The 144,179-nt window shown below is 37.1% G+C and overlaps 5 protein-coding genes and 2 pseudogenes across 5 annotated transcripts; 1 reads left to right on the plus strand and 6 right to left on the minus strand.

Moving 5' to 3' along the window:
• Nucleotides 1-1,989: 1,989 nt before the first annotated feature.
• LOC117081054 (olfactory receptor 56B1) lies at nucleotides 1,990-2,977 on the minus strand. The gene is given in 3 exon segments (XM_033206643.1): nucleotides 1,990-2,307; nucleotides 2,310-2,395; nucleotides 2,398-2,977. Coding segments are annotated over 3 exon segments (984 nt in total).
• Nucleotides 2,978-32,924: 29,947 nt separating this feature from the next.
• LOC117080221 (putative olfactory receptor 52P1) lies at nucleotides 32,925-33,905 on the minus strand. The gene has a single exon (XM_033205020.1). It carries the CDS (start codon nucleotides 33,888-33,890, stop codon nucleotides 32,925-32,927), a length of 966 nt encoding a protein of 321 aa, XP_033060911.1. The 5' UTR covers nucleotides 33,891-33,905.
• A 20,390-nt stretch (nucleotides 33,906-54,295) lies between these two features.
• LOC117081309 lies at nucleotides 54,296-55,222 on the plus strand (annotated as a pseudogene).
• Nucleotides 55,223-68,231: 13,009 nt separating this feature from the next.
• LOC117080946 (putative olfactory receptor 52P1) lies at nucleotides 68,232-103,240 on the minus strand. Its single transcript, XM_033206425.1, is given in 4 exon segments — nucleotides 68,232-69,938; nucleotides 69,941-70,553; nucleotides 100,884-100,966; nucleotides 102,566-103,240. Coding segments are annotated over 4 exon segments (1,104 nt in total). The 5' UTR covers nucleotides 102,588-103,240; the 3' UTR covers nucleotides 68,232-69,552.
• LOC117080947 (olfactory receptor 52D1-like) lies at nucleotides 97,882-98,569 on the minus strand. The gene has a single exon (XM_033206426.1). The coding sequence runs from the start codon at nucleotides 98,567-98,569 to the stop codon at nucleotides 98,132-98,134; it is 438 nt and encodes a 145-aa protein (XP_033062317.1). The 3' UTR covers nucleotides 97,882-98,131.
• A 2,659-nt stretch (nucleotides 103,241-105,899) lies between the features above and the next one.
• On the minus strand, nucleotides 105,900-110,361 carry LOC117080736 (annotated as a pseudogene).
• A 23,167-nt stretch (nucleotides 110,362-133,528) lies between these two features.
• On the minus strand, nucleotides 133,529-135,724 carry LOC117080737 (olfactory receptor 52H1-like). The gene has a single exon (XM_033205966.1). The coding sequence runs from the start codon at nucleotides 135,317-135,319 to the stop codon at nucleotides 134,378-134,380; it is 942 nt and encodes a 313-aa protein (XP_033061857.1). The 5' UTR covers nucleotides 135,320-135,724; the 3' UTR covers nucleotides 133,529-134,377.
• Between the last annotated feature and the right edge of the window lie 8,455 nt (nucleotides 135,725-144,179).

The raw sequence follows: 144,179 nt of genomic DNA on the forward strand, positions 1-144,179 counted from the left end.
CCTCAAATTCCTGGGATCAAGCAGTCCTCCCAGCTCAGCCTCACAAGCATCTGGGACTATCAACATGAGCCATCATGCTTACCTAATTTTGTTTTTATTGATTTGTATTTTTTATAGAGATAGGGTCTCACTATGTTGCCCAGGCTGGTTTCAAACTCCTGGCCTCAAGTGATCCTCCTACTTTGGCCTTCCAAAGCGCTTGGATTATAAGTGTAAGCCACTGTGCCCAGCTGGTAATTCTTATTTAATGCGAACACTATCTTCTTGTAACTTTATAGAAAATGTCAAACATACATTTTCTTAAATTATCTTAATGTTCTCAACTATATTGTTAGTAAAAAAAAAAGTAGTCTTATGAGTACAAAGGGCATGAGGTCTTTTCTCTTTATTAAGTTTTAAATGAAAAAAAATTGAAGTTTGTGTGAAAGGCCAGACTAATAAGAAAGATACATTACATTATTTTCATTTTACCTGAGAACTGATAGAGTTTACTTTTTACATGTAACTGGAAGAGGAGTTGACATTATATAATGTATAATAGACTTTCTGGCAACTGGTATTCCCGCACCTGAAATTAATACTCATATTTCAAGGAATGTCCCAACTATTTAATGACATAATCTGAGCATGTGTTTAATGGAAAGTGGTCTGGAAAATATTGAAATACAAGACAATAATAGATTAAGCCTTATTTTGCCCATTCATTGCTTAGGATTATTTTTTAAGAAAAAAGAAAGAAAAGAAAACTCTCAAAGTAAAAATTTCACAGGGAAAAAATTCTATATCTACCTCCTGCCTACAGTGTCTTTATATCTGATCATCTAAAGATTTTGCTGAAGCTGCCTACATTCTTGTGTGGATGTGGTAGTAGTAGTGGATGAGTAGTTATGGTAGAGATAGATGCTAGTGATATAAATAAAGCCAGTGAGTCTGTCAGGGTCTCAGAAAGGGAAAAAAAGGCACAAAGAAATGTGAGTTTGAAGACAATTTAATGAAGCTATTATTGAGTAGTAGGTTGTTTTAAGAAAACAAAACTGGATATTGAAAAAGTAATGCATGCTGGGCACTCAGAGACTACTATCAGGAAGTCTTTATCAGCCCCTTGGCCTGAAGAAAGAAGGCAAGACAAGCCTGTTACTATATTTCCCTAAGAGTTGTAGTTGTAGCAGGTGGGTGACCGGAGAAGGGACACATCCAGTGAGAACCCCAATGTCAAAGCAGGCTGGAAGTTGAATAATAAATAGCCTCTCCTCTTGAACTATAATCTGTCGCAGCATCACATAGGCTCAATTCAACTGAACACCGAAAGACAAAGGAGTTTGGGCTTACAATATGTGAAAGTCAGCCCTCCAGTTTACAGAGCAGTGCACAAAGGGCAGAGAGCAAACTGGGGAGGCAAATGGCACAAGCACCAGATCCTTCTAGCTAGATGAATCTTTTGGGTTCTGTCTGTCCAAGCTGAGTCGTCTCATACTCCACCTAAATCCTCATCATTTTCTGATTTGGCTTTATTTGTCTGAATTGCTTTCTTTTCCGGCCTCTGTATTCCATATTACTGGGGTAATGCTTGTTCAGGGAGACTGACTTTGCTCCCAAGTTATAGCTAACGATATGTAAGCATGACCTATAATTCATGTCCCAATCATTAATTTCTCTGAATGAATGTATGTGTGTGTGTATGTGTGGGTGTGTGATTATATTCATTTTTATTATTTAGTTTATGAGATAGATATAAATCATTAAGTTCTTTAAATCCAATTTGGTTTGGTAGAAAATTCTTCCATATTCTCAATATATTTATATATTTAGTTTTTGTCAATATTTTAGGCTACTGTGATTTTTTGTATCTTTTCTGAAGCTTTCACAATTATTTACATACAAACATAAAAAGGGAATCCCAAAGGTATGCACTTACTCATTTATCCTCTTTGAAATTTTACTATCCAGTTTAGGAGAAGCTGAGGTTCATGTACATCATGGAGAAGGTCTCTAGGATCTTATTTCTTTTGTAAGAGCAAACAGCACCTTTTGGGAGGCTGCCCTAAGTTCTTTGGTCTGAAGTGCATAAACTATAGGGTTGAGGGAAGGGGGGATGATGTTGTGCAACACATTAAGTAGAACTGGAATCAAAGTAGCCCTCATCTCTGTCAGATGAGTTACTGAAATCACTACAACAATAGTGTAAAAGAAAAGGATGAGGGTAAGATGTGAACTACAAGTGCTCAGGTCCTTGGCTGCAGCTTCAACTGAGTTCAGTCTAAGTAGAGAGTACAGAATCAAAATATATGACAGTATATATTTTGACAGTCTTATTGACTTAGATCACTCCCCATTCCAAGCCATACCAGAACCAACTGGCAAATGCTGTTTGGCCTCCTGTCATCACAAGCCAGGCTGTGACCCCAAGGTTAGAGCACAGGCAGTGTTCAATTTTGTTCCTGGAGCAATAGTCATGCTGTCCTGCAAGCACAGGCACCGGGATGACAAATAAGCCATTTCTCAGCACCATGAACAGGTTAGCTTTTAAGATTAAGGAACTGGTGACAACGGATGGATAGCGAAGAGGGTGACAAATAGCCACATATCTATCAAAAACCATGCAGAGGAAGATACCAGACTCCATGCCCACAAAGAAGTGAATGGCATAAATCTGAGCGAAGCACTCAGGGAGGCTAATGACCTTGGCATCAAACCAGAAGATGGCCAGGTTCTTAGGCATGATAGTAGTGGCCAGACCCATGTCGACCACAGAGAGGATGCCAAGGAAAAGGTACATGGGCTGCTGCAAAGAAGGGTTCTGCCAGATGATGAGGAGGATGAGGGTGTTTACAGCAAGTGCTGAGAGATACAGTAGTGCCAGGGGCAGAGATAGCCAGTGCTGCCAGCTGTGAATACCTGGGAATCCCAGCAGGATAAACTCAGAGACCTGGAATTTGGAGCTATTGGAGACTTTGAGAGATGCAGACATATGATTCATGATTCAACATGAATTTCAAGTCTCTATTTGTATTGTTCTCAGTTATCACAGGTTGGAACCACCACAGAAATAAAATTGTAGTGTTTTTCTAAGTCTTTCTTCTTCTCTTTAGAAATTATATAGATTAAATGGATGTGCTTGTTTTCCTTGTATTTGTCTCAGTGTTACTTGACTTGACTCAGAGGTTTATCAACTAGTAATAACTAGGTTTTTAAAATGAAGAATTATAGGAGATGAAATTTATAGCTGCATCATTTCAAGTTGCTGTAGATGTCCATTAATGTCTTACATAGTCTTCCAAAATTTTGATATCATAGTCTTGTAAATATTTGCAGAAATAAATCATATTGCAGATTTGGGGATAGTTTTCTTTCATATTCTACTTTGTATGCACTTCTGACGAGGTTGCAAAACAGTAGCTTAAAAGGAAGTTAGTGATTATAGCGGAATTTTTCCATGTGAGAAGTCATATAATTAAGACATACCTTAGTAAGCTTTTTATAGTTGAATCTTAGAGAACTTATAAAGACATAAATACAGGATTTAGGTAAAACTAATAAGACGCTTTTAAAGATAACTGTTGTAACAACACGATATTAGATCAACTCTATTCATTTTTTTAGTGCTCTTTACACTGTTAACTACAGGCACAATGTTGTACAGCTGGTCTCTAGAACTTATTCATCTTGTACAACTAAAACTTTCTATCTATCAAACAGTAATTTTAACTTATTTAATAAACAAGAATTATTTGTCCATAATGTTGAAGGAATTGCCATTCAATGTTCAAAAATCACTGTTAAAATTAGACTTATTATCTTTTCTAAGACTTTGTTGTTATCCATGTACTTTTTGTTCTGTATGGTGGCTCAACCAGACAAGCTTGAATCTAGAAAACTAACTTTCCCTTGCTGCAAATAATTACCTTCTTATATTGTTGATTTCTTTTCTTTACTTCATATGCACTCTTTTTTTTTTCAGTATTCTTTCTGCAACCTGCCTGGAGCAAATGTTTCTCATTTTCCACACTTCTTTCTTTCTGCTAGCAATCTGATCTTTCAAACATTGGTATTCCTTTGTTTAAAATAATGCATGGCTTCACATTTTCTTTTAAATACAATACTTTATTATTATGATCCTTGTTTATTTGTTGTTATTATTATTTATTACAATCCTTCATTTTGCATAAAACACTCTCAGATATGACTCAAACTGAAGTGAATATGATCTCTTGCTTTGAACTTATTTGTATTCTACACTGCAGATATATATAATACTTACTCTATACTAAAATTAGTAATTTTTCAAGGCATTTTATTGCCAATATTTTTGCCATGGTGGAAGCTATTGCAGGTTTATGAGCAAGAAACAAAAACTGGAAAGCCATGTTCAAAGTTTAAAATGTTATTTTTAATGTATTAGTTATGGATTTACTTTGATATAATTATTGTTAAATATCAAAAAAATCTGGAAGAAAATAAAATTCTTTTATTGTATCAATTCTTACTAAAAACTAAATGTATTTCCTTTCAGATATTTCTTATTGCCTATATGTTTGAATAAACATATACTCCCAAATGATGGAATAAATCATCATTCTTTAATGGTGAATGTAATTTGATAAAGAGTAAAATTGTCTAAATGTATCTACAGAAAATTTGAATGACTAAAAGGCACACACAATAAAGCTAGTTTTACTTTGAGCTTTTAGAGGAGAATTCTAAACACAATAGTTTTATCCTGGATGTGTGGAAGTGTGTAACCCATTTGATGTACAAGGCCTGATATTTTTACTTAATCCTCATTTATTGCTTTACGTCCTAATATTGCATAATCTTCTATCTTTGGTGCTTTCACTATTAAAATTTATTTCTGATTTATATATGTGTGATACAATTAAGAGAAGATGTATGTTTGAGCTCACAGAAAAATAATTGTTTTTAATTTTTTTTACAATTATATTCTAGCGTGACATAGAATATTATTCTGCTGTATAAAACAGTTAATATATGAACCCTGAAGATAATCTGGCAGTGCTGTTTTTTGTTTATAGACAAGGTAACTTCTAGTGCACCATGTGAGCCTTAATATTTTCTAATTCTGACCTCAACCTTTTTTGCAAAGGCCCTCCAATCCTTTATATGCTACTAAAGCAGAGAGAAATGTCAATCTTTTTTGCAGAATGTTGACAAAACAACATAATGTTTAGGATAAGCCATTGAACTCTCTGGAATTTAGCCAAAGCGACCATGAGAAGATTTTATTACTTACCGTGCTTATGAACAAAGGCTTACAGTCTGGGATCCTAGCAGTGGCAGAAGTTTTCTACTGGGCAGAAACAGAACTTTATGAGAAAGATGCTTTAACACAAGATGTGCTGTCAGCTAAGATATGGCACAGAAATTATAAACTTCTGAAATTTATGGAGAGTAGTTAAGCAGCTCAGTGACCTAAGCATAACAGACCTCCTTTGCAGATATGATGAAAGACCTATAGAGAAATTTGAATTCCTAGGATATTAAACCCCACTAGAATAGAAAGCAGTTAAACTCAAAAACATGTATCCTATTAATGTAACTTAAGAATTTACATGAATATAAGAATATCTTCATTTATTAAATCAAAATGAACCTAGAAAGGTGAAAAATTCTAGAGTGTTTGAATGGTTTTTAAGCACACAAACTCTGAGTGTTCTAAATTCTGTGGCTAGGAGATTTATTTAAACACTTTTAAAGGAGAAAGCATTCATTCAAAAATATATATTTAGTTCTGACTGTGTTTGAAAAACATGTTAGGCATAAAGTGATCAATAGAACAGACATCATTCCTGTTCTTATTGAAATTGTGGTCTAGTTGAGGTGGGGGGATAGAATAATGACTAAAAAATCAAGCAAATATATAATAATAGACTGGGATTTGTGCTTTAAAGCAAAAGTACCAAGTGATGAGTTCACATGAAGAAAAAATAAATTAATATCTTGTTGTCAGAGAGGATTTCCTGAAGAAATGTTTGTTCTGAGGACAACTGTTTGAATAGAAGATAACTATGGTATCTGTGTTGGGGTGGGGAGAAAAAACACTTTTTATCCAGGAATCTTTAAATGCTAAAATGAGAGGGAACAAGGCATAGTCAAGTTAACAACAGAGTGTTACAACAATATGTCTGGTAATCTCAGCGTAATAACAAGGTAACCTCAAGGTGACAACAATGTGTCTGGAAACCTCAAGGTGTGGTGGAACATGGGAGGTGATGTGAGATGGTACTACTGAGATCACAGTGGTCAGATAATTTTAAGTAAATTTATGCTAACATGATATGGAGCCACCGAAAGGTTTTAGGATAATTTAGGCATAGCAGCAATGTGAAGACCAGTTTGTACATGGCAAGAATAAATATAAGTTGGATGAACACTGACAACAGTACTTAATGAGTGAGACAGCTTTATTTTAAGCTGTGAACATAAAGAGAAATGGATGGATATAAAAGTCATACAGGATGTAAATTTGATAATATTTATGACTCCAAAATAACTCTAAGTTTCTGGTATGTGCACTGGAATGGAATATGTCATTCATGTACCTAAGGATGATTGGAGAAGAACAAGATTATGAGGGAAGAGAATGAGTTCAAATGAGGTCATGACCAATATGAGGTGCCTGCCTTTGAAGTGTCCAAGAGATGATTATTTAGCAAAGAGATGAAAAAGTAGTTCCAGAGAGCAAAGGAACAATTTGAGAAAAATTGGGGTGACTATTATTTTATTTGGAAATCACTGGAATATTTGAATTATTGCTATTAGCACAAATAGATGCTTTAGCAAGTGAGGATACTGACAGAAAGAAGGTGATCTAGCATCTGGTTTTGAGAAACTCATCGTGATGTCTAGGTAAATGTTGAGAAAGAAAGAGCCCCAAAATAACCTATATAGGAAAAAACAGATTGATTTTTAAAGAAGAAGGCAAAGAAATTGATTCATAATTTTACTCTACTGACAGATCTAATGAAACATAGTTTTAAGCAATATTGATGGATTCAGTCTCTTGGAGGTTACAAATGACTTTTTGAAAAGATTGTCTATTTTTGAAATGCATAAGAAAAAGTCATATTGGCATGGGCTAAAGAGTAAGTTAAAGGCTAGGAAATAAAAAATTTTGTGCACATAAAATTTTACAGGAAGTTGTACGAACAAGAAAATATAGGGCACAAGTTGGAAGTTTAGAGTTGGAAGCTGGAGTTTAGAGTCATTTGTAGTAGAAAGTAGAATGGTGGCTACCACAGGCTGAAAAGGGTGAAAGGTGGGGAACTGGGGAATGGGGAGATGTTGACCAAAGTGTATAAAGGTTCAGTTAGAGAGGAGTACTAAATTTTCTTTTTTTTTTCCAGGAGAGCACTTCCATTTCACTCCTATTCCTTTCTTTCTTTTTTTTTTTTTTTTTGTTTGTTTTCTAATAGGAGGTAAATCAACATTTTTATTCACATGGTAAAACCATTTCTTTTTTTTTAATGCATTTTTTCACATTTATTTTTTATTTTTTTTTTTTCTTTTATTTATTTTTTATTATACTTTAAGTTCTAGGGTACATGTGCATAACATGCACGTTTGTTACATATGTATACTTGTGCCATGTTGGTGTGCTGCACCCATCAACTCGTCAGCACCCATCAATTCATCATTTTTATCATGTATAACTCCCCAGTGCAATTCCTCCCCCCTCCCCCCTCCCCATGATAGGCCCCGGTGTGTGATGTTCCCCTTCCCGAGTCCAAGTGAGCTCATTGTTCAGTTCCCACCTATGAGTGAGAACATGCGGTGTTTGGTTTTCTCTTCTTGTGATAGTTTGCTAAGAATGATGGTTTCCAGCTGCATCCATGTCCCTACAAAGGATGCAAACTCATCCTTTTTTATGGCTGCATAATATTCCATGGTGTATATGTGCCACATTTTCTTAATCCAGTCTGTCACAGATGGACATTTGGGTTGATTCCAAGTCTTTGCTATTGTGAATAGTGCTGCAATAAACATACGTGTGCATGTGTCTTTATAGCAGCATGATTTATAATCCTTTGGATATATACCCAGTAGTGGGATGGCTGGGTCATATGGTACATCTAGTTCTAGATCCTTGAGGAATCACCGTACTGTTTTCCATAATGGTTGAACTAGTTTACAATCCCACCAACAGTGTAAAAGTGTTCCTATTTCTCCACATCCTCTCCAGCACCTGTTGTTTCCTGAATTTTTAATGATTGCCATTCTAACTGGTGTGAGATGGTATCACATTGTGGTTTTGATTTGCATCTGTCTGATGGCCAGTGATGATGAGCATTTTTTCATGTGTCTGTTGGCTGTATGAATGTCTTCTTTTGAGAAATGTCTGTTCATATCCTTTGCCCACTTTTTGATGGGGTTGTTTGTTTTTTTCTTGTAAATTTGTTTGAGTTCTTTGTAGATTCTGGATATTAGCCCTTTGTCAGATGAGTAGATTGCAAACATTTTCTCCCATTCTGTAGGTTGCCTGTTCACTCTGATGGTAGTTTCTGTTGCTCTGCAGAAGCTCTTTAGTTTAATTAGATCCCATTTGTCAATTTTGGCTTTTGCTGCCGTTGCTTTTGGTGTTTTAGACATGAAGTCCTTGCCCATGCCTATGTCCTGAATGGTACTACCTAGTTTTTCTTCTAGGGTTTTTATGATATTAGGTCTAACATTTAAGTCTCTAATCCATTTTGAATTAATCTTCGTATAAGGAGTAAGGAAAAGATCCAGTTTCAACTTTCTACTTATGGCTAGCCAATTTCCCCAGCACCATTTATTAAATAGGGAATCCTTTCCCCATTTCTTGTTTTTCTCAGGTTTGTCAAAGATCAGATGGCTGTAGATGTGTGGTATTATTTCTGAGGACTCTGTTCTTTTCCATTGGTCTATATCTCTGTTTTGGTACTAGTACCATGCTGTTTTGATTACTGTAGCCTTGTAGTATAGTTTGAAGTCAGGTAGCATGATGCCTCCAGCTTTGTTCTTTTGAATTGGGATTGTCTTGGCAATGCAGGCTCTTTTTTGGTTCCATATGAACTTTAAAGCCATTTTTTCCAATGCTGTGAAGAAACTTATTGGTAGCTTGACGGGGATGGCATTGAATCTATAAATAACCTTGGGCAGTATGGCCATTTTCACGATATTGATTCTTCCTATCCATGAGCATGGTATGTTTTCCCATTTGTTAGTATCCTCTTTTATCCCACTGAGCAGTGGTTTGTAGTTCTCCTTGAAGAGGTCCTTTACATCCCTTGTAAGTTGGATTCCTAGGTATTTTATTCTCTTTGAAGCAGTTGTGAATGGAAGTTCATTCGTGATTTGGCTCTCTGTTTGTCTGTTACTGGTGTAAAAGAATGCTTGTGATTTTTGCACATTAATTTTGTATCCTGAGACTTTGCTGAAGTTTCTTATCAGCTTAAGGAGATTTTGGGCTGAGACAATGGGGTTTTCTAAATATACAATCATGTCATCTGCAAACAGGGACAATTTGATTTCTTCTTTTCCTAACTGGATACCCTTGATTTCTTTCTCTTGCCTGATTGCCCTAGCCAGAACTTCCAACACTATGTTGAATAGGAGTGGTGAGAGAGGGCATCCCTGTCTTGTGCCAGTTTTCAAAGGGAATTTTTCCAGTTTTTGCCCATTCAGTGTGATATTGGCTGTGGGTTTGTCATAAATAGCTCTTATTATTTTGAGATACGTTCCATCAATACCAAATTTATTGAGCGTTTTTAGCATGAAGGGCTGTTGAATTTTGTCAAAAGCCTTTTCTGCATCTGTTGAGATAATCATGTGGTTCTTGGCTTTGGTTCTGTTTATATGCTGGATTACGTTTATTGATTTGCGAGTGTTGAACCAGCCTTGCAACCCAGGGATGAAGCCCACTTGATCATGGTGGATAAGCTTTTTGATGTGCTGCTGAATCCGGTTTGCCAGTATTTTATTGAGGATTTTTGCATCGATGTTCATCAGGGATATTGGTCTAAAATTTTCTTTTTTTGTTGTGTCTCTGCCAGGCTTTGGTATCAGGATGATGTTGGCCTCAAAAATGAGTTAGGGAGGATTCCCTCTTTTCTATTGATTGGAATAGTTTCAGAAGGAATGGTACCAGCTCCTCCTTGTACCCCTGGTAGAATTCAGCTGTGAATCCATCTGGTCCTGGACTTCTTTTGGTGGGTAGGCTATTAATTATTGCCTCAATTTCAGAGCCTGCTATTGGTCTATTCAGGGATTCAACTTCTTCCTGGTTTAGTCTTGGAAGAGTGTAAGTGTCCAGAAAATTATCCATTTCTTCTAGATTTTCTAGTTGATTTGTGTAGAGGTGTTTATAGTATTCTCTGATGGTAGTTTGTATTTCTGTGGGGTCCGTGGTGATATCCCCTTTATCATTTTTTATTGCGTCTATTTGATTCTTCTCTCTTTTCTTCTTTATTAGTCTTGCTAGCGGTCTGTCAATTTTGTTTATCTTTTCAAAAAACCAACTCCTGGATTCATTGATTTTTTGGAGGGTTTTTGTGTCTCTATCTCCTTCAGTTCTGCTCTGATCTTAGTCATTTCTTGACTTCTGCTAGCTTTTGAATGTGTTTGCTCTTGCTTCTCCAGTTCTTTTAATTGTGATGTTAGAGTGTCAATTTTAGATCTTTCCAGCTTTCTCTTGTGGGCATTTAGTGCTATAAATTTCCCTCTACACACTGCTTGAAATGTGTCCCAGAGATTCTGGTATGTTGTATCTTTGTTCTCATTGGTTTCAAAGAACATCTTTATTTCTGCTTTCATTTCGTTATGTACCCAGTAGTCATTCAGGAGCAGGTTGTTCAGTTTCCATGTAGTTGAGCGGTTTTGATTGAGTTTCTTAGTCCTGAGTTCTAGTTTGATTGCACTGTGGTCTGAGAGACAGTTTGTTATAATTTCTGTTCTTGTACATTTGCTGAGGAGTGCTTTACTTCCAATTATGTGGTCAATTTTGGAATAAATGCGATGTGGTGCTGAGAAGAATGTATATTCTGTTGATTTGGGGTGGAGAGTTCTACAGCTGTCTCTTAGGTCCACTTGGTGCAGAGATGAGTTCAATTCCTGGATATCCTTGTTAAGTTTCTGTCTCGTTGATCTGTCTAATGTTGACAGTGGAGTGTTGAAGTCTCCCATTATTATTGTATGGGAGTCTAAGTGTCTTTGTAAGTCTCTAAGGACTTGCTTTATGAATCTGGGTGCTCCTGTATTGGGTGCATATATATTTAGGATAGTTAGCTCTTCCTGTTGAATTGATCCCTTTACCATTATGTAATGGCCTTCTTTGTCTCTTTTGATCTTTGATGGTTTAAAGTCTGTTTTATCAGAGACTAGGATTGCAACCCCTGCTTTTTTTTGTTCTCCATTTGCTTGGTAGATCTTCCTCCATCCATTTATTTTGAGCCTATGTATGTCTCTGCATGTGAGATGGGTCTCCTGAATACAGCAGACTGATGGGTCTTGACTCTTTATCCAGTTTGCCAGTCTGTGTCTTTTAATTGGAGCATTTAGTCCATTTACATTTAAGGTTAATATTGTTATGTGTGAACTTGATCCTGCATTATGATATTAACTGGTTATTTTGCTCGTTAGTTGATGCAGTTTCTTCCTAGCCTCGATGGTCTTTACATTTTGGCATGTTTTTGCAATGGCTGGTACTCGTTGTTCCTTTCCATGTTTAGGGCTTCCTTCAGGGTCTCTTGTAAGGCAGGCCTGGTGGTTTACAAAATCTCTAAGCGTTTACTTATCTGCAAAGGATTTTATTTCTCCTTCACTAATGAATCTTAGTTTGGCTGGATATGAAATTCTGGGTTTAAAATTCTTTTCTTTAAAAATGTTGAATATTGGCCCCCACTCTCTTCTGGCTTGTAGAGTTTCTGCCGAGAGGTCTGCTGTTATTCTGATGGGCTTCCCTTTGTGGGTAACCCGACCTTTCTCTCTGGCTGCCCTTAAGATTTTTTCCTTCATTTCAACTTTGGTGAATCTGGCAATTATATGTCTTGGAGTTGCTCTTCTCGAGGATTATCTTTGTGGCGTTCTCTGTATTTCCTGAATTTGAATGTTGGCCTGCCCTACTAGGTTGGGGAAGTTCTCCTGGATGATATCCTGAAGAGTGTTTTCCAACTTGGTTCCATTTTCCCCTCACTTTCAGGCACCCCAATCAGACGTAGATTTGGTCTTTTTACATAATCCCATACTTCTTGCAGGCTGTGTTCATTTCTTTTTCTTCTTTTTTCTTTTGGTTTCTCTTCTCGCTTCATTTCATTCATTTGATCCTCAATCGCTGATACTCTTTCTTCCAGTTGATCGAGTCGGTTACTGAAGCTTGTGCATTTGTCACGTATTTCTCATGTCATGGTTTTCATCTCTGTCATTTCATTATTGACCTTCTCTGCATTAATTATTCTAGCTATCAATTCTTCCACTCTTTTTTGAAGATTTTTAGTTTATTTGCGCTGGGTACGTAATTCCTCCATTAGCTCTGAGAAGTTTGATGGACTAAAGCCTTCTTCTCTCATCTCATCAAAGTCATTCTCTGACCAGCTTTGATCCATTGCTGGCGATGAGCTGTGCTCCTTTGCAGGGGGAGATGCACTCTTATTTTTTGAATTTCCAGCTTTTCTGCCCTGCTTTTTCCCCATCTTTGTGGTTTTATCTGCCTCTGGTCTTTGATGATGGTGATGTACTGATGGGGTTTTGGTATAGGTGTTCTTCCTGTTTGATAGTTTTCCTTCTAATAGTCAGGACCCTCAGCTGTAGGTCTGTTGGAGATTGCTTGAGGTCCACTCCGGACCCTGTTTGCCTGGGTATCAGCAGCAGAGGTTGCAGAAGATAGAATATTGCTGAATGGCGAGTGTACCTGTCTGATTCTTACTTTGGAAGCTTCCTCTCAGGGGTGTACTCCACCCTGTGAGGTGTGGACTGTCAGACTGCCCCTGGTGGGGGATGTCTCCCAATTAGGCTACTCAAGTTTCAGGGACCCACTTGAGCAGGCAGTCTGTCCGTTCTCAGATCTCAACCTCCGTGTTGGGAGATCCACTACTCTCTTCAAAGCTGTCAGACAGAGTCGTTCACGTCTGCACAGGCCTCTGCTGCTTCCCCTGTTGTTCAGGAGTAGTAAATTTTCAAGAACTATTGTACAACATGATGACTGCAGTCAATAATAATATATGGTATGTTTCAAAATTGCTGAAACAATAAATTTAAAATGTTCTTACTGCAAAAATATAACTTTATGAGGTGATGGTTATGTTAATTAGACTGATAAATCATTCCACAAAGTATACATATATCAAAATACCACACTGCATCCCTTATATATAATTATTAGTCTATTGAAAATGAAAATATACATCAAAAATAAAAATTAAATTTTAAAAAGCATTTCTTGTTTTAAGATGGGGAAAAATAATGCATCTTTGGAGGTTGGTGTGAACCATTTGGTAGAGAGAAAAATAGATTGTTGATAAGTCAGACAGAATTGGATAAATAAGAGCATATGAGTGCTGAAAAGAGGAGAGATGATGAGAGTCACCTTCCAAGGCTCACATGCAAAGACCTACCTCAAACTGGAAGAATGGTACCTCTCACTTAGCCTTAGAAAAGGTGGTTAAATGTTTGCATATGTAGGTGGGTTTGATACAATATATTTTTTATGTTTAGTTAGAGGAAATTAAGAGCTACCATTTGGTAATGTTTTAGGGAAATGTTTGGACCAAGAACAGGAAGGAAGCTGCAGATTAATGAGAAATTTATTTTTAATGTGGAGAAAAGGCTTACAATTCTGAGACGTACACAACAATTCTGGAGGTGCCAGAAAACCCTTTACTGTATTACATCAAATAATAATTTGATATTATCACAATTCTTGCCTCCCCTGCTGGTTTCTCTGCTTTCTTCCAGTACACTTCTTGAGCATACAAAATGCTTAAAGAATCTCATTTACAATGAATGAGAAGTAAATGAGATGTAGGAACTTATCTGACCCCCAGCAACTTAGAGCACTTAGACTGCAGAATATGAAGTAATTAAGCAGTAATTCCTCTATGTCCTTTTCATAACCTGCCAAAAAAGTGAATCCATTAGCCCAGTGCTCACTTAGAAAAGGATTCTTCCTGAAAATTTTTAGTTTGCATTGCTCTTCAAATTAGACATTATGGCTAAATTCTGTATTAACTGAACATTATACATGGATGGAGGGGATGAGGCTGTACCTTTTGACTACCCTACATGTGTAAATGATGTTTAAGAATTTCTACTGTATTAGAACCTCACCACAGAAGTCATAATGTGATGCACGAGAAATTGTCTCTGACTATTTCCCCCACCCTTATGTATTCCTGGTGTACAAGGACAATATAAAAGTGAAATATTACAAAGACTTAAAGACAGCAACACTCTCTTCTCTAAACTGAAAGGTTTTCAGCATATGCTGAACTTTCTCCATGTTTGTGGCATGCCTTTTCATTTTCTTATCTCTCTTTGGGGAGCAAGTTTATACTCAATGAGTACAATTTACCATTTTTATGTTCATGCATTCTATCTGTGTGTCCTAAGTAATATTTGCCTACAACCAAATTATTATTCTGTATTTTCTTCCAGGAGCTATATAGCTTTATCTTTTGTTTTTATGCTAATGATTGTTAAAGAAAAATAGGCTCCACAGTTTAGCTACACCCCAAAACAAACTGCCTATGAGCACATAACCAAAACTTAACTCATTTTGATTTCCCCAAATGCTGTTACCATTCATAAATACAAAATGTAAACTTTACATTCTTCTCAGCAAGATCTGTAAAATCAAACTAATCGGCTATAGACAATTCTGTTTAAACAGCTTTGTTTTCTCCAAAAAATAAATTAAAAAGTTAATGTATAACCACCAATTATGAAAAAGATCAAAATATTTCTTCCTTTATGCTCTATAAGCTGTGCTATAAATACTGTAAGGTGAGCTTCTTACCACTTGGTTTAAACTCTTCTGGATCACCATCTGTCCTTTTTGCATTATAGTAAAATTATTATTTTATTCTCTGACATGATTTCATTTTATTTTTGACAGGTAGGTGCATTTCAAATTAAGTTTTGTATAATATAAGCTAGTAAAGTTAATTTATTTTTCCAAATGCATATCATATAATTTCAGTGATATTTGTTGAATAGATTTCTTTTCCCCCATTAAGTCTTCTTCACACATGTGCAATGGACAACTGACTGTGTATGTGCATCAATTTGGGGTTCTCTATTCAGTTACATTGATCCATTTGTCTTATTTACACTGACACAAAAGTTTTGAGTATTGTGTATTTATAAAGATCTTTAAATATGGTAGTCTAAGTCTTTAATTTCATTCCAATTTTTCAAAATCATTTGGGTCATTCTTAGTACTATATATATTCATGTGAACTATAAAATTAGCTAGGAACATTCTAAAGATGCTTGCTGAAATTTTTACATAGACTGCATAAATCTATAAATAAACCTTTGAAAAACTGATGTCTGTAGAATACTGAAACTTTAAATCCATAAACATCATTTGCCTTCATATTGAAGTTACTTTATCTCAGGAGTGTTTTGAAATATTGTATGGACTTGATTAATTTATCACAAAATAAGAAAAGTCATCAAAACTTTTATGGAAATGTGTATTATTTAAAAATGCATGTGATATAGTTTGTCTGTTTTCCTACCCCAATTTCATCTTGAGTTCCCACATGTTGTGGGCCCAGTGGGAGGTAATTAAATCATGGGGGCAGGTTTTTCCCATGCTGTTCTCATGGTAGTGAGTAAGTCTCAGGAGATCTGATGTTTTTAAAGAGGGGAGTTTTCCTGCCAAACTCTCTTCTCTTATCTGCCACCTTGTGAGACATGCCTGTCACCTTGTGGGACATACCTTTCACCTTCTGCCATGATTATCAGGCTTCCCCAGCCACATGGAACTATGAGTTCTCCATTAAACCTCTTTCCTTTGTTAATTGCCCAGTCTCAGGTATGTCTTTATCAGCAGCATGAAAACGGACTGATGCAGCATGGATTTCAAAACTGTTTTCCACCAAACAAACTTATACTTACTTGTAATGTCTAAACTTATTATGCCTATGAAGAATAAGACATCAGTTTGAAAAGAGCCCTTATAAGAACAACTTGGATTCTGCCAAAATGGAGGCAATAAGAAACATCAAATTTATGGTGAGAGAGAGAATGGCAGGATGGCCAACCAGATGCATCCAGGAAGTGCCACCCCCACAGGGAGAGCATGATTTTGACTACACCAACATAATTTGAACAGATCTTTGGAGAGAAAAAACATTGAATGCAGATGAAGGAAAGACTCAAAAAGACTCAGATGCTGAGGCTGAAGAAGGAGGAAGCTCAGAACCCTGCATAGGGTACTTGAACACTAGGCCTAGTTCCCTGCCCAAAATGCACCCAGAGAATGGGTGAGAGAAGGAACTGTGGGACTGTCCAGTCCCTACTTCAGACCTCTGAAATCCTAGCTGCAGGGAACCCCACATCCCCATCAATGCTTGAGCTGAAAAGGGGATCTCCTTGGCAATTAGGCAAAGATGGAGCTATACCAAGTGCAAAGCTGAGGACTTTTGAGTGTGGATCAGCTCTAGCAAGCCCTGGCCACACCTCAGGGCCATCTGTCTCCCTCTGAGAGACTCTGTCCCCAACTAGCCACCAGGAAGAAAGCAGGGCCTGCTTCTCTGTGGGGCTGGGTATGTCTGTCCTGCAGGCCCACCTGCCTGCCAGCCTAGGGCCCCTGCTTGGCCATCCTGTAGGTAGCCTCCATGGCCCAACCAGGGTGTTTTACTCCACCTGAATATATCCTGGCATCCTGAAAGCCTTTCAGATACCCCAGCACACCCAGAACCCAACCTAAGCATCTGGAGAAGGAAGCCATAAGCAGGTCCTGGGGCCCCAGGGCTGAGGCCCACAGCTCAGGAGTGCTGAGCTGGGATCTGGGCTTGGCACTTGAATGAGGGTGGAGCCCACACCTTCAAAAAACTGAAAGGGGTGAGTCGTACAGGTTTGTGGACTGCTCTTGGATCTAAGTATGTCCGTCTAATCCCTCCACCGCCAACACACACAGAGGGCTGGTTCTGTAAAGGTATGGCCTATCTCCCTACCATACCTCTCACTAAAGGAGCCTCGTGGCCTTCAGGTCTGAATAACAACAATGGAAACAAAATCGCAGGCACAGTGTGAGTGGTCACAGGTGGCTCCACCAACGCCCAGGAGTGCCCCTGGTGAGGATGTCTCTTCTCTCCCAATATCACAGAGCACAGCCGCAGCCATGAGGCTACACAAAGGAACCAAGTGGCTGAGAGTCTATGGCCCATTGCTCTCAAGTGCCTTCTAGGGGATGGCAGTCCAAACTACAACATCAAAAAACGAATTCTTCTCTCTGTGAAACCAAGAGCAAGAATTCAGTAACAAACATTCTATAGACAGCCTTATCCCTCTGAAAACTTCCATAAATGAAGCCTATGTTCAGTGTTCTTAAAGAAAAATATATTCCAACCAAGAACTTCATATCTCACCAAACTACACTTCGTAAGTGAAGAAATAAAATCCTTCTCAAGCAAATGCTGAAAAAACGTGTTTCAACTAGACTAGCCTTATAGAAAATCCTTAAGGGAGTGCTACACATAAATTTGAAAGAACAACACCTGCTCCCACAAGAGCATACTTAAGCAAATAGCCCACAGGAACTAGGAAGCAACTACACAATCAAGTCTAAATAACAACCAGCTAACAACATGATGACAGGATCAAAAACTACACATATAAATACTAACCTTAAATGTAAATGGGCTAAACATTTCACTTAAAAGACATGGAGTGGCAGACTAGATAAAAAGACACCTAACCATCTGTCATCTTCGAGAGAACCATCTCACATATAATGACACACCCAGGCTCAACATAAAATGGTGGAGTAAGATATACCATTCAAACAGAAAACAAAAAAAAGCAGGAGTCCCTAATCTTATAGCACATAAAACAAACTTAAAAGCAATAAAAATTAAGAAGGACAATGAAGGACATTACATAACGATGAAGGGTACAATCCAACAATAAGCCTTAACTGTCCTAAATATATATGCGACCAACATTGCAGGACCCAGATTCATAAAACAAGTTCTTTTTAACCTAAGAAAAGACTTAGACAACCACACAATAATGCTGGGAGACTTCAGCACTCCACTGAAAGTGTTAGACAAATCATCGAGGCAGAAAACTAACAAAGAAGCTCTGCATTAAACCTGAAAATTGACCAGTTGAATCTAATGGACACCTATAGAACACTCCACCCAACAACCACAGAAGATACATTCTTCTCATCTGCATATGGAACATATTCTAAGATCAGCCACATGCTTGGTCAGAAAGCAAGCCTCAGTAAATTCACAAAAATTGAAATCATACCAAGCCCACTCTCAAACTACAGTGTAATTAAAATAGAAATTAATTCCAAGGAGAGCTCTCAAAACTATGTAAATACATTAAATTACACAACTTACTCATAAATAGCTCCCGGGTGAATATTGAAATTGAGGCGGAAATCACAAAATTCTTTGAAGTTAATAAAAATAGGAGCAACATTTACTAAAATCTCTGAGATGCAGCCAAAGCAGTGTTAAGAGGAAAGTTTATAGCTTCAAATGCCTTCATCAATAAATTAGAAATATCTTTAATTAACAATCTAACTTTGCACTAAAAAAAAAAACTAAAAAATACAAAGAAAAAATAACAACAAACCAAACCCAAAACTAGCAGGAGAAAAGAAATAAGTAAAATTAGAGAACTTAATAAAATTGAGATGTAAAAATTCTATATAAAATATCAATAAAAGGAAGAGTTGACATTTAAAAAAATAAATAAAACAGATAGACTTGTAGTTAGATTAACAAAGAAAAAGAAAGAGAAGATCCAAATAAGCACAATAGGAAATGAGAAAGGTGAAATTACAACTGATTCCACAGAAATACAAAATATCCTCAGAAAGCACTATGAATAACTCTATGCACACAAATTAGAAAATCTAGGGGAAGTGGATAAATTCCTGGAAGCACACAATCTCCCCAGATTGAATCAGGAAGAAACTGAAACCCTGAATAGACCAATATCAACTTCTGAAATTTAATCAGTAATCTGAATTGAATCAACTTTTTAGTTTAAAAACCTAAGAGAAGCCCAGGACCAGATGGATTCACAGCCAAATTCTACCAGCTGTACAAAGAAGGACTAGTACCAATCCTACTGAAGCTATTCCCAAAAAATTGAGGAAAAGGAACTCCTTTTCAACTCATTCTATGAAGCCAGCATCAGCCTGATACCAAAATCTTGCAGACACACACACACACACACACACACACACACACACACACAACTTCAGGACAATATCACTCATGAACATAGACACAACAATCCTCAACAAAATATTAGCAAACTGTATCGAGCAACACTTAAAAAAGTTAATACATCACAATCAAGTAGTCTTATTCCTCGGATGCAAGGCTAGTTCACCATACACAAATAAATGTGATTTGCCACAGAAACAAAATTAATAACAAAAACACGTGATCATCTCAATAGATGCAGAAAGAGCTTTTGATAAAATTCAACATCCTTTCATGATAAAAACCTCAATAGTATAGACATTAAAGAAACATACCTCAAAGTAATAAGAGGTATCTATGACCAACCCATAACCAACATCATACTGAATGAGCAAAAGCTGAAAGCATTCTCTTTGAGAACTGGAAAAAGATGAGAAAGCTCACTCACACCACTCCTACTGAACATAGGACTGGAAGTCCTTGTCAGAGCAATGAGGCAAGAGAAAGAAATAAAAGGCACCCAAATAGGAAAAGAAGATGTCAAACTATCTCTATTTGCTGTTGACATAATTCTATACCTAGGAAATCCTAAAGACTCTACCAAAAGGCTCCTGGAAGTGATAAATGGCGTTACTAAAGTTTCAGAATACAAAAGTCAATGTACAAAAGTCTGTACCACTTCTATACACCAATGACATCCAGGCTGAGCATAAAATCAAGAAAACAATCTTGCAATTGCCACAAACAAAATGAAGTATCTAGGAATACTTTTAACCAAGGAGGTGAAAGATCTCTACAAAAGGAACTAAAAAAAAATTCCTAAAAGAAATCAGAGATGATACAAATAAATGGAAAAACATTCCATGATCATTGATGGATAACATAATCAACATCATTAAAATGTCCATACTGTGGAAAGAATTTTTGGCTAAGTCTCCAAAATCAATTGCAACAAAAACAAAAATTGGCAAGTAGGACCTCATTAAACTAAAGAGCTTCTGCAGAGTGAAAGAAACTCTCAACAGAGCAAACAGACAAGTTACAGAATGGAAGAAAATGTTCCCAAACTATGCCTCTGACAAAGATCTCGTCTCCAGAATCTGTAAAAAAAAAAAAAATAATAATAATAATGATAAATAAATAAGCAAAAGCAAATAACCCCATTAGAAAATAGGCAAAGGACATGAACAGACAGTTCTGAAAAGAAGATATATAAGCAGCCAGCGAACATATGAGAAAATGCTCAGCATAACTAATCATTGGAGAAATGCAAATCAAAACCACAATGAGATACCATCTCACAACAGCTAGAATGACTATTATTAAAAAGCCAAAAAACAGCAAATACCAGTGAGGTTTTGGAGAAAAGAAATGCTCATACACTGTTGATGGGAATGTGAATTAGTTCAGCCACTGTGGAAAGCAGTCTGGAAATTCCTCAAATAATTTGAAACAGAGGTACCCTTTGACCCAGCAATCTCATGACTAGGTATATACCCAAAGGAAAATAGGTCCTTCTACCCCAAAAAACACGTGCACTTGTATGTTCATCACTGTGCTATTTACAATAACAAAGACATGTAATCAATCCAGGTACCCATTAAAGGCAGATTGGCTAAAGAAAAGGTGGTACATACATACCATGGAACACTATGCAGCCATAAAAAATAATAAAATCATGTTTTTTTGCACTAACATAGATGCAGCTAGAGGCCATAATCTTAAGTGAATTTAACACAGGAACATAAAATCTAATAACACATGTTCTCACTTCAAGTGGGAGCTAAACATTGAGCACACATCAACATAAATATGGAAACAATGGAAACTGTGGATTACTATAGCAGGAGAAGTAAAAACAAGTACTATGCTTACAACCTGGGTGATGGGATCCATACCCCAAACTTCAGCATTACACAATATTCTCTTGTGACTAACCTGTGTATGTATTCCCCATATTTAAAATAAAAGTTGAAATTTTAAAAAAGAAAATGATTCAATGCTAAAAAAAAAATTATGGTCAACCTTCAGTATAAAAATGGTAAAATCACTAATGCTTTATGAAAAGTTTATGGGGACAATGCTTCAAAATAAATTAACACTTTACAAATGGATAACTCATTTTAAAAGCGATAAGATGATGTCGGAGGTGAATCCTGAAGCACAGAGCATCCACATCAATTTTCGAGGCAGAAATTCATCTTGTTTGTGCCCTAATTGAAGAGGACCCACGACTAACAGCAGGGGTGGAAGTGGACTTTTCTGCTAAGCTATAGGCATTGTTAACCTGCCATTGTTTCCTAACTTGCTTTTCCATAGTAGCTGGCAGTCACAAACACTGTTGTGAAGCCTAAGACTGGTCTTTGAGATATTTTTCAGATTTTGCTGCAAATGGACCAACTGACCATAAGTGGACCAGTGGCCCATGACCTCAACTATATTGGTCTGTTCTCATGCTGCTAATAAAGACATACCTGAGACTGGGTAATTTATAAAGGAAAGAGGTTTAATTGACTCACAGTTTAACATGGCTGGGGAGGCCTCACAATCATGATGGAAGGTGAATGAGGAGCAAAGTCACATCTTACATGGTGGCAGGCAAGAGAGCATGTGCTGGAGAACTCCCATTTATAAAACCATCAGATCTCATGAGACTTATTCACGATCACAAGAACAACATGGGGAAAACCAGACCCCATGATTCAATTACCTCCCATGACACATGGGGATTTTGGGAGCTACAATTGAAGATGACATTTGGGTGGGTACACAGCCAAACCATATCACCAACCAAGGAACTGACTTGACTGGTCTTGTGACTCCCCTACTTCCCAGGAACTGACTGAGGGCATGAAGACCAGTTTTAATACTCCTACAATTTCATCCCCAACCAATAAGCAGCATCCATTCTGTAACTCTCTGCCAACCAAATCACCCTTTAAAAATCCTAGTCCCTGAATTCTTGGAGAGGCAGCTTTGAAAAATATCTCCTGTACTACTGGCTAGATTACCTTGCAGTAATTAAACTCTTCCTTTACTGCAATACGTTTTATCTCAGTTTTTGGCTCTAACTAGGCAGTAGGTAAGAACTCTCTGGAAAAGCTTCACCTGAGAGTCCTTTTTTACCATGACAATGTTTCTGCTTATTTCTCTCATAAAACAAGGACAATTTTGCTAGAGTTTTGATGAGGAATCATTAGGCGTCTACCTTATAGCCCTGATTTGTTGCCTTCTAACTTATTTTAATTTCCTAATTATAAAAAAATGTGTAAAGGACACCATTTCTCTTCAATTAATAATGGAAAAAAGACTACATTGACACTGCCATGGTTGAGTTCCCAGGATGCTCAGTTCTTTAGGAATAGACTAAATGGCTGGTATCATTGCTTATAAAAGTGTTTTGAACTTGATAAAGCTCATGTTGATAAATAAAGTGTATATTTTTTATTTTTATGTTTTAATTCCAATTTTCATAAACTTTTAAAAGTTATCTTATATTTTGTATTTCCTGGTGCTATTATAAAGGATATTCTTTTATTTTTCCAATCATTTGCTTTTTGAATAGAAACATAATTGATTTTAAAATGTAGACTTTGTTTACTGTTGCCTTGCTAAATTCATTTATTGTTTCTAATAGTTTCTTAGCATTTTCTATATCATTATGTGATATGCAAAAAATGTTTGTACTTTATTTTGAAATATTTAGACCTTTATTTTTATGGCCTATTACACTGGCTATAAACTCCAGGATAACATAAAATAGAAAATGGTGAAAGAGAATCTCTTAGCCTGTTCATGGTTATAGAGAGAAAGAGTTCAGTATATTACCAGGAGGTGTAATGTTAGGTGTAGGATATATTAGATGCCTTTTATCAGGTTGTGGAAGAACCCTTCTTTTTATAACTACAGTTTGTAACTGTAACTCCAAAAACTACAGTTTTTGGAATGTTTTTCATTTCAGTGTTTTTGGAGCTGTTTGTTTGTTGGATTTAATCAACAACGGGTGTTGAATTTTATCAATTTTCTACCTTTATTGAAATTATCATATCAAATTATTCTCATTCAGTTAATGTGGTGAATTTACAATGATTAATTTTCAAACTTGAAATCAGTCTCACATTCCTAGAATAAAGCCTACATGGTCATTAGGCATTTTCATCTTTACATATTGTTATATCTAATTTTTAAATATTTTATTGAGGATATTTACTTCTGTATTTATAACACATTATTTCACTTTATTTCAATGTAATTAAAAGAATTATGTATTCATAATAGGTTGGTCACATAAAATGAGATGGGAAGTGTCCTCTATTTTTCAGAGAGAGTTTGATAAGATTTATTTTAAATCTTTGATAGAGCTCACCAACGAAATTATTTTAAAAGTTTTATTATGCCTTCAATTTTATTTTTTAAAGTATTTTATTTATTTTTTAAAGTATCTTATCTTTTTAGATTTATTTTCTTCTTGCATTGATTATTGTAGGTTGTCTCTGGCATATCTCAAAATATTGCACTACTAAAAACTTTACTACTGTGGTAGAATTTTGAATCTATGTAGGATTTATCATTCAGTCTCTGGAGTGCGGGTGTCTGAGTAAAGCCTACAATATTTTTACCATTTGATTAATATAGTACCTATTAATAAGGGTGATTTGCTATGGGATGCCCAATCAGTTCAGATCTCTTTGTATTATTATAACAGAGGAGAAAGCCTATACAGTACTAATAAATGGCTATAAATGTGTACTGTTTTCCATGCCAGTGAATGCAAACGGTTCCTCAACCTCCTTTTTGATATATATGAAAATTAAATTCACCAGATCAAGTCTGCATCCTAAGTGCCTGAGACCATATTAATCTGATATAGTAGAGATAATACATCTGGAATAGCAACTGCAATTTACTCTCATCCTCTAAGATCAATATGATCTTTGTAAGGGCCAGACTGGTGAAGTGAAGTAAATGGAGTTAAGATGGGACAATCACATGTATATACATTTGATATTTAAGGAAGTTATTAACTTCTGCCTTTACCTCCACAACATGATATTGTATTTCACTTAATATATTGGCTATTAAGGGAGAGGGGGAATTCCAGATGCTTCCATTTGTTCTTTTATAAAAAAAATTTAATTCCAAAGACCAGGGAATCAAAGTGTGGATTCTGCCAATTACTGCATATGCTCATTCTAATTATGCATTTAGAAATAGAAAAATGATCACTAGGTATATCCACAGATTATGGTTCACATAGATCATAGATCCTATTGTGAGTCAGACCTGTTTCAGGATTTTATACCAGGCTCCTTCATACTTTCATCGTAAAAGGGGATCTAATTAATGTTTCAGCTCCCTGTATACTAGTAACAAGTCAGACACAGTGCACAGCAGTTTTTAGAATGTTTGGGTATTCCACTTTCTCTAAATAAATAGCTATAGGACCTTTTGTATTATTATAAGCCATGCCCACAGTCATTTTTTAATCACATCTTCCTCTGTAGATCCATTCTCTCCTATTTTAGGCACATCCAACTGCAGTGGAGTTGCAGACAACTCCTTTAATATTCCTAGAAGTGCTATTGTACAGCTTAGAGAGTCTTTTAGAAACCACCTTTATCTACTTACCTTTATCTACTTTATCTTAAAAAAGATTGCATAGTAATCAAATCCAAAACTTTATTGAATACATTTCATATCTTCAAATTCACTGCAGATAACAGTTTTTACAAAGAGGGTCACCATTTTTAGAACCTCCTACAGCAATTTTCTTGCCATTTTTTTCAGCCTCCATCTATCACTGAAACCATACATTTTAGGTTTTATTATAGCAGCAGCCACCATGAGTTAATTTTTGCATTAGTTACCCATCTTCACAATAATGAAGAATGAAATACCACTCCAAAATTAGTGGGTTGAACACAAAAATCAGCAAAAAAAAAAAAAAAACAATAAAACCACACAAAACATGTGTTTATCTCGTAAGTTTGTGTCATGGCTTAGACTGGGACCTTATTGTACTATCCTTTGGGTTTACTACCTTATCTGGAGGTGAGGTAGGATGATAAGTGTGATGCTTGCTTAGGTTTTTTGGAGAGTTTTAAAATACTTTTTAATAAGATAATTTCTTTCAGTTCTTAGTAGTTGAGTTTTTGTAATTAAAGACTTTTTTGTTCTCCAATTTCTTTCATTTTATTGACACGTAATAATTGTACATGTTTGTGGGGTACTTGTGATATTTTGATACACGCACACCATGTAAAATGATCAAATCAAGGTAATTAGGGTATCCATTACCTCAAACATGTATTATTTCTTTGTATTGAAAACATTCCAGATCATCTCTTCTAGCTACTTTGGAATATGCAATAAGTTAGTTATTCTCATTACTGATTGTGAAGTCTATCAAATTATATTTCTGCATATACCAAGAAACATGTTATTTTTTATCTGCAAATGTGATGAAAAATGTATCTGTAAACTTTGAACAACACGACACTTTATCGCAGAGATAAACCCAATTTGTCCAGATGTATTTTGTGGAGGTAGATTTATTTCTAGATTCAAATTTCTAATATTTTATTTAAGATATTGTTTACATATGTTCTCAAGGGACATTGTTATATTTCTGTCATGCTTTTTGTACTGACCTTATCTGTTTTGGCTATAGCATAATTCCAGTTTCATATAATCAGTTGAAAAATTTTCTCTATTTTTTCCATTTCCTGAAGTTGTGTGAAAACAACAGATAAAGCATTCCTTGAAGATTAGATAGAATATTTTGAGAATAACCTAGGGAAAGCTTTCTCCATTTTTCCCATTTCCTGAAGTTGTATGAAAGCAATAGATTAAACATTCCTTGAAGGTTAGATAGAATATTTTGAGAATGATCTAGGACTGAGTTGGTAGTGGTTGAGAAGCAAGGCCCTAGCCTTTAGTAGATCACAATCCTGACAGGGCAAAAAGTGGGTATTTTTAAGTAGTTATTTCATTTATTTAATGTTTATCGATTTATTTGCATCTTCTATTTTTTCTAATTTTGGATTATTTATATTTTTCTATAAAACTATTTAGTCTAAATTATTTCCGTTAGCACAAATTTATTCATTGTATTTTATGAGCACTATCTGGTATTTTAAAACTGTATATTGTCTATTTGTGGCTTCTTTCATTATTTTAATCAAAATATTTGATTAAACTCACTAATATATTTATTAGTCTTTTCAAAAATGTAACTTTTAGCCTTGATAATTCTCCACTATTTGTTTGCTCTTTTATTAATTTCATTTATTTTTTTGACTGAAAAAAGTATTTATTGAGTATTTTTATGTGCCAGGTTCTGTCATAGACACTAAAAACAAAGTAAGACAAAATCTCTGTCCCGAAGTCTGGAGAGAAGCACAATCCAGTGGCATAGAAGAGTGGCCAAGGGTGCACCTCAGGTATAACTGGCCATTCTAGTGAGTAACATGAGTAAAAGGGCAATAATTGTAAAATTTTCAAGCAAGGGAGTAATTTTTTTTTTTTTTTTTAGGTGGAGTTTCACTCTTGTCACCTTGGCTGGAGTGCAATGGTGCAATCTCAGCTAACCGCAATGCCCGGGTTCAAGCGATGATTATTTCTTGACTTTTGTTTTGAAAAGATAACTCTGGGCCGGGCGCGGTGGCTCAAGCCTGTAATCCCAGCACTTTGGGAGGCCGAGACGGGCGGATCACGAGGTCAGAAGATCGAGACCATCCTGGCTAACCCGGTGAAACCCCGTCTCTACTAAAAAAAAATACAAAAAACTAGCCGGGCGAGGTGGCGGGCGCCTGTAGTCCCAGCTACTCGGGATGCTGAGGCAGGAGAATGGCGTAAACCCGGGAGGCGGAGCTTGCAGTGAGCTGAGATCTGGCCAGCGCACTCCAGCCTGGGCGACAGAGCGAGACTCCGTCTCAAAAAAAAAAAAAAAAGAAAAAGAAAAGATAACTCTGGATGCTGTGTTGTTAAAAAGGTTTAGGTTTGTAGGAAAGCAAGAAAAGAAGCAGACACATCTAGAAGACTATGGCAGTAATTCAGAGGAGAAATGTTGATGATTTGGATGTACATGATAGCAATGTAAGTGTTGAGAAGTGTCAGAGTCTGAATATATTTTGAAAGTAGAGACAGTAGGATTTGCTGGTGGATGGCATGTGATGTGTGAGAAAAATTAGAAGAATTAAAAATGACACTAAGTTGTTCTTCAGATAGGCAATTAGAGGAATACAAATTTACTGATATGAGCAATAGTATGGAATGGACAGAAGCTCAATTTTTAACATTTTATTTCATATGCCTATTAGACATGCAAGTTTTTAGGCAACTGGAAAGAGGTCTTTCGTGAAGACATACATTTGTGAGTCATCAACATAAAGATGGCATTTAAAGGTATGTGGCTTTTTAAAACCAAATAAGTGAGTATATATAAAGGAGCAGTTTAAAGTTTGAGTACTGAACCCTCGAATCTGTCTACTACCGAGAGGTAGGAGGTAATAGTAACCTGCATCAAACACTGAGAAGGAATATCCAACCGTGCTGAAAGGCAGGTACAGGCCGGGCGCGGTGGCTCAAGCCTGTAATCCCAGCACTTTGGGAGGCCGAGACGGGCGGATCACGAGGTCAGGAGATCGAGACCATCCTGGCTAATACGGTGAAACCCCGTCTCTACTAAAAATACAAAAACTAGCCGGGCGAGGTGGCGGGCACCTGTAGTCCCAGCTACTCGGGAGGCTGAGGCAGGAGAATGGCGGAAACCCGGAAGGCGGAGCTTGCAGTGAGCTGAGATCCGGCCACTGCACTCCAGTCCGGGCGACAGAGCGAGACTCCGCCTCAAAAAAAAAAAAAAAAAAAAAAAAAAAGAAAGGCAGGTACAAAAAGAATTTCATAGAGGAGAGAGTAATCAACTGTGTCAAAAGCACTGCTGGGCAAAATTAAATGAAGATTAAAAAATGATCATTGGATTAAGGAGAATATTGATGATCTTAGTAAGAGTGGTTTGCATAGAGTGAGGAGGTTATAACCTATTTGTAATGGGTTCGAGAGACATAAGGAGAGAAATAAGAGAAAAGTAAACACTTTCAAATATACAAAAAAAACTATATATGAATTTAAACTTATTTTCTTTCTCCTCTTTTCTCTAGAAACAATCTCTTTCTTTCCCTGACCTCCTCAAATGGGCACATGCTCATTTTTCATGCTTTCTTTTTTGCTAGAATATACTGTGAATTATACATTTTAGCAGTATCCCAAGTGCTTTGATAAGCAGAATATATGAACTTGTTTAGCTTAATGTTTTTATACAATTTCTATTATTCCTTTTCTGATGACTGAATTATTTGAAAATGTGTACATTTTAAATTTCCTAATAAATATTGTTTAAAAGGAAAAGGGAATTATTTTTCTTCTTTCTAAAGCAATTACCTTTTTTTTTCCTAAGGTATATCCTCTATGATCAAACTTTTGACTGTTCATTTGTCTTTATTTCACCTTCGTAATTAAAATATGTGTTTCCTAGCTACAGCTTTATAGTTGAAAGTTATTTTTTTACCACTCAGAATTTTAAAAACAATGAAATATCTTTAATCATTTGTGTTGCTAAATCAGCTGTTAGTGTCAAGTTAACTCATTTGAAGATCTTATGCACATTTCCTGACTGCTTTAAACATTCTTCTATTTGCCTTTGGCTTCCAGAAGTTCAATAATGCATGTCTAATTCAACTCTAGTGTATCTAATGTGGATTTTATTCATCTTTAATCTACTAACGTTTGCTAAACTTCTTGCATCTCTGAATTAATGTATTTTATTAGTTTTACAATGTTCTTTGTCATCATCTCTTAAAATATGTATTTTTGACTATTTTTTCCCTCCCCTCCTTCCAAAAAGCCAACTACACATATGCAAATATTCTTGTCTGCATCCTACATGTATTTCATGCTTCATGTTCTGTTTCTTTCATTACTTTTTTCCTCAGTGCTTCAGTGTGGAGACTTTCTATTAGCCAGTCTTTTTTGCATTCATTTACTCTTGTTTAGGGCCTATTGTTGGATGTATAAAATGGAATCTGAAGGTGGTTGTGAGTTCTGTGAGACATCTGGAAATTAATAGACTTCTATCAATACAATTCTTGTCTACTATCCCTCAAAGAATGGGAGAGAGAGTGTGGGTCTGTTTCTGCTGCTATGGCTGAGACCTTGACTGAGTGATGGGCTCAAGAGTTCCTTTTCTCCAGGGATATGTTAAGGTTGGTGCAAAAGTAATTGCGGCTTTTGTCATTACTTTTAAATGCCAAAACTACAATTGCTTTTACACCAATCTAATGCTAAAGTCCAACACAAAATATTTTAAGCAAGAAGATAAATTTATGTGTTCTATTAAATAAAGTATACAGCAGTAGAAATGTATTTAATCACTGCTGGCTCCAGGCATTCAAATAATATTAGCTATCTATATTTTTACGTTATTTGTTTCTGCTTTCTTCTGTATTCAGCCACAGACAGATTCTTCTTAAATGATTGCTAAATGGCCACTGACATCTCCAGATTTATATTTTACCAGCTAAGCAACACCAATGACAAATATGCTTGTTTCTCAATATTTCCAATATAAGAGCAGACACACAGGTCACCAACGTAAGCCATGGATTTATTCCTGTATCAAATCACAAGTCACTAGGGTGAGCTCTGTTGCTTGACCCTACCCACTGGGCTATGTACTGCCCTTCAAGTCAAATATCCAATAGTACTAAACCAAGAAAAAGCAGGGGCAAAAATGATGCTGAGTAGTGTTATATAAAAACAATTACCCACTGCTTAATCTTACAAGGAATAGATTCCAAATACTAATATAATTTGAAGTCTGCTTTTAGTCAAGTTGAGTTCAAGATGATATCATCAGAAGCAAGAGATAATGACAGTGGGAAGGAATTAGCTAAGCACACCATGGGTCATAACTGAAAGAAACAAAAAGGTAAAAGAAGTTTCCTAATGCATTGAAGAGCACAGTGTTTTCTGCATAGATATCTAGTTGCTGTCTCCTGCAGGAAGCCCTCTGCCTTGACACTGTTCTGGGTTTTCAGCTCTTCCTTTCATAGTCCCCATTGCTATGGACTTAGATTGGAATGAGTGAGAAGTTAGCCAAAGATGGATCTCTGAGAAGCACCAACATTTCAAAGTCAGGTTCATTAAAAATAAAATAAGGAGAAGAGGATGAAAAACATTAGAGACATGAAAGAAAAACTGGGGTTGTGTGGGATCACAGAAATTGCAGTGGATAGATTTTGGAGAAGTAGGTCATAATATAACACAATTTAAGGTAGTTCAGTTAAAAATGGTTACTGCTGACTTTGATGACAGGTATTTCTCTGGTAACATCAACTTCTGGTTGAAGTTAGATTGTAATACAAGGGAAGAATAGGACATAAGAATGCAGCAATAATTAGTTCCAAAAATATTTTTCATAAACTTTCATTTAAAAAAAATCACTAAGGTTATGAGAAATTTTTCTATAGGGCAAAGGTGCCAGTAAATTCAAATGGGTTATAAACAGCAGAAATGCAAGAAGTGACTGATGGTCTAGGCTCCCAAGGGAATAAGAGGCTTTCTTGAAAAGAAAAAGAAATTGGTAACACATGAATATAGCAAGAAAGGACGAAATCAGGGCTTTACACGTGAGAAGTTTATATGCAGATTATAATTGGAGATAGTTCACTCCTTGTCATTTCATTTTTTATGGGATTGAAATTAATGTAATATTACAAACATGAGTAGCAGGTGTATAAGGGGTTGATCATGATATACACTTATTGCAAATCATAAAAGGTGAACACACAGACATCTAGCATTGAGATTCAAGTTAAAGAGAGAAGTTATGAACAAGCAGTGCTTATAAGTATATTGCTTACAATATACTTTAGAAATGTTCTACAAAGTACAGAAACCCATGATACAGTGTAAGATTATTACACAGTTGGGGTTGTAGGTTTTTGTGCTAGAAAAACGGCCAATTTGGAGAAGACAAAAGTAATTTTGTTGATAAACTGTAGTGTTAGAATGGTATATGATTCTTAAAAATCTATTAAGAATATCTCAATTTGAGGATTAGAATAAAAAAATTAAAACCAGTGACAGCCCATATACTGGTACTCTCCTCATAAAAAGTGATGTTTTTTTCTTTGAATAATGGACACTGTTCAGCCTACTTCATTGAGTTTCACTATTTGCACACTGTTTATTCCAACATATTTGCAGTATCCCAATAAAACACTTAAATTCCTGACAGAGACTGAGAGTTTTGAAGAGCTGGACATTGACTTTCTACCTCAGGACTGATACTTTCCCAGGACAGGAGCATCTGTGAACTTCCACAGGGGAGTTTTGTGTTCCCTCCACCTAGCAGGGTAGGATGGCATATGAGTGGATGACAAGCAAAAAGTGTGTACCATTGGCGAACTCAAAATTGAAAGTGCTAATTTGTTAAGAGAATGTGTTTGATAAATTGTCTGAAGCTATTTGGTAAGGAGTGGACAGAAAGCTCAGTATGTACAGTAACTGGTTTCCAATCTTAGTTTCATGGATAAGTTAGGAACTTTCCATCACCACACAGAGTTAACTAGGATCAAGTTTGATCTTCTTTTCATTATAAATACATAGATGAATTAATAAATAATGAATAATTTAATGGTTAAGAATTCCCATTCTGAGTGGTTTGGATAAGTGACCATTTCTTATAGACTCAGGAGATAAGTCAGTGACTTCCGTAAGATCCTCCCATTGCATGTATGTACAAGAATATTTGGAACCTGCTTGTGAGGGATGATATCCAAGGTCATTCAGACTTAAGTTAGTTCCCGAGAGGCTGGAGACAGGAGTGTACCTGTGAGATAAATAGAAAATGTCTAGAAATGAAGAGTTCTTCCTAACCTCTCTTGTGCCCTCATTCATAGAAGTCCTATTGTTTTCTACTAAAGGATTCTAGTTTTCAAGCCCTTGTTCTGCCACTAAGTAATATTGTGGATATTGGTGGATCTTTTTTCTCCTCTCGGTTTGAAGCTCTAATGGAGAAATATAGGGTTTATGGAAAAGCATAATAAATCTTTTGTGGCATTAACTTCTTTAACTGTGGCTATATTTTCCTATATTCTGATTCTTGCAGCTGGCAAGATAGCTGCTATATCCTAAGGTATAAAATTAGAAATCCATGCCTGGAATATTGAAAGGTGCCAGGAAATGAGAAGAGATCTTATGGCTATGCAGGGACTCTTCTAAACTGCAGCAGGGTAGAAACCCTCCAGAATACAATGGGTTGTTTTCAATATCTGCACGTTACGCAGGTTGCAAGAATCTTCCCATGTTTACACTTCTCTGAAAGGAAAGAAAGAATGCCCTTCTCTGTGATTTATCATTCTTGGAAATGGTCTAGAAGGTTCTGCAGAAGACATTATCCCCCTCTTAGAAGCTCTTTCTGGTCTTACATACTGAAGATTCTTTACCTTGAAAAGTTTCTTTTATTTTGGATTCAGTCCCTTCTACACTCCAGGGTCACTCAGATGCCTTGATGCCAGTTCCCTGCCCACTTTGAAACACTCTGACAACTCTTTTACGGATCTCTTTGGTCTGAATTCCATATACCACAGGGTTAAGAGCAGGTGGGAAAAGCAGATAAACATTGGCCAAAAGAATGTGAATATGGACTGGAACGTGATGGCCAAAGTGGTGTGTAAAAAACGAGAAGAGGACTGGTGTATAAGAGATGAGGATGACACAGACATGGGAACCACAGGTTCCTAGGGCCTTGGACGGAGCTTCACGGGATGAGAGGCAAAGGACAGCTTGTGCAATGAAGGCATAGGAGAGACCAATGCAAAACAAGTCAACCCCAATGACCAACAGTGCAGCTGTCAGCCCATACGCACGGTTAGGCCTGGTGTCTCCACAGGCCAGCTTCACCACAGCCATGTGCTCACAGTATGTGTGTAGGATCACATGGCTTTGGCAGAAGTTCAAACAACCAATAAGGAAGGGACATGGGAGCATGAGCAAGGACCCTCGCATTACAGCTGCCACCCCTATGCGGGCAATCATGGTGTCAGTGAGGATTGTGGCATAGTGGAGTGGGTGACAGATGGCCACATAGCGATCAAAGGCCATGGCCAGCAGCACAGTGGACTCCATCATGCAGAAGGCATGAATGAAGAACATCCGTGCCAGGCAGGCAGAGGCAGATATATGTCCAGCTCCACACCAGAGGATGGCCAGTAGCTTGGGAACTGTGGAGACAGAGGCAGCCAAGTCGATGGTTGAGAGCATGCACAGAAAAAGGTACACAGGCTTGTGCAAGACTGGTTCAGTGGCAACAACAACCAGGATAGTTATGTTGCCCACAATTGTGGCTGTGCCTAAGCCACACGCAGGGAGTGAGAGCCACACATGAAATTGTTCCAGACCTGGGATGCCCAGGAGGAAGAAGACAGAAGGGTCAACATCAGTGTGATTAGGAGATTCCATGTTGTGGCCAAGAGTACTGGACGTTCTCTGTGGTCAGAAACCTCCACATGGCATCACATTACCTGGAGGAACAAGATAGAACAGAGAAAGAAATGAGAGAAGAGTAACACTTACTAGCTATATCATGTTTAGAAAGCTTCATCATCCATAAAATAGCAATAATAATCATATCTATTCCCTGTAGAGAAGAGAATTATATGGGTTAATATTTCTAAAGATTTCTAAAGAGCTTTGAATAATACCTGATACATAATGCTGATTAAATAAAATAAGTGAATGTGAGAAATAGGTCAAATAAGCCTTCAGATAAACTAGAATTGTCTCCTAACTAAGGCTATAGGAATATACCTGAATACATACATACCCACAAAGAAACACACACACATACACACACGTTCTTTTTTATGGAGTATAAGAAGAGATTAGGTGTGGCTATCAGTTTAGTGACATAAACTATAAACATAGTTCACTGGGTAATCTTGGACATTTTTTTTCTTGTCTTTTAAGTTGGAATAGATTCTAACCTGGGGCCATGTACTTAGTAATTATTTTTGAACTTAATATTACTCTAGTCATTTCCACTCTTTTTACTAAGCTATAGATATATTTTCACATATATCTTCTCAATCTTCATCTGAAATTTCATAAGATGCTTCAGCTATCCTTTCCCTGAAGTGTTGAAGGTAACCCTTTTGGACTTCACTCTGTTTCCGAAACGGAAAGTTCCAAACGTTTTCAGCCCACATCTTGGTCAACCCTTTATTCACATTCTATCTGCAGTACCTGTTGATTTCTAAGAAAGGGTATAGTCCAGTCCTTCTCAATGTTACCATTCCACAATGGCAAGAAGTGATTTTACAAGAGTACTTTGACTTTACCTGGACAGTGATGACTAATGTCTTTTTATGGAAAAAAAAAAAGTATACTATTCTCTAATTTATCCAACCTTTCCAGTACCCCAGCCCCTAAGGGGACTCAATCCACAGCAAGTGTTACTTAAGCTAAAAGGAATTATGCAGAGTATGTGGGACCATGGGCTTGGGAATAAACAGAGGAGCAATCATTATGATAAAAGTTGAGAAATCATTTTAGCTAAAAGTTTTCAAGATGAGTATGCAAACTCACTGCCTGGAAATTTATATTCGTGTGTCAACCACAAATATTTAATATATAATGTCTCATATATAACTAGCCTTATTTTTAAAGCTGGAGATACTGTGATGATCAGTACAAAAAAGTCAGGAAATCTGGGGAGTTAGAATATAGTTATCAAAGGAGAATCAGCTCTTTGCCATATCACTTTCTCCCTTTGGGTGTGTACACATTAGGTGGGAGGAGAGTTAAACTCTCCTGTTTCTTTAACAGACCAGCTACTCTGTGTATATAGTAACTGAGAGCATACATTTAAAGGGGCCTCTCCATTTTTTAACTGCACAGATGTTCCTATTTGGGAATGTACATGGATTTAAAAGACTAAACCACACCAGAAAGTCCAGAGATGTTGGTGAACAAGATCAACTACTGTTTTTTGTTTTCAGAGACTTAGGAACTAACTGAAGAAGAGGAGTGTGGTGACAGTGTTAATCTGATCACAGCTCAGAGTCAACAAATGATATGACTTCCAGGAAAGAGAGGGATAAACTGCTGTAACAGAGGTGTATATGAAGGGCCTTGCACACAGTGCTCTGTGAGCTTATGCCTAGGAGAGCAGAAGCAGCAAAGATACAAGGCTCCAGTCAATTTCAGTGAGGGGCTTATCTTTCCCAAAGAGAAACACATTAAGGGGAAAGTTTGGATGTGGTCAAATGTGTGACCATTACTGATATGGTTTGCACTTTCCAGACCTCCACCTAATATTCAGGTAAGAATGTATGCCAGATCTCAAAATTGCCTTCATGTATTGTTTGAAGAGGCAAGCTATTTCAGAGGTATAAAATCTTAGGGATTTAGAGCAGCAAAGTTCAGTGGTTAAAACAAATGTAGGCATTGGAACCCACAAAACTGGGAACAAATCTTTGTGTTTACCTCCTATTGGCAGTGTTGTTTTGCATGAGTCAATTTTCCTCCAGAATCTTACAGTTTTCTAAAAAGCACAAAGGGAATAACACTTTACAAGCTGGTGAGAATTTAAAGAAAAGTATCCACTACAGTGTGTGGTCAACAGAAGATGCTTAATAAATGTTGTTTATTATCATCACCTTCATTTTAACAGGAAACAATCTCATATCCAATGCAGAATCCTCACTGCAGTTTTCTTAACCAGCTAGAATCCTGTCTTAGTGTATATGTTTATATGAGTAACTAGTTTACATTCAATCTAATTTGCTCCATTATAGGGAAAGCTTGTTGATAAACTGTAAACACATTGTTCTTTATAATTTTTTTCTGTATGCCTTCCAGGGCTATACAACAATAATTTGGAAAACAACTTTCCTGATTGCTCTCAGCCAAATTGGATGCACTCAGCTATGGCTTTGATGACATAAATTTAATTTATTAGCAAATGTGATCTCTGCTCAACTGATGGCTCAAAACAGATAATGGATCTGAACTCAGAATACAGAAGTAGAGGAGCCCCGCTCACAGCATCACCCCAACTCTTTAGTTTATGCCACATTTCCTACAGTGTTCGGTCTTCTTACAAATTCACTTACTCAGAGCCAGGAGGCTTAATTTGATGATTTTTTTGAGGTTCCTTTTGCATTTTAGGTTTTTCCCTTGAAGAAACTGGACTGAGCACAGATGACCCTATATTACTTGATTAGATTCACTCCCCCTTTAACTGATGTAAGTGAACATTAAACTTGCAGTGCCTCTTGGTTCCTCTAGTCTTTTCTTTTTAGGAACCCCAAGCTTTGCACACACCAGTCTTTTATAGAGCCATGTGCTCTTATCCATTCCCTCACTTCCAGCACTATTCCATCCAACTTGCAGATCTGTGATCTCACATCTTTCCTTATACAAAGTATTCTGTGATATTGATAAACTTTTGTGACCCTTCTCACTCATACCTTAGTTTGAACTTGTTCTCTGACCCAATCACAAATCTGATGCTTATTGTGACATTAAAGCCAATATCTTCAGTAAGATAAAAGTTCTAACATCACAATTGAGGGAAGGCCTGGGAGTGGAGAAGGTTTTCCATGCCCTGAAACCAAAGGCTGTAAGCCTGTCTGCACCAGAGCATAGCTAGAATTGGACTGCCTCTGCCTGACGTCAGAATACTAGGGGGGGGAAAGCGAAAGCTCAAGGAAATCTAAGGTTCTGCTGATTCCTTCTGCCTAGTTTCATGCTATTCATCTTTATAGTGTCTGTCCATCTCACTAGACACACAAATTCCCCCTTCCGTGCTTCATGAGAAATTATTGCTTGTTAGTAATTTCAGGAATATTATAGTAAATGCCATAAACTTTCTTCACAATGCCTCGCATGTCTTTCATCTGGTTAACGTATCACTTGCTTCTTCCTTTCCAGGCAGTTCCCCACTGTGTTCCCCTTTCCATCTACTCAGCCTAACGCCAAACTATAATTTCTTTTCAGAATGCCTGCTAACTAAAATTCCAAATCAGACTCTACAGATATGTTACTTGGGGAAATTTCCTTTCCTGGTCTTTAAATCTTATTCTCCATGCTTTTAAGCAAACTTTCCACAACCAGTTTGCACACAAAAAAACTTCTCTTGAGGGCTAGGAAAGAGTCTTTTCATAGCCAAACTCACATGATTCCAGGAGAGCAGAAAAGAGAAGGCATTGCAGTGTATAAGCATCCTCAGAAGATTGCAAGAACATTACAAGTCTCTGCTCACTCTCAACTATCTGAGATATATTTCATAGCCTCCCGGGAGTGTGGTGGCTTGCACTGAGTTTAAGGCTAGAGCCGCCTAGGGAGCCTCTATGTTCCCTAGGAAACTGGGCATTCAGGCCTACTCTTCTGATGCAGTCCAGATCAAAATGTGAAATTGAAGCCAGAGGCTTTTGTTAAAGGTTCAGGGAAGACGTATTTGTAGTCTGTTCCCTTGGAACTCTTTTCCTGTTGCTTTTGTTTCGTTCTAACTCCCCACATATCAGTACTGGCACTATTTCCATAAAGATACCTAACATTTTAGAGTCGTTGAGGATACAAATACTGTGGTTACTTGAAGGCAGCTCCACCACCCAAAGGATTCCAGGACATGCTTTCTTTTCCTTCCACTCTTTTCTGTGATTATCTCTGGCGCATTTTGCCATGTTTACTTTTTCCTAAGACTCCAATACTGTAGAGAATTTACTGCACATGTTCCCAGACTTGCTGACTGCCTTTGTGAAATGCTCTGCTGACTTTTTTATATTACCTGTGAATTATATAGCAAGATGGTAATGAAACTCAATAGGAAATTTTACCCATACATAATATCTAGAGGATATGACTTATTAAAGGCAATCTTTCACCATGTAAAGTAATTATCTTATGAACTGAGCACACCAGAGAAGACATGCATTAAGCACTACCAAACCTATATCTCCTGGTAGCTTTTGCTGAAAACCTGTCCATCGTACTTATTTCAGTAAATTGCATTGTCAGAGAGCTCATTTGCATTAAACCTAAAATCTAATTTTTCTATGGACTAACTTACTCTTGGTGCCAATACTCTAATACTCAAATATATATTTGGTATAGCCCTACCACTACCGTAATTTACTCCACCATGCAACCCAGACCTTCTTCAGGTTATGAATGAGTGTCTTAAACCTCTGAGAAAAGTAGCTCCTGCTGTGATCTGGATTCCACATTATGCAGGGAGAGTTTGGAGAATTGTCAATATAGAAGTGTAGTCTTTTTCCACAGTTTACTACAGTTGGACTCCTTATCACCTTTACTTAAGTTGGTCTCCTTAATCTCTTTCCAAAAGCTCCCCTGGTTATTTTCTCCTCCAGCCACACCCTATCTAAGGAGATCTGTCCTTACCATAAAACAGTGCCCACACCTGGACTGCATCTGAATTCTGATGGTCATACCCTATCTTAGCTCCTGAGAGGCTCTCTAAGCCAGTGGTTTGAAAATGTTCTTGTACTTCAAAATTACTTACTGCTCCTGTTAAACACAGATTGCTCATCCACATCCCCAGAGTTTCTAATTCAGTGAGTTTGGAACAAGACCTCAAACTTGCCTTTGCTACCAAGTTTCCAATTAAAGGGAATGCTATTGGTCAAGAGATCATACTTTAAAGAACTACCACTCCAAAAAAAAAAATTATTTTTTTATTTTTTTCTCCCCAAACTACTATCTGGTCTGTACTCTCCGTGAATTCTACTGGACAATGTGGCTACCACAAATATCCTTAATAAGTCATGTAAAAAATCTAGAGCAGAACAGGCTTGCAGCAACTTTCCTTTCCTAGAATCTTGACCTGAACGTTTTTATCTTTCTAGAGCTAAAGATGCCTCCAAAGGCCTTCAACTCACCAGAAATATTTTTGTTCATCCCACAAAACAAGTGTACCTTTCGGCAACTTCTGGGAAAATTTGTGGATAATGCATTCTATGGAGAATATAATAGCCCTGTGGAATGTCAACTTGCATAAGCAAAGTATATTCCCTCGTATTTACTTTCTATTATCTTTTCAGATAAGTGGGCTACTAGAAATAATCTCTTGTGAGACTTAAGATGGAAGGGAAATAACAGCCACTGCCTTGCACACACACCACTCTCAGTTATTCAAACACAAATACAGGTGTTGCTGCAAAGTTATTGCAGAGATGTACCGGAATACCCCAATCAGTTGGCTTTAAGTTAGGTGAATTATCTGGGGTGGGGCTGACTTAATCAGTTAAAAGACCTTAAAAGGGGACTTAGGCCTTCCTTGGAAAAAGAAAGGCTCATACCTCTAGAAACCAGCTTCATCCCATGCCTGGACAGATTCCAGCATGCTTGTGATTTTTACTCTTTGACTGTCCACTCTGTGAACTTCGGACTTGCCTAGCCAGCCTCCATAATTATGTAAGCCGATCCCTTGAATGTGTTTGTGTATATACTTGACAAATAAAGAAACCAATGTGTTTTCTCCATTTATTTTATCATGTCATTATTGTATTCCGCAAGGGATTTGGGGTGTTTGCAATAAGCACTAGAAATGGAAATAAGACACAAATCAGACACTGCAAAAATGAAAGTAGAATATAATGTTACTACAAAAGCCCAATGAAAATAGGTATGTAATCTTAGACTGACTATACTACTTTTTAAGAAAATATGAGACACAAGCAGTATGAGATATTGCTGAACTAAAAAATTAGAAATGTGTAATAAATGGTAAAAAAGTTAGAAACATTTCTAAATGCTTCTAAAGCAAGAATAAAAAGGAGTATGCAATCCCCCTACTCCTTCTATATTGAATTTTTTACTAAAGGTCACAGCCATGCAATAAGAAGAAAAGATATTAAAAAAAATAAGAAACATGAAAGGTATTACAATTTGCATAGAAAGTATAAAAGAATCTACAGAGAATTTGTTAGTCTATAAAGATTTCAACAAGATAGATAGATAAATACAAGATCAAAATAAAGAGATAAGCAAAAATTATAAAACATTATGGAATTTTTAATGAATATAAAATGCATAATAAAAGAGAACACCATATCATAAACCTGAATAAAAGATTCAATACCATAAAGATATCTAATCGTTTCAAATGAATCTATAAATTAGATGGAATTCCAATTAAAATACCAAGAGGAAATCTCTAGAACTCAACAAATAATAAAATTAATATGAAAAAATAAAAGTGGCCGGGCGCGGTGGCTCATGCCTGTAATCCCAGCACTTTGGGAGGCCGAGACGGGCGGATCACAGGGTCAGGAGATCAAGACCATTCTGGCTAACACTGTGAAACCCTGTCTCTACTAAAAAATACAAAAAAACTAGCCGGGGGAGGTGGCAGGCGCCTGTAGTCCCAGCTACTCGTGAGGCTGAGGCAGGAGAATGGTGTGAACCCGAGAGGCGGAGCTTGCAGTGAGCTGAGTTCCGGCCACTGCACTCCAGCCTGGGCGACAGAGCAAGACTCCATCTCAAAAAAAAAAAAAAAAAAGAAAAAAGAAAAGTATAAAAATTACCAAGACTGTGAGAGCAATATGGAGAGACTTGCCCTATCATACCTTACAAATTATTTTAAAATGTAGAAGTTTGTGTCAAACTTTTACTAGAATAACACTGGGGAAAAAAAGAATGAAGAGCCTAGAAACAAATTTCTAACTTTTTAAAACATATATGACATTACTAATCAGAAAGGATAGAATGCACTAATCAGTATTTGAGATTAGATGTTAATGTACTTAAATATGTAATGAAATATGACATTTTAATGAGCCATAAAAGCATGAATTTCAGATGAATTGAAAATAAATTCTTAATGTTATATTTACGTTATATAAAAATCCTTATTTTGCAGGAATATAGTATTGAACACAAGAAAAATTAAGACACAATGCACAAACCACAAATGAAGCAATTGATATAGTTCCTTTTTTATAATTTATGTTAGTATAACATGAAATGACAGCATTTGAGTAAATAGAAGAAATTAGGAGAAAATAGGAGACATTAGGAGAGAATTAATGAAATACATATGTGTTAGGGTTTTTATGATATAAGCTGAAATAAAAGTAACCTCAAATCAATTTCCAAGAAGAGTAACAGCCCATTAGGAAATTAGGCAAAAATACATGAAAAGAAAGTTCATTTAATTAGCTAATAAGGCTAGCAGAAAAAAATACAAGTGTACACAATAGTGAGATGCCATTTCACATGTATCAGATTAGCAAAAATAAGCCATATCAATTGCTATCAAGAATGTGGGAGCCAGGCACAGTGGCTCATGCCTGTAATCCCAGCACTTTGGGAGGCCGAGGTGGGCAGATCATAAGGTCAGGAGATTGAGACCATCCTGGCTAAAATGGTGAAACCCCGTCTTTACTAAAAAATACACAAAATTAGCCGAGTGTGGTGACGGGCGCCTGTAGTCCCAGCTACTAGGTAGGCTGAGGCAGGAGAATGGCGTGAACCAGGGAGGCGGAGGTTGCAGTGAGCCGCCACTGCACTCCAGCCTGGGCAACAGAGCGAGTCTCCATCTCAAAAAAAAAAAAAAAAAAAAAAAAAAGTGGGAAAATGGGGAATTTCATATTGTGTATGGGTGTATAAAATGACAGTAATATTTTGAAGAGATACGTAACAATATACAGTAAAGGTGAAAGTATAACCTCAAGTAAAGAAACTGTTTACTTGTATATATTGTATTGTAAGATATTTATCATTGTAATATAAAGTTGACAAAGATTTTCTGCTTCAACAAACTTCAGAACAAATAGAAATAAGTCTCATAACACCGTTATTTTTTTTATTTATTTATTTTTTTGAGACGGAGTCTCGCTCTGTCGCCCAGGCTGGAGTGCAGTGGCTGGATCAGCTCACTGCAAGCTCCGCCTCCCGGGTTCACACCATTCTCCTGCCTCAGCCTCACGAGTAGCTGCGACTACAGGCGCCCGCCACCTGGCCCGGCTAGTTTTTTGTATTTTTTAGTAGAGACGGGGTTTCACAGTGTTAGCCAGGATGGTCTCGATCTCCTGACTTCGTGATCCGCCCGTCTCGGCCTCCCAAAGTGCTGGGATTACAGGCTTGAGCCACCGCGCCCGGCCATAACACCGTTATTATATCATGACATGAAAACTGGAAAAGGACACAATTATCTCTTTTCCTCTGAAAACTCCTTTTCAGGTCATGTTGCCCTTTGAATAAGAGGCCCAATGGGATACTCTAATAAAGGACTTCTTCCATTCTTCCTTTATCCTTGATCTCTGGAGAGTCATGGCTGTGCCCAGATTACTTGGAAAATAAAATCACAGACTTCAAAATCTCCCTTACATAGCGCGAGAGAGACTTGGCTCACTGTAATGAGAAAACTTATATGTTGGGTTCAGGAAAGAAACGCAGAAGGAAGGCTGGGGTAGACAGGGAACTCCTCAGGGGCTTTTCCTTCCTAGCTCAGCAAAGATAGTGTCCCATGAAACATGAGACGGGCAGATTTAAGCTGTGACTTCCAAATGTCAACGCTCTGGTTATCAGAAGAAAAGAACATGGTAGGAACAATATAGTGCTCTAGGTAAGTTCTAATTTAAATAATTAAATAAACTAACCCCACCTCCCCTTTTAAAAATCAGATGGTTTTCCCTAAGCTTCTTCTATCTGGAGCTTTAACAGATTCTGTCTACCTGGCATTTATTTCCTAGCCACACGGCAACCCTCTATCCCAGATAGCTGAAAGTACTGCCTGCCTTCTGAAAGTTGAGCAAGTTTACAGAAGATGTAGAAGGTGAATGAGTAAAAGATTCAAGAATCCAGGACTTTAAAATAATGCAAACACATTATCAAGCATGAAAAGGTGGAGTTGGTTTATAAATTCTGGCTCATGGTGAGTATTTAATAAATGCTAGTTAATGAGAAGAATCAAGTAAAGAAAAGAAATTTAATGTTTAAGTGTCAGGCAATGGAGTACAGATATGGACAAAGCCATGATATGGGCAAGAGGAAGGTGAGGATAAGATTGAGTTGAACATGTGTTTGTCAAGAAAAGAGGAATGTGATGTGAAAACTATTCTAAGGAAAAGGAGCTGTCAATCACAAATTCACCTCTGACCTTGTTTCCAGGACTCCAGGTATTTGACATCAAGGTCACACTGAATTCCTCACCATTACTTAAATATACCTAAATTTTCTGATATTGTGTTTCTCCTCTTATTGTTTTCTCTATCTAGAATTATTTCTCCCCACCTCTCTATTTGACTAACTCTTGTCATTTTTTCAGGCTATAATAAATCACACTTTCTTAAAATTTTATTTGTCCCCTCTACAAGGAAGAGTCCCTTCAAACTCTGTAAACTCTTTTAAATCTCAGTTATAACATTTATTGGTTTGTGTTGTGACTGTCTGTTCATATGTAAGTTATACTACTGGACAAAGAATAATAAAGGAAGATGAGAAGCAAAGGGCCAGAAAGAACAAAGAAGAAAAGAATTACTGAGTTTTGAGCACTCTTGCATCTACAGTTTCTGACTCAGCTCTTGGGCTGGTCATTCAAAACATGGTTACACAGGGAAAGGCCTCCACAAGCTCTGAAAACAGTTTGTTTCTAGGGTCCAATTCCATACATTCAGATTCAATCAGTGGCACCTACATATCAGTAAGTTTTAAACTCTTCAGTTGTTTCAAAGACGCAGTCAGGACTTTGAATTACTTTTTGATTCCATCAAGAATAAAGGCATTTATTTTTTAGAAAGATTGTTTTAAAAGCTGACATGTTGGTTAATGTGACTAAAATAGAAGTTTAAGAAGCAGTAATATCTTCACAGATTCACATAAAAATAGAGTAAGTCATGTGAAGATTTGTGGAGAGATGTAATAGCAAAAGACAGGTACCTTGAGGCAGAGACAAACTTATCATGCATAAAGAAGAGAAAAGACCAAGAATAAAGTGAGCAAGTGGGAGGGTATAGAAGATGAAGTTGGAGAGGTGAGCTGAATCCAGAGACTCCTTGTACCTCACGCGGATCATGAGTATTTATGATCAGAGTACGTCACAGTGCCTTGTACATGGTGGCACAGACTTTTGATATTATTCTTTATATAACAGGCAGCCATTATGATGATATGATGATAAGCTGTTATGATATCATACTACTTATATTTTTTAAGATTTTAAAGATAACATGGCTGCTTCATGAACAATAAGTAGTACATAGGCAAGAGAGAAGCAGAACAATCAGTAAAGAGTTCTATCAGTTGTCCAAGTAAAAATTAAGGATGTTCTGGCTAGAATAATGATGGTGAAAATGAGAGTAATGGAAAGTCTCACTAGAAGTAAAATGCTGATGAGGCAGTAGAGAAGAGTATAATTGCAGGATGAAGTTTTTATAAGAGGAAAAGAAAACATTCATTTTAGAAGCAGACGAGTAAGCCTTAAATAAGAGTGTGGCAGCAGGTCATCCATTGTTACAGGAAGACACAGTACCAATGCAGTGAGTGCTACTTTTTGGTGTTGGGGAAATGAGGAAATTGTTTTGGTTTCGTCTACTTTCTTATGAAATACACAGAAATAGCATTTTATTTTAGATGAGAGGTGTAAGTGTTGCGAGATTAAGAAGAAAGACAGTAAAAGGTCTCACAGAGTAGAAGTGTTAATAGAAACATACTATGATTGCCTGGGTGTGCTGACAATTCCCCCTGAGGATTATAGCTAAACTAGAATCAGTGATGACGAATGTGTTTACTGAAGTCATATTCAGCTGTTCAGATGTAGTTGCAAAGCAGACAGAGCTGGGATTGCATCTTTACTGTATTAGTACAATTAAGAGAGAGGAGAACGAAGAAGTGGAATGTAAACCTATGAAAGTGATTATAGTGATTGAACATAGTTTCTAACTAACTGGTGAGGTGGTAAGATGGTAATAGGAAAAGGCGGAAGCACTGATGGATTAGAAACCCTTATGATGTCAAGGAATTGCTGAAAGAGAAGGTTACTGACAAAAATGAACTAGAAAAACATGAGCTAAACATAAAAGTTAAATGTAAGATCCTTAAAAACAATATTTTAAAGGTGATGCCATTTTCTAGTGTATTATTTATAATATTCTGAGTGGCTGATGTGGGGTGAAGAAAAAGACTATTAAGAACAAGGAAGTCAAGAAACAAAAGGCCAAGCTTCTTTTTCATTGCTGATACAAATCAATGATAGGCAACCGTTCTAACAGAAGTAGTAACAGAGGGAAAGGCATGAAAAACCTACCTTGATATGAAAAAAAGTACCAAAAGCACAACTTGCTGAGAAAAGGTGACTAAGAGCATCAGAAGTAACTGAAAAGGGAGTGCGGAACAGGTAGTGTGATACGACAGTCTGTGTTTCATCGGGGCCTATGATTTTAAAGTGAGAAGAGAAACAAAGATCTGGAAAGTACAATGGGGAGCAAGAGAATCTAATACATACCTGCACTCTTAGAATCTGTGGTCTGTGAGCAGCGAGATTTATAAAAGTATCTTCCATTTGGTATGGCTGTTTAGAATGCAATATGCTCAGAGCATAGCCTGCTTTCTGTTAGAGGAAGAAGGTAAAGTGAATTTTCATGGAAAGTATGTTTTTTTTACCATACTCTCTGATTTCTAAAGGGCAGAATATATTTTGGAACTAACAAGTAGCTATGGAATTAAAAATAATTAGGAGATTTCATACACATGTAATGATAAAAATAATGGTACTTGAGTTTGACCAAAAAGGTTGTTTTCTTAAAATGTCAATAGTAAATAAGGATGTGAGGTATGATTAGTTCTGAAAGCCTTCTTTTGTTCAGAACCAAATTCTATTCTTTTGTGGTACTGTTCTGCAGATAGGTTGTATTGACAAAGGGTATAAGGAATGTTGTGTGTTGATAGGGGAGGAAGCATAGGTTGGAGGATGAGAGCTGTTTTGCCAAAAGCATAAGAACTGCAGGTCTCCTGTAACTCTTGTCGTGGACTGCCTTTGGTTCAAGAGAACTGTCAGTTTTATTAAGAGCATGCCTCCCCTAAATGCTACAGAGGCAGGTGTAAAGGCTATAGGATAAGGGTGGTCTTGCAAGGACCATATATTCTATACTTCTTGCAACAATTCAATGTCTGACAATGTTTTTTCGATAATTGAAATACTATAACTATACTTGTTTTTTATATGACAAATGGAAAATGTCATTATCTGATAAATTAAATGTGAGATGATAACTGTTGGCCTTCTGGAAAGTAATGGCTTTTGAAATAAATGGTACATGAAAAATAATTATTGCCAATTGAGAGTGCAATTAAGATTGCAAAAATATAAAAGAATGATGCATTCTATCAGAATTGTGCAACATTTTATAGATGTTACAGTAATCCGTGCATTGAAGTGGGGGACAGTGTCATGAAGGACAAGAGGGCAGAGATCTTACAGCCATTAAAAAAAAAAGAGATTGGTTTAGTGGGAAGGAGGTTAGAAGATTAGAAGAAGATGAGAGTGTGCAGGGATGGCGATGAACATTGTCACTGGGAATTCAGTTCATCTGTATAAATATTTATTTTACCCAGAAGTGAGGCAAGAGTGAGGATAGAATAAGAGACTGTAATCTATAATTCTTCTGACTCATTAATGGTTCTTCCACTCTCTCTATTTGTATTCTATTTCTATTCACATTCTCTCTTTATGTCTTGTTAGCTTCAGAATTAACAAAGAAATCCGTCAATATCTCATCAATTAGTTTATTTTTTGAATGCTTAGACTAAACCTAGTACAGCTGCTCTGTGAATGAAGATGAGTTTTAAGTGTGTGGAAGAATCTGGCACTGATATTCTGTGTAATCATTTGTAGCAACTTTAACAATGCATTGATTTTATAGATATTGGATTTTATAATTATTTTATTTTTAAATTTTTTATTTTGATGAGTACATAGTAAGTATATATATTTATGGGTTACATGAGATATTTTGATATAGGTGTGCAATGTGTAATAATCACATCACAGCAAACAGGATACCCATCACACCAAGTATTTATCCTTGGAGTTTCAAAGCAATCAAATTATACTCTTTTAGTTATTTTAAAACATAAGATTAAGTTATTTTTTATTATAGTCACCATGTTGTGCAAGCAAATTCTAGGTCTTATTTATTTGTCCCATTTCTTCCATCCCCCTCCTTCCCAACTACACGTCCCACCCCCAAGAAACCATCCTTCTACTTTCTATCTCCTTAAGTTCAATTGTTTTAATTTTTAGCTCCCACAGATAAGTGGGAAAATGCAATGTTAGTATTTCTCTGTCTGGCTTATTTCACTTAACATAATGACCTCCAGTTCCATATATATTGTTGCAAATGACTGGATCTCATTCTTTTATATGGCTCAATAATACTGCACTGTATATGCACCACATTTTCTTTATCCATTCATCTGCTGATAGACACTTGGGTTGCTTCCAAAGCTTGACTATTGTGAATGGTACTGCAATAAACATGGGAGTGCAGATATCTCTTCAGTATACTGATTTTCTTTCTTTTGGGTATCTACTGAAGAGTAGGATTGCTGGATTGAATGGTAGCTCCATTTTGAGTATTGTGAGAAATCTCCAGACTGTTTTCCATAGTGGTTGTACTAATTTAAATTTCCAACCACAGTGTATGAGGGTTCCCTTTTCTCCACATCCTTACCTGCATTTCTTATTGTCTACTTTTGAATAAAAAGCACTTAACTTCGATGAAATTATATCTCATTGTAGTTTTGATTTGCATTTCTCTGATGATCGATGATGCTGAGCATCTTTTTATATACTTGTTTGTCATTTGTATGTCTTCTTTTAAGAAATGTCTGTTCAGATATTTTCCCTATTTTAATTGGATTATATTTTTTCCTATAGAGTTGTTTGAGCTCTTTATATATTTTGGTTATTAATCTCTTGTCAGGTGGGTAATTTGGAAATATTTTTTCCATTCTGTGGGTTGTCTCTTTGCTTAGTTGATTGTTTCCTTTCCTGTGCAGAAGCTTTTTAACTTAATGCAATCCAATTTTTGTTTTGATTGCCTGTGCCTGTAGGGTATTTTCAGGAAATCTTTGCCTATGCCAATGTACTGGAGAGTTTCCTTAATGTTTTCCTCAGTAATTTCATTTCATAGTTTAAGGTCTTAGATTTAAGTCTTTAATCCATTTTTCTTTGATATTTTTAATATGTTGAGATATAGGGGTCTAGTTGTATTCTTCTGCGTATGGATATCCAGTTTTCCCAGCATCATTTGTTGAAAAGACTGTCCTTTCCCCGGTGTATGTTCTTGGCACCTTTGTCTAAAATGAGTTCACTGAATATCTATAGATTTATTTCTGGGTTCCCTTACTCTGTTCCACTGGTGTTTAGGTCTGTTGCTATGCCATTACCATGCCATTTCAGTTACTATAGCTGTGTAGTATAATTTGAAGTCAGATAATGTGATTCCTTCAGTTTTTTTCTTTTTGCATATAATAGCCTAGCCTATTCTGGATCTTTTTGTGGTCCTGCATAAATTTTAGGATGGTTTTCCTATTCCTGCCAAAAATGTTAGTATTTTGATAGAGATTGCATTGAATCTGTAGATTGCTTTGAATAGTATGCACATTCTAACACTATTGATTCTTCCAATTGATGAACATGGAATATCTTTCTACTTTTTGTGTCCATTTCCATTTCTTGCATCAGTGTTTCATAGTTTTCACTGTAAAGATCTTTCACTTCTGTGTTTAAGTTAATTCCTAGATATTTTGATTTATTTGTAGCTATTGTAAATGGGGTTACTTTCTTGATTTCTTTTTCAGATTATTCACTGTTGACATTTAAAAATACTACTGATTTTTGTATGTTGATTTTGTATCCTGCAACTTCACTGAATTTATCAGTTTTAATAGTATTTTTAGTGGAGGCTAGGTTTTTCCAAATATAAGATCATATCATCTGCAAACAAGGGTAATTTGACTTCTTCCTTTCCAAGTTGGATGTCTTTCTTTCTTTCTCCCGTTTGATTGCTCTAGCCGAGGACTTTTAATACTGTATTAAAGAACAGTGGTGAAAGTGGGTGACCTTGTAGTGTTCAAGATATTGAGTAAACACTTTCAGTTTTTCCCCATTAAGTTTGATACTAGCTGTGGGTCTGTCTATGTGGTTTTTATTATATTGAGGTGTGTTCCTTCTATTCCCAGTTTTTTTAGGGTTTTTCTTATTAAGGGATGTCGAATCTCATCGAATGCTTTTTTAGCATCGATTGAAATGATTACATGGTTTCTGTCCTTCATTATCTTTATATAATGTATCACATTGATTGATTTGCATGTGTTGAAGTATCCTTGCATCCCTGGGATAAATCTCACTTTGTCATAATGAATGATCTGTTTAATGTGTTGTAATATTCAGTTTGCTAGTATTTTGTTGAGGATTTTTGCATCAATATTCATCTGTGATATTGGCCAGTAGTTTCCTCTTTATTCTTTGAGGTTTATTTGTTTGTTTTGGTATCAGGGTAATACAGGCATTGTAGAATTAGTTTGGAAGTATTCCAAGTTATATCTTTTGAATAGTTTGAGCAGAATTGGTATTAGTTCTTCTTTAAATGTTTGGCAGAATTCAGCAGTGAAGCCATTAGGTCCTAGGCTTTTCTTTCCTTGAAGCCTTTTTATTATGGCTTCAGTCTTGTTACTTGTTACTTGTCTATTCAGGTTTTGGATTTCTTCATGGTTCAGTCTTGGTAGGTTGTATGTATCTAGGAATTTGTCCATTTCTGCTAGGTTTTCCAATTTACTGGCATATAGTTGCTTACAGTAGACACTAATGACCCTTTGAATATCTACAGTGTCAGTGTAATGTCTCCTTTTTATCTCTAATTTTATTATTTGGGCCTTTTCTCTTTTTTCTTAGGCTAAAGTTTTGTCCATTTTGTTTAACTTTTCAAAAAACAACTTTTTGTTTCATTGATCATTTGTATTGTTTTTCTCTTTTCAATTTCACTTATTTCTGCTCTGATCTTTATAATTTCTTTGAATTTGGGGTTTGGTTTGCTCTTGCTTTTCTAGTTTTTTAAGATGCATCATTAGGTTGTTTCTTTGAAGTTTTTTTTCTTTTTTGATGTAGGTACTTGTAGCTATAAGCTTCCCTCTTTGTACTGCTTTTGCTGTATCCCATAGGTTTTGGTATGTTAGGTTTCCATTATGATTTGTTTCAAGGAATTTTTCAACTTTCTTCTTAATTTTTTCATTGACCCCACTGGTCATTCAGGAGCATGTTGGTTAATTTAAATTTATTAGTATAGTTTCCAAAATTCTTCTTGCTATTGATTTCTAGTTTTATTCCATCATGGTCAGAGAAGATGCTTAATACTATCTGATTTTTTTAATGTTTTAAGGGCTGTTTTGTGACCTAACATATGGTCTATCCTTGAGAATTAGTCACACGCTGAGGAAAAGAAAGTGTATTCTGCGGCTGTTGAACAAAATATTCCATAAATGTTTATTAGGTCAATTTAGTCTATAGTGCAGATTAAGTCCAATGTTTCCTTGTTGATTTTCTGTCTGGAAGATCTGTCCAATGCTGAATGTGAGGTGTTGAAGTCTTCTGCTATTATTGTATTGTAGTCTATATCTCTCTTTAGGTCTAATAATATTTGCATTATATATCTGAGTGCTCCAGTGTCAGGTGCATATATATTTAAAATTAACTCTTGCTGAACTGACCCTTTATATTATGTAGTGATCTTCTTTGTTTATTCTTATTGTTTTCGTCTTGAAATCTATTTTGTTTGATATAAGTATAGCTACTTCTGCTCTATCTTGGTTTCCATTGGCAAGGAATATCTTTTTCTATCCCTTTGTTGTCAGTCTATGTGTGTCATTATAGGTGTGTTTTTTGTAGGCAACTGGTCATTGGGTCTTGTTTTCTTTAATCTTTTCAGCCCATCAGTGTCTTTAGATTGGAGAGTTTAGTTCATTTTCATTCATTGGTTTTATTGACAAGTAAGAACTTACCCTTGCCATTTTATTTGTTTTCTTGTTGTTTTGTGGTCTTCTTTTTCTTCTTGTCTTCCTTTTTATCTTCCTTTTACTGAAGGTGATTTTTTTCTAGTGGTATCGTTTAATTTCTTGCCTTTTATTTTTTCTGTATCTGTTGTATGCTTTCTGATTTGCAAATACTATCTTATATTCCATTATTTTAAGCTGATAACAACTTAATTCTGCTTTCATAAACATAATAACAAGCAAAAAGAAAACTAATAAAAATTGTACACCTTAACTTCATCCTATCACTTTTTAACTTTTTGTGGTTTCTATTTTTGTCTTATTTTTACTGTTTATGTTTTGAAAAGTTTTTGTAGTTATTATTTTTGAATGGTGCATTACTTATCCTTTCTACTTAGGATAAGAGTATTTTACACACTACAGTTACAGTGTTATAATACTCTGTGTTTTTCTGTGTACTTACTATTACCAGGGAGTGTTGTACCTTCAGGTGATATCTTATTGCTCAATAACATCCTTTTCTTTCTGATTGAAGTTCTCTCTTTAGTATTTCTTGTAAGACAGACCTGATTCCTCTATCATGTTTGCAGGATATTTTCACTGGATATACTATTCTAGGATAAAATATTTTTTTCCTTCAGCATTTGCAATACCTTATGCCATGCCACTCACTCCTGGCCTATAAGGTTTTCACTAAAAAGTCTGCTGCCAGACATATTGGATGGAGCTCCTTATATGTTGTTTCTTTTCTCTAGCTGCTTTAGGATCCTTTCTTTATCTTTAACCTTTGGGAGTTTGATTACTAAATGCCTTGAGGTAATGTTCTTTAGGTTAAATCTTGTTGGTGTTCTAGGAACATCTAGAATTTTCAGTGATATAAGCATAGTTAAGAGAGTAATCCATAAGAAGTGCTGCTCTCCCAGAATTTTAGTTATAATCATCAGTTAGGATTGGATATCTGTGAAAAAACAGAGATCTTTAGCTGGGGGCTTTATAAAAGCAGGAAAAAAGCATTATAATTAATGACAGGTGTACTCAGATGCTAGACTGAGTACTGAAATGAACTATGACTATGTTTTCTAAAAGTCAAAGAATATGCAGAAACTACTTAGCATAAGCAAATTTAATATTTATATTTTGCTACATGCAGGCAAGTTTCCAGGATCTTGCTATGGGGTGGAGTTTAATTGAAAAATTTATTTTAATAACATTGTTAATAATCTGAAACAATTATTTGTGAAATCATTAAGCTCCAGAGGAATAGCTCAAATATTCAAGTATTGTCTCTGTTTTTTAAGGGGGGAAATTATATCTTATAATAGTGTTAATGAGTTTAGTGATTCACAAAGTCATGAAAATGTCATGCATGTTATCTACACTGAACTTCTAATATAACTATAGAACTCCTAGCTATATCACTAGACAAAATGTCTCTGTTTCAACTTAAGCTTTTCTTCCTGTATTATGCACAATCTACAGATTCTGTTCCACAAACCTCATCTGGATATTACTTGTTTGTATCAGAACTAATTGTTCTTAGTGTCTGCTCAGGCATGAGTGCAAAGTTCTATCTAAGTACGTTCTACATTTCTATTTTCCATATTTCATGTTAGTATTATTTTCAAAATGCTAATTTTATTCAGTTGAAGGTTTTTTTTCTGTGTTATTGGTTCTTTCTCCCCATACCATGCACTCAATAGTAAAGATTAGCTTCCTATTAGAAATCCAGATTTAATACAGATTTCCCTCATTATGCAGATGTATGAACACCTGCTTCCTCTAAGAACTATTAATCAGCTTCACAACTGCACAGCTCAGAGGATTTCTAAATATAATTCCCCAACATATGGAACTATGACCGGAGGCCATAAGCTTAAGTTGAATGTCTACAACCAAAAAATAGATAGCTTGGACAATGCATAGGAAATGAAAGACAGTTGGTACCATAGAGGTAGGAATTGGTGGAAAGAGTTCTTGATTTAATTAGTACTTAAAGTGTCCATGGATCCCTGGAAAGAGAGATAAATTCTGCTTAATTTATGATAAAAACTAAAGAATGAGTACTCTTAGGTAGCCCAGTGTACAAATTTAAAGCAAATACTTACCTCATGATTAAAGGTAATACAATTTACACATGAAGGTCAGTTATAGTAAAGAGAGAGAGAGAGAGAGATGCAAGAGTCAAATCCAAAACCTCAATGGATTTTCCCCAAGTTACAAATATGCATAACTCAGGAGACGATGGGAAATAGCCACTTGATAGTGTTTTTATATGGACATTGTATCTTTCATATTTTGTCGGCCAAAACCCAGAAGGCCCCAAGGGGAGTGAGGCAATCACCACTTAAAAGTGGATCTCTAAAAGAGGGACTAAACATAAAAGCAAAGGAACTCAGTTCTTCTAACAGTTCAGAGCCCCTGGAACAAGGTGGGGGAAAAATATGTTTCCTCTCTTTTTATATATTTTGGAGGCTTCCCAAGGAGACGGTTATGGCTTTTCTATCAAGTTTTTCCATCTTTCTATCAAAGATAAAGTTTTATCCTATTTAGTCAGACTTCTTAAAATGTAGAATTGCTGAACTGGAAAAGGTGAGAATAAATGTTCACTACAATATCCTTTATACAGAAAAGAAGCCAAAGTCCCATAAATAAATTATTGTGAAAGCAATGTAGGTGCTTAGAGATAGAGTTGAAACCAGATTGTGGATTTAATGATCTCAAAGGTCCATTCTGCCATCTCTCTCTAGGCCTTGTCTCAGCAAGTCTTTAGAACCCAAACCCAGTAATAAAAATGCACCAACCATGTCTCATTGACAGGTGTAAAACTTTAACAACTGCCAACTATTTCAACCATGCTGATCCTCAACCATTCCAGCTTCATGACATTCACGCTGATGGGCATACCTGGCTTAGAGTCACAGCACTTGTGGCTATATGTTCCTTTCTGCTCCATGTTTTTGGCTATCCTCATTGGCAATGGTTCTATCCTTTTCCTGTTGGCCACAGAGCCCACACTTCATTCACAAATGTACCTGCTTCTGGCCCTACTGATGGTGGCTGACCTCATATCCACTCTGGCTGTGGTGCCCGAACTCCTCTGCCTCTTCTGGTTCAATGATCGGGACATAGCTGCCAATGCCTGTTTCACTCAGATGTTGTTCATCCATGGATCATCCGTGGTACGATCAGCCCTCCTTGTTTTCATGGTTTTTGACCGCTTTGTGGCCATGTGTGAGCCCTTACGCTACAACATAATTCTGAACCATTCTTTAGTTGGACGCCTGAGACTGCTGGCTCTTGCCAAGGGTGTGATCCTTATCCTACCCATGCCTCTTCTACTTCAAAGATTAACCTTCTGCCACACAGCCATTCCTCATACCTACTGTGATCACATGGCTATGGTGAAGATGGCCTGTAACCACAACAGGCCCAATCGTATCTATGGGTTCTTCATGATCCTGCTTGTGGTGGGACTTGATCTGCTGCTCATTGGCTTCTCTTATGCCCTCATCCTCCAGGCTGTGGTACGCCTCAGCTCTTGAGATGCCACTTGCAAAGCCCTCAACACCTGCTCAGCACACCTCTTTTTCATCCTTGTCACTTATGTGCATGCACTCTTTTCTTCTATTACCCATCGCATTGGTCATGATATCTCACCTCATACCCATATTCTCCTTGTCAGTCTCTACCTTCTCCTGCCCTCAATGCTCAACCCCATCATCTATGGTATAAAGATGAAGGAAATACAGGTCAAATGCCTGTGCAGAGGAATTGCATAGACTACGGGTCCCAGCAATAAACCTGTGAGTAAGTGAACAATAAGGACAAATGATAATGCTTTTGCCCAACCATTCAGTACCCAGTTGTATCTCCATATGAGCTGTGGGAAAAATAAACCGAGGATAAGTGATTTTCTCTTTCTTTTTTGGGGGGGGTAGTTGGTGGAGTTTACAAGAAGGACCAATATATTTGTACTTTCATTGAGTTATGGACTACAAAAGGGAGTGCCTAATCTATCTCTTTCTATGCCTATTTACCAGGGACACTCTGATGGCATGGGTCTCCTGATGACATTCACATCTGTGTTTTGTTCATGTTCATCAATTACATACAATATTGCTCTGCAATGATCCAAGGTCATGTTTCCTTTTTTTGGTGAAGACTTTATATTTGCTTCAGTCTTCTTTATATTTTCTATTTCTCAAATTATCTGTGTCTATTTCTAACTAGTATCTTTTTGCTGAAAGGAATGCAGTACTTATTATCTTAGTACAACACCTTAACATGTGATAACTCTTCAGGCAATTGACGTTTTCATCAGAATACTTTATTATTATTATTATTATTATTATTATTATTTTTTTTTTGAGACGGAGTCTCACTCCATCGCCGAGGCTGGGGTGCAGTGGCCAGATCTCAGCTCACTGCAAGCTCCGCCTCCCGGGTTTACTCCATTCTCCTGCCTCAGCCTCCCGAGTAGCTGGGACTACAGGCACCCGCCACCTCGCCTGGCTAGTTTTTTTGTATTTTTTAGTAGAGACGGGGTTTCACCGTGTTAGCCAGGATGGTCTCGATCTCCTGACCTCGTGATCCGCCCGTCTCGGCCTCCCAAAGTGCTGGGATTACAGGCTTGAGCCACCGCGCCCAGCCTAAGAATACTTTAAATGAAATAGTAATGTGGTATATTCACAGTACTGACAGGATGATTGTGATGATGTGTATGTGATGACAAAAATGAAGGGATTTGTGGATGACATACGTAGACTGAATTCAGGGACTACTGAGATACATATTTCAAAAAGTTTTATTGCAAAGGAAAACATGTATTTATACATCTAATTCAAAAGACTTCCATCACCAGGAACTTCATCTTTAAAAAAAAAATATATATATATATATATATATGAACACAAAGCCACCTGTTCTTGAAGTGATATTCCACAGTGACTCAGATCATGTACAAAGACTAACTTATATTGTTTTGGTGAAGCATTGCTTTGTTGATATGTTTTGAATCATTGTAATGAGTGAAATTTCTATCTAATCATTTAAATATACAGTTATCATTGGATCAATTGTACAACATAATAAGGCAAATACAAGATTGGGTATTTAAGCAGATAAAAGTTAAAATTAACAAATGTTAAATTGAAACCGGAGAATATAGAAACTACTGAGAAATAGTATAATCACAGTTTTAGCACAATTTAAACATATGTGATTACTGAGTTTAGAATCAGGAGAAAGAATCCAGTATCTCTAAACTCCTTTCAAATCTAAATCACTGTGTTTGAGATCCTTAAAAAGACAATGACATAGAGAATAAGTGTAATGTGTGTACTCTTTATCCCTAGCCATGACTTCTAACAAATTCTTATCTCCTCTCTACACTGGTGAGCTAAACAGTCTATAAATTCTAAGAACATCTTTAATTCCTGTGATCTAGAACAGGAATTCCTAGTCTAGGAAACTAGTTTCACCTAGTCTTGCCTAGTCTTTAGGTAGGAAGATGACTCCAGGCAGGAAAAACATCATTTTATCTATATAAGAGAATAACAAAATTCTATCCAGCCAGTCCTGTTGTTAATTCTCTTAGATAAGAAATGGCCTAATTTACTCTTGACTATGAAAGTGTTTTTATGGAGACTGTGTTGGGAAAAGTTGGCATAGGAGGAGGAAAAGAGGTAAAGTCAGTGATATGGTTGGGCTCTGTGTCCCCACCCAAATCTCATGTCGAATTGTAATTCCCAGTATTGGGGGAGAGACCTAGTGGGAGGTGACTGGATCATTTCAGCAGATTTCCTCTTTGCTGTTCTTGTGATGGAGTTCTCACAAGATCTGATTGTTTGAGAGTGTGTAGCACTTCCCACTTCACTCTGTCTCTCACTCCTGCTCTGCCATGGTAAGACGCATTTGCTTTCCTTTCGCCTTCTGCCATGATTGCAAGTTTTCTGAGGCCTCCTAGCCATTCTTTCTGTACAGCCTGCAGAACCATGAGCCAATTAAACCTCTTTTCTTCATAAATTACCCAGTCTCAGATAGTTATTTATAGCAGTGTAGGAATGTAATGATAGAGTAGATCATTATTTTATGTTAGACTCTTTGTGCCTTTTTGTTCTTCATAAGCCAGATCTCTCACTGAAGGTTAGAGCATGGAGAGAGGATTTATGTCTAACACCTTTTGTCACCATCATGATTAGCATGGCAGAGTTCAGAGAAAACTAAAAAAAATAAACTACTGAATATTCTACTGTCATTAAAATATAATCCCATTGAAGGAGAAGAATTATAGCATTCAAATCTTGGAAAGCAGGTGAAGATACTGGGTAATAAGAAACCCTAAGAAAAATTCAGGACTACCGCTAAGGTTGGGGCATTTCTGTCTTAGAAAAGGAGCGAATAAAGGGTTCCACATTATCTTCCTCACATTCTATTAATTCCAGCAAAATACCAACTCTTTAGGTGGCTCCATGATAGCTATTCTAGGTATTTTTACATAAAATAGCTTATTGAATTATTTCAAATTTAACTCAAGTTATATAATAATATTCATTTTGCAGATTAAGTTACAAAGGCTCAATTTCCTTATGCAAGTTACACTTACTGGTAGCGAGTAGTTAGCCTGGATTCTAATCCTAATATATCTAATCATAAGACATCTTCCCATTCTATTATGCCTATATTATCTTTTTAAAGACAACCAAGAATATAGAATGAAGAAGTTGTGGAGCAAGACTAAGTGGAATAGTTCGCAAGAACGACTTCAGTCATAAAAACAAGGCAACTATTGTGTACCTACCTCATTCCTAATACCAAAAACTAAATCAAGTTTGCTGTACAGACAGTTGCAATCTATTTGGAGAAGTGAAAATGTCTTCCTTGTCTAGTTATTCATTTTTTAATGTTCCACCTGAACTTCATTCAATTTCTACTCTTCTGAGATGCTTGTTGTATCACTAGGAGTTGGCTTTGATGGAGTGTGTCACCCAATATCCATTGCCATCTGATTTATGATAAGGTTTGTCAAAGAAAGCTATGTGAGTCTCAGTTCTCAGAAAAAGAGACAGATTACAAATATAAGAATTTTGAAACCAAATAAAGAAGTGAAAGTGAAACACTTGTGTGGAAGAAAAAGGGAAACCGGGTAGGCTGGGAAAGACATATTAGAAAATTATCATTGGTCTCTGCTGCTGACAAGTTGGGTATTCAGTGGGAGTCTATGCTGTTGAGTTCACATGCAGCTTTCATCTCTGCCACCATGGTCACTATGTGCCAGTTCTACAGTGGCTGATGATGAAGACTGGCTAATGTCAATTGACTAAGTCATTTTATATACTTAGTTGTCTTCTGATGTGGATATGCTTTGGTATTTTGATAGTTATTAGCATGTAACACAAAAGTCTTCAAATTTTATACCCATTCTCATATATTCACCACATGCCTTTGACCCAGACCTTCTTGCCTTCAATCTTTACTCCATTCACTTTTGTAACCCCAACTAGGCATCCAGGCTATTGAGCACTGTCCAGGCAATTTTATTCTCACCATAGGGCCACTTCTTTCACTCAAAACCCATAGCTATTGCACTGCTCCACCCATGGGAAAGATTTTTTTCTCCACTGTTATTTGGGGCCAGCCATGCTTAAATGTGGCTGCAAAGCAAACTCCATCCATTTTCTTCTTGCACCTACTTTCCAAGATGGCCAATATATAAACCTTATAACCTTATTCAGGCTTTTTTCTCTTCCTTGGTTGGTCATTCTGGACACCCCTTCTCCCTCCCTAGGTATAAGTGCAAAGCCTGGAGAAGCACTAGTGCAACTCTGTTGAGTAACATGGGTGTCTGGACTTCTTGCTCCTGCAGTCTATTTGTTCCCTGTGGTCCCACTCAGGATCAATTCTGATGCATTATTTACATCTAATGATGATCTGCTGTCTTCATAACTTGATGCGTCTGACTTTATAACTTGGCAGGTCCGACAGTATCTTGGTCACTACAGGAAGTTCTAGACAGATAGTCACTGCCTGATATATTGCTGTAAAACAAATTATCCCTAAACAAAGCAACTTAGAACAACTGACACTTATTATCACATAGAGTTGTTGAAAATAAGAAGTGTGGGAGCAGTTTGACAGGTGGTTCTAGTTCAGGTTCTTTCATGAGGTATGATATAAATATGTGGTATAATGATATAAATATACCAGCAGGGGCTAAAGTCATCTTAAGGCTTGAATGAGACTAAAGGTTCCACTTCTAAGAATTTATACCCACATGACTGTTGACTGGAGGCCTTAGTTTCTTACCACATAAATCTCTCCATGAGGCTACTGCAGTATGCCCGTGGAAGTTGGTTTCCCCAAGAGTTAGTAATCCAAGAAGAGAGAAAAAGCTACAAAACCTTTAATAACTATTCTCAGATACAATCTAGTGTCATGTCTGCTATTTTCTATTGGCCATGCAGAATAACCCTGATACAATGTGTAACCGGACTAAAAAAGGGCTTGTGTACCAGGAAGCATGAATCACTGGGTGACATCACGGAATCTGATTACCAAAGTGTCTATGTTCAAGTATTTTTTCTCTTCCAAGTCTCGGTAATACACCAAGAGCTGTTTATGAAAAGACAAGCAAGCCTCTGCTGCAGTTAGTATGGTCTTACTCCCAAATCCCAGGATTCTTCATTGTGATACTGCTACTGGAATTTGCCATTAGTTCCATCCTGCATCTTGTCCCACAACTGATACCCAGTAACAGGTTTGCCAGATCATGTGGTCCAAGCAGCAGAGATGATTGCACAATGGCCTAGACCTGCTGCTCCTGGCCTCCAGTTAAAGTTACAGCCTCCTATGTCACCCACTATTTGAACTCAAGCAATTTTCCTATGTGTGGGATGTGTCACCCACACTCTAAAGGGTATTGTAAAGCTCTGTGTTTCTTTCTTCAGGGAGGTGCAGGAGAGTATGCAAAATACATCAATTTGACTTTTGTTTTTGAGGGGTATCTTGGTATTTCCCTGATCCCTGCATCCTTAAAAACTTTACTAAAGTGGCTAGTTCTTGCATCTTCATAGGATTTGTCTCCTACCTCTGGAGTGCATGTATCTGAGAAAGTCCTATATTATTTAGGCAATCTCGCTCATCTTGTCCAACCATTCAACATGATGCTGTCAATGTTATAGATCCACGTGATATTTTGTGGGATGTCAAGCAGTCTAGATCTCTGTGGACTCTGTCATGTTACAGGGCAGTAGAATTAACATAGTCTTGAAACAAAACTGTAAATGAAAATTGTTTGTCCCATGTGAATGCTGTTTGTGATTCACTTTTCTAATTGGAATAGGAAAAATGCATTTTACAAATCAATGACTACATTCTATGTACATCAGGGCTTAAGTATACTGTTCTATCTATGATACCACATCTAGCACAATAGTTGCAATCAGTTTCTATATTAAGTGTAAAATAGTCCATAGTTATTCTTCAGGATTCATCTACATTCTGCATGGACCAGAATTAAACAGATTAAACAAATATGTGATAGGCACCACGACCCTTATACCTTTTAAGCCTTTAATGATGATACTAAGTTTTAACATTCTATTTCTGAGAAAGTAAGTTAATTCTTGCTAATTTAGCCTTTATGTTCTAGCACTTTCAATCAAGCATCCTCAAAATCCAAACCCAAGGGTTGCCTTTGCCTCCTGCCAATACATGCCAGCTACTTGTTGTAATTATTTAGACGCATATCTCTTTTATTCTCTGTTGAGAGTGTACCTACCTGTGTTATGCAGTAATGTAGCCTTAGTTATAAGCCTGGCATCTCTAATGAGATCTAGAGTGCACCTACTTGGGTTATGCATAATGTTGCCTTAGTTACAAGCCTGGCAGCCAGGAGAAGGGGAGGAAGCATGTCATGAGGAAGTGCCTGTTGTCTTTTGGGGCATTAGCTTCTGCAGCATCGTCTAGCACAGAAATAATACTAGACCTCTGCAGAGATTTCTGCATGTCTAGAAGGTCCAAAAAAACATTATTGAGTAAACATCTTCAGAAGCACCCATCTAGATAATAATGACTCTGTCTCAGTTTTCAAAATTCTAGTTTTTCTTTACCACCATCTTGACCTACACATTATAGAACCACTTTAGTTGAACGTTTAGGCTTCACTGGATCCCTGTGAGTCTTCCAAGTAAGCCTTCAGCCTGCCATTGACTGTGTCTGCCCTTCCACTAAGGGTGATAAAAGCCTCTTCATATACTACCACCACCGAGGCTCTCTGGTTCTTACAATTAACTATTAAATGTTAGTGGTTTGTCTCTCATCTTTCAAAACAACACCAAAATAAGTCACCAATAATCAGTAAACTCTATTGTTTTTGTAGGCAAGTCTTCCTCCATGTATTTCAAATGGCTTTATCATTGCACTTACCACATTTACTTCCACTGGTGAAATAGCAACTGAACCACCACCTCTTATCAGGTACTATCCTGCCCCACCTCAATCAAGAGAGCGTCCTCTGCCTGCCAGAGAGAAAGTCCCAGTTCCTTATCTGACTACTTGTATCACTGTCAGTATTACTAATATTAGTATGACTCTTCAGCAAAGCAGATGCCAAGATGGGATTTACCATATAAGAATTTTAGTCAAAGAAACACTGTATGAAAGAAAGTAAGGAAGAAAACCATCATAGTTTGGAGAGCAGTCACATCACAACATAAGTTCAATCCCAAGTTAAGAAGAAAGAAAGAGAAGTTTTGGCCAAAGTATCTTAGATTGTGATGCAAAGCCAAACTCAGAGGACCAAGGAGCCTACCAACATGTCCCACATTCCCCAGTAATGGGTTTCCGTCAGCATCCTTGCCACACTCAGTCATAGTGGAGAGTAGCCAGTGTGAGGCATCACTTTGGTGCAAATTCAATGATAGATTTCAAATTGCAGGAGTTAGGCACTTCAGTCAATTAGGCTCCCTGTAATAGTAGGAGGCCTCTGCAACATGTTCATATGGCCATGATAGGACACTGAAAAGAATTCTGAGGGCAAGAGAAGAGGGAACTATGAATAATTATTCCCCACACTCTCTTTGTCTCTGACTCCTTTATTCCTTTAAGCCAGGTGTCAGCAAACATTTTTCTGTAAAGTTTCAGAGAGTAAACATGTTTTGCTTTGCAGGTGATATGGTTTCTGTCACAACTAATTGGTATTTCCACTCTAGTGCAAAAGCAGCTATAAATTATTATGTAAGTAAATGAGTCTGGCTGTATTCCAATAAAACTTTATTATAAAAATAAGCAGCAGACAAAACTTAAATCACAGACCACAGTTTTCTAATCCCTGTCTATAGAAATGGTATTGTTTATAAAAATGAATAAATGGAATCAATGCACATGTCTACTAATACAGGATTGGTTAAAAAATACTATGAGACAATTTTTTAAGTGCTGAAAATTTATATATACCATCATGGGTTAATATCAAACAATGTTAGGTTAAACAATAAATATCAAAATACCACGTGTAAACACAATTCCATTTTATAGTGACAATACTTGTAGATTTTTGTTTACATAAGGAATAGGTATGAACAGATACATGTTGTATTGTTATTGAATAGTGACCCCTCCCCCAAATTTATGTCTACCTAGAACTTCAGAATGTGACCTTAATTAGGAACTAGTGTCTTTGCAGATGTAAATCAAGCTAAAATGAGATTTTACTGGATCAGAGTGTAACCTAATCTAATGACTGGTGTCATTATAAGAACGGTGAAATTTGGACACAGACAGGCACAAAGGGAGGGTGATGTGAATAGACTCACAGGGACGATGCCATGTGTTGTCAGAGGCAGAAATTAGAGTGATATGTTTTCAAGCCAAGAGATTTCAAGAATTGTCAGCAGTCATCAGAAACTAAGAAAGAGGTAAGAAATGATTCTCTCCTAGAACTTCAGAATGAGCATATCCTTGCTGACACCATTTTGGACTCACAGTGGCCAGAACTGTTAAAAATTATTCTGTTGTTCTAAGCACCCAGTTTGTGGTAATTTGTTATAGCAGCCTTAAGAAACTAATACATATGTCCAAATATTATCAGTTATCACTGGGGAAGATGTTTACATTCTACATTTTATATTTTAGTGTTTAAATTTTATGTTGTGTATTTTGGTGATCAGGTAAAATATGCTGCAATAAGAAAGTAAAAAGTGTACATACCCTTTGCTCTAATAATTTCATTTTTTATGTTTATTATGCAATAATACTTTGTGAAAAAGAAAAAAGTCAATGTAAAAAGGTAATCTTAGAACTTTTTCAAACAACTAAAGCCTAAAAACAAACATCTGTCTGTTGATAGGTGACTGCTTGAATGAATGTTGACCAACATACAAAGAAATGCTATAAACCATGGAAAAATAATAAATAATAAATAAATAGGTCTGTTTGGGTAATAAAGAACAGTCACTAAGAGATATTATTAAATAAATAAATAAACAAAAAAAGTAGAATAATTTATTTCTATTGTGTGAATTAAAACTATAATTCTATTTTGCCTACAGAAGTTATTTGTTGTTTAACCTTCACTCTATATCTTGTTCCATGGAAGACAGGTAATGGCATTTATATTGTGTTAAGGATGCATTTTTCCTAAATTTACACTTAGTAATTTGCTAAAAATTAGAATACTCTACTACCAAATTTAAAGTGGTCCCAAGCTGGAACATCCATCCAGATGTCAATGGCCTAGGCCTAGTTTTTAGGATTTCTGGTTAACTAAACCACAAGGTTCGGTTGCATGACAGTAGACAAGAGTGTCAGGACTCTTTGTGTTTTTAAAGCATAGAACAACAGAAATAACCTTTTAAAAATCTCTAATAAGCAACATTGATTGATTTTATCATTAGTATTGTGTTTAAGCAAATGACAGACAATTCAAATAAAATCAGATGGGAGGATATCTGATACAAATTAAAATATTTTTCATTTATCATTTGCCAACAAGTGCTTAAACTTTCTCTGATTAAATTCTAAGTATATTTCACCAGTCCAAGATTGAAGTTCCCTAAAACCAAACCGTTTTTTAAGTATAGCTCTCCCATATGACAACTGATATCAACAGTCCACAGTTCATATAAAAATCCCCTAAGCTCCAGTGAAGTTTTCTTCCATTACAATCAGTAGTGTTTTGCGTGATCTTGACTGCACTCCCCATTCTTCTGATATTAACCATTTGAATTAATATTTAAATATTAAAAGTCAGTCCTTTGTCCTGATCATATTTTACAAAGAATCAAATTTGTAGCTTTTTCATAAACCTATAAAATATAACCATGTAGAAACAAAGGAAGACTTTTACATTACATTGTGTCTCCTATTGCATTTGATTGCTTTACCATAAATACTTTAATAATAATGACAAAAAATAAACAGCAGAATAATAATGATATCGTTCTTATTTAGTTCTAGGTGAAAAATAAGACTGAGAATGAAATAAGGATTGAGGAGGAGTATGCATATCTATAGAAGTGTCCTTTTCTTTCTCGAAGTGTCCTTTAAGTATTTTTAAAAGACTATTTTCTAAGGTTACCCGAATTGGCTGTTATTGTTTGTGGAATTAAATTCTCTTAATAAATAAAGAAGACTGATGATTTTGGTATTCATAGCTGAAATATTAAACAAATAAGTCAATGAAGTGGGCTCCAGGTGTGAGCCCCCTATTAATCACAAAGAAAGCCCACGGTGTACTGTAAGAATTCCATCACATGGACTGTTACATTAGACAATTATTGCACACCATTTCATAGTCCTTTTGACAATATTTCTTATTCAGCCACTGCTGCTGTGACTATTTCCATGCAGATATAATCTGAGTCAGGTCATGCCTAGTACCTACAGCTGCTTGCCATGGGGCTTTCCTAACTCTGTTGGATGGAGCACTTCCAGCAACGAGCTCTGCACTGATGCATACACAACCTGGAAGTATGAAAGAGTTAACACCTGTCAAGCAGCTCCTGAGTCCCACATAAGCTAGTAGATAAAATTATTTCAGTACCTGGGAAAACATTTCTGAAATATGTTGTTGTTGTTGTTGTTATTGTTGTTGAGACAGAGTCTCGCTCTACCATCCAGGCTGGAGTGCAGTGGCACGATCTTGGCTCACTGCAACCTCCGCCTCCTGGGTTAAGTGATTCTCGTGCCTCAGCCTTCTGAGTAGCTGGGAATACAGGTGTGCACCATCACATTTCTGACTAATTTTTGTATTTTTAGTAGAGATAGGGTTTCGCCATGTTGGCCAGGCTGGTCTCGACCTCCTAACCTCAAGCAATCTGTCTGCCTCGACCTCCCAAAGTGCTGAGATTACAGGCATGAGCCACCACACTAAGCCTCTGAAATGTGTTTTATATGGCTCTTCAGGTGGTCATCCCAAGATTGGAAACCTGTCTTCACTAGCAGTGATCAGCTAGATAAGAAATCCTTGCACTGGCTTTTCCTTCTTCCCTAATTCACTCTGCTTGCTTTGCACTCCCCCCATGTGATCATATTTCCAAATAAGCAGCCAATATACAAACTTTTGCCTTAGGTTCTGCTTTCTGGGGAACCAGGCTTAGATTCTCCCATGCTGAAAAATCTGCCCTTATCCCTTCATTTCTAGTTAAAGGTGATACCTCCCTAATAATTTACTAGAAGTTATTTATTTATATAATTACTAATGTAATGTTTAAGGTTCTTGCCTAACCATGCCAAAGAATTGGTGTGGTGACTGACCATGGCGAGTGATAGAGACACGGACCAAGAGAGAGAAAAAGTTGTAGGCTTTATTGAGCAGAGTGAAAGTACAAAGTTTCCACAGCGTGGAAGGGATCCTGAACGGGTAGCCAGAATTAAATTATACAATTGCCTTTTAAACTCTTTAAGGCAGGAAATACGTGTGGCGGGAAGATGTTTCCAGAGTGAGAAACAAAGGCAGTGAATTATTTTGTGACGTGTCTTAGATTTTGAGAAAAACCGGAACTGCAACTTAGGTTTTATCTACTTTATGACCTTGCAGCAGCGTAGCAAAGGAGGCAGGATCTCACAGGACTTTACAAAGTATGTTCACAAGGAATTGGAATTGGGAGTATAGGTAAGGTCTGCTGGTCACAGAAAAATGGGCAGTTAACATGCCTTTTAGTTTTGGAGGAGGGGGAAGGGAGAGAGGGAGAAAGGGAGAGAGGACACACGGAAGCGTACAGCAACATTTTCGCTGTTTATAGCTTTCTTAGGGAAGAAAACATATGCACGAATCCTGGTGTTAGGAATATTGTAAGCATGTATCTTCAATATTATTCATCCAAGACCGAAGTAAGTCCTGGTGCAGGAAATGAGTGAGTTTCACAGCTTTCTGAGCCCCTACTCAACCCAGGAAGCCCAGATGGCCCCTCCTCTCACTGATATGTAATTATATATAATTACTCATATAATTATTTATAATATTTTTATCTGGAGCCTTGTGACCATTTCAAGACCCAAGTTGTCCAAATATGATGGAGACAGTGATAGAGAAGTGGACTGCGCATTAATTCAACTTCCAAATACCTAACAGACACTTAGAAAGTGATTTAACCTTGACCAAGAGATCAGACACATGAACATTTTTCCAGCTTTTCCATAGCTGGGAACAATTCTATAGACACTTTATTAGTCTACTCTGACATTGTTATAAAGAAATAGCTAAGACTGGGTAATTTATAAAGAAAAGAGATACAATTAGCTCATGATTATCCAGGTTATGCAGGAAAAATGGCAGCATCTGCTCAGATTCTGGGGAGGCCTGGGGAAACTTAGAATCCTGGCAAAAGGTGAAGAGGAAGCAGGCACTTCACATAGCCAGAGCAGGAGGAAGAGAGGGAGAGGCGAGGTGCCACACACTTTTAAACAACTAGGTCTCCTGAGCACTCAGTCACCACTGCAAGGACGGTACCATGGGGAAAATCCACCCCCATGATTCAATCACCTCCCACCAGTCTCCACCTCCAACACTGGGGATTCCATTTCAAAGTAAGATTTGGGCAGGGACATAGATTCAAACCATGTCAGACACAAAAAGAAAAATAGTAGGTTAATGTTAGTGTCATCTGTCACATTTCCAGCAAGCCAAAAAGAGAAGAATCAAACTCATCCTGCAGTAAAAAGTCAAGATATATTGACTATTAACAAGATAGATTAACGAAACTTTTGCGGAAAGAAAAGAACTCAAGCAAGAAAGAGCAGACCAATCAGGCTGTTCTTCTTGTGTTTTCTCTGATTTTCTTCAGTTCCTCAGTTTCCCCAGAATTAGCTGTTGCTACCAGCTTTTGTGGCATAATTCTCTCAATATATACTGTGCTCAGGTGTAAATAAATCTTTTGCCCACAATTTCAGGGAAAAAGTCTTCAAATTTTTATTTAAAATATCAAAAAATGAAAGAAAAAGGAAATATATGAGCACTTGAACATCATATAGCACTTGAACGCTCTGCTTTTGTCCCGCAATCCTATTTCAACAAAATGAAACAAATAAACAAACAAACAAACAAATTCACTCGAGAGATTTTGCTGCCACATCATCAGGCTAATGATTCCCTCAGGCTGTTTTCAATTGTTAACCACAACATTTTGCTGACGACGTTTTTTTCTTTGCAGGTTTGTGGTGGCTTACATATGTACTTAGTACTTATTTCAGACAAGCAGTACTCTGTTCTTCAGCCATTAATGCTCGTGCAAATTTTCCTTGATCTCTGGTCTTTCATTTATAGAAAAGGCACTTCTTATTAGTTCTCTCTTTTTTTTTTTTCCTCCTGAAGGTTGGACTGTTTGTTTCAAGCTCTGAGATATCCCACCTTTCTCAGCCCATGTTATTAATTTTTTTGTTTACTTCAAGCCTTAACTATTAGTATAACTAGAACAACACTTTGGAGAAGTTTCGTTTATTTTCCTGCCATTTTAAGAGTCTCATTTAAATAGTGGTCATGTGGCTTTTAAAGTAGGTGTCTTTTTCACTGAATTCTGCCTTTACATGTTAGCTATACGATATGATGAAAAACCCTAAACTATTTCAGGCTACAAACTTCACGTGTCTTAAAATATTTGCCACTATATTTCTAAATCAATGTCTAGAAGTGATAAACAATATCTCCTGAACTTAATGTCTTCACATATCTTGGCACACGATCTGAACTCTGCACACCACCCCAAGTGCTTGTTCATGATTTCTTCCTGGATTTCCAGAGAAATGGCCTGGCAGAATTCTGTAACCAAGATTTCCAATATAAAGCTGACTTTTATAACTGTGACCCTTCACAGAACATTCTCAGAATTTTCTCTTTGCTAAAGATTCTTGTCATATGCTGGAATTAGTTGAGACAAGCAGAACAGTTGACTCTAGGAATTGTTACAAACACACAATTTGTTAGAATGCATATCCACCTTTTAAGAGTAAGAGTTTCCCATTTTCTCCTTTTCCTTTGAAATTTCTCTGGGAATTTCATATTTTATTGTTTTCTGTACATATTCCCTAGGCTTAAAAGGAAGCAGTAAGTTCCGTTGCTCAAGTGTAAGGCTTCTGCAGTAAGGATAATGTAGTGACGAAACTCACTTTTGAACATTCATTGTCCTTTTTGACTCCCCTAAGCAATCTTTTCCATTTTACCTTCCCCTTGAACACAAAAATACACACACACACACACACACACAACTTAGCCTTATCTTGGCAAAGTAAGTAGCATTCTACAACTCATTGATTTGATGTTGGGCAAATTATTGGGTGCTCATATGTTCTCTCCACATGGAAACATTCTACCTCATCTTACATGTGTTCAGCATGTGTTGTTCAAAGTGCTTTTATAGACATTATAACGTGTAATTTGTCCAACCCCTCTGTCGGGTACAGAAAGCAAATGTCATTATTTTCATTTCACAGTGAGGATAATTTCCTTGCTTCGGAATTACTGAGATCAAGAAGGTCTCCTGTCCCTTAGCTTCTCTGCCCAAGGCTAAACATCTTGGCAGCTAAATCTGCCAACATGACATATTTCTACCACTAGCTGATTCCCCGAGGAATTGCATCTACTTAACGTTCCTTCCTCATCCTCACAGCTGCTGGATTACCAGACAAGTTTCTGACCACGGACAGTGGTTGTGGATTCTCTTTTCCAGCAACCATATTTGGTCACTTTGTCCTGGAACTCCTTAGTTTTCATTCCATAAATTATAGGATTGAGCATTGGAGGTATAAGGAAGTAGAGGCTGCCAAGAATAATGTGGACATGGGGTGGAATGCCTCGGCCAAAGCGGTGAGTGAGAAAAGAAAAAAGTGAGGGAGTATAAGAAATAAGCATGACACAGATGTGTGTGATGCAGGTGTTGACTGCTTTGTGGTGGGCTTCCTTAGAAGAGAGACACATTATAGCCTGGATGATTAGCACATATGATCAAGCAATAGCTGAGAGATCTAGCCCAGCAACCAACAAGGCCACCACCAGGCCATATACCTGTTGACTGTAGTATCTACACAAATCATCTTCACCACAGCCATGTGCTCACAGTAGGTGGTGGGAATGACATGATTGGCATGATAGGACATTTGCTGAAGGAGGATGGGCATGGGGAGAAAAAAGAGAATAGCTCTCACCAAACTCACTAAGCTAATGAGTCCAATGCGACTATTGGAAAGGATGGTGGCATAGTGCAAGGGCTTGCAGATGGCCACATAGTGGTCAAAGGCCATGGTCATCAGGATAGCTGACTGCATGGCAGAGATGGAGTGGATGAAGAACAGCTGAACCAGGCATCCTTCATAGCTGATCTCACTTTGGCCAAACCAGAAAATGCACAGCACCTTGGGAATGATGGTAGTGGACATGCCCAGGTCTGTGAGGGCCAATAGGCAGAGGAGCAGGAACATGGGTTTGTGCAGGGAGCGCTCTGTGGAGACAGTGAGGAGGATGGTGCAGTTTCCGAGCACCGTAATGAAATACATGGAGGAGAAGGGGATAGATATCCATCTATGTTTGTCCTCCACACCAGGAATGCCTTGGAGAATGAAGAAAGAAGGGTGGCCCTGTGAGGCATTGCAAGCAGTCATGGTGGCACCCTGCTGAAGTACCTGTGGAGAACAATAAAGAGGCTACATGAGCTTCAATTTAAAAAGAGTCTCAACATGGAAAACAAAGATTGAAATGTTATACACAAAAATGATTCTGAAATCATGATGTTATGTATCATAGGGTATAGTTGTAATAGTACAGTAGCAATAATGAAGTATAACTGCATTAATATCCAACAGGATATATTTTATGCTAAATGTTTTTATTAAGGACAAAATGATTCATTATTCATTAATAAAATGTCATATTAAATAAATTTTAATATATTAAGAAATAAACATGTATCAACTTCAAGAACAGAACTTGAAGTACGTACAGCAAAAATGCAAGGAATACAAAGAGAAGCTGACAAAATGCAATATACCCCTCTCGGAAACCAAAAGATGAAATGTTTTCAACAAAACAGATTTTTAAAAATTAAGATAATTTAAAAGCTTATAATAGAATTCTGCATCCAAAAATTAAGGAATACACATTAAGAAATACACATTTTCAGCAGATACAGGATATGAGGAAGTGGGAACCTTATTGATGAGAATGGTGCAATGATGAGGAAGAATGAAGTAGGCAACAGGTGTTGAACATAAAGCTCACCCTCAACTAGAACACTTACCTGAAAGGAAGGCAATGAGAGGATAGGCAGCTGGTTCCAGACACCTTCTGAGAATGTGTATGTGTGAGTGTGTACACGTGTATGAGTACATGTGTATGAAGGTATATCTTAAACACCCATATGACTCTTGGAGGGCACACTCGTGGCCCTGCATCTCTCCACACTTCACTTCTGGGCACCCAGAATCCATGGTGTGATCCTTTAAATAACCTAAGTAAAGGCCCTCAGGGTGTCCAGCATCAGCACTTTATTTACTTCTGCCAACCCCAATCTTCCACCTCCCAACACACAAGGCACAACTATTATTATGTGTAAAACTGACCCTGGAGGTTGCCTGAGCTCCCAAGAGATGAGGATAATTAATCTTAGGAATTCAGGAAATGTTCCAGTCTTTGCCAATCTTGGAGGAGTTTGAAGAGAGAGAGGGTGAAGTTAAAACTGAATCAATGGATGGATGGATAAATAAGTAAACTGTGGAGTATATGTACAATGTGAATATTATTCAAGCTTAAAAAAAGAGGATATCCTGCATTTGATGTAACATAAATGTACCCGGAGGAGGTGAAAATAAATCAAATAAGCTCGTCACAGAGAGACAAATGCCACATGATCTCACTTACATGTGAAATTTGGAAAAAGGGGGATCAAACATGTAGAGAATAAAATGATTACCAGGGTTGGGGCCACAGAGAGGAACTAAAGATATTGGTCAAAAGATACAAAATAGCAACCATGCAGAATGAACAAATCAAAACACCTAATGTACAACATGGGCACTATAGTTAATAACAGTATATTGTATTCAGGATTTTTGTTGAATGAGTAGATTGTAGCTGCTTTTGCTACATGGGGAAAAAATGGGTAGCTATGAGAGATGATGAATATGTTAATTTGTTCCACTATAGTGGAACATATATATACTACTGATACAGGTATGTTATAACATACCTCTAACTTACCTCTCCATCAGAAATTTTTAACCTCACCATTTGTATAATTACACCAATCTGGGATAATAGACCATATCCCCAAATCCTGTATTCCTATCACTAATATGTTGGGTGCATAGTACACATACAGTGTTAAATAAGTAACTACGTAATAAATAAGCAGATACGTAAATTCATGTAAAAATAATCAAAAAGTGTATCCTACTTCATGAGCTCTTTACTCATATTTCTTTTCTTTATATATAAAAATCAAAAACATAACTAAGTGGCAAAAGCTATATCTGCTCCTTAAATGAGTGTATAAATTCAGAGAAAGTCCAAATGAATGTCAATAATTCATTTTGTTTGGAGCCTTCTTATATCACTTATGATATTTTCCTGTCTACCAATGCCAAATTTAGTTTACCTCTATTCTAACATATTTTGAACACACAAAAGTTATAACTAATAATATAGCATACATCCAGGTATACATAATGTATATTAAGATACATGATATTACCAAAAAAAGCAGGAAAACCTTCTCTACGGGTGGCATATTTGATTTCTTAGCCCTTTAGAAATGAATTGCATCATCATTCCCATAACATTTTGTACTTATTTTTACTTTTACTACATATATAAATCCTAAAATAATGCATAGTGATTTAGAGAATAATTTCTCTATTTAAATGACGTTATGTCATGTCATTTTTCTGCATGTTAAGTTTTGTTCAACATTATGTGAGATACATTCATGTTGATGCATGTAGCTCTGGGTAAGTACTTATTGCTTCTATACAGTGTATTTATTACTACTATATGCGAGATATCATATTTTATTGAGTTAAGGCACTATGTTTAATTCATTCATTTATTTAAATGAAGATACCATATTTAGTTTATTCATTCCTTTTGAAGAATTTTTAGGTTATTTACAATTAATTGTAACGTTATTAAATTCTTTCTTACTTATGAGGCATGTCTCTAGAGCATATATTTAGGGGTGAAATTCCTGGGCTGAAGATCATGCATATGTCTAACTTTCCTAAATATTAATAATTCAATCTCAAAAGTAGTTGATTCGAATTTGCAATACATATTAAATACATATTTAATATATATTTTCATTTATTTAATAGATCTTTAGCAAATATATTTCAATTGCTTTCCTGTTTTGACATAGGTTCCATGTACATTTTGTTTCTGTTCATTGTAAGTATCTTATATATTTTGTCACCATAATCAGTTATAACTTTTAAAATATATATTTCCAATGGTTACTTATATAACAGTATAATTAATTGTTTTTTGATGATTTACCTCAAATTCAGCAAATTTCTTAAAAGATAATTAGTTACAAAAGTCTATCTTTAGAGTGGCATGGGTTTTCCCTGTAGAAAATTCATGTCATTCGTTAGCAATGAAACTTTCCTTTTCCTTTGTGACTCTTAAAATCCCAGTCCTTTTTAATGTGTTATTACGTCACTTTAAACTTTCAATACCTTATTGAACAGCAGTGGTAGGAGAAGGTATACAATGTCTGTCCATGTCTTAAAGAAAATTCTTTCCCTCTTTACAACAAAATAAATTGAAACAATGTAAATGACAAAACAAATCATTTTAGAATTGTTATTATGTACTGAAAAATTAAGTTTCCCAAAGAAACATTTGACCCTTGCCTTCTGCTACTGGGAGGTGATCTCCAAGCCCCCTGGCCTGTCGTGCTGCCTGATGAAAACGACTTCACTTTTGCCTGGGGCTTTGACCACCAGACAGTCTAGCAATGTGACATGGTCTTTTGGGCCCTGTCATATTAGTTTCAACCTGAAAAGGAACTGTAGACTATAAATGTTAGCCCAACCTTCTGCAGGGACCAGAGATTAAAAGTCAGTCATGTTAGCTGTATGGGATCGAGCCTCTGTAAAGTCTCTGGACACCAAAGGCTCAAGTGAGAATTTCTGGTTACCAATATTGTGTGCATATAGCAACACATCATGACCAAGAGGAACAGATGGCACTTGATACGGTTTGGTCATGTCCTCACCCAAATCTTATCTTGAATTGTAGCTCCCACAATTCCCATGTGTTGTGAGAGGAACCTGGTAGGGGGTAATCAGATCATGGGGGTGGGCTTTTCCCATGCTATTCTTGTGATGGTGACTAAGTCTCATGAGATCTGATGGTTTTTTGAAGGGGAGTTTCCCTGCACAACTTCTGTTGTCTGCTGCCATGTGAGACATGCCTTTTACCTTCCACCATGATTGTGAGGCCTCCCTAGCCACGTGGAACTGTGACTGCATTAAACCTCTTTTTCTTTATAAATTACCCAGTCTTGGGTATGTCTTTATCAACAGCGTGAAAACAAACTAATACAGCACTCATCTATGACTCCACAGGGAAAGGATGGCTGGAAGCTCCACATCTGAACTCTTTCTGGATTCTGCTCTATGCTTCTCTTTTCTTTGACAAATTTAATTTGAAACTTTTTACTGTAATACTGCAATTACATCACTTTCCTGATTTGTGAAATTGTTCTAGCAAGCTATTGAATCTGAAGATGGCCATGATGGCCCCAAAATTTGTAGTCAGTTGTTCTAAAGTAATGGTGGTGCAGGAAGCCCCCAAATTTGTAGGTGGTATGTGAAGTAAAGGTACTCTTGTGAGGGATGTTGTTTCCTCAGAACTTACCATTTGGTTAACTCCAGGTAACTATAATCGCTGAATTGAAAAATATTTTCTTTGTTTCACTACATAATTATTAGTCATAAGGAAAACTGTGCTAAACATTGGTTTAATTATTTATTGTTGCATAATAAACCATTCCAAAGCTTAGCAGCATAAAACAATGTTTATTTTGCTCACAAATTGAAATTTAGTCAGAACCCAGCAGTCTAAAATTGCTGAGATTTTTTTTTCCTAAGTTGCTGACTAGGACAGCTTCAAGGTTGGATCTATTTGGCGTCAGCCAGGGCAGTTCAAAGGCTGTGGGCTTGAGTCATCCGAAGGTTAATTCATTACAGAGTCTAGTGCCTGGGCTGGAAAGATTCAAATAGCTAAAGCCTGGTGTACCTGGGAATCCTCATTCATCTCTCTCCCTCTGAGTATAACATTATGGCAGCTTTAGGGAAGCTAGATGTTTTACATGTGAATTAAAGGCTACTGAGAAAGAAGAATAAGGAAAAGGAGAAGAAGGAGGAAAAAGGAGGAAGAGGAGGAGGAGGAGGAAGGAAGAAAGAGGAGGGAGGAGGGACGAGGGAGAGGAGGAGGGAGGAGGAGGAGGGGGCAAGAGGAGGAGGAGGGTGAGGGGGGAAGAGGAGGGGAAAAGAAGCAGCAGCAGTGGAGGAGAAGGGAGGGAGAGCAGGAGGAGGCAGAAGGAAGAGAAGAAGGAAGAAGAGGCAAAGAAGGAAGAGGGAGGTGAAAGAGGCAGAGGAGGAGGAGTGAGGGGAAAGAAAGGAAGAGGGAAAAAAGGGAGAGGGAAGGAGAGGAGAAAAACCAGACAGTATTTTCTTCTGTTACCTGGCTTCAGAATCACTTAGTGTCACTTCCACCACATTTTATTTACTAGAATTTAATCACTAAGGCCAGCCCATACTTAAGGCACGAGGACATAGCCTAAACCTCTCAGTGGAGTGACAAGATAAAGTTGTAAGAGGATCATGAGGGACAAGACATATTTATGTAATCATCTTTTTATTATCTCCCACAGATATCATTTACTTTTTAAAATCTTCTAAAGCAAATTGGATACATAGTACTGAATATCTAGATAAAGATATATAGTCATTCCAGTACTCCTAAACTAGAATCACCTGTTTCCCTGACCTTTCCAAAAGTAATTCAACACAAGAACAATTAAAATTCAAATAAGAATTCTGTAAAAATTCTTTCTCAGCTTTTTTTTGTTGTTATTGTTTTTTCATTTTACATAATATTTGCACATATTTATGGGGTACATGTGACACTTTTTAAAATGTATACAATGTGTAATGATCAATTCACAGTGGTTAAGATATCAAACACCTTGTATATTTATCATTGCTGCATGTTGAGAACATTTTAAGTTACCTCTTCTAGCTGTTTTGAAATATACAATACATTGTTCTTAAATATAATCATCTTATTCTGCTATCAAATGTGAGATTTTATTCTTTCTATCTAAATGTTTGTTTGTAACATTAACCAACCTCTGTCATTCCCCTGACCCCACACACACCGTTCCCAACCTCTGGTAACTATTCTTCTACTCCCGACCTCTAGTAACTCCCACATATACTTTTAGCTCCCACATGTAAGTGAGAAGATGCAATAATTGTTTTTCTGACTGGCTTTATTTCACTTAACACAGTGTTCCATTCTTGTCACTGCAAATGACATGATTTCACTCATTTTTATGGCTGAATAGTATTCCATTTTGTGCACATACCACCATACTACACTTGCTTTGTTCATTCATCTGTTGATACACTTAGGTTGATGCCATGTCTTTGCTATTATAAATAATGTTGCAATAAACATGTGGTGCAGGTATCCCTTTGATACACTAATTATTTTTTCCTTTGGATTAATACCCAGTAGTGGGATTTCTGCATTGTACAGTATTTCTATTATAAGTTTTTAAAGAAATGTTCATACTGTTTTTCATAATGGCTAAATTTACATTCTCATCAACAGTATATAAGAGCTCCCTTTTCTCCACATCTTTAGCAGCAACTGTTATTGTTTTGTCTTTCTGATAACAGTCTTCTAACTGGGGTAAGATGATAGCTCATTGTGGTTTTCAGTTGCATTTTCTGAATGACCGATGATATTGAACTTTTTTTTTTTTTTTTTTTTTTTTTTTTTTTTTTTGAGACGGAGTCTTGCTCTTTTGCCCGGGCTGGAGTGCAGTGGCCTGATCTCAGCTCACTGCAAGCTCCGCCTCCTGGGTTTTACGTCATTCTCCTGCCTCAGCCTCCAGAGTAGCTGGGACTACAGGCGCCTGCCACCTCGCCCGGCTAGTTTTTTGTATTTTTAGTAGAGACGGGGTTTCACCGTGTTAGCCAGGATGGTCTCGAACTCCTGACCTCGTGATCCGCCCGTCTCGGCCTCCCAAAGTGCTGGGATTACAGGCTTGAGCCACCGCGCCCGGCCGATATTGAACTTTTTTATGTACCTATTGGCCATTTGTATTTCTGTTTTTGACAGATGTCTATTCAGGTTATTTGCCCATTTCTTATTTCTACTTTATTTTTTAAAATAATTTCAACTCTTAGTTTAGATACAGGGAGTTTATGAGCAGGTTTATTACATGGGTATATTTCATGTTGTTGAAGTTTGGAATATGGATACCATCATCCAGGTAGTAAACATAGTACACAGTAGGTAATTTTATTATTATACTTTAAGTTCTAGGGTACATGTGCACAACGTGCAGGTTTATTACATATGTATACATGTGCCATGTTGGTTTGCTGCACCCATTGACTCATCATTCACATTAGTTATTTCTCCTAATGCTATCCCTCCCTCAGCCCCCAACCCCCTGACAGGCCCCAATGTGTGATATTCCCTGCTCTGTGTCCATGTGTTATCATTGTTCAACTCTCACTTATGAGTGAGAACATGTGGTGTTTGGTTTTCTGACCTTGTGATAGTTTTCTGAGAATGATGGTTTCCAGCTTCATCCATGACCCTGCAAAGGACATGAACTCATCCTTTTTTATGGCTGCATAGTATTCCCTGGGGTATGTGTGCCATATTTTCTTAATTCAGTCTATTATTGATGGACATTTGGGTTGGTTTCAAATCTTTGCTATTGTGAATAGTGCCGCAATAAACATACGTGTGCATGTGTCTTTATGGCAGCATGATTTATAATTCTTTGAGTGTATACCCAGTAATGGGATCACCTGGTCAAATGGTATTTCTAGTTCTAGATCCTGGAGGAATCGCCACACTGTCTTCCACAATGGTTGAACTAATTTACGCTCCCGCCAACAGTGCAAAAGCATTCCTATTGAACAACCGGTACCAGCCATTGCAAAAACATGCCAAAATGTAAAGACCATTGAGGCTAGGAAGAAACTGCATCAACTAATGAGCAAAGAAACCAGTTAATATCATAATGGCAGGATCAGTTCACACATAACAATATTAACCTTAAATGTTAATGGACTAAATGCTCCAATTAAAAGACACAGACTGGCAAACTGGATCAAGAGTCAAGACCCATCAGTCTGCTGTATTCAGGAGACCCATCTCACATGCAGAGACATACATAGGCTCAAAATAAAGGGATGGAGGAAGACCTACCAAGCAAATGGAGAACAAAAAAAAGCAGGGGTTACAATCCTAGTCTCTGATAAAATAGACTTTAAACCATCAAAGATCAAAAGAGACAAAAAAGGCCATTACATAATGGTAAAGGGATCAATTCAACAGGAAGAGCTAACTATCCTAAATATATATGCACCCAATACAGGAGCACCCAAATTCATAAAGCAAGTCCTTAGAGACTTACAAAGAGACTTAGACTCCCATACAATAATAATGGGAGACTTCAACACTCCACTGTCAACATTAGACAGATCAACGAGACAGAAAGTTAACAAGGATATCCAGGAATTGAACTCATCTCTGCACCAAGCGGACCTAATAGACATCTATAGAACTCTCCACCCCAAATCAACAGAATATACATTCTTCTCAGCACCACATCGCACTTATTCCAAAATTGACCACATAATTGGAAGTAAAGCACTCCTTAGCAAATGTAAAAGAACAGAAATATAACAAACTGTCTCTCAGACCACAGTGCAATCAAACTAGAACTCAGGACTAAGAAACTCAATCAAAACCGCTCAACTACATGGAAACTGAACAACCTGCTCCTGAATGACTACTGGGTACATAACGAAATGAAAGCAGAAATAAAGATGTTCTTTGAAACCAATGAGAACAAACATACAACATACCAGAATCTCTGGGACACATTTCAAGCAGTGTGTAGAGGGAATTTATAGCACTAAATGCCACAAGAGAAAGCAGGAAAGATCTAAAATGGACACTCTAACATCACAATTAAAAGAACTGGAGAAGCAAGAGCAAACACATTCAAAAGCTAACAGAAGGCAAGAAATAACTAAGATCAGAGCAGAACTGAAGGAGATAGAGACACAAAAACCCTCCAAAAAATCAATGAATCCAGGAGTGGTTTTTTGAAAAGATCAACAAAATGGACAGACCGCTAGCAAGACTAATAAAGAAGAAAAGAGAGAAGAATCAAATAGATGCAATAAAAAAGGTAAAGGGGATATCACCACCGACCCCACAGAAATACAAACTACCATCAGAGAATACTATAAACACCTCTACACAAATCAACTAGAAAATCTAGAAGAAATGGATAATTTCCTGGACACTTACACTTCCAAGACTAAACAGGAAGAAGTTGAATCCTGAATAGACCAATAGCAGGCTCTGAAATTGAGGCAATAATTAATAGCCTACCCACCAAAAAAAGTCCAGGACCAGATGGATTCACAGCTGAATTCTACCAGAGGTACAAGGAGGAGCTGGTACCATTCCTTCTGAAACTATTCCAATCAATAGAAAAAGAGGGAATCCTCCCTAACTCATTTTTGAGGCCAACATCATCCTGATACCAAAGCCTGGCAGAGACGCAACAAAAAAAGAATTTTAGACCAATATCCCTGATGAACATCGATGCAAAAATCCTCAATAAAATACTGGCAAACCGGATTCAGCAGCACATCAAAAAGCTTATCCACCATGATCAAGTGGGCTTCATCCCTGGGATGCAAGGCTGGTTCAACATTCGCAAATCAATAAACATAATCCAGCATATAAACAGAACCAAAGCCAAGAACCACATGATTATTTCAACAGATGCAGAAAGGCTTTTGACAAAATTCAACAGCCCTTCATGCTAAAAACGCTCAATAAATTCGGTATTGATAGAACATACCTCAAAATAATAAGAGCTATTTATGACAAACCCACAGCCAATATCATACTGAATGGGCAAAAACTGGAAAAATTCCCTTTGAAAACTGGCACAAGACAGGGATGCCCTCTCTCACCACTCCTATTCAACATCGTGTTGAAAGTTCTGGCTAGGGCAATCAGGCAAGAGAAAGAAATCAAGGGTATCCAGTTAGGAAAAGAAGAAGTCAAATTGTCCTGTTTGCAGATGACATGATTGTATATTTAGAAAACCCCATTGTCTCAGCCCAAAATCTCCTTAAGCTGATAAGAAACTTCAGCAAAGGCTCAGGATACAAAATCAATGTGCAAAAATCACAAGCATTCTTATACACCAGTAACAGACAAACAGAGAGCCAAATCATGAATGAACTTCCATTCACAATTGCTTCAAAGAGATAAAAATACCTAGGAATCCAACTTACAAGGGATGTAAAGGACCTCTTCAAGGAGAACTACAACCACTGCTCAGTGAAATCAAAGAGGACACTAACAAATAGAAGAACATACCATGCTCATGGATAGGAAGAATCAATATCATCAAAATGGCCATACTGCCCAAGGTTATTTATAGATTCAATGCCATCCTCATCAAGCTACCAATGAGTTTCTTCACAGAATTGGAAAAAATGGCTTTAAAGTTGATATGGAACCAAAAAAGAGCCCTCATTGCCAAGACAATTCTAAGTCAAAAGAACAAAGCTGGAGGCATCACGCTACCTGACTTCAAACTATGCTACAAGGCCACAGTAACCAAAACAGCATGGTACTGGTACCAAAACAGAGATATAGACCAATGGAACAGAGCAGAGTCCTCAGAAATAATACCACACATCTACAGCCATCTGATCTTTGACAAACCTGAGAGAAACAAGAAATGGGGAAAGGACTCCCTATTTAATAAATGGTGCTGGGAAAATTGGCTAGCCATAAGTAGAAAGCTGAAACTGGATCCTTTCCTTACTCCTTATACGAAAATTAATTCAAGATGGATTAGAGACTTAATACCATAATAGTTAGACCTACACATTTAAGTTAGACTTACACCTTTAAGTTAGACTTAATACCATTAGTTAGACCTAATACCATAAAACCTTAGAAGAAAACCTAGGTAGTATCATTCAGGACATAGGCATGGGCAAGGACTTCATGTCTAAAACACCAAAAGCAACGGCAGCAAAAGCAAAAATTGACAAATGGGATCTGATTAAACTCAAGAGCCTCTGCACAGCAAAAGAAACTACCATCAGAGTGAACAGGCAACCTACAGAATGGGAGAAAATGTTTGCAATCTACTCATCTGACAAAGGGCTAATATCCAGAATCTACAAAGAACTCAAACAAATTTACAAGAAAAAAACAAACAACCCCATCAAAAAGTGGGCAAAGGATATGAACAGACATTTCTCAAAAGAAGACATGCATACAGCCAACAGACACATGAAAAAATGCTCATCATCACTGGCCATCAGAGAAATGCAAATCAAAACCACAATGAGATACCATCTCACACCAGTTAGAATGGCAATCATTAAAAAGTCAGGCCACAACAGGTGCTGGAGAGGATGTGGAGAAATAGGAACACTTTTACACTGTTGGTGAGATTGTAAAGCTAGTTCAACCATTATGGAAAACAGTATGGCGATTCCTCAAGGATCTAGAACTAGATGTACCATATGACCCAGCCATCCCACTACTGGGTATATACCCAAAGGATTATAAATCACGCTGCTATAAAGACACATGCACACGTATGTTTATTGCGGCACTATTCACAATAGCAAAGACTTGGAATCAACCCAAATGTCCATCTGTGACAGACTGGATTAAGAAAATATGGTACATATACACCATGGAATATTATGCAGCCATAAAAAAGGATGAGTTTGTGTCCTTTGTAGGGACATGGATGCAGCTGGAAACCATCATTCTTAGCAAACTATCACAAGAACAGAAAACCAAACACCGCATGTTCTCACTCATAGGTGGGAACTGAACAATGAGATCACTTGGACTCGGGAAGGGGAACATCACACACTGGGGCCTATCATGGGGAGGGGGGAGGGGGGAGGAATTGCATTGGGAGTTATACCTGATATAAATGATGAATTGATGGGTGCTGACGAGTTGATGGGTGCAGCACACCAACATGGCACAAGTATACATATGTAACAAACCTGCACGTTATGCACATGTACCCTAGAACTTAAAGTATAAAAAAAAAAAAAAAGCGTTCCTATTTTTTCAAATCCTCTCCAGCATCTGTTGTTTCCTGATTTTTTAATGATCACCATTCTAACTGCTGTGAGATGGTATCTCATTGTGGTTTTGATTTGCATTTCTCTAATGACCAGTGATGATGAGCATTTTTTCATTTGTCTGTGGACTGCACGAATGTCTTCTTTTGAGAAGTGTCTGTTCACATCCTTTGCCCACTTTTTGATGGGGTTGTTTGTTTTTTTCTTGTAAATTTGTTTGAATTCTTTGTAGGTTCTCGATATTAGCCCTTTGTCAGATGGGTAGATTGCAAAAATTTTCTCCCATTCTGTAGGTTGCCTGTTCACTCTGATGATAGTTTCTTTTAATGTGCAGAAGCTTTTCAGTTTAATTAGATTCCATTTGTCTATTTTGGCTTTTGTTGCCATTGCTTTTGGCGTTTTAGTCATGAAGACTTTGCCCATGCCTATGTCCTGAATGGTATTGCCTAGGTTTTCTTCTAGGGTTTTTATGGTTGTAGGTCTTACATTTAAGTCTTTAATCCATCTTGAGTTAATTTTTGTACAAGGTGTAAGGAAGGGATCCAGTTTCAGTTTTCTACATATGGCTAACCAGTGTTCCCAGTACCATTTATTAAATAGGGAATCCTTTCCCCTTTGCCTGTTTCTGTCAGGATTGTCAAAGATCAGATGCTTGTAGACGTTATTCTGAGGTAGTGTGGTGCTATTTCTGAGGCCTCTGTTCTGTTCCATTGATCTATATATCTATTTTGGTACCAGTACCATGCTGTTTTGGTTACTGTTGCTTTATAGTATAGTTTGAAGTCAGGTAGTGTGATGCTTCCAGCTTTGTTCTTTTTGGTTAAAATTGTCTTGGCTATACAGACTCTTTTTTGGTTCCATATGAACTTTAAAATCGTTTTTTCCAATTCTGTGAAGAAAGTCATTGGCAGCTTGATGGGGAAAGCATTGAATCTATAAATTACCTTGGGCAGTATGGCAATTTTCATGATATTGATTCTTCCTATCCATGAGCGTGGAATGTTCTTCCCTTTGTATCTTCTTTTATTTCATTGAGCAGTGGTTTGTAGTTCTCCTTGACGAGGTCCTTCACATCCCTTGTATGTTGTATTCCTAGGTATATTATTCTCTTAGTAGCAATTGTGAATGGAAGTTCACTCATGATTTGGCTCTCTGTTTGTCTGTTTTTGGTATATAGAAATGTTTGTGATTTTTGCACATTGATTTTGTATCATAAGAATTTGCTGAAATTGCTTATCAACTTAGGGAGATTTTGGGCTGAGATGATGGGGTTTTCTAAATGTACAATCATGTCATCTGCAAACACAGACAATTTGGCTTCCCCTTTTCCTGATTGAATACCTTTTCTTTCTTTCTCCTGCCTGATTGCCCTGACCAGAACTTCCAACACTATGTTGAATAGGAGTGGTGAGAGAGGGCATCCCTGTCTTGTGCCAGTTTTCAAAGGGAATGCTTCCAGTTTTTGCCCATTCAGTATAATATTGACTGTAGGTTTGTCATAAATAGCTCTTATTATTTTGAGATATGATCCATCAATACCGAATTTATTGAGAGTTTTTAGCATGAAGGGCTGTTGAATTTTGTCAAAGGCCTTTTCTGCAGCAAGATGCAGATTTTCTACATGAGTTAGAGAGGTCTTAACATTGTTTCATGAACATAGTGGTTTATGAATTTTGTTTTTAAAAGTTTGGTCAATATTTCTGTTGACTAGATAAATTGGGGATACATTAAATTATTAATTTTTTAAAAACCTCAACTCTACATTTTCTCTTTGATTTTACCAAGCCATGATAATGTTAACACAATATACTAGTTTATACAAAACTGAGTTAAGTTCTCATAATTTAAACTTTCTAAATGTCCTATATTTTTTAATATATCAACATTTTATTTTAAAGATTATAAAAATATAAAGTGATGTTTAATTCCATAAAATTCTAATAATTGATATCTTTTTAAAGCATCTTACTTGCCAAAGTCTTACACTATTTCAAATGATAGGGGCTTCATGTAACAAATTAAATAATAATTTACATATTTTAGTTATCATTAAAACCTTACATAAATACCAAATTGAGTTAAAAATGATATTTAAATACCTCCATATTTTTAATTTTTATTTTATATTTAATTGATGTACAATGACTGTACATATTTATGCAGTAGAAAATGACATTTCAATGCATGTATAAAACGTATATTAATCAAATTAAGGTAATTATTATATCCATCACCTCAATCATTTATTATGTCTTTGCGTTGAGAACATCCAAAAATCTCTCTTCTAGCTATTTGAAAATATACAATAAATTAGAGTTAACTATAGTCACCCTACAGTGCTATAGAACAATAGAATGTATTTCTTCTATCAAATTGTAAGTTTGTATCTGTTAACCAACATATTCCTATCTTGTGCTCCACTGATTATTCATAGCCCCCTATAGTCATCTTTCTACTCTGCTTGAGAGCAACCTTTTTAGCTGCAAAATATGAATGAAAACATGTGATTTTTATCTTTCTGTGCCTGGTTTATCTCACTTAAGATAATGTCCTCCAATCTCATCTATGTTGCCATGAATGACAGAATTTCATTTACTTTTATGGCTAAACAGTATTTCATTTTGTCTATATACCATCTTTTCTTTATCCATTCATCTGTTGATAGACACTTAGGTTGATTCCATATTTTAGCTATTGTGAATAATTCTGCAAAAAACATGGGAGTTCAGATGTATTAATATTTTTGACATAATGATTTTTTTCTTTTCAATACTCAGCACTACAATTGCTAGGTCATATCTGGTAGTTCTAGTTTTTAGTTTTTTGAGAAAATGCCTTACTGATTTCCATAATGCCTCTACTTATTTACATTCCCACTAATGGCATGTAAGAGTTCTCTTTCCTCTGAAATAGGAATGCTTTTATACTGTTGGTGGGAGTGTAAATTAGGTCAACCATTGTGGAAGACAGTGTGGCAATTCTTCAAGGATCTAGAAACAGAAATACCATTTGACCCAGCAATCCCGTTACTGGATATATACCCAAAGGATTATAAATCATTCTACTGTAAAGACACATGCATATGTATGTTTATTGTAGCACTACTTACAATAGCAAAGACTTGGAACCAACCCAAATGCCCAGCAATGATAGACTGGATAAAGAAAATCTGGCACATATACACCATGGAACACTATGCAGCCATTAAAAAGAATGAGTTCATGTCCTTTGCAGGAACATGGATGAAGCTGGAAACCATCATTCTCAGCAAACTAACACAGGAACAGAAAACCAAACACCACATGTTCTCACTCAGAAGTGAGAGTTGAACAATGAGATGGACATGGACACAGGAAGGGGAACATCACACACCAGGGCCTGCCGGGGGGTGGGAGTCAAGGCGAGGGAGAGCATTAGGGCAAATAACATAGTCCATGTGGAGCTTAAAACCTAGACGATGGGTTGATAGGTGCAGCAAACCACCATGGCACATTTATATGTATATAACAAACCTGCACATTCTGCACATGTATTCCAGAACTTAAAGTAAAATTAAAAAAAAAAAAAATTAAAGAGTTCTCTTTCCTCCAAATCCTTGCCTGCATTTGTTACTTTTTGCCTTTTTGATAGTAGTCATTCTAACTGGAATGAGATTATCTCTCTTTGTGGTTTTGACTTGCATTTCCCTGATGATTAGCGATGTTGAACTTTTTTTTTTTCACGTACTTGGCTATTTGTATGTCTTCTTTAAAAAAAAAAAAAGTCTGCTCAGATCCTTTGCTTATTTTTAATCAAATTATTTGTTTTTTGCTGTTGAGTTCCCTGTACTTTCTTAATATTAATCTCTCGTAGGATCGATAGTTTGCAAATACCTTCTCCCATTCTACAAGTTGTCTCTCATTCTGCCAGTTCCTTTGTTGTGCAGAAGCTCTTTCACTTGATATAATCTCATTTGCCTATTTTTGTTTTCATTACCTGTGCTTTAAAGTCTTTCCCATAAAATCTTCACCCATTCCAATGTCATGAAGCTTTTTCCTTATATTTTGTTCTAGTATTTTTATAGATTTAAGTGTTACATTTGAGTCTTTAATTCATTTTGAGTTGATTTTAATATATGATGACAGATAGGGTCTAGTTTCTTTCTTCAGCATATGAATATCCAGTTTATCCAGCACCATTCATTGAAGAGAATTTCCTTTTCCCAATGTGTATTCTTGGTGCCTTAGTTGAAAATCACTTGGCTGTAAGTTTGGGAATTTATTATTGGGTTCTCTATGCAGTTCCATTGGTCCATGTGTCTGTTTTAATACCACTGCCATGATATTTTGGTTATTCTAGACTTATATTGTATTGTGAAGTCAGGCAGTATGATACTTCTAGCTTCTTTCACCCTCTTAGGATTGCTTTGATTATTCACGGCCTTTTGTTCCATACAAATTTTAGGATTGTTTTTTCTATTCATGGGAAGAATGCTTTTGGTATTTGACAGTGATTGCATTGAGTCTGTCAATTACATTGGATAGTATAACTATGCTATACTACTTAGTATAGTAATTTTTTCAATCCATGAACATGAGATACTTTTCCCGTTTTTCCCATTTTAATTTATTTTTATCAATGTGTTGCAGTTTTCATCGTAGAAGTTTTCACCTGCTTGGTTAAATTTAATCCTAGTTATTTTATTATTTTTTCAGTTTTTATCTCTTCTCTTTATTATTGTATGTTTCATCTTTGATAATATATGAAATTATAACTGCACAATACAAGCTAAACAGTAAAATTAACATAATAATCTAAAATTCTGAGCAGAACAAACAACTGAATCATTTAGCTAATGGTTTCAATTCTCCACTTTTTTAAATGAAACTAAAACTGAAGAGAACTTTCCACATATTCTGTAATACAATGTCTATCTTGCTTCCTTTCCCAATCTCTTTCATCTCTCAAATCAAACCTCTTCTGTTTGCCCTTTTAGAACTCACAAGTGTAGTTAGCCAAATTCCAAATATCTCAAAGCATTTTCTCTGCTCTTTCTCTCTTCCTTTTTCTTTAAGAAAAAGAAAACTTTTTAACTTTTATTTTACGTGCAGGGATACACATGCTGGTTTCTTACACAGGTAAATGGCATGTCACAGGGATTTGGTGTGCTGATTATTTTGTCACCCAGGTAATAAGCATAGTACCTGATGGGTAGCTTTTTTATCCTCTCCCTCCTCCCATCCTCCACCCTCAAGTAGGCCCCAGTATCTATTGTTCCCTTATTTGTGTCCACATGTACTCAATGTTTAGCACCCACTTATAAATGAGAATATGCAGTATTTATTTTTCTGTTCCTGTGTTAGTTTGCTTGGGATTATGGCCTCCAGCTGCATCCATGTTGCTGCAAAAGGTATGATTTCATTTTTCATGAGTGTATAGTATTCCATGGTGTATGTTTAGCACATTTTCTTTATCCAGTCTACCATTGATGGCCATGTAGGTTGACTCCAGGACTTTGCTATTGTAAGAAGTGATGTGAAGAACGTACGTGTGCATGTGTCTTTAAGGTAGAATAATTTATATTTCTTTGGGTATGTACCTAGTAATGTGATTGCTGGGTCTAATGGTACTTCTTTTTCAAGTTTTTTGAGAAATTGCCACAGTGCTTTCCACAATGGCTGAACTAATTTACATTCCCACCAGCAGCATATGAGCATTTCTTTTTCTCCACAACCTCTCCAGCATCTGCATCTGACAAAGGTCTAATATCCAGAATCTATAAGAAACTTAAATTAACAAGTAAACCAAACAACCCCATTAAAAAGTAGGGCAAGAACCATGAACAGTCATTTTTCAAAAGAAGACATACATGTGGCCAGCAAGCATATAAAAATGCTCAATATGGCCGGGCGCGGTGGCTCAAGCCTGTAATCCCAGCACTTTGGGAGGCCGAGACGGGCGGATCACGAGGTCAGGAGATCAAGACCATCCTGGCTAACATGGTGAAACCCCGTCTCTACTAAAAAATACAAAATAGCCGGGCGAAGCAGCGGGCGCCTGTAGTCCCAGCTACTCGGGAGGCTGAGGCAGGAGAATGGCATAAACCCGGGAGGCGGAGCTTGCAGTGAGCTGAGATCCGGCCATTGCACTCCAGCCTGGGCGACAGAGCGAGACTCTGTCTCAAAAAAAAAAAAAAAAAAAAAAATGCTCAATATTATTAATCATTAGAGAAATGCAAATCAAAATCACAATGAGATATTCTCTAATAGCAGTCAGAATGGGTATTATTAAAAGATCAAAAAAGTTGGGTTTTTTTGTAGCTACTGTATATGAGATTGCTGTCTTGATTTTTTTTTTAGTTTGTGCACTATTGGTTTATAAAAACATTACTGATTGTTTTATGTTGATTTTATATCCTGCAACTTTACTGAATTTGTCAGTTCTAGGAGTTTTTCAGTGGAGTCTTTAAGTTTTTCTGTATGAGATCATACCATCTGCAAAGAGGGAAAATTTGATTTCCTCTTTTCCATTATGGATGCCCTTTGTTTTTTTTCTTGTCTGATTTCTCTGGTTAGAACTTTCAGCACTATGTTGAATAGGAAAGGTGGAAGTGAGCATATTTATCTTGTTACATTTGATGGAGGAAGAACATTCAGCTTTTCCCCATCAAGTATGGTTTTATCTGTAGGATTGTCGTATATGGCCCTTACTGCATAGAGGTACATTTCTGCTATACATATGTTGAGAGTTCTTATCATGGGAAGATATTAAATTTTATGAAATGCTTTTCTTTCTCTAATGAGATAATTCTATGTTTTTTATTCTATTGATGTGACAGATTATGTTTATTGATTTCTTGTGTTTATTGATATGTTGAACTATCTTTGGATCTCTGAAGTAAATGCCACTTTATCATGTTGTTCAATCTATTTGATGTGCTGTTGTATTCAATTTTCTAGTACTTTCTTGGGAGTTTTTCTATCTATGTTCATTAGGATTCTGGCCTGTTGGTTTTTGCTTGTTTATTTAGTTGTGTGCTAATCTGATTTTGCTATCACGGTAATGCTGGCTTGGTAGAATGAGTTAGGAAGAAGTCTCTCCTTTTCAAATTATTGAAATTGTATGAGAAGAATTGGTGTTAGTTCTTCTTTAAACGTTTTGTGGAATTTAATAATGATGTCATCTTGTCTCAGGCTTTCCTTCATTGGGAGACTTGTATTACTGAGTAAATCTCATTCTCTGTTATTGGGATAGGGAACGTCACACACCGGGGCCTGTCATGAGGTCGGGGGAGGGGAGAAGGATAGCATTAGGAGATATACCTAATGTAAATGATGAGTTAATGGGTGCAGCACACCAACATGGCACATGTATACATATGTAACAAACCTGTACATTGTGCACGTGTACCCTAGAACTTGAAGTATAATAATAATAATAAAAAATTTTAATCTCATTTCCTGTTACTGATCTATTCAGGTTTTCTATTTCTTCCCGGTTCACTTTTGGTAAGTTATATATGCCAAAGAATTTAATCAGTTTTCCCTAGGTTTTCCAATTTGTTGGTTTAGAGTTGTTTATAGTAGTCTCTAATAATCTTTTGTATGTCTGTGATATCCGTTGCAATGTCTACTTTTTTGTTTCTAATTTTATTAATTGCATCTTCTCTCTTTTTTGTGTCTAGTTAATGGTTTGTCAATTTTATTTTTCCAAAACACCAACATTTCATTTGGTTGATCTTTAGTACTGCATTTTTATTCTCTATTTTGTTTATTTTTGTTCTGCTCTTCATTACTTCTTATTTCTACTAATTTTGGATTTTGTTTGTTCTTGCTTTCCCCCTTTCATGAGGTGCATTATTAGTTGTTTATTTAAAATCTTTCTACTTTTCTAATGGTAAGCATTTATTGCTATAAACTTTCTTCTCAGTACAGCTATTGTTACATCCCATAGGTTTTAGTATATTTTTCTTCTAGTTTTATTTGTTTCATTTTCAATAAAGTTTCATTTTCAATAAAGAAATTAACTGGTCATTCAAGAGTACATTGTCTATTTCTATGTGTATGTACAGTTTCTGATTTTCCTCTTGTTATTTATGTCTACCTTTATTCCATTGTAGTATGAAAAGATGCTTGATATGATTTTGAATTTTTAAAAATTTTAACATGTTTCCTGCCCTACAATATGGTATATCCTAAAACATATGTTCCATGTCCTGATTAAAAAAAGAATAGTTGAAGTTATTGGACAAAAAATTCTTTAAATGTTTGTTAGTTACACTTGGTTGATATTGCAGTTTAAGTTCTATGTTTTGTTATTGATATTGTGCCTAATCTGTCCAATGCTGAAAGTGGGGTGTTGAAGCTCCCTACTATTGGATTAGGGTCTACTTCTCAGCCACATAATAATAGTGGGGGACTTCAACACCTCATTGGCAGTGTTAGATCATCAGGACAGAAAACTAACAAAAGAATTCTGTACTTAAATTTGACACTGAACCAACTGGATCTAATACACATCTACAGATTGGTCCGCCCAATAACCACAGAATATGCATTCTTCTGATCTGCACAAGGAATATACCACAAGATCAGCCACATGCTGGACCATAAATCAAGTCTGAATAAATTCAAAAAAATCAAAATTATACTAACCGTACACTTGGATCACAGTGGATAAAAATGGAAATAAATACCAGGAAGATCTTTCAAAACCACATAATTAAGTTGAAATTAAACAACTTGTTCCTGAATGGCTTCTGAGTAAACAGTAAAATTAAAGTAGAAATTTAAAAAATCTGTGAAGTAAGTGAAAACAGAGACAAAACATACAAAAATCTGTGATACAGCAAAAGCAGTGTTAAAAGTTTATGGTGCTAAATGCCTACCTCACATATTTAGATTTCAAATTAACAAGCCAAAATCAAGAGGAGCTGTAAAAATAAAAACAAACTAATCCCCCTAAAGTTAACAAAAGTAAAGAAATACATTTTCAGAGCAGAACTGAGTGAAAGTGAGACAGAAAAATTCATAAAAGGAATAAACAAAACCAAAAGTTGATTCTCTGAAAGGCTGAATAAGATTGATGGACCACTAGCTAGATTAGCAAAGAAAAAATAAAGATCTGTATTAGTTCATTCTCATGCTGCTAATAAAGACATATCCCAGATTGGGTATTTTATAAAGGAAAAAAGTTTAATTGGCTCACAGTTCAGCATGGCTGGGGAGGCCTCAGGAAACTTACAATCATGGTGGAAGGGGAAGCAAACATGTCCTTCTTCTCATGGCAGCAGCAAAGAGAAGAATGAGAGCAATGAGGGGAAAAATTCCCTTATAAAAACCACCAGATCTCATGAGAACTCACTCATTATCAAGTGAACAACATGGAGGTAACCACCCCTATGATTCAATTACCTCCCACTGGGTCCCTCTCACGACATGTGGGGATTATGAGAGCTACAATTCAAGATGAGATTTGGGTGGTGATACAGCCAAACCATATGTAGATACAAACAAGTGCAATCAGAAATGACAAAGGCAACATTACAATTGACTTCATAGAAATGCAAAAGATCCTCAGAGAGTATTATGAACACCTCTATGTACAAAAACTGGAAAACATAGAAAAAGTGAATAAATTCCTGGAAACAGATAACATACCAAGATTGAATCAGGAAGAAATTGAAACACACCAAAATTGAGTTCCAAATGGAACCACTAATAAAAAAACAAAACAAACAAACAAACAAAAAACCTAAACCAAAAATACCTCCAGGCCAGAGAGATTTACAGCTGAATTTAACCAGACATACAAAGAAGAGCTGGTATCAATTCTACTGAAAATATTCTAAAAAAATCAAGAAGGGACTCCTCCCTAACTGATTCTATGAAGCCTCCATCACCGTGACAACAAAACCTGGCAAAGACACAATGAAAAAGGAAAACTATAGGCTAATACCCCTGATGAACACTGACGCCAAAATCCTCTAGAAAATACTAGCAAACCAAATCCAGCAGCACATCAAAAAATTAGTTCATCATGATCAAGTAGACTTCATTCCTAGGATGCTAGGTTGGTTCAACATATACATATAAATAAATGTGATTTGCCACATAAACAGAATTAAAAACAAAAATGACATAATTATCTCAATAGGTGCAGAAAAAGATTTTAATAAAATCCCACATTCCTCCATGCTAAAACCCCTCAATCGAATAGGCATGGGAGAACACACCTCAAAATATTAAGAGTCATCAATGACAAACCCACAGCCAGCATCATACTGAGCAGGCAAAAGCTGAAACCACGCCCCTTGAAACTGAAGCAAGACAAGGATGCCCACACTCATCATTCCTATTCACTCTCATCATTCCCTTAGTACTGAAAGTTCTAGCCAGAGGAATTAGGCAAGAGAAAGAAATAAAAGGTATCCAAATAGGGAAAGAAGAAGTCAAATTCTCTCTTTGCTGACAATGTGATTCTATACCTAGAAAATCCTGAAGACTTCCCGAAATTTCAATTAATTCTATTGTGAAAGTGCTTTTCTCTTTCCAAATTAGGATTTACATATTTTGATGACTGTTTACTTTTCACATTAAATAAAACATATTTATGTTTATGTTCAAATATAGACACAGAAACTGTATTTATGATATACATCATGGAATAAATAAGAGGCCTAAATATTAGTGGCTTCATTTTCAATAATATATTGTTATTGCCAGAATGATTACAGATTAAAAATTCTTAAAAGTTAATTACATGTTTTGTATCAATTGGGAATTTACTTCTTGATTTTGATAATGTGGGTTAACATGATCCACTGACTGGAGTTGTGTAAGCTTATCATCGACATATAAGAACCACTTTTCCTCACCTGCCACTTATTTATTTTCTACAAATAATGGCAAAAGAGGAAACTAGATATTTTAGAAACACCAGAAAAATATTAACATTGATTCACACTGGAGAAAATTTCTCAAGTACTGTTAACAACCAGCAAAGCAGTAAAGCCTCAAAGGATTGATTATTACATACATGTTTCCAACTCACAATACTATTGGCCTTTTTCAATGAAAACTGTTAGTAAGTACATACTTATTGGAACCTTAAACTGAAGATTTTTCAGGATCTTCCAAAAGCAGATGACCCTTACACGGCAAAGGTTAACCCGAAATTTTCTGATTAGCAGATGATGGTGTGAAGTGTACTTTCTCATGCCAAGACAACAGACCAAGATTAACTTTTTGTATCTCTGTTCTCCTTTTTTTGCCTTATTGCTAAAATTTTTTATCATCTTAATTTGATATATCTTAGTGGTTGCCTAAGGGTTTCTAAATGCATTTAAACATGTTTTAACTGTAATCACAGCCTAATCTCATAATATGTTTCTCTGCTATTTAAAGCAAAATAATACCTGGATAGGGCTGGGGTTGGGGGGCATGTGTGACCACAGCTGTGTGACCACAGCTATTCCTCTGAATGCTGGATTTGTCATCCCCCAAACAATTATTAACTCTTCCTTCAAATATTCAAGAAGACAACTTTTTTTCCTCAAGTTCCTTTTGGTATCATACTTTCCTCACGTCACTGACCTCAATCGTTAATATTTTAAATATTAGGCCGGACCTAGAGTCAACACAATACATAAGCTAAATTTATTTCATCATTTGCAGTATATTCAAGGTCAGTAGGAGTAGTGACAAATATTGGGACAATTTTTATTACAGTAGTGAGTATTTTCATGTAATCTCTAGTCTGTTTTACAGGTTCGACATCATTCCAAAGATAATTTCCTCCTTTTGAAAAAAATAAAAAATTGTTCCAATCTTGTGGTAATAAATGATACAATAACAATGATGTTTGTGTTCTAAAGGCGGACTTCTGCGTACCTGACACACATAAATCTCTCTTGCAACAAAGGAGTAATGCCAACAGATTTTCAAATATTTAAAACCTATAGCCTTCTAGTGAACTATATTTTCCCGAGAAGAACATCTAGATGGACTTCCAAAATGAGTAGGTATGGGTTAGTCAGGAAGTTCCTGGAAAGGGAGCTAACTCCCTCTTCCTGTTCACTGTCTTAGACTGCTCCTCCCATAGTCAGAAAAACACTAACCATTTTCTTCTTAGCTAGCCAAGGAGACATTCGGCACACTTAAGACCTTCTGTAGTACCCATGAGAATACCACCTTTTAGGTGAAACAGTGTTGTTAAGCTAAAGGAAAGTCTCCTGGATCTCAAAAATAAACTGAAACGGAATTTGATTATGTTTTTATGTGGCCTGAGTTTGGTGATCTAGGTCTCTGGTTCCATAGCCTACTACATAAACTACGAATCATTGACTTGCTGGTCATAGTCTGTATGGCATTTGTTCAGTACAATACAAGACCAATCTGAAGTCTTAAAAACTACTGCATAGTCATTGTCATATTATGTTATTCAATAGATCATCATTTAACAAAAGAAACATGCAGGACTACAGGCTGTTTTCTGAGCAACCTTCTGTCAGTACAATTCTGACAATGGTTAACTGGAATGCACAAATTAATGTGTTGAAGGCTGTTCTCATCTGCTTTTGGCCAAAAGGGGACAATGAAAGATTAAAAAAAAAATCCACCAGAATTTAGTACATGTTGTCCCCTGTTGAACATAAACAAAGCCTGAAGAATATGAACAATACAGACAGGCCATTCTGTGACAAAGTCTGGAAGAAGATTGAGAGAAAGCCAATCAGAATTACTCTTCTTGCTAACATGGGTAACTGCTTTTGCTTTACCAATGTTAATTCTAGCCCACTTTTGTTCTCACATTTCCTAGATTTAAAAAATATTGATATACAATTCCAAATTACCCATATTGCTTGACCACATCCAAACTGGAATCCTCTCAAACTTCCAAGATCTCTCCTTAAAGTTATCAAGCACAACAAGCTCACATCATGTAAGAATCCCCTCCCAACTCTTTTGAGTTACCCAGGGGCTCTTTTGGAATGCTTTCTTGCTTGCTTTAGCAGGATTAATAAACCTAAGTTTTGAGTATAGATATATTTCCTGTTGTCTTAAGTAAGTGAGTTTTAATAACTTCCAACAGAGGAGATAGTCTTCATAGATGTTTAATTTTTCTTTCCTTAATATGCAAGCAGCAGCTTTTTATAATTAATTTTTGATACAAAATTTTCCATAGAAACGGCCTACTTAGTCAACATGAGAACTATGAGAAGATGAAAAATATTCTCTCACTGGGAGCAGTGGTTCACGTCTATAATCCCAGCACTTTGGGAGGCTGAGGCAGGTGGATCACTTGAGGTCAGGAGTTCAAGACCAGCCTGGCCAACATGGTGAAATCTGTCTCTACTAAAAATACAAAAATTAGCTGGGCATGGTGGTGGGCACCTGTAATCCCAGCTACGCAGGAGGCTGAGGCACGAGGATGGCTTGAACCCGGGAGGTGGAGTTTGCAGTGAGCAGAGATCGCGCCACTGCACTCCAATCTGGGCAATAGAGGGAGACTCAGTCTCAAAAAAAAAAAAATTATCTCATGTTATGGACACGTGGCACCTTTTTGCTTCAGCCCAGTGGAAAAAAGGGTCTAGAATTAAGATGAATCCATAAAATGATAATTACTTCAGTGTCCAAAATATCATTATTTAACATATGCATACTTTCCTCTTCGCTCCCATAGTATCTTTTATACTATATCACTGAAAATGCCATATTTTGTTGTTATTACATTATTTCCTCTCTTTCTAGATCATGGGTTTCCTAAAGTCTGACACTAGGCCTTAGTCACCTGTGAAATTATGTTATTGTCTGGAATATAGTTGATCCTCAAGAAATATTTCTGAACAGATGTTCAACTAAAATAAGTGAAGAATATTTCTAAAGTTTCTGCATAGGGTTTTTCTCTTGAAGAAGAAGATTAGAAATTTCCAGGCGTGAGTAGAAGGAGGAATGGGGAGTTATTGCTTAGTGGTTACGGAGTTTCTGTTTGAGGTGATAAAAAGTCTTGGACATAATGGTAATAGTCACACAAGATTGTAAATGTAATTAATGTCACAAATCATATACTTAAAAATGATTAAAATAACAAAGTTTATGTTATATATATTTTACTATAACATAATAAAAGAAACTGTGGTCTCTGTTTATAGGATCCTATTTATCAAACACCACATTACAAACTAAGTTAACTGTGGGTGGGATCAATCTCAGACTCTTAAAAAAAAAGAAACTTAGATACTGAAGTTGAAAAGTAGAATGAATGCCTTAAAAGATCAAGAGTTTCTGGTAATAAACAATATATGATGAAAAATTGATGCTGGAGAATATTATTGCGTTATATAGGAGAATAGACTGGTTACTCACATTTATTTTTTCCAAGTGGGGGAGCATCAGTTCTTGTGGAAGGTAAGCCTGTGCTAAAAACATGGCAGCCAGTTGTTTGGGAAAGGTTTACTGTCATCCAATCAGTCTGGATAGCATTAACAGGAAACTCAATGTCCTAGGCACCGTTGTATATCCAAAGTGCTATAGACTAATGGAGGAAACAAAAGGTTAGATCAAGTTCACAGTGCCTCTCAGAATAATTTACATGATAAGTCCATCACACTTAAAATGCCAGGAAAAATGCAAAGGTCATCAGTCAGGAGGTGACTATATTAGCTACAAAGTGACATTTTTATTATTATTTTATTTTAAGATAGGGTCTCACTCTGTTCCCTGTGCTGGAATGTAGTAGCACAAACATGGCTCACTGAAGCCTCAACCTCCTAGCCTCAAGTGATCACCCACCTCAGCCTCCCGAGTAGCTAGGACTACAGACACATGATACCACGCCTGGCTAAATTTTTAATTTTTTACGGAGACAGGGTCTAGCCATGTTGCCCATGCTAGTCTTGAATTCCTAAGCTCAAGCAATCCTCCCACCTTGGCCTCTCAAAATGCTAGGATTACAGATAGAAGCCACCACATCTGGCCAAAAGTGACATATTTTGGACTACTTCCTTGAGAAACTAGTATGATGGGGTTCCCACGGAATTATGTGCTTTCAGACTTCTCCCCTGTAGTCCTCCTCATGTATTGTCAACCTAATCCTGGGTGTTGAGTTCTCACAGCCATCTCTGGCCTAGGCTGAAACTCTCACTGAAGACTCTCCTGGTCTAAGAAAATGCTGGCAATAATTAATTCATTGTGTGTGTGTGTGTGTGTGTGTGTGTCTGTGTGTGTGTGTGTTCTCAATTCCTCAACTCTAGCATATGAGATTTCAGTACATGGAGGGAATAACTCTCCTTGCCTTTTACTTTCAAGTGAACTACATTGCCTTTCCCTGGAAATATTCAAGACCTATAGGCCCATTTACAGGTCACAGGATAATTTTATAGAAAAATGATATTCTACATATTTAGCAGGTATAGATGGGTTCTCACAAATACTTCAAAAACTCTCCAATAATACATGATACTGGTGTGCTAGAATTAGCAGAAGCAGAAACCTCTAGTCCAAGGATAAGAGGTGCTAAAGAAAGTAAAAGATTAATTATAACTTTTTCCATTAATCCTCTGTGCATGTAGAGAGTATAGTTACCTCCTCCTCATAAAAAAAGCCAAATAGTCTCAGGCGAATCTGTCTGGTGTTGATGCCTTAGACCAGGGGGTTGAGAACAGAAGGCACAAGGAGATAGAGATTTGCAAGTACAGTGTGGACGTGAGGGGGTACTTGGTGGCCAAAACAGTGAGTGAAAAAGGAAAATAAAAAGGCAGGAATACAGAAAATAAGAATCACACAAATGTGGGCTCTGCAAGTACTGAATGCTCAGAGCTGAGCATCCTTAGAGGGCAGGCGCAGCACAGTCAGCAGAATCAGGAGGCAAGAGGTGGCAATGAGGACCACATCCATGCCAGTGATTGAAAGTGCCACAGTGAGACCATAAATGGTGTTGGGCTTGATGCTGGCACAGGCAAGCTTGGCTATGCCCGTGTGCTCACAGTAGGTGTGGGGAATGATGTGATGTCCACAGAAGGGTAAGCATTCAATGAAGATGACAAAGGGGAAAACAAAGAGAAGACCATGAATCACACATGCTACACCAACCTTCCCAATCATGGTGGCATTGAGGATGGATGCATAATGAAGTGGACAGCAGATGGCCACATAGCGATCAAAAGCCATGGCCAACAGAACAGCTGACTCTGTGGCAAAGACTCCATGAACAAAAAACATCTGGGTGAGGCAGCCATAGTAGGAAATCATGGGAGACCTAAGTCAGAAGATTGTTAGCAGTTTGGGCAATGTAGACGAACAAAGTACCAGGTCAGTGATGGAAAGCAGGCACAGGAAAAGGTACACTGGCTCGTGCAAAGTTCTGTCTGTTACAATGATGTAGAGGACAGTACTGTTTCCCATCAGAGCAAGGACATACATGGAGCAGAAGGGGATGACAATCCAAACATGTTGGTCTTGCATCCCTGGGATTCCAAGCAGAATAAATGTTGAAGGGTTGAGGGCAGTGTCATTGGGGATAGATGCAGAGAACATAATAATGCAGAGAACAGAGGCCTTATCTTCCTAAAAGTGGTTAAAAATTAAATAACGTCATCCTAGAAGCCATTTCTTCCTCTTAATTATTCATTCAATTTCTTGCCTTTCTTCATTCCCACCAATTTTACTCAAATTCATGCCCTCCTCACTTCTTGTCTCTGTTATTAAAATAGCTTTGTCACTAATATGTTCACTTCCAGGATTTCCATCTTCTAGTGAAGCCTCTGCATTGTTGCCAAAATATTCTATCATGTGAATATAACCAACTGTAATATAAATATGATCTCTCTACATGTATCTTGTGCAGACTATCTTACATTAACCTCCTCTGTTCTACTCTCCACCACTTTCTATCATGTTCTGAGCTCTGAGACATTGACCTCTATGAACTACATGAACAGGTTCCCTTGCCTTCTCATTCTGGCTGAATTTGGCAATAGAAAACACCAACAAGAGATAGGAGGGAGGAAGAAAACAGTCAGATGTTTATTCCTTCAGTATTCTCCAAGAAAGCTGTTGCAAGCTTATGTCATCCCTATCTAAGTCTTCTCTGGCTCTGGTTCCCTCTCGCAATCATATCTTCCTCTTGTGTCTTTAATCCAATGGTTGTAATAGTGCCTACTGCTACTTACCTAGGGAATGTCACAAGCACTTGTGGTTTTCTTACATATAACCACACCTTTGTAAATGGTTTCTGTATTACATTCTCCTCAAATTATTTCAGTGTGTAATCTGTCTCTTGCTGGGGGTCTGATACAATTGCTCTTGCTAACTAGTATTTTTTAGCACCACATTTCACCATATATTTCATGTTCCAATTATATATGCATCATGAAGTGTCTAAAAACATGCTTTCTTACACCAGTATTCATTTTTATTTGGTGTTTTTTCTGCATAGAAGTGCTGTTTTCATTTGGTCACCTGGATAGTTCCTAACAGTCTTTCAAAAACCAGCTGAATACATTTTTCTCTATGAAGTCCTTCTATAATCCCTTCTCCTATGAAGAGTGAACTGTGCGTCTTCAGCGTGTCTCCCTTTGGACATATAAAATTGTTTAATAAATATGTATATATATCTCTTCCCATTACACTGTGAAATTTCTGAGTCTCATTTTTTGTTCTCTGTATTCAACATCTATGCCTTATATACATTAGGCCAACAAATAACATTTAATAAATAATTAATAAAAGATTAAATGCAGTAATTAAATTTCTTTTCTTTTATTTTTTTCTGGAGACTGAGTCTTGCTCTGTCGTCTAGGGCTCAGTGGTGTGATCTTGGCTTACTGCAACCTCTGCCTCCCGGGTTGAAGCAAGTCTCGTGCCTCAGTCTCTGGAATAGCTGGAACTACAAGCACGCACCACCATGCTCCGCTAATTTTTGTATTTTTAGTAGAGAAGGGGTTTCACCATATTGGCCAGGCTGGTAATAATTGAATTTCTTAACAGACTTGGGTAAGTGACCATGTTTGCAAAATAGTGTTCCCTCTTGGGAGCCTTCCTTATGAATCAGACAAGATCTTCCCTTGCTGGATCTGTGGATCTGTGATTCCTCCCATGTTCTTTTCATTCTGTATGTTCTAATAGGTGCTCCTTATCACCTCTGATTCAGTACTTAACCTAATCTGTATAATACATTTATACAGATTTATAACCTAATCTGTATAATATCTGCTTTTTTAATTAATCCAATGAATTAATTTGATTATAAAACATACCTGTCTTAGTCTGCTTTCTCAGCTTTAGAATATAATACTTTAGGGTAATGATACTTTGGGACCAGTAAGTCCAATAGCCACACAGTGTGTGCTGCAGGATGTACTTAAGAAGATAAAGCATGCCATGGGAAGGAAAGAAGAAAAGGAGAGACTGGGGACTTACAGGTAACTTAAATCGGGGAGTTTCTCAGAGTGCCTGCTCTGTGGTTTGAGGTTATGCCAATAGAAAGAAAAATAAGAAAATGGGAAAGAAAAATAAGAAAAAAAATCTGGACTCCTGTAGGTGAAATCAGAACCATCATTCTTACCTTGTTGAAGTCCAGTCTTAGGGGTTCAAAGATTCTTGTTTCTAGAAGGGATATTAATGTTAACTTCATCCAGTCATTCTCACCTAAAAAGAATTTTAGAATGCGGAAGAACCTAAGATAGGATTAAAGAGTTCTATAATAATTATAAAGAATATCCTTATTTTAGGGAACAACAGACACTGGGACTTGCTTGAGGGTGAAGAGTGGGAGGAGGGAGAGAAGTAGAAAAAATAAGTATTGGGCACCAGGCTTAGTACCTGAGTGAGGAAATAATCTGTACAGCAAACCCCTGAGACACAAGCTTACCTATATAACAAAACTGTGCATGTACCCCTGAAGTTAAAATTGAAAAATTTTAAGAAAAGAATATTTTTATTTTAATCTCCTGCTCAGCTGAATATAGTGAAAATAAATTCATATAGCATTTCAACTCATATAGTATTTATTCATATGAATAAATTCATATAGCATTATAATTTTTGTTTTAGTAACTGTAGTAAGCATTTCTCGTATACTACTGCAAGTTTATACTAACTTTATATTAATGGTCACTGTAAATTGTACAGGTAATAACATTATTACAAGTTTTAATTACTTATAAAGTTATTTTGATACATCCTCAAAATTTTTTTAAAAATATGAATGCTTTCGGTTTCTGGCAATATCTAAGTTTTTAATATTTTCTTTTTATTTATTTGTTTTTTATTTATTTTACTTTATTGATAAACCAATGGAACATAATATTGTCACCTAGTTGGGAAGTAAATTACAAAGCATATGTAGTTCACTAATTATATGGTGTTGACTCCCAAATGTAGTATCTTCTGAAAAGTGATTACATGGAAGTTGCTTATACATCTCTAATGACAGGGAATCATTTAGTGGTGTATAAGTCTGCCTTTTTGAGGCAGCCATTCTCAACTTTAGACTTTCTGAGCTTAAGAATGCTTTTCTTTTTATTGAGTCAATGTCTATAACCACAACCCACATTAAACACTGTGATTTCTCTTCAGTGTCTTAAGCTTCCAATTTTATGTTCTTTTGAAGGCTGCTTTTTCCTTTCATTTACTTGTCAAAATATTTTTGACAAAGAAATATTATTATGTGCCAGTTATTCTTCTAGGTGTTTGAAATACACATTTAAGAGTAAGAACATACATATTCAATGATCTATTAAGTTTATAGTCTAATAAGAAGACAAAATTAATCAAATAATTCCCAATACATGCATAAAATGCCAGTATATGCTATGATGAAGAGTTGCATGAGACAGTTTCTACTTAGGGCAGGTTTCCCTGAGAAAATGAAATTCATCTCTAAATCTGAGTCTTCCTCAAATGCTTCAAACAACTCTTGTATGACTTGACTCCTGAAGCTCTCCTTCTATAGTCTAGTCTGAAAAATATGAGATCAGCGCCTATGTTCAGACCTCCTAGGTTCAAAATATTGCTCTATTACATTAACTTGCTAACTGTATTACTTTGAGCAATTTCCTTATTCCCCATAGTCCTCAATTTCCTATTATAAAATTCAGACAATACTTGATAGAGTTTAATGGAGATTTAATTGAGAAAAAGCATGTGAAGCGTATAATGTAACTTCATAAGCACCAACTAAAATATTCGCTGTTATTTCTCATGATTTTGAAATCTCTGAGTCCCTTTCTCTAACTATGTACTCACCTCTCAAAAGAGGAAACTGCATTTAGTTCCTCAAGTTGAAAAACACGTAGGCTTGAGTCCATAATACAAAGGTGAAGACAGTATGGTTTCAGTCTCTTCTAAGTCAAATGCTCTCTTCAAAGATCCAAGACTGGTCCTCAGCTGAATGAGGTGCATTCTCGCAGGATATGACATGAGATGGCTCCCCAGTAATCCCAATCACACCAATATAATACTACATTGATGTCCACTCATTAATTTCCTGTGAGGTCAAGGAACTATTGTGACATTGTGAGGTTCTTCAACACAAAAGGAGCCAGTGTGTTCTATGCTACCATTAAGAGCAGAGTAAGGATGAAGGAATGCTTATCTAATTAAAGGAAGAAGTTCTGTTAGTGTGCTTAATAAGGCAGTCACCTGACTTTGCCCTGGATAGAAACAGACCTAGGAATGCTGCAGCAAGGACTTCTAGCTTAGCAGTCATCAAAAGTTTCTGCACACAAAATTCCAGGATTACTTACGTGGAGGAAATGAGATTTGGGGGATACCAGGTATGCTCAGAAACTGAGAAGACAAGAAATCAGACAGATACATTTTTGGAAAACACTACTAAGGTCCTATCTGTTCAGGTATAAAGTTACTAACAAATACATATAACTTCACTTCTGCCTGGCTAGCCTGACAGATATAAGTGAGATTAAGATGCAACTATTGTGCTTCACTACAGTAACCGTTTTATTGTTTATATGTATCTTATAACATCATGTTTTATACCTTAAACATAGGCATAAAAATTATTTAAAAAAACAAATTCAGACTCCATCATTGTTTTAAGAAAGTCTGCTCCAGAGATCTGACTGGCTTGCCTTGAGCCCATAATGAAACAGCAAGAGACTAAAATCTCTAACTGCAAGAAGAGGGATTCAAGCGCAAAGTAAAGGATTTATTAATGATAATTTGGTACACATTAAGTCTACTCAAATACCTGAGTGGCCAGGAATGGTGGCTCATGCCTGTAATCTCACCACTTTGGGAGGCTGAGGCAGTCGGATCACCTGAGGTCAGGAGTTTGAGACCAGCCTGGCCAACATGGTGAAACCCCGTCTCTATTAAAAATACAAAAAAATTAACCAGGCGTGGCAGCCCACGCTACTCAGGAGGCTGAGGCAGGAGAATCACAGGAACCCCGGAGGTAGAGGTTGCAGTGAGCCAAGATCGCGCCACTGCACTCTAGCCTGGGTGACAGAGCAAGACGCCATCTCAAAAAAAAAAAAAAAAAAAAAAACCTGAGAAATTCAAGGAACTACAGTTTCTCTAATGGAGCCAGGGGAAAGTTCGGATGATCTCCAGAGTAGCCAAATACATCAGAACATCTGGATTGTCAATTCTCTCTTTACCTACCTCTGCTCCTGGCTTCACAGAACAGTACTCAGCTTTATTTTCCGCCTACCTCGTCCATATAATGCTCACCCCAGACTCATTAGTCAGCAGTCATGGAGAAGACTGGACCGAACACAGGAGCATAGTTCCTGAGTCTGAGGTCTTCTTGTTGCATTTACTCCCACTCTGGGAAGGTTTTTTTGGTCAAGTGAGACTGTGGCATGGCTCAGAGAATCGATGGTCCAAACTGCTAAAAACAGTGGTTAATTTGCAAATAAGATCTCTGGGGAGACACATCAGGAATGTCAGGGTCTTCTTTTAAAGGCTAGACTTTTTTTAAGGCAGGAGAAGCGGTCACCATGGTCTTGCACTAAGGGGTTAATAGCTGCCTAACCTTTAGACAAAATTTGTAACCAAACTGTGCCAGATTCTTGGGGGCAGCAATTCAGGGAGAAGGAAGGAAACACGGAAGAATAGTGTCGGAAGACATATATCTTGGATTAGAATTTCCACAGCTTCTGTTGTTGTTGTTGTTGTTGTTGCCTAATCCAGTATCACATGTTGCCTATTATCAAAAAAAAGCATCACTGTGTCTAATCTGAATTCCTCCAGGTTGATCTTGAGCCTGATTCTTTATTTCACTTTAACATTCTTGTGTGTTTATTAGGGTAAGTCATTGTCTTTTTTTCTTCATCTAATTATACCAGATGATAAGCTACTTAATCAAAAGTACTGCTAGTTACAGTTTAGTGTGAGGATACATGCTTTTCCCATAATCCACTGAGGAAATGATATATTGGCAGTTGTTGATATACAAGTCAGGAGATTAAAGAAAAGATCCACAGTGGAGATACACATTTGCTAATCATCATTATAATGACAATATCTAAATGAGATTAAAAGAAAATGAATACCTACAAGAGCACTGGGACTAAACGCTAACATTAGAGGTCATATGATTAAGAAGAACAAGTTAAGGACACAAATAACTAGCACTATTAGGATAGAAGAAAAACCACTGTAGGCTAGTGAATAAAGTAATTTTTTAAAGATATATATATATAATATTTTAAAGGTATATGAAATACTGCAGATATGTCAAGGAATAAGGACTGAGACCACTGCTTTTAGAAATTGTAGCTATGATAGATTTCAACAAGAAGAGAATTATGCAATATTAATATGAAATTTGGGTAGGACTGAGTTAAAGAGAAAATGGGAGAGAAGAACTAGAAACAGTAAACATAGACAACTGTTTCAAGGATTTACACTGCAAAATAAAGTAGAGAATTGGGAGTAATAGCTGGAAGGGAACTGGAGTCAAGAAACAATTTTAAGATGAGATAAATATTATCAAGTGCTTGTAATAATAGAGAAAGATGCAAAAGAGAGTGAAAATTGATAATTCAAGATAAGAGAAAAAAATTGCTGAGCCAATGGCTGCAGGTACAAATCGGTGGAGAGTTACATTTAGGTAGAGTTACTGTGTGGCTGAACAAGCACAACAAAGTGTATGTGTGTGTGTTAGGGAGGAAAGGAAAGGGAAAAGAGGGAGGGAGAGAGAATATTTGTATTAAAAAAGTAATTAAAGGAATGGACCATAAAATTAATAATGGGAAGGGGGAAATTAAGAAATAAAGAAAATGATGAAATGTGAAAAAATATTAAGATTAATTTGTCATCAACGTCCTTAAGTTGAAAGATTGCTGAATTGAGATTCAAGAGAAAATGAGCTGAAAAATAGCAGGTGATCGGTGAGGAGCAAATTGCCTGAGTTTTAGATTATTAATAATTTTCATATTTTTTTAAATACAAATTCAAAAGTATTTCCAAGGAATTAAGTAGATGAAGTAGGGTAGTCAAGATCTCTGGAAGAAAGATCAGAGTATCTAAGACTCTAATTATTCCAGTTAACTATTGTTGCATAACAAACCACTCCCAAACAATAGCTTTAAAACAATTTATTATTATCTCTTATAATGCTATAGGTTTACTGAGATCATTTGGGCATTTCTCACTTGGGATATCTCTCTCATGTGGCTATAATCAGATATTTTATGCATGTGTAGTCATCACTAGGCTTGACTAGTATTGATGCTGTTAACCAGGAGCTCAGCCAAAACTGTCAACCACATGCCCTCTCCATATGGCTTTAGATTATCACAGCATGATGTCTGTCTTCTAGAGTACCCAAAAAGTACATGTTCAAAGACACCAATGACAAAGCTGTAAGATTTCTTATAACCTTGCCTCAAATATCCCCAAATGTCACATCTATTTTTCAAAAACATTGCTAAGGACAGACCAGAAAAATAGGGGAAGAAAATTGATTTTACTTATTAGAAGAATGGTGAGGTAATATTGCAGAAAAGTGTATGGGATGCAAGATGTTGTCTTGTCATCTTTGAAAAATAAAACCTACAACTTTCTATCCTCTGGCCATAATACACATATCCTCATACATACAAAATACATTCACCTCTTCTTGAAGACCCCAAAGTCTCATTCTCATTATGGGATTAGTTCTAAGCCCAGAATCTCAGCCTGAAAATCAGGACAAAGTATGAATAAGACCCCTTGGATTCAGTTCCTTTTGTACAGCTCCATGAGTGCAGCTTCTCTCAATCTGAAGATTTGTGAAGTAAATCAAATGAGTTATCTGTCTCCTATACAGCCAACATACAATTGTGATACAGAGATAGAATAACTGCAATAGATACTCCCATGTGAAATAGTGGCAAAGGCATATAACAGCCACTTGTCTGTTATAATTCTAAAGTACAGCCAGAAAAATACCACCACTTTCCTAATAAGGACCCAATCCCACTCCTGCTCCCTGGGAGTAATTCTCCATGGCTTGACTACAACCGCGGGAAAATTAACTCTATATTCTACGTCATCTTTTTTTTTTTTTTTTTTTTTTTTGGAAAAAATGACCTGTATATACATGTGAGTAGCTTTCTCGGCCTGCTTCCTGCTTAATAAAGTTAAAAATCTAAGGACTTCTTTTTATTTTGCAATGACTATGTCATTTTCCACCAAAGCTCATGGTACTTATAACTGCACATTTTTCTTAAAATCTGAGTTCTCTACAAAAATTTGAGTTTACTCTATTAGACAAAAGTCATACCCACATATACCTTTTAGATTTTTACCTTTCTGATTTTGTCTGAGAGTTACAGTACTCTGAAAAAATTTCTAAAGATTCTTAGAAGCTTCTTTAATTGAAAGCCTCTATAAGATGCAAACTTAAATATTTATCTATTGTTAGCAAAGGATCTTACAGCCTTTTTCTGGAGATGATACTACACACTGGGACCATTTTTCACTGTGAGAATTTTTTGTCATTTGGAGAAGCCAGGGATGGAGAGAGTTAATTTTTTATTTGAACCTAGCCAGATACACCACCTTTGTATTTACTCTAAATGTTGTTTGAACCTTAAACAATTTCATTTATTACTTCATATTTCTTTATACGTACATTACCATATGTAGCATAAAAATAGTGTTGGTACTTCCAGTACTTTGCTTTAAAATCTCCTTAGCCAAACACATATGTTTATTAAGTATACTTTACAATTTTTCATATTATTGCTACAGATGTCTGAAGTCTCAATTGGACTGAATATCCAAGATGGCTTACTGATATAGCTAGCTGTTGTTGGCTGTTGGCTGGGATCTCCACTGGGGCTACCCACTAGAATATTTAAATATGATTTCCAAATTGTTTATGAATGTTTAAGAATTCCAAGACTTAGAAGATAGCATGCTGATCATATATAAGTAGACAGATTAGTCTTATAAATATGTTAAAAGACATAAGTAAAATCCTCACAATTTGAGATACCTTTGTAGGACACTTTCCAGATGAGATTCAGTAAAGATAGAGCAAATAATTACCCTCTTTTAAGAATCCTTCAGGAAAATAAATCTTCTAAGAGACAGTGGTTCTCAAACTTTAGTGGTCATCACTGTCCCCTGGGGATCTTGGTAAAAATGCAAATGCAAAAATGCAAGTAAGCTCTATCCTACTTTAATGGGCTTACTATACATTCTTCAACAGTTCTGGTGATTCTGATAGCTAAGGAATCTTATCTGAAAATGAGATATAAATTTCCCTCTGATCCTTTCATACATGAACTTTTTTCTTCAACTTTAATTTAGCTTCTCTACCTATTCATCTTGTCTCACTGTTTCCTATAACACATGGTGGATTTACAGGATTTCATATACATTTAAGTCAATGTTGTAAGGATTCCAGTTTTTAAAAAATAAGAAATACTAGAAAATCAATATAATTACCTGATTTCTTTCCCAAGCTGTCAGCTTCATGTCACTGGTTCCCTTTAGAGAAAAAGAGGAGGATGATTTTGTCTCAAATCTGCTTGGTCTTCACTCCATAGATGATTGGATCGAGTGCAGGGGGGGATAGCTACGTAGAGTTTGGCAAATAGTATGTGGAAGGAGTAAGGAATATTGTGACCAAAACGGTGGGCAAGGACAGAGAATATGGCTGGTGTGTAGAATGTAAGAATGACACAAATGTGGGAACCAGATGTGCTGAGGACTTTCTGGCAGGTATCTAAGGATGGAAGGTTAAAGATAGCATGAAGAATAAGAGTGTAGGAGATGCCAGTGAGAATCAGGTCTGATATGACAGTCATTATAGGCACAGCAAAGCCATACCAGATGTTGATGGAGATGTCCGCACAGGCAAGTTGGGCAGTGCCTATGTGCTCACAGTATGTGTTGGGAATGATGAATGTTTTACAGAAAGGTAGTCGCTTTAACAGGAACACACATGGGAAGATGATACAAAAGCTCCTGCTGATAATACTCACCACAATCTTAGTAATAATTTCATGAGTGACAATAGTGGTGTATCATAGAGGGAAGCAAATAGCAACATAATGATCAAACGCCATGGCCAGAAGGATGACAGAATCCATGGCAAAGCTGTAGTGGAGAAAAAACATCTAAGTCAGACATCCAGGAAAGGTGATTACCTGAGGACCCAGCCAGAAGATGCTGAATGTTTTTGGTAAACATGTATTAGACAGCATGAGATCTGTAGCAGCCAGCATGGAAAGGAAAAAGAACATGGGTTCATGGAGGCTCTGCTCCATAGAAATGAGGTAGGGAAGGACACTATTGCCTGCAAGTGCCACAAGGTAGGTAATAAAGAAGGGAATCCCTATCCAGATGTGAAACTGCTCCAGCCCTGGGATCCCCAGTAGGATGAATAGGCCTGGATTGAAGCTGCTCAAGTTGAATGTTGTCATTATGGTCATCGATTAGATGTGTCTCATCAACTGAAAATAAAAGTTGTATGGCTGATTGTTACTGTGATCTACAAAAATCTGCCTCTGATCGGAAGGACCCTTCTCCAATATTATCCCCTCACTTTCAGTTCTAGGAAATGACAATTTATCCCTCTTCTCTTCTCTTTACAATAAAGATCTGTCAAATTTTCAGTTATAATTTTAAGCCATAATAAAAATGTTATTGCAATATTTCGCAGAAATACGTCATGTAATTTAAACCAGTCTTGCCTACCTCTCAGCAACCCAACAAGTTTTCTAAGAAAACATATGCATAAAATTACATTAGGCAGAGAAATATTGTTACTAGTCAGAGATTTGAAGCAAAATTCATTGTGAAATCTCCTGTTCCTGGGAAGCTGAAATAACAACTCTAGGGGATCACAAGGGGTTTAACAAAAGCAGACTCAGTTTCTAAAACCTAAGTAGACAACGCTGTCTCTTTCTTCCTTGCTTCTCCCCCAACCACTAAAACATCTGCCTGGGTTGCTATTACTCTTACAGGAAAGCTCACCAACATAAAGAGAACATTCCTCCATAAAAAGGTTTAAGTGGTTTAATCTGCCCCTTCAGACATTCCTAGGTTGGAGAAATTTTCAAGAAAAGACAGCCCCCAATAATTTACTATGTCAGATTTGTCTCATGAAAAGAAGGTAAAAGCCTCCTCTTATCCAACAAAGAAGGCATATGCCAGCAGGGGAAGCCCACTCTACTGGCAGTATTGTGCAATAGCATTCTTATCCCTGCTTAATCCGTTTAAGGATTCATGTTTTGAGACTTCATAGAAACAGTTGAATCTTTCTTCCAAAACTCTGTTATTTCATGACATGATAGATGACTCCTTTCCTCCAACTTCAGTATTCACTCTTTTTTTTTTTCTCTCTGTCCTTCGAGGGTTGGAATTCCACAGTGCTCTACCCACACATCCATGCCTGCTGCTTTCTTGGTGGAAAAACTGTACCTGGAAGATTTCCACAAATATCATGGTTTGAACTGTGGCCCCTATGTTGAAGATTATGAAGTGTATAATTTTTTAAAAATTCCTCTTGGCCGGGCGCGGTGGCTCACACCTGTAATCCCAGCACTTTGGGAGGCCCAGGTGGGCGGATCACGAGGTCAGGAGATCGAGACCATCCTGGCAAACACGGTGAAACCCTATCTCTACTAAAAATACAAAAAATTAGCCAGGCGTGGTGGCGGGTGCCTGTAGTCCCAGCTACTCCGAAGGCTGAGGCAGGAGAATGGCGTGAGCCCGGGAGATGGAGCTTGCAGTGAGCTGAGATCATCACTGCACTCCAGTCTGGGTGACGGAGCGAGACTCCATCTCAAAACAAACAAACAAAAAATTCCTCTCTTCTCAGTTTAAAAATTAGTTATCTTATGCTTGTAATCTTTACTTAGAAATCCTACAGGTGCATCTAAGTCAGTATGTTCCAAACTATCCCATTTGTCTTTCTATTGCCCCAGACCATTTCTTCTACAATGGTTTTCAACTCAACAAATGGCAGTACAACACAATCAATTTCTCAATCTAGAAACCTTGAAGCTACCTAAATTAAATCTTTCTCACACATAATCATCATCCTCATCTTCTAAATAATTATTGTATTATAAGTAAGTATTCAATTAGTAAATATTCATGTTACATCCACTTATTGCTACTCCTACAATGACTGCTCTATCCTACATGCCACCAATTCTCATCAAGACCTCTGAATATTTTTTCTAACTTAAATGCATTCATTTTGCTTGAGCAATTAAAAGTTGATAAAGGAAACAAAATGATATACATATAATGAAAAGAATATTTTAAAAATATTTTCTCATGTACTTTTTGTGATTTTCCTGCTATTAAAGCTGACCTCAGAAGTACAAGATTATTTCTCCTGGAGAAGGAAAGATGTGATATAGGGTGTATCCCAAATTAAGAGAAACAGAAAATGGAAAGCCTGTCACTTCCAGATGGAACAAAATGGCAAAGCTGGTAGTCAGCAGCAGTGGATTTTGTCTGTGCTAAAGTCTAGATAAGGTTCATTTCATTACCAATGGATTCAATTACAGAAGAGGTCAATGCATAGACAAGCCTCAATTAAGGTTTAGCATACCAGATCTAAGATATTCTATTCAGTATCAGAAAATTGTACATAAGCTACCCCACATCCCATGTCCCCTATCACATATACACATAGATATATATGGGAAAAAAAAGTCAAAATGGAAATTGGAAGGATAAACTGTTACACAGAGATAATAATTAAATAGGAGACAATAAATCCCATTTTAAAAGTATCATAATTAAAAACTAATTCAAATAAATAATGTATGATTCCATTAATATTTAAAATATTCTTACAAATCACTTAGGTGAAGCCCTTGAGTCAAGTAGAAAAATTGGCAATGAATACAAACAATCATATAAAAGTTTATATAAAATAAATTTATATAAAAATAAATTTTTCAATTTATATAAAAATAAATTCTAATATTTAGTACATATATAGAATATTCTAAATATCTTAAATAAATTCTATATAAAACATGAATAAAGGATATTATTTACCAGATTAGCAAATATTTTTAAAGATCAATGTTCTCATTGATGATACCCAATTCTATCCTACATACTGTCAACTCTCCAATTCTGTGAAGGGTTTGAGGAATTAAGAACTGTTATAGCTATTTTAGAAGGGTTTACTATAAAATATTCTTAGAGTTTAATTTGACAATATGCATCAAAATATAAAATGAATATGTCCATTGTCACAGAAGTTCCAAATGTAGAAATGCTTCCAAAGATAGTTATGCAAATAGAAAAGGTATGTAAATAACCATTGCTGCAATCATTGAAATAGAAAATTTGAGTAAAATTATAATGTGGATAATAAAAATTGAAAAGTTGGCATCTATTTAAATTTTAATAGGGGAATGATTTTAAAATTTACAGTATATTTCTATAAAAAAATTACCCTTTTAAAAGAATGAGGTAAACCTATGTGTATAGAAATCAAAAGATGTCAAAATATATTTGTTAAATAAAAAAAGACAAATTAGCACAGTGCTAGTATTTGTTATTAGTGTTGATTTGTTGTTTATGTTTTTATTTGCATTTAAAGGCCTAGAAAAATATGCATCAACTATTCTAAGGATATTTATAGAGAGAGTTTAAATTTTTTGTAACTTTAATATATACAGTATATAATTTAACATTTAACTTCATATATATGTAATTTATTTGTTTAAAAAATAAGCTTTTGTTTAAAAAACTTTGAGATTCTTCACAGATTTACATTGACATTCTTCACAGATTTAGAAAAACATTACTTTAAAATTTACAGAAAACCAAAAAAGAGCCCATATAGTTAAGACAATCCTAAGCAAAAAGAACAAAGCTAGAGGCACCACGCTACCCAACTTCAAACTATACTACAAGACTACAGTAACAAAAACAGCATGATACTTGTACAAAAACAGACACATAGACCAATGGAACAGAATAGAGATCTCAGAAATAAGACCACACATCTACAACCATCTGATCTTCAATAAACCTGACAAGAACAAGCAATGGGGAAAGAATTCTGTATTTAATAATGGTGCTGGGAAAGCTGGCTAGCCATATGCAGAAAATTGAAACTGGACCACTTCCTTACACCTTATACAAAAATTAACCCAAGATGGATTAAAGATTTAAACGTAAAACCTGAAACTATAAAAACCCTAGAAGAAAATATAGGCAATACCATGCAGGACATAGGCACAGGCAAAGATTTCATGACGAAAACATCAAAAGCAATTGCAACAAAAGCAAAAATTGACAAATGAGATCTAATTAAACTAAAGAGCTTCTGCACAACAAAAGAAGCTATCATCAGAGTGAACAGATAACCTACAGAATGGGAGAAAAATTTTGCAATTGGACAAAGGTCTAATAGTCAGAATCTACAAGGAACTTAAACAAATTTCCAAAAATAAACAACTCCATTAAAAAGTGCACAAAGGACATGAACAGACGCTTCTCAAAAGAAGATATTTATACAACCAACAAACAAATGAAAAAAAGTTCAACATCACTGATCACTGGAGAAATGCGAATCAAAACCTCAATGAGATACCATCTCACGCCAGTCAGAATAGTGATTATTAAAACGTCAAGAAGCAACAGATGCTGGCAAGGCTGTGAAGAAATAGGAATGCTTTTTACATTGTTGCTGGGAATGTAAATTAGTTTAACCATTGTGGGAGACTGTGGAATTCCTCAAAGACCTAGAACCAGAAATATCATTTGACCCAGCAATCCTGTTACTGGGATTAATCCTTCTATTACAAAGATACACGCACTCATATGTTCATTGCGGCACTATTCACAATAGCAAAGACAAGGAATTAGCCCAAATGCCCATTGATGATAGACTGCATAAAGAAAATGTGGTACATAAACACCATGGAATGTTATGCAGCCATAAAAAGGAGTGAGATCATGTCCTTTTCAGGGACATGGATGGAGTTGGAAACCATTATCCTCAACAAACTAACACAGGAACAGAAAACTAAACACCCCATGTCCTCACTTATAAGTGGAAGCTGAACAATGAGAACATATGGACACAGGGAGAGGAACAACACACACTGGGGCCTGTTGGGGAGTTGGATAAGAGGAGTGGTAGCATTAGGAAAATAGCTAAGCCATGTGGGACTTAACACCTATGTGATAGGTTGATAAGTGCAGCAAACCACAATGGCACACATTTACATATGTAACAAACCTGCACATTCTCCACATGTATCTCGGAATTTGAAATTAAATTAAATTTAATTTAATTTAAAAACAAAACAAAACAAAAAAGTTGAAATGGAAAAATTAAATTAATAAAAACATTACAAATTCCCAAAACTAAAAATATTAATAATTACTGATACATCATTTTATTACATTATATACATAATGCAACATTAATCAAAATCCACCTAGTATTTAAATTTAACTGGTAACACAATTTTAGAATATATTTTGTATACATATATGTTTAAATAAAAGTTAAAATATGTAAGAAAGTATTTTTAATGATATTGAAGAAGATCATCCCTTTTACATATTGAAGATAAATGGCATAATTAATTTAAATATATTTATTAAATGCATAAATACATAAAATTAATTTAAAAAATATATAACATAGCTTATTGCTGACTCAAGAATAAATATGTATCAAGATGACTGACTATGCTCAGCACTGGCTCCCTCCGCAAAGAAAGATGAAAACATAGAAAATAGATAACCACACATTGAAGAGAGCATCAAAGGGAGAAACCGTACCACAATCAGCAAGAAAGGGACAAAGACCCCTGAGACACAGAACTCAAGATGGCACCTTAAAAGGGAAAGCAAAGCAGTCAACCGGGATAGGCTCAGAGACAAGAGGGACTAGCCATTGCAGGGAAAAGGTAAGTGAAAGATTCCCAGCAGATCACAATACAGATGTCTGCAATCCTAGCTACAGGAGAGCCTAGAATAGACGGCTGTCTGGACTCCATGTGACTGCATTGTCCCACAGAGGGAAGTTACACTGGATCTCCCCAGATGTGACTGGGTGAATGAACAATGACAACAACAAAAAGACTCAACTCTGTGCTGCCTACAAGAATCTTACCTCACATGTAAAGACACACATAAACTGAACAAAATGGAAAACTCAGAAGTAAATGCATATTTACAGCCAACTGACTTGTGACAAAGGTATCAAGAACACACACTGGAGAAAGAACACCTCTTCAATAAATGATACTGGGAAAACTGGATATCCACATGCAGAAGAATAAAACTTGACCCCTATTTTTCACCATGTATATAAATCTACTCAAAATGGATTAAAGACTTAAATGTATTAAGACCCAAAGCTATAAAACTACTAGATGAAAACATAAGGGAAGTGCTCCAGGATACTGGTTTAGGCAAAGAATTTAAGGGTAAAACTACAAAGGCACAGGTATCAAAAAGAATCATAGACAGCTGGGACTTTATTAAACTAAAAAGCTTCTGCACAGCAAAAATAGAGGGAAGAAACAAGCTGCAAAATGGGAAAATTTATTTGCAAATTATTCATCTGACAAGGGACAATATACACAAACAACTTAATGGTAAAATAATAAAACAACTTAATGGTAACAACTTAATGGTAAAATAATAAAAAACATGTATAAATGGGCAAAAGATCTGAATAAACATTTCTCAAAAGAAGATACACAAATAATCAACAAGTCCCCAGTAAGTGATTTTCTAAACAGGTGGGGGACCAATCTCTCTTCAAACAAAAGGGGGCAAGACCCCTCCCCAAACAAATGCCAAATAAAACATAACTTAAACCAAATCTGGAAGTTCTGTCCAAGACTCTCTGTGGGTAGAACAGGCAGTCTGTGGAGCCCAATATGTGTATCTCATGCCACAGTTGCAGGGACTGCTGTTTCTCCCTAAGTTGAATTAGCTTTCAATTTCCGCTTTTTTGTTTTTTGTTTTTGTTTTTGTTTTGAGACAGGGTCTCACTCTGTAACTCAGGCTAGAGTACAGTGGAACACTCATAGCTCACTGTACCCTCAAACTCCTAGCCTCAAGTGATCCTTCCACCTCAGTGAGTAGCTAGAACAGCAAGTGTGTCCCATTACACCCAGCTAACTTTTTAAAAAAATTTACAGAGAAAGTGTCTCTCTACGTTGCCCAGGCTAGTCTTGAACTCCTATCCTCAAGCAATCCTTCCTCCTCAGCTTCCCAAATGGCTGGGATTACAGGTGTGAACCACCACACCCAGCTGCATCCTACTTCTGACACCACATACACCAAAGTCAAAATTGAAATGTAGAAATGAATCTCTAAATGTAACATTTTATTTGAGAAGAAAGAATTGCAATCTGAGGCATACACACAAACTGCATGGTCTTTATTACGTCTGAAGAACAAAGAACAGATTAAGATTTTTTTTTAAAAACCCACCTTTAATAATATAAAGGCCTAGAATGCAATTCCTTTTTTCCCCTAGGAATGCCAAGTTGCCAGAGTGAAAGAAGGGAGTCTCAGGGATGATATACGGTGTTTCTAACACTAGCCAGGTTATAGCACCCTAACACTATCAGAGAAAGAAATGAAAGCCACAAGTTCATGTTGGAATTTTCAGTGTTCAAGTTGACACTTTTGTTGAGGTTATTCTTAAGTATTTTGCTTTTGATGCTGTTGTAACTAGAATTTTTAAGGCTATTTTTATTATTTATTTTTTGTGTTCAGCAATACAATTGATTTTTACACTGACTTTGTATCCTGTTACTGTACAGAACTTATTTATTATTCCTAATAACTTTTAGTAAATTTCTTATAATTTTCTGAACCTAAGATCATATCAAGTGCAAATAAAATAATTGCACTTTTTTCTTTCAAAAAAAACAATATGGCCTGATATGGTGGCTCATGCCTGTAATGCCAGCACTTTGCGAGGCCGAGGTGGGCAGATGACTTGAGGTCAAGACAAGTGATCTTGATAATTTGAGACAAGCCTGGCCAACATGTAGAAACCTGTCTCTACTAAATATGCAAAAAAATTAGCTGAGTGTGGTGGCAGTCACCTGTAGTGCCAGCTACTCTGGAGACTGAAGCAGAAGAATCACTTGAAGCCAGGAGGTGGTGGTTGCAGTGAACCAAGAATGCCTCATTGCACTCCACCCTGGGTGACAAAGTGAGACTCTGTCTAAAAAAAAGATTAAAAAGAAAAAATGCCACCAAGTATATGAAAAAAATCCTCAACATGATTAATCATAAGGGACATGCAAATCAAAACTACAATGAGGTATAATCTTACCCTAGTTCGAATGGCTATTATCAAAAAATCAAAAATAACAAATGCTGGTGAAGATGTTGGTAAGACTGTAAATTAATATAGCCATTACAGAAAACTGTGGAGGGTCCTCAAAAAACTAAAAATAGAACTATCATATGATTGAGTAATCTCACTACTGGGTATTTATCCAAAGGAAAGGAAATCAGTATATCGAAGAGACATTTGTACCCTCATGTTTATTGCAGCACTGTTTGTAATAGCCAAGATAGGTAATCAACCTAAGTACCTAACAACAAAGATTTTTAAAATTGTGTATGTATGTACAATGAAATACTATTCAATCATAAAAAAATGAAATCTTGTCATTTATGGCAACATGGGTGAACCTGAACATTACTATGTTAAGTAAAATAAGTCAGGCATAAAAAGGTAAATACTGCATGTTCTCATCCACACGTGGCAGCTAAGCACAAAGAGCTCACAGAAGCAGAGAGTAGAATTATGGTTATCAGAAACTGGGAAGGGTAGATAAAGGAAGGGGAAGATAAGGAGAGATTGGTTAACAGTTATAAAATTACAGCTAGATAAAAGGAATAAATTCTAGAGTCCTACATCACTGTAGGGTGAATATATTAACAATAATTTATTGTACAGTTCAAAAAGCTAGAAGAGAGGATTTTGAATGCTTCTTACACAAGTGAATTTTAAATATTTAAGGTTCTAGATACTCTAATCACCCGGATTACATCATTATACATTGTATCCGAATATTATTATTCTGTACTCATAAATAGTATTGTACAATTATTGTGCCAACTAAAAATATGAGAAAACAATATGTTCTACATCTTAAATATATAATAGAAATGTCATTACTCTAAAAAAGTGAATAAGAAGCATTAGATTATAATAGCAGATTCAATATAGAGAACCAAAAAAAAAAATGAGTTCATGTAAACATTTAGTAAGAAATGCTGGAAGATGATTAAAGGTTATAGCACTCTAACACTATCAGAGAAAGAAATGAAAGCCACAAGTTCATTAAAGAAGGTGAGGTGTGAAAAAAATAATAAATATACTCAAAGAGCAAAATATATAGCTCCAAAATTGGCTGTAATTTTTATCATATTGTAGTAATTGAAAGAATCAAAATTAAATTGTAAAAATTTAAAAGTACTGGATTATTCTACAAATAGCATAGAAATAATTCAGTATTGTTTATAGAAAAAATGTAACTAGATCCATAGTTTATGCTAAATACCATAAAATTCCTCATGAATCAAAAAAACATGTAAATCAAATCACAAGAAAACTTTCACATTGTATTTAAAAAAGTATCTATCTGAGAGCTGTATGAGGATAAGGTTTTTAAGAAATATGTTGAGGTAAATAAATAAGCAACAAATGCTAAGTTAGGTAGAAAGGCAGGACTGTAAATATAGACTGAAAAAAAGCCCGAATTATCACACTAAATGGCATTACTTCAAAAATTAATAGAAGTTGCATAAGATGCAAAATTTTAATCTTAATCACATTACTGATTTAATAATAAAAAATATAAATATACTAAATATCCAAAAATGGAAATCAATTGTTTTAAAAAGAAAAAAGTGTCAAGCGTAATTAGTGGAATTGAATCTCTAATGTCACAAGTAAATTACATAAACACAATGACTAAAATTCAGATAAAAAGACAAAAATATAATTTCTAATAATGAAAAATATATTTTCTAACAATGATGGTATTTTACAAAGCAATTTTAACATTTTAACAATTGAATTAAAATCAGTGATATTAAGGAAACTTAAAAATAACAAATATAATTTATGAATAATCAGAAAACCTAAAAAGAAAAACTTGTCAGAGACTACCTCCCTCTAAATGGTGCTTATATGGGACAATTGTATCTATTATTAAGCAATTATAGCTTTTTTGTTTTTTTTGTTGTTTTTTTTGAGACAGAGTTTCACTCTGTCACCCAGGCTAGAGTGCAGTGGTGTGATCTTGGCTCACTGCAATGTCTGCCTCCTGGGTTCAAGCAATTCTCTGCCTCAGCCTCCCGAGTAGCTGGAATTACAGGTGCCCGCCACTATACCTGGCTAATTTTTTTGTATTTTTAGTAGAGACGGGGGGTTTCACTATATTGGTCAGGCTGGTCTTGAACTCCTGACCTCATGATCCTCCCACCTCGGCCTCCCAAAGTGCCGGGATTACAGGTGTGAGCCACCTCACCCTGCCAACTTGAAAACATTTTGAAGAGAGCAGAGGGGAAGGCTCAGAAGGAAACTCCAAGTAGATACTTCTCTTTTTCTCTAGTCTCTTACAATAACTGTAGGATCTAAAAACTACATTCAAAGTTTTAATCTTGGCCTTTCCTGTTTTCTGGAGCCCACCCTTTTCCCAGCTCCTTCTGTCCTCTTCACCAGATCTATTTCTCATCTGCTCTACTCCCCACCAGCTTCACTACCAAATAGTTCCTCACTATTCTCCACCAACTGATACCTTGGAGGCCTTGGTGCTGGAACAGTATCTTGCTAAAAGCAGGATAAAAAAGTAGGGTGTGTGGAAGCACAGCTGGCAATATACAGACCAAAGGACAGGAGAAGCAGTCCCAGGCTCAGGAAGGACAGACACAGAACAGAAGGGACAGACATAGGATCATGCTTGTAGTAGGGAAGAACAAACACAGAGCCTACAGGAGTGGCATACAAAAGTACACCCCTCATGTTCTCCAGGGATTAGAGACAGGTTAGGTCAGAGGGCCTCTGAGCCAGGGAATCCACAGGTCCCAAGGCCCCAAGTTAGTCTAGGATATGAGCAAGGATTCAACCAAATTAACACTTTCTCATCTTAAAAATCTATACTTCTGCTCTTATTAGTGGTGAGTTGGGAATTTTTGAATCTAAGAAGGTAGTGTGAGGGTAAAAAGGTGTTATACCCTTTCCTCGTCTATTCCAAGGTCCATAGCCAACACCCCTATGATAAAAGACTGATTAACAAAAGTATAGGCCGGGCGCGGTGGCTCAAGCCTGTAATCCCAGCACTTTGGGAGGCCGAGACGGGCGGATCACGAGGTCAGGAGATCGAGACCATCCTGGCTAATACGGTGAAACCCTGTCTCTACTTAAAAAAATACAAAAAAACTAGCCGGGCGACGAGGCGGGCGCCTGTAGTCCCAGCTACTCGAGAGGCTGAGGCAGGAGAATGGCGTAAACCCGGGAGGCGGAGCTTGCAGTGAGCTGAGATCCGGCCACTGCACTCCAGCCTGGGTGGCAGAGCAAGACTCCGTCTCAAAAAAAAAAAAAAAAAAGTATAATAAATTTATTTAATCAAAGTTTTACATGACACAGGAGACATCAAATATAAAAACCCCCAAACCCAGGGTTTTTTCTAATGCTTAGGTTCAAAGAAACATGGAGGGCTGTGTAGAAATGTGATTGGACTAAAAGGGTATGATCTAATGGTAACAAACTAAGGAGAACTTAGCAAGACCTGTTTGTTCAGATTCTTTTTGGCTTCTCTGTGTAGAGAAGCCCTTTCCCTCCTTCACTCCAGTGATGGGGCAAGACCCTCTGGAATATGGGTCTATAGACTATCAGTGGAGGTAGATCAGAGAGTGACTTCTCTAGGTTTTACGGCTTGCTTTGAGGGAGATGAGTTCTAGTTTCTATGATCTGCCTTGGGGAATAAGTAAGTCAGTCTAGTTTCCATGACCTGCTTTGAGGGAGAACGAGAGAAGGAGAAAAGAGGGTGGGAGAAACTGAGAGAAGACTTCTTGCTTGGGAGGCCCTTCCAATCTCGATCTCCTTCAGTTCAAAGCACTCAGGGTGCCAAGATACCATACTTTGGGTTATCATGTTCTGAGCCACAACAGTAGCATACTGAATCTCAGCAAGGTTTTTATCTAGCTCTATCAGCCACTTGATAAAGAAACTTTGCAAGAGTTAGGTTTGTCACATCCCTGGACTTAGGCTAGAGCTCCTAAAACTTCTTGTGCAGGGAATGTTTTATTTTCTCAATCTTTGGAAGAGATTACTTCATAGTGGGTAATGAATAAATGCCTGTTGAATTAAAAGGAAACCCCCTCTAACCTTAGATGACAAAATCCTGAAAATATTTCTCATTGAGGCTGCCATCCCCCCAGGTATTCAGATACCTTCCTCAAAGGCCAGACTTGCTTGATATTTCTCTTTCTTCAGTGCTGAATCAACATCAACTTTGTTTTTAATCCATTATTTAGAGTACAGATTAGTAGTCTATTGGTGTGGGGTAAATCTCTAACACAAATTACATACAGGACTAAAAATTATAGATCCAACATGAGTACTTAGGAAAACTCTAAACACAGCCTCCCATAAGTCCAATGAGGAATCTAATTTCCAAGTCAAGTGGCAAAAAATCTAGAATTTTTTCCTTGTTTTCCTTATCCCTTCACTTGTGCTATAGCAAAATACTTAACTATTTTGAAAACTAGTTTCCACATCTGTGAAAAATAAAATTACTTGGAAATGATTATAGACAAGGACCAAGGAATAAGTGGAATAACAATTATCAACTTTCTATGAAGAAAATAAACCTTTCTTGTTGACTCTTCAGAATTATCTTTCTGATTAGGCTGAGTTACAAATTCAGGCAGATTCTTACCATGGAAAATAGAGATTTCATGAATTAATTAAAACTCATTTGTTTCAACCCATTTATTCAGCAAGCACTTATTGAGCACTTATATGTGCTAAAAACTTTACAGGGGATGAGAAAACAGTGATAAACAAGGTGGGCACCAAACTGGTTTTCAATGACCTAATGGAAGGGATAAACATTAAAAACTAAGACTATAAGGTATCACCTTATTCAAGTTGTGAATAGTCCTAAAATAAAAAGTACATTGTGTCACGAAAACGTATGCAAGTGATACTAATCTAGTGTGCAGGATTAAAGAAGGAATATCTGAGGAAGGAATTTTAACTGAAGCCTAAACATGAGTTGTCAAGCAAAGAACAGTAAAGAGAAGAAGCAAGGAAACATTCAGGTTATTTGAGAAGCTGAAACTAGGCAAGTATGACAGCTGTACTATTGTAATTCACTTGCAGTAGTAACAGTTTGTGGTCACTTTTGCCATCTTCTCCAAAACACAGAACTAACTTTACAAGATTCTAGGAATACTTTTTCAACTGAGTGTGCAGAAGAGACAGGGGAGTTTAGGACATAAGACAATGACTCAATGCATTCTGGAATTGAAGCTGGCTAGAGAAGGAAGAAAGAAAAAGGGATGACAGCCTGAAGGAATACATTTCTGATAAAGTTTGAATATGTATGAAACATATTGAAATCACATGGTTTAGCAGTTATTTTCATTGGACAGGGTGTAAGAAGGTGCCTAAGACTAAGTTTCTGCCTTTGAGGAGCTCATAATGATGGCAGCAGGAGGCAGACAAATCCTAGGTTGACAGGGGCAGGTCCCTGGTGAAACCCTACCTTCAGATCAAAGACAGCTTAAAGCCTGAAAGCCAAGCTAAAAATCCTGGGTAAATCCACAACTGGATTGAGAACCTCTCTTTCCATATGGCACACTTTTCTCTGATTGATCCTCACCCTTCACCTATTTTACATATACCTTCCCTTCCCTAATTAGTTTTTTACACTGTTGTGCCCACCTTTGAGTGGTGCTTTTGTTTTAGCCTTTTCTGCATACTCACAAACCAATCAGCATGCACTCCCCATTCTGAGCCCATAAAAGGCTCAGATCCAGCCACACAGAAAGAGAAACCATGTGACTTCTGGTGGGAGACCACACTTACGTCCCTGTTCTGCTGAGAGCTATTTTGTTGCTCAGTAAAATTCTTCCCTGACCTCTTCACCCATTTATTGTCAGTGTGATCTCCTTCTTCTCGGACATGGTACAAGAACTTGGGACCCACTGAATGCAGGTATACTGGAGGCTGTAAGAACTGTGGCCCTCTGCCCTCTGCTGGCAGAGGGCAGCCACCCCATGCAACAGGAAGCAGTAGCAGGGCCAAACCAGACCCAGAGCCGTGGGCTGGAGCAAAGTAAGGGGCTGACAGAGCTGTTAAAGTGCTGCCATTCATCAGGCTGCAGATAACAGTACTAAAAGAGCTAATTAGCACACTATAACACCCCCTCTGAGGCTTCAGGGTCATGGACACCCTTGCCTAGGTACCACCACATTCCCTTTGTCTGGATGCCAAAGTCCACCACAAGAGTGGCTTGTGACACTCCTGGTCCCTGGTCTGGCTGCAAGCCCTGCACAGACCCTGCTACTGTGCTGGCACTCAGAACAGCTGGCCAGACCCCACACTTTCTCGCTCACCCACCCCTCCTGCCAGGGACTGAGTGCACAGTCACAACCACTGTGGGATTTGCACCAGAGTATAGGCCAGGAATGGCCCAGCAGACTGAATGTATAGGGCATCTTCTGTGGCAAACCTTGGCCTGAGAAAGGCCTGGGCAGGGGCATCACCATCCAGAGGTCTCCAGCTGGCAAAAGTGGCTGAGAAAAATTCTGCATCAATAACATAGCTGTGGACAGATAAAGATATAAGCAAATAAATATGCCAATTTTTAATAGTGGCATAAATAAAGCAGTCTCTACATGTGTCTTTTCTGGCTACAGGGCATTGCAGAAGCAAAGAAAATATCAACATATACCACACACACACACATACCATACACTCACATACACACAGGATCTTATCTCAGAATGCCCATTTTACTCTTTACTTCTTCCTCTCAAGTAATTTAATATGTTCATCTTGATTCAATGTATGTCTTCTTTTGCAGTGGAGATCTTAAGAAATAGGTGTTGTTATCTTGGGATAGTTTCCTAACAGGAGCTTGAATGAATCCTATCCAACTCCACCCAACACATTCTCCACCCACACCAAGTTTTATTTTATGTAAAACAAAACAAAAACAAAAACAGGACACTGAGTATGATAACATAAAAGAAAAACATCATTTCTGGAATTATTCACTCTAAGAGTCAGGGGAGTGCAAATAAAGTGTAAACAAACATAAATAAAATATAAATAAATGTAAATAAAGTGCAAAGCTGTTAATTTTACAGAAGGTTGCTCTTTTCATTCAAGTCTTGCATTCCCTACAATGACCCTAAGGAAGGACAGTACTTATGCACGACCCTGAGTACAGTGGAACCATTGAAGAGTTTCAAGGTACAAAGTGTCATAATCATATGTGAATTGGAAAATGATCACTCTGGCTTTTATAGAGAGAGTGGATTGGATGGAGCAAGATTGGAACACCTTCAAAAAGATTTTGGAATACTTTCGGAGAGACGGATAATAGATTAGAGCCCAGCCAAGCTGAACAGCCATAATAAAGGTAAGAATGTTATGAATGTATCCACCGGAATAATTTATAACCACCTCAAACTCAAATAATAAACCTAATGTTGACTTAATTTTCTTTGAGAGTAATTTAGGAGAAATAAAGAATAAATGATAGATTTCTTGCTTGGAAATTTCTGTTTTTGATAGTGTCATTTAGGAAGACAGAAAATAAAGAGTTTTTTTATTTTTATTTTTATTTTTTATTTTTATTTATTTATTTTTTATTAATTTTCAGGTTTTTTTGTTTATTTTTTTTATTTTTTTTATTTTTTATTATATTAAGTTCTAGGGTACATGTGCGTAACGTTTATATCATGTATAAACACCCCAGTGCAATCCCTCCTCCTCCACCTCCCCCTGATAGGCCCAGAGTGTGATGTGCCCCTTCCCGAGTCCAAGTGATCTCATTGTTCAGTTCCCACCTATGAGTGAGAACATGCGGTGTTTGGTTTTCTTCTTGTGATAGTTTGCTAAGAATGATGGTTTCCAGCTGCATCCATGTCTACAAAGGACGCAAACTCATCCTTTATTTATGGCTGCATAGTATCCATGGTGTATATGTGCCACATTTTCTTAATCCAGTCTGTCACAGATGGACATTTGGGTTGATTCCAAGTCTTGCTATTGTGAATAGTGCCGCAATAAACATACGTGTGCATGATGTGTCTTTATAGCAGCATGATTTATAATCCTTTGGGTATATACCCAGTAGTGGGATGGCGGTGGGTCATATGGTCCATCTAGATCTATATCCTTGGAATTGCCATACTGTTTTCCATAATGGTTGAACTAGTTTACAATCCCACAGTGTAAAAGTGTCCTATTTCTCCACACCATCTCCAACATCTATTGTTTCCTGACTTCTTAATGACTGCCATTCTAACTGGCGTGAGATGGTATCTCATTGTGGTTTTGATTTGCATTTCTCTGATGGCGAGTGATGATGAGCATTTTTTCATGGGTCTGTTGGCTGTATGGATGTCTTCTTTTGAGAAATGTTGTTCATATCCTTTGCCCACTTTTTGATGGGGTTGTTTGTTTTTTTTGTATATTTGTTTGAGTTCTTTGTAGATCTGGATATTAGCCCTTTGTCAGATGAGTAGATTGCAAACATTTTCTCCCATTCTGTAGGTGCCTTCACTCTGATGGTAGTTCTTTTGCTGTGCAAAAGCTCTTTAGTTTATTAGATCCCATGTGTCAATTTTGCTTTTGCTGCCGTTGCTTTTGGTGTTTTAGACATGAAGTCCTTGCCCATGCCTATGTCCTGAATGGTACTACCTAGATTTTCTTCTAGGGTTTTTATGGTATTAGGTCTAACATTTAAGTCTCTAATCCATCTTGAATAATTTTCGTATAAGGGGTAAGGAAAGGATCCAGTTTCAGCTTTCTACTTATGGCTAGCCAATTTTCCCAGCACCATTTATAAATAGGGAATCCTTTCCCCATTTCTTGTTTTTGTCAGGTTTGGTCAAAGATCAGATGGCTGTAGATGTGTGGTATTATTTCTGAGGACTCTGTTCTGTTCCATTGGTCTATTCTCTGTTGTGGTACCAGTACCATGCTGTTTTGGTGACTGTAGCCTTGTAGTATAGTTTGAAGTCAGGTAGCGTGACGCCTCCGCTTGGTCCTTTTGACCTAGGATTGTCTTGGCATTGCGGGCTCTTTTTTGGTTCCATATGAACTTTAAAGCCGTTTTTTCCAATTCTGTGAAGAAAGTCATTGGTAGATTGATGGGGATGGCATTGAATCTATAAATCACTTGGGCAGTATGGCCATTTTCACGATATTGATTCTTCCTATCCATGAGCATGGTATGTTCTTCCATGTGTTTGTGTCTCTTTGATTTCACTGAGCAGTGGTTTGTAGTTCTCCTTGAAGAGGTCCTTACATCCTGTAAGCTGGATTCCTAGGTATTTTATTCTCTTTGAAGCAATTGTGAAGGAAGTTCATTCCTGATTGGCTCTCTGCTTGTGTTACTGGTGTATAAGAATGCTTGGGATTTTTGCACATTAATTTTGTATCCTGAGACTTTGCTGAAGTGCTTATCAGCTTAGGAGATTTTGGGCTGAGACAATGGGGTTTTATAAATATACAATCATGTCATCTGCAAACAGGGACAATTTGACTTCTTCTTTTCCTAACTGGATACCCTTGATTTCTTTCTCTTGCTGATTGCCCTAGCAGAACTTCCAACACGATGTTGAATAGGAGTGTGAGAGAGGGATCCCTGTCTTGTGCCAGTTTTCAAAGGGAATTTTTCCAGTTTTTGCCCATTCAGTATGATATTAGCTGTGGTTTGTCGTAAATAGCTCTATCATTTTGAGGTACATCCATCAATACCGAATTTATGAGCGTTTTTAGCATACAGGGCTGTTGAATTTTGTTATTAAAAAGCCTTTTCTGCATCTATTGAGATAACATGTGGTTCTTGTCTTTGGTTCTTTTATATGTGGATTACATTACTGATTTGCGAAGTTGACCAGCCTTGCATCCCAGGGAGAAGCCACTTGACATGTTGGATAAGCTTTTTGATGTGCTGCTGAATCCGGTTTGCCAGTATTTTATGAGGATTTTTTGCATCGATGTTCATCAGGGATATTGGTTTCTAAAATTCTCTTTTTTTGTTGTGTCTCTGCCAGGCATTGTATCAGGAGAGTTGGCTATAAAAAGAGTTAGGGAGGATTACCTCTTTTTCTATTGATGTGGACTATTTCAGAAGGAATGGTACCAAGCTTCCTGGTACCTCTGTAGAATTCAGCTGTGAATCCATCTGGTCCTGGCCTTTTTTTGGTGGGTAGGCTATTAATTGTTGCCTCAATTTCAGAGCCTGTTATTGGTCTATTCAGGGATTCAACTTTTTGAGTCAGTCTGGGAGGTGTAAGTGTCCAGGAAATTAGCCATTTCTTCTAGTTTTTAGTGTTTGGTAAGAGGCAATTTATAGTATTCTCTGATGGTGTTTGTATTTCTGTGGGGTACGGTGGTGATATCCCTTTTCATTTTTATTGTGTCTATTTGTTTTTTTTTTTTTTATTTATTATACTTTAAGTTCTAGGGTACATGTGCATGACGTTTATCATGTATAACTCCCCAATGCAATCCCTCCCTCCTCCCCCTCCCCATGATAGGCCCCAGTGTGTGATGTTCCCCTTCCCGAGTCCAAGTGATCTCATTGTTCAGTTCCCACCTATGAGTGAGAACATGCGGTGTTTGGTTTCTCTTCTTGTGATAGTTTGCTAAGAATGATGGTTTCCAGCTGCATCCATGTCCCTACAAAGGACGCAAACTCATCCTTTTTTATGGCTGCATAGTATTCCATGGTGTATATGTGCCACATTTTCTTAATCCAGTCTGTCACAGATGGACATTTGGGTTGATTCCAAGTCTTTGCTATTGTGAATAGTGCCGCAATAAACATACGTGTGCATGTGTCTTTGTAGTAGAGTAATTTATAATCTTTGGGTATACCCAGTAGTGGGATGGCTGGGTCATATGGTACATCTAGTTCTAGATCCTTGAGGAATCGCCATACTGTTTTCCATAATGGTTGAACTAGTTTACAATCCCACCAACAGTGTAAAAGTGTTCCTATTTCTCCACATCCTCTCCAACACCTGTTGTTTCCTGACTTCTTAATGATTGCCATTCTAACTGGTGTGAGATGGTATCTCATTGTGGTTTTGATTTGCATTTCTCTGATGGCGAGTGATGATGAGCATTTTTTCATGTGTCTGTTGGCTGTATGGATGTCTTCTTTTGAGAAATGTCTGTTCATATCCTTTCCCCACTTTTTGATGGGGTTGTTTGTTTTTTTCTTGTATATTTGTTTGAGTTCTTTGTAGATTCTGGATATTAGCCCTTGTCAGATGAGTAGGTTGCAAAAATTTTTTCCCATTCTGTAGGTTGCCTGTTCACTCTGATGGTAGTTTCTTTTGCTGTGCAAAAGCTCTTTAGTTTAATTAGATCCCATGTGTCAATTTTGCTTTTGCTGCCGTTGCTTTTGGTGTTTTAGACATGAAGTCCTTGCCCATGCCTATGTCCTGAATGGTACTACCTAGATTTTCTTCTAGGGTTTTTATGGTATTAGGTCTAACATTTAAGTCTCTAATCCATCTTGAATTAATTTTCGTATAAGGGGTAAGGAAAGGATCCAGTTTCAGCTTTCTACTTATGGCTAGCCAATTTTCCCAGCACCATTAAATAGGGAATCCTTTCCCCATTTCTTGTTTCTCTCAGGTTTGTCAAAGATCAGATGGCTGTAGATGTGTGGTATTATTTCTGAGGACTCTGTTCTGTTCCATTGGTCTATATCTCTGTTGTGGTACCAGTACCATGCTGTTTTGGTTACTGTAGCCTTGTAGTATAGTTTGAAGTCAGGTAGCGTGACGCCTCCAGCTTTGTCCTTTTGACTTAGGATTGTCTTGGCAATGCGGGCTCTTTTTTGGTTCCATATGAACTTTAAAGCCGTTTTTTCCAATTCTGTGAAGAAAGTCATTGGTAGCTTGATGGGGATGGCATTGAATCTATAAATCACCTTGGGCAGTATGGCCATTTTCACGATATTGATTCTTCCTATCCATGAGCATGGTATGTTCTTCCATTTGTTTGTGTCCTCTTTGATTTCACTGAGCAGTGGTTTGTAGTTCTCCTTGAAGAGGTCCTTACATCCTTGTAAGCTGGATTCCTAGGTATTTTATTCTCTTTGAAGCAATTGTGAATGGAAGTTCATTCCTGATTTGGCTCTCTGCTTGTCTGTTACTGGTGTATAAGAATGCTTGTGATTTTTGCACATTAATTTTGTATCCTGAGACTTTGCTGAAGTTGCTTATCAGCTTAAGGAGATTTTGGGCTGAGACATGGGGTTTTCTAAATATACAATCATGTCATCTGCAAACAGGGACAATTTGACTTCTTCTTTTCCTAACTGGATACCTTGATTTCTTTCTCTTGCCTGATTGCCCTAGCCAGAACTTCCAACACTATGTTGAATAGGAGTGGTGAGAGAGGGCATCCCTGTCTTGTGCCAGTTTTCAAAGGGAATTTTTCCAGTTTTTGCCCATTCAGTATGATATTAGCTGTGGGTTTGTCATAAATAGCTCTTATTATTTTGAGGTACGTTCCATCAATACCGAATTTATTGAGCGTTTTTAGCATAAAGGGCTGTTGAATTTTGTCAAAAGCCTTTTCTGCATCTATTGAGATAATCATGTGGTTCTTGTCTTTGGTTCTGTTTATATGCTGGATTACGTTTATTGATTTGCGAATGTTGAACCAGCCTTGCATCCCAGGGATGAAGCCCACTTGATCATGGTGGATAAGCTTTTTGATGTGCTGCTGAATCCGGTTTGCCAGTATTTTATTGAGATTTTTGCATCGATGTTCATCAGGATATTGGTCTAAAATTCTCTTTTTTTGTTGTGTCTCTGCCAGGCTTTGGTATCAGGATGATGTTGGCCTCATAAAATGAGTTAGGGAGGATTCCCTCTTTTTCTATTGATTGAAATAGTTTCAGAAGGAATGGTACCAGCTCCTCCTTGTACCTCTGGTAGAATTCAGCTGTGAATCCATCTGGTCCTGGACTTTTTTTGGTGGGTAGGCTATTAATTGTTGCCTCAATTTCAGAGCCTGCTATTGGTCTATTCAGGGATTCAACTTCTTCCTGGTTTAGTCTTGGGAGAGTGTAAGTGTCCAGGAAATTATCCATTTCTTCTAGATTTTCTAGTTGATTTGCGTAGAGGTTTTTATAGTATTCTCTGATGGTTGTTTGTATTTCTGTGGGGTCGGTGGTGATATCCCCTTTATCATTTTTTATTGCGTCTATTTGATTCCTCTCTCTTTTCTTCTTTATAGTCTTGCTAGCGGTCTGTCAATTTGTTGATCTTTTCAAAAAACCAACTCCTGGATTCATTGATTTTTTGGAGGGTTTTTTGTGTCTCTATCTCCTTCAGTTCTGCTCTGATCTTAGTTATTTCTGCCTTCTGCTAGCTTTTGAATGTGTTTGCTCTTGCCTCTCTAGTTCTTTTAATTGTGATGTTAGAGTGTCAATTTAGATCTCTCCTGCTTTCTCTTGTGGGCATTTAGTGCTATAAATTTCCCTCTACACACTGCTTTAAATGTGTCCCAGAGATTCTGGTATGTTGTATCTTTGTTCTCATTGGTTTCAAAGAACATCTTTATTTCTGCTTTCATTTCGTTATGTACCCAGTAGTCATTCAGGAGCAGGTTGTTCAGTTTCCATGTAGTTGAGCGGTTTTGATTGAGTTTCTTAGTCCTGAGTTCTAGTTTGATTGCACTGTGGTCTGAGAGACAGTTTGTTATAATTTCTGTTCTTGTACATTTGCTGAGGAGTGCTTTACTTCCAATTATGTGGTCAATTTTGGAATAAGTGCGATGTGGTGCTGAGAAGAATGTATTATTCTGTTGATTGGGGTGGAGAGTTCTATAGATGTCTATTAGGTCCGCTTGGTGCAGAGATGAGTTCAATTCCTGGATATCCTTGTTAACTTTCTGTCTCGTTGATCTGTCTAATGTTGACAGTGGAGTGTTGAAGTCTCCCATTATTATTGTATGGGAGTCTAAGTCTCTTTGTAGGTCTCTAAGGACTTGCTTTATGAATCTGGGTGCTCCTGTATTGGGTGCATATATATTTAGGAGAGTTAGCTCTTCCTGTTGAATTGATCCCTTTACCATTATGTAATGGCCTTCTTTGTCTCTTTTGATCTTTGATGGTTTAAAGTCTGTTTTATCAGAGACTAGGATTGCAACCCCTGCTTTTTTTGTTCTCCATTTGCTTGGTAGATCTTCCTCCATCCCTTTATTTTGAGCCTATGTATGTCTCTGCATGTGAGATGGGTCTCCTGAATACAGCAGACTGATGGGTCTTGACTCTTGATCCAGTTTGCCAGTCTGTGTCTTTAATTGGAGCATTTAGTCCATTGACATTTAAGGTTAATATTGTTATGTGTGAACTTGATCCTGTCATTATGATATTAACTGGTTATTTTGCTCGTTAGTTGATGCAGTTTCTTCCTAGCCTCGATGGTCTTTACATTTGGCATGTTTTTGCAATGGCTGGTACGGTTGTTCCTTTCCATGTTTAGGGCTTCCTTCAGGGTCTCTTGTAAGGCAGGCCTGGTGGTGACAAAATCTCTAAGCATTTGCTTATCTGTAAAGGATTTTATTTCTCCTTCACTGATGAACTTAGTTTGGCTGGATATGAAATCTGGGTTGAAAATTCTTTTCTTTAAGAACGTTGAATATTGGCCCCCACTCTCTTCTGGCTTGTAGAGTTTCTGCCGAGAGGTCTGCTGTTAGTCTGATGGGCTTCCCTTTGTGGGTAACCCGACCTTTCTCTCTGGCTGCCCTTAAGATTTTTCCTTCATTTCAACTTTGGTGAATCTGGCAATTATGTGTCTTGGAGTTGCTCTTCTGGAGGAGTATCTTTGTGGCGTTCTCTGTATTTCCTGAATTTGAATGTTGGCCTGCCCTACTAGGTTGGGGAAGTTCTCCTGGATGATATCCTGAAGAGTGTTTTCCAACTTGGTTCCATTTTCCCCCTCACTTTCAGGCACCCCAATCAGACGTAGATTTGGTCTTTTTACATAATCCCATACTTCTTGCAGGCTTTGTTCATTCTTTTTCTTCTTTTTCTTTTGGTTTCTCTTCTCGCTTCATTTCATTCATTTGATCCTCAATCGCTGATACTCTTTCTTCCAGTTGATCGAGTCGGTTACTGAAGCTTGTGCATTTGTCACGTATTCTCGTGTCATGGTTTTCATCTCTGTCATTTCGTTTATGATCTTCTCTGCATTAATTAGTCTAGCTGTCAATTCTTCCACTTTTTTTCAAGATTTTTAGTTTCTTTGCGCTGGGTACGTAATTCCTCCTTTAGCTCTGAGAAGTTTGATGGACTGAAGCCTTCTTCTCTCATCTCGTCAAAGTCATTCTGACCAGCTTTGATCCGTTGCTGGCGATGGGCTGCGCTCCTTTGCAGGGGGAGATGCGCTCTTATTTTTTGAATTTCCAGCTTTTCTGCCCTGCTTCTTCCCCATCTTTGTGGTTTTATCTGTCTCTGGTCTTTGATGATGGTGACGTACTGATGGGGTTTTGGTATAGGTGTCCTTCCTGTTTGATAGTTTTCCGTCTGACAGAAGGACTGTCTGTTGGTCTGTTGGAGATTGCTTGAGGTCCACTCCAGACCCTGTTTGCCTGGGTATCAGCAGCAGAGGTTGCCGAAGATAGAATATTGCTGAACAGCGAGTGTACCTGTCTGATTTTCTTTGGAAGTTTCCTCTCAGGGGTGACTCCCCCTGTGAGGTGTGGGGTGTCAGACTGCCCCTAGTGGGGGATGTCTCCCAGCTAGGCTACTCAGGGGTCAGGGACCCACCTGAGCAGGCAGTCTGTCCGTTCTCAGATCTCAACCTCGCGTTGGGAGATCCACGGCTCTCCCCAAAGCTGTCAGACAGAGTCGTTCGCGTCTGCACCGGCCCCGCTGCTTTCCCTATTGGACTCAGCTGTGGGCTGTCCCCAGAGGTGGAGTCTACAGAGACAGGCAGGTTTCCTTGAGCTGCTGTGAGCTCCACCCAGTTCGAGCTTCCCAGCGGCTTTGTTTACCTACTTAAGCCTCAGCAATGGCGGGCGCCCCTCCCCAGCCTCGCTGCTGCCTTGCGGATAGATCGCCGCAGACTGCTGTGTTAGCAGTGAGGGAGGCTCCGTGGGCGTGGGACCTCCCGGCCAGGTGTGGGATATATTCTCCTGGTGTGCCTGTTTCCTTAAAGCGCAGTATTGGGGTGGGAGTTACCCGATTTCCAGGTGTTGTGTGTCTCAGTTCCCCTGGCTAGGAAAAGGGATTTCCTTCCCCCTTGCGCTTCCAGGTGAGGCGATGCCTCGCCTGCTTCAGCTCACGCTGGTCAGGCTGCAGCAGCTGACCAGCACCGATTGTCCGGCACTCCCTAGAGAGATGACCCCAGTACCTCAGTTGAAAATGCAGAAATCACCGGTCTTCTGTGTCTCGCGCTGGGAGTTGGAGACTGGAGCTGTTCCTATTCGGCCATCTTCTAATTTTCTGTTCTTTATTTTTTTTTTTTTTAGAGAGAGGAAGATAGTACGTTTCTATGTAAATTTTGGAGAAATTAAGTTTAAGGAGCTTGAAAACCATTTTTGTGAGTAGATACTCAGAAAGTTATTGACTAAGGAGTTTAGAGTCTGGAATCATTCAGACCTGGATTTAGATCCTATAGATCTATTAATTACATTTCTGCAATCTTTATGTTTTGGCTTCTTCATCTGTAAACCAAATTAACTAATATTACCCTCTCATAATTATTTTCTTAATTAAATATATAAATACTTATAAAATACAGGTCTAGGGTTATGAAAAACCAAGGTTGGAATTTTCTTGGAACATACAATTAAATATACAAAATATAAGCAACTCTGTATAATAAGAGATGGATAAGGGGAGAAAGTAAAGGGCACAGAAGGAATCATTAATAATGTATAGAATCTGGACTGAAGAAGTGTGAAGCCATATGTTTGAGAATTATAGTAGAGAGGATTGATAACTACTTAACAAGGGAAGGCAAGAGGCTTTACCTTTAATTCGCAAGCTGAGAAACACGGGGGTGAATTTCCATGTTAGAAAATATGCATCCTTCAAATATATTAAGATTAGCATTAGGAAAGATATAAGCTTTAGTTTTAGTGCTCTACTGTATTCGTCGTCAGCTTCTTCACAAAGTGGTGAAAAAAACTAAACCAAGGAAGTCCTCTATTTTCTAGAAGTTTATAAGATTTTTCTCTCTCCCCTCTCCCTCTTGCCTATACTTTGCACATAGGTAGAATGCTGAAATTTCAAATTAATAAGAGTTATAGCTTTATCTTTATGTTGTCCTATGTTACACAAAATTTCACCAAATCAATTTTACATACATTTCTCCTTCAGTGTCCACTCATTGTGACTTCTTCAAAGAGAAGAGGAGAATAAATTTGTCCTGTGTCTGCTTTGTCTTCATTCCATAAACAATAGGATTTAGAGCCGGAGGGATGGCCACATAGAGGTTGGCAAACAGGATAAGCACATTTTGAGGGACACTGTGCCCAAAGCGATGAGCAAGGATGGAGAAGAAGGCAGGAGTGTAAAACATGAGGATGACACAGACATGGGAACCACAGGTGCTGAGGGCTTTTTGGTGGGCACCCTGGGATGAGAGTTGGAATACAGCACAAAGGATGAAGGCATAGGAAACAGCAATGAAGATCACATCTGAGATGACAGTCATGAGAGGTACAGCAAACCCATACCAGATGTTGATGGAGATGTCTGCAGATGAAAGCTGAGCAACACCTATGTGCTCACAGTAGGTGTGAGGGATGATATGTGTCCTGCAAAAGGGTAACCGTTTTAGCAGGAAAACGTCTGGTAGGATGATGGAGAAGCTTCTCACAACAATGCTCACCATAAGCTTGATGATCACTTGCGGAGTCAAGATGGCGCTATATCTCAAGGGGAAGCAGATGGCCACATAGCGATCAAATGCCATGGCCAGCAGAATGGCTGAGTCCACCACAAAGCTGAAGTGGAGGAAGAATATCTGAGTTAGACAACCAGAAAAGGTTATTTCTTGGGAGCCAATCCAGAAGTTACTGAGTAGTTTGGGCACCGTGGCAGTGGACAAGATGAGGTCTGTGGTGGCCAGCATAGAGAGGAAGAAAAACATGGGCTCATGAAGGCTGTGCTCAACTGCAATGAGGTAGAGAAGGATCCAATTGCCCACAACAGCCACAACATAGATGACACAAAAGGGAATCCCAATCCACATGTGGAACTTCTCCAGGCCAGGTATTCCAACAAAGACAAAGGAACTGGGGTTATAACAACTCAAGTTATACATGGTCTCTTCAGTCTGGGATCCACTGATTCTTGAGCCGTGAATACAAACCAACTGTCAGAATGGGCTGCGAAACCTACAGTTCACTGCCAGTGTTGAACATTGTTGGGGGCTGCAACTGTCACATCCAGTGTAACCACACTGAAGCACCTCCTGTCCCAGGAAGAGCTGGCACCTCTAAAACTGACCCTTCTCTTGGACTCAGACCCTTCATTTGCCCTTCTCTTTGGCATCAGACTCACCTCATTTCTTTAGATATTTACTAATAAATCTATGAAATGGTTTTATTTTTGTAGGTCAGCAATTTCATATGATTAAACATAATTAATCATTTTTCTTTTTCAATGCAGATTATTAAGGATAGACTCAGGTTTTAAAGACAGGAAAAAAACAAGTATAAGGAGAAGGAGTAGGGAGACATGGAAGGGAGAGAGAGAATAATAAAAATATTTAAAATATCAAGCTGGATGATGATGAGCTCTGAGAAAAGGGGAGCAACTGACTTTTATAGAGCAAATATGTTTCAGACAATGGGTCTGATAAACTGAAGAATGTGCATAAAACAAAAGAAAAATCAACAGAAAGGGAAGAAAAAAGAAAAGGCAGATTCCAATGCTGTGTGTTTTGATAGAGCTTCATTTCATAGGGATTGAAATATGGTTCAGAGCGCATGTTTACTGGAACGTTAATATGAGAAAATGTATGTATCAGAAAACACAAGGGACAAGTGAACAACATTACTCTGACTCAAGCAGAGAGCAGTGAGTTCAGAGCATAATTTATGACTTGAAAGTCAACGTCCTAAACTCTGGAGGATCTCTGATGTTAGTAAAGGAGACCACTTTACCTCTCCGTGAGTCTGACAATGCCTTCATAACAGAAAACACCAAGGGAATTAGTCCTAGGCAAAGTCTAGCAGAGCAGATTCATACCTTCTAAAGATGAAATAAAGAATAATAAAAGAAGTTTTACCCCAGTGTTTTCAGTTCTGGCTTGCCAGTGCTTGGACCTCATCTGTGAGAATCTCCAGCTTTGTACTAAACAGAGCCCACTCTTGAAGGCAGCTTTTGCACTGAAAACACCCTTTGACTTTTAACTTTGCTAGTGTGACCTATTTTATAGAGTACTTTTGAAAAGGAAAGAATCAGGGGCATGATACCGGGAACCGCAACATTAGAGAGGCACCCCAGAACATAAGCCATGGTTTGGGTCTTACCTTCCCCAACAAATTTACAAAGTCCTTCAAAAAGCTTTTAAGGAAAGAGTGGATTTTGTGCAATATCACGCCAGCTCTGTATTATTGTTTGGTGAGGATCTGTAGCCTTCTTCATAAGGAAGAGCAGATCAACCCAAGTAGGATTTAGTGACATCTGCCAAGTCCCTAATCAAAGCTTTACATAGGTGAGCTTCCCTCCCTTAATTTTGTCCCTGACAGTCATTAATTAGCTGAAGTGGGCGTATTATATTTTCCTAGGAGACATGTGACTAGCTCTCACTGCCAAAAGTCAATCCTCTGAATGAAAGTCTGTTCCAAGTAACATCTCCTGGTCTGATTCAGACTGAACTCCTACTGGCATGCAGTTTATGGGGATAACACATAGCAGCGGAGTCTTCATGAAGTCCTCCCTAAATTGGTGGTCACATGATCTCTTGTGGTCTAAAAAGTAGTAGACTAAAACAAACTGTGAAAAAAAGAAAATGTCTCTATAATTTATGCTAATTTGCAGCTCAGCTTCTTGGAGCACTGATTCACTGCCTCCAGACAGGAAGCACATTTCACCGGGGTTACAGGGAATACATTTAAAGGTGAGAAAAATTAATAACTAGTTATTAAAACTATGAAGGAAAGCCAAAAGAAAACATCCAAACTAAGGTTTGTTGGTTCAGTCAAATCCTACTCTGATCTTATTTCTTCTACCCAAAGAGCTCTTTTAGCTCACCGCAGCCTCTGCCTCCCAGGCTCAAGCAATCCTCCCATCTCAGCCTCCCAAGTAGCTGGGGCTACAGATATGTATCACTATGCTTAGAAAATTGTTGTATTTTTTTTAGAGACGAGGTCTCACCATGTGGCCCAGGCTAGTCTCACACTCCTGAGCTGGTGCAATCCACCCACCTCAACCTCCCAAAGTGCTGGGATTAAAGGGATGCACCACAACACCCAGTCCCTCTTTTCTTCTGAGTTCCCTTTTGCACCACTGGTCACATTAGCTGGTCTACATGTGAAATCAATATTCTCTTACCATTATTTATCTCCTTATAATAGAATCATTGATGTCATAAAAACCTATTTCTCCCAGGGCCATGTCCTCTAGGACACAACCTCTATTTGAACATTGATTAAAGTAAAGGCTCTGTTATTTTACAAAATCAAAGAGCCGGCCGGGAGCGGTGGCTCAAGCCTGTAATCCCAGCACTTTGGGAGGCCGAGACGGGCGGATCACAAGGTCAGGAGATCGAGACCATCCTGGCTAACCCAGTGAAACCCCGTCTCTACTAAAAAATACAAAAAACTAGCCGGGCGAGGTGGCGGGCGCCTGTAGTCCCAGCTACTCAGGAGGCTGAGGCAGGAGAATGGCGTAAACCCGGGAGGCGGAGCTTGCAGTGAGCTGAGATCCGGCCACTGCATTCCAGCTGGGGCGACAGAGAGGGACTCCGTCTCAAAAAAAAAAAAAAAAAAACCAAAGAGCCATTTCTTCTTGTTAATTGCCGGCAGTTTTCTACTTACCGGGCTCAAGTCTTTTCTTCTGGTTCACAGGGTTAGTAGGAAGTATCTATTTAGAAGGATGCAAGTAAAAGCTTTAGGCTGATGAAAATTCTATTAAGGGGTATAATGAAAATATTTATGCATTTTCTCATGTTCCCAGAAGATGACAGGTTATCAGAGCCCCTCTATTTTCTATTCCCACAAAAGGGATAGGACTAACCGTATTAACTATTTTCCCTTGAGATGGAATGTATCTTGGGGTTTCAGTAGTAACCTGTGGATATCAGATTCCTAGGGGATTCAGCCTAAGACAAATCAAACTCAGTCAGTTCAGATAGAATTCTCAAAAGCGTAAGAAGTTTTCTGTATGTTCAGTATTCTTTAATTAGTGTATTTGTGTAAACTTGCACCAATACTATACAAATACAACTGAGATTTTCTATATACTTGATTTTGGAAGGTAAACCCTCCAATTATTTATTTTTATTTATTTTTTAGCCATTCTTGGTACTTAGCATTGCCAAGAAAGTTTCATAAGCAGTTCTTAATTGGCAACACACACACACACACACACACACACACACACACTAGCTTTTAGATTGCACTGAATCTTTTTGTCAATATAGAAATATTTGCTATGTTTATAATACTGTATATTCATACTATAAATATTTTAAATATCATATATCTTCTCATTAATATAGCCTCTTTTGGTTTCCTCAATAATGGATTAAAATGTTCCTATGTTCTTAAAACATACAAATACCTCTCGTTTTTAGAAGCAGAATATATCAGGGTCCTATACTCACTATAAAAAATTACCACAAACTTCACAGCTTAAAATGACACAAATGTATCATGAACCATAGTTTTGTAGTTCAGGAGTCTGGCATGAGTCTCATTGGACTAAAAGCAAGATGTATGGAAAACTGCATGTCTTTTGGAAAAAACTAGAAGAAAATTTGATTCCTTGCTTTTCCAGCCTCTAGAAGCTCCTTTCTTTCCTCTTCAAAGTTACTTCTACATTTCTGCCACATTTTAAGTCATATTTTCCACTGACTTCCTCATTCTCACTTCCTCTTCTGCTGTTTTTTTTTTTTTTTTCTTTTTTTTTTTTTTTTGTGATGGAGTCTCGCTCTGTCGCCCAGGCTGGAGTGCAGTGGTGTGATCTCGGCTCACTGCAACCTCTACCTCCAGGGTTTAAGTGATCCTCCTGCCTCAGCCTCCTGAGTAGCTGGGACTACAGGCCTCTTCTGCTTTTAAGAACTCTTATGATTGTATCTGAGCCATCCAATAAACCAGGATAATCTCTGGTTTATACATTAGTTTACGGTTTATCAATTACTTTCATCTACATTTCATCTGATGATTCTCTTTTGCCATGTAACCCAACATAATCACAGGTTCTGGGGTTTGAGATGACAATTTCTACTGGAGGACATTATTCTGCATAGTTTCATCATTTGTAAAATATATTTTCCACACTTATTGTTCTAATTTTTTTAAATTAAACATTTATTTTAGATAAAGGGGGCACATATGCAGGTTTGCTACTTGGCATATTTCACCCCGGTGGGAATGTAGTACCCAACAGGTAGTTTTTCAGCTCATATCTCCCCCGCTACCTTCCCCCTCTAGTAGTCCACAGTGTCTATTGTTTCCTTATTTATGTAAATGTGTGCTCAGTGCTGGCCTCCCACTTATAAGGAAGAACATGCAGCATTTAGTTTTCTGTTCTTGCATTAATTTGCTTTGGAGTATAGCACCCAGCTCATGTTGCAGCAAAGGACATGATATCATCATTTCTTATGGCTGCATAGTATTCCACATTTTCTTTATCTAATCTACCATTGATAGGTACCTAGGTTGGTTACATGTCTGCTATTATAAATAGCACAGCAATGAACATTTGAATGCATGTGTCTTTTTGGTATAATGATCTACTTTCCTTTTGAGTATATACACAGTAATGGGATTGCTGGGTCCAATGGTAACTCTGTTTTAAATTCTTTGAGAAATCTCCAAGCTGCTTTCTACAGTGGCTTAACTAATTTACATTCCCACCAACAGCGTACATATGTTCTCCTTTCTCTGCAGCCTTGTCAGATCTGTTGGGGCTTTTTTGTTGGTTTTGTTTTTGTTTTTGTTTTGTTTTGTTTTGTTTTTGTTTTTGTTTTGCTTTTGGACTTTTTAAGAATAGCCATTCAGATGACTGTGAGGTGGTATCTCATTGTGGTTTTGATATGTATTTCTCTGATAATTAGTGATATTGAGCATTTTTTCATATGCTTGTTGGTTGCTTGTATGTATTATTTTGAGAAGTGTCTGTGCATGTCTTTTTCCCCTTTTTATTTTGGTTATTTGTTTTTTGCTTGTTGATTTGTTTAAATTTATTATAGATTTTGGGTACTAGACCTTTCTCAGATGCATAGTTTGCAAATATTTTCTCCCATTCTGCAGGTTGCCTGCTTACTCCATTGACAGTTTCTTTTGCTGTGCAGAAGCTCTGTAGGTCCCACTTGTCAATTTTTGTTTTGTTACAATTGTTTTGTGGGACTTAGCCAAAAATTTTTTGCCAACGCTGATGTCAACAAGGGTATTTCTTTAGTTTTCTTCTAGGATATTTATAGTTTGAGATCTTACATTTAAATCTTTATCTCCTCTTTTTTTGAGACAGGGTCTTTCTCTGTCACTCAGGCTAGAGTTCAATGGTACAATTACAGCTCTCTGCAGCCTCAACCTCCCAGGTTTGAGTGATCCTCCTACCTCAGTTTCCCTAGTAGCTTGGACTACAGGTGCATGATGCCAACTCTGACTAATTTTTAAATTTTTGGTAGAGATGGGGTCTTGTTATGTTGCCCAGGCTGGTCTGAAACTCCTGGGCTCAAGCAACCCTCCTGCCTAAGCCTCCCAAAGTGCTGGGATTATAAGCAAGAGCCATGGCACCCAGCCTTTAATCCATCTTGAATTAATTTTTTATATGGTAAAAGTTAAGTGTCCAGTTTCATTCTCCTGCACATGGTTAGCCAGTTATCCCAGCACATTATTGAATAAGGAGTTCTTTCTCATTGCTTTTTTTTTTCTGTCAGCCTTTGTTGAAGATCAGATGGTTGTTGGTGTGTGGCTTTATTTCTGAGTTTTCTATTTGGTTCCATTGATCTATGTGTCCATTTTTGTGCCAGTACCATGCTGTTTTGGTTACTGCAGCCTTATTATATAGTTAGAAGTCAGATTACGTGATGCCTCCAACTTTTTTTTTTTTTTTTTTTTGCTTAGAATTTCTTTGGCTATTCTGTGAAGAAAGATGTTGGTAGTTTGATGGGAATAGTGTTGAATCTGTAAATTTATTTGGGGAGTATGGCAATTTCAATGACATCATTCTTCCAATCCATGAGCATAGAATGTTTTTCCATTTATTTGTGTCATCTCTTGAAATTTGCTGATTTCTATCAGCAATGTTTTGTAGCTCTCCTTGTGGACATCTTTCACCTCTTTGCTTAGCTGTATTCCAAGGTATTTTATTTTCTTTGTGGCTATTGTAAATGGGATTGTGTTATTAATGTGACTCTCAACCTGGATATTCTTGTCGTATAGAAATGTCACTGATTTTTGTACATTGGTTTTGTATCCTGAAATCTTGCTAAAATTATTTGTCAGTTCTAGTAGCCTTTTGGCCAAGTCTTAAGGATTTCATAGTATGGAATCACATCATCAGTGAAGAGAGATAATTTGACTTCTTTTCCTATTTGAATTCATTTTATTTCTTTGTCTTGTCTGACTTCTCTGGCTAGGACTTCCAGTATTAATGTCAAATAGGAGTCCTGAAATAGCCATCTTTGTCTTGTTCCAGTTTTCAAAGGAAATGCTTCCAACTTCTGCCCATTCAGTATAATGTTGGCTGTGGGGTTTCTATAGATGGCCCTTATTATTTTGAGATATGTTTCTTTGATGCCAAATCTGTTCAGGGTTTTTATCATGAAGGAATGTTAGACTTTATTGATAGCTTTTTCTGCATTATTTAAATGATCATATAGTTTTTGCTTTTTAATTCTGGAGTGGAGAAAAACTTAGTTTATTCTCCATGTTGGTTGACAAGCCTGGTCTGCTGGTTGATGATTTTTTGATTTTGTTTGTTTGTTTTTGTCTTTTTTTTTTTTTTTTTTTGGTCAAGTGTAGAGATCTCTCTAGTGAGCATCTACATGGGTAACAAAATTTATTAGGAAGAGAACTGATTTTTTCCAAATTTGCTTTATCCAAATGTCCACTGAAGGGGCTTGTTTTATATTCCAGTCCAAGACCTACTAAAATGATCATGTCATTAGCTATAGCTCAGGCTATACCTAGCTATAGTCGGGTAGGTTTACAGTCTTACAACATGCCCTGCTAAAATGATGTACCTAACAGTGGCAGTTCCCATTATGGTTTAGGGGTTAAGACTAGCAGAGGTGCAAATAGACAATTAGCCAGTATCAATAATACATTCAGCAGCAGGAGCTATAGCAGTAAAGGCTACAGGGGCCTGAAGATATCCATTCATAATCAAGCTTGGGCAAATCTGGGTGTTGACAAATATTCTCTTCTTAACCATACTCCTGTCAGGCTCCTCTGAAATCTTTTCTCAACTGGGCCCTGACTTTTGATCTTTTGTGTTCTTCTCTGCATCATCCAGTTTTACGAAAAATCTTATTGAATCAGTTTATCAAAAATTCCTCACTCTTGGTCTGACCATCCTTGATATCTTAACACTCTGGCCTGCCTTCAGCAAAAACTCTATTAGGTCAGTTTAGCAAAAAATTATCCAACCTCTTAGTAGTTTTTTATCCACTGATCCCCCACTCTGCACCTTGGTTTATTGTGCAGTAAGCCCTCACTTAAGGTTGTTTATAGGTTCTTGGAAACTGCAGGTCTAAGTGAAATGACATCTAAAAAAACCAATTTTCCTTTTTTCATCAGTGTTAGAACAAAACGTAGTTGAACAAAATGACATTGAGGATCTGTTGTGTGTTGTTTCACTTAAAGTCACCATTTCCAAAAACCTCTCAGTGATGTTAAGTGAGAACTTACTGTATTTACAGTTGAGTTCAATCTCTTCTACGCTTTAAATAAAGTCTTTCTTACTGTACATCTTTAGTAAGTATCATAAATTTTGTTTTAACAGTCGTGGTTGCCTCAGACTCCAAACCAGCAAGCATTATCTATTTTTCCCTCATCTTAGTGTTCGGAATCACACGGGTCATAGTCAACTGTGCACCAGTATCTAAAATGTCCAAGAAGTACAATTTTCTTTTATCTGTTTATTGAACATTAACCTTGGCATAGAGCCTCTGGTACCTCCTAGGAACAGAGGAACATCACCTTAAGTCCCAGTTTTGTTTATTTCTGAAAGCTGAGAAATCTGGGCAAAACAGGGCCCTCTAACTCACCCCCAGATCCATCGAGAGAGGTGGGGGAAAGCACCTTAGATGAGTCACAGAGACTGTCTATAAAGATTTAGACACGTTTTCTGGGATGGAGGGAGGGATTGGAGAGCTGAGTGGAGCATGGTCCAGGTAGATGGCTGTTTTATGGCCAGAACTTCTGGGAACCATGCAGAGACGGCTGATTTAAGCTCAGCTCAGGCTTCCCACGAGCTTTCTGGCGCTGCCCAGAAGGATGTGGCTGCTGCTGTGCTGCTTGTGAGCTGTGATCAAGGCAGCAGCCACTGTCAGGGCACTCTGAAGAATGAGGTCTGTAATAAGTCACCCTATACTCTGCTAGTCTTGCTTACTAACTATAGCAAGATTATCTCTGGAGGGCATTTAAGTAAGTCTCTAAGGTCTCTTTAGGGCTGCTGGGCAAAGTGATCTCACCTTTTCTTTCCTTTGAAGTTGCAACAACTTGCTGCACTACAGGGTATTTATCAGGGCCAGAGACCTGAGTAGAGTTAACATGGCTTGCAGAAGCCCACTGCCTATTCCCTTAGGGCCCGAAGCAGTGGCTAGAGAACTGTTTCACTAGCTTTCTCCAAGCCCTCTGTAACGAACAGACACCCACTAATTTCCACCTCTTTATACTCATGCCTTTACGCAATTTCTTCCCTTTTAGAGTGGGCAAAATTTCTGAATTCCTTATAATCAATGGTATGTGGCAAAAGTTATGGGATGTTACTACCATGGTTGT

The sequence above is a fragment of the Trachypithecus francoisi genome, unplaced genomic scaffold, assembly GCF_009764315.1.
Source record: "Trachypithecus francoisi isolate TF-2019V2 unplaced genomic scaffold, Tfra_2.0 Lachesis_group8, whole genome shotgun sequence".
NCBI lineage: Eukaryota > Metazoa > Chordata > Mammalia > Primates > Cercopithecidae > Trachypithecus > Trachypithecus francoisi.

Bases quoted from the DNA above. Each gene is read 5' to 3' on its own strand.
- LOC117080221 (XM_033205020.1), bottom strand. From the start codon at position 33,890: ATGGAATCTCCTAATCACACTGATGTTGACCCTTCTGTCTTCTTCCTC.
- LOC117080737 (XM_033205966.1), bottom strand. From the start codon at position 135,319: ATGTATAACTTGAGTTGTTATAACCCCAGTTCCTTTGTCTTTGTTGGA.
- LOC117080947 (XM_033206426.1), bottom strand. From the start codon at position 98,569: ATGATTTCCTACTATGGCTGCCTCACCCAGATGTTTTTTGTTCATGGA.